The sequence below is a fragment of the Pinus tabuliformis genome, chromosome 5_2, assembly GCF_031772625.1.
Source record: "Pinus tabuliformis cultivar Carrire ecotype Pingquan chromosome 5_2, CPIR1, whole genome shotgun sequence".
NCBI lineage: Eukaryota > Viridiplantae > Streptophyta > Pinopsida > Pinales > Pinaceae > Pinus > Pinus tabuliformis.
Window position 1 is genome coordinate 944,076,815 of NC_142306.1, and position 144,179 is coordinate 944,220,993.

General features: G+C 39.4%; 1 pseudogene across 1 annotated transcript; it reads right to left on the reverse strand.

The window, feature by feature from the left end:
* Positions 1–37,318: 37,318 nt before the first annotated feature.
* Positions 37,319–113,247, reverse strand: LOC149162372 (rhomboid-like protein 20; annotated as a pseudogene). Its single transcript, XR_016261926.1, has 8 exons — positions 112,997–113,247; positions 112,650–112,750; positions 110,832–110,971; positions 74,777–74,843; positions 39,446–39,597; positions 39,231–39,332; positions 38,631–38,762; positions 37,319–37,753 (listed from the first exon to the last, which is right to left on the reverse strand). The product of XR_016261926.1 is annotated as a rhomboid-like protein 20 (transcript).
* Positions 113,248–144,179: the final 30,932 nt, after the last annotated feature.

The following is a 144,179-nucleotide window of genomic DNA, read 5'->3' on the forward strand; positions in this document are numbered from 1 at the left end:
GTAAGAATGAGCAAGCTAGCTCTATAATAGACGCCTCAGAAGACCCATGTGAGCCTGCAATAGCTGTAACCTCCATTATTTTTGGATTCTCTTCCTCAAGTAGACTATACATGCCTTCCCAAGTAGTAATACCAGCGTCTCTATTACAGGCGGTGTCTGTATACAAGGGAATCATTTCTTGATCTTCAGAACTCGGAGCTTTTCCTTTCTTTCCCATAGTATCCTAAATATTGCTTTGTATAGTTCTCTGTTCTTCGTTCCTGCAGTTTACAAATGAGATGAGAATCATGATAAGGAAAAGGTGACGGGAAAGCTTTAAATGCCGAAGACAAATAAAATATACCACCTTACGTGAAATGGCTATTCGATAAGCACGAAACCCTATTTCATTAATGATTGGCAACTAACTCATTAATTAGCATTAAAGCACATAACCAGGTCTCAGTTTATGGAAAATACTTTTTTGAACAACGAGCCCGAAAGATTTGTGATGAAGCGATTTTGCGATTTGCTTCAGAATATCGCAGATCGCTACATTGCAATATCGCTCTATCTCACTATCGCAATATGGCTCTATCGCATTACCGCAATATCGCAGTATGACAATCATCTGTTCATGTGTTTTCCGCAAAATGTGATTTGCGATATGCGCCATCGCATATCAGCAGTTTGAGGTTTTTCAGCGTAAGTGATATTTGATGCATGTGATGCGATGAAGTTTCACATCACGATCTCGCAACCTTAGAATTGTGTTTATAAGGAGGTATCCATTATCCTTTTTTGCGTTGCAATATTTCTTAAGGATTGATTTTATTCTACCTTATCATAAAACTTAAGCTTTTTTAGATTTTTCAAGGGTATTCTCCTAAGTTTATGAAGGTAAGTTTTATTGAAAAAGGAAATTCAAGCACTAATTTATTTTTTAAATTTTTTTACTAAGGGTCCCCACTTATTTAGAATTAGTAATAACACTAAAAAAAAGGGGGGGTTGTTGCTGGCCACAACAATTGGCGATTCACTAGGAAGAACCAGTTATCTCTGCTTTTCTTTTGAATTTTCTAAACTTCCAAAACAGAAAATTTTCTAGAAAATCAAACTTTATTATAGAAAGACAAAGTACATTATACTTTTAACCTATCAATGATATTTCATTTCTTCTATTTTTACTTTTGATTATTTACTCCCTCAAGCTAGTCCTTGTATCTATATCAGTTACTACTTGGTTTATAAAGATAAAAAAAAAGCCTTCTATGTAAATCAGTTTTAAATATGCTCATTTGTCGTAGGTAGAGCCTCTGCTACCAGCAGGCATTTATAGCCTCGACAGGGTTACCTGTTACCCAGCAATGATCCTGTATCCCACTTAGAGAAATATACAATTTTCAAAGAGAAATCCATATTCACACTTATTGCTTTCATTTTTCTTTTTTACCCTTAAAGAACAATGTCTTGGTTTGGTAGCCAATTTATGACAGTGTCATTCACTTGATTTATAACTTTGCTGAACAAGCTGGCTTGTGATGAGACCCCTTGTCTTTTGATTGCAACAATCTTTGAGTCATTGCCCTGTTGTGGTATGCAGTATTGGCAAAGTCAGCAAGCTATAATATCTATGATCATGATAATTCGGCTCGTGATGAGACCTCTTACTCTTTAAGTTAAAGTGTATCATTGGATTATTCCTTGAACGTTGTAATTTCCTAGGTGGGGAGGAAGTCAGTGTTTCCTTCAGATAGCTCTGGACGACAATAGTAGAGTTTTTGGAAAGAGATTTTCTATAGAGAATCTTTGTTTTGTTATTGATACCTTTCATTGGACTGATATAAAACAATTTCCTACTAAAGGTAACTTTTCATCAAAATTTACAAGGTTGAAACTAGTATCATTTCTAGGCCTAGAGCCTTTAACTGTATCTTTCAGTGATAACAATTAATTTTCTAAAAGAATTCTATTTATACAAGTGAAAAAAACAAAATCTAACAGAGAATTTGTGTTTTTTTTGTGAATTCCGAATGTAACCATTTACAACTGGTTTTATTATGAAAATAAAAAATAAAATAAAGAAACTAATCTACAAGATAGAAGAATGATCTCCTATGGAAAATATTTTTTGAGGATCTGTCCGTTAACAGGTAAAGATTCTCTTTTTCCTATTAAATCTTGTAACATAAAAGTAGACGGACCTATGACTTCTGCGATTTGAAAAGGGCCAAGCCACATTCATTGAAATTTCGTATGTTTCCCTTTTTCCTCATGAGCCTTGTCCCATTTTAGAACTAGATCTCCCATCTGAAAGTCCTTTCTGGATATTATGTTTGAATCAAAAGAAGCTTTTACTAATGCTTGGTGATGAGCATGAGTTATTTTGGCCTGTTCTCGTTTCTCTTCTAACTTAATTATTTCCAGTTGCCTTAGTTGTAAGGAAGAAGTTGGTGCTTCATCAATATATTGAACTAAGGCCAAAGAGGGAATTGCTAAATGAGTTGGAAGAACCACTTCTTTCCCATAAACTAAATTAAAGGGAGAAGTGCCAATGGAGGCTTTCTGTGTTATTCGATCTGCCCATAAAGCATATATTAAAGACTTGTGCCAATTTTTGTGATTTTGATCAATGGTTCGCTTAATGATTCTGATTAAGTTTTTATTTGTAGATTCAGCTAACCCATTCCCTTGTGGGTAATAATTGGCAGAGTATTTAAGCTTGAAACCCCTTTTGAGTGCAAATTCAGTCATCGCATTACCAGAAAAATATGATGCATTATCAAACATTAAAGCAGAAGGCAACCCAAACCTAGTGATTATGAACTGATCTATGAACTCGATGATGTGTTCGGCATTAGCCGTCTTGAGAGGAACTGCTTCTACCCATTTAGTGAAGTAATCTGTTGCTGTAAGGATATATCTATGCTATTTAGAGGAGTGAGGAACGATCTCACCTATTATGTCCAATCCCCATTGATCAAAAGGCTGCTCAATGTTGACCGATTACAGCGACAATGATGGTTTCTTTTGTCTCCCAGCAGCGGTTTGAAAAACTTGACATTTCCTTGCGTACTTATGTGAGTCTTTGAATAATGTGGGCCAATAATAGCCTGCGCATAATATTTTATGTGCAGTAGTGTCTCCAGCATAGTGTCTACCTGCTGGCCTATCATGGAGTTCCTGCAAGACTTTTTCAGCTTCAGATTTCTCAAGACATCTAAGGAGAACATAATCATAATTTATTCTAAAAAAAAAATTGTTCATGAGCTGATATTGTTTAGCCTTCAACCTTAGAGCTCTTTTCTTGGTATGATCGAGGTTTGAAGGAGCATATCCATTCTTTAGATAAAATATAATATCAGCGTATAATGATTCAACATCGTTTAGGCTTACCTCATACATTTGTATCTCTATAGATGGTATTTCGGAAATAAGTGATGCTCCAGCCAGCATTTTACAAAAGCCTTGACCTTTTACAATACTTGTTGGTTTGATTTCTACGTCATATTCCTGTAAGGCAGTAACCCAATTGGCTCTTTTCTCACCCACATCTTTCTGTACTAAGAGATTTCTTACCGCTGGAAATGGTACTATGATTTTTGTATGGGTCTTAAGTAGAAAGGGTCTGAAATATTTAATTGCTTTGAAAACAACATAAGCTTGTTTCTCTACATCTGAATAATTTAATTCAACACCCTGTAAATTTGAACTGAAAAAAGCAATTGGAGCTTCTGCCTTGTCTTGATTTGCTTGAGTGAGTATCGCAGCATATGATCTATCAGAGGCAAATGTATATAAAATAAAAGGATCAGAAAAATTCGGAGTTGCTAAAGATGGAGTGTTAACAATTACTTGTTTGATTAGATTGAATGCCTCATATTCGTCTTGGCCCCATTTGAAGATTGAGTTCTTTTTAATCATTGCTTGTAAAGGAGACACGATTCTTGAAAAATCTGGAACAAATATCTTTACAAAATTAATCTAGCCAAGGAAAGATTGCATAGATTTCTTGTTGTGAGGTAGGGGTATTTCGAAAATCTCCTTGATTCTGTCAGGATTAATATGAATTCCAGATTTTGACACTATGAATCCAAGAAGTTTTCCTTCACTTAATGGGAAAAAAGATTTTTTCGGGTTAAGTGAAATTCCATACCTTTGACAACGTTGGAAGATTTGTTTTAAATCTCTAAGATGATTGCCTCATTTCTTGGAATATACAGTTCTATCATCCAAGTATTACCACTGATTTGTTAACTAATCCCTTGAATGTGATGTCCATGGCTCGCTGAAATGTGGCACCAGCGTTGATCAAACCAAAGGGCATCTTTTGATATGTGTAAGTGCCCCATTTGGTTCTGAATGTGGTTTTTAATTGATCATCGGGATGAACCAACACTTATTTGTATCCTAAGAATCCATCCAAGAAGGACATTCATTCTGATCCTATGACTGCCTGCAGTATTTGCTCCATGGGAGGTAAAGGAAACTTATCCTTTTGACAGGCTTTGTTAAGGTTTCGAAAGTCAATGCAAATTCTAATGTCTCCGTTTTTCTTTCTAACGGGAACCATATTGGAAACCCATTTGGAATGTCGAACGAGAAAAATGATTTTGGCTTTCAATAACTTATTGAGTTCAGATTTGATCTGGATTTCTAGATTGGGATGGATCTTTCTCAGCTTTTGTTGGATAGGTTTTTCATCGTTTAGCATTGGGATAGAATGTTGGATGATAGAAGTGTCATAAGTTTTGAGTTCATTGTAGTTCCAAGCAAAGACACTTTTGTATTGTCTCAAGAGACGAATATACGCTAATTTTCCTTCAGGAGCTAGGCCAAGGCCTAGGTTGATATTCTGTGGTTTAGCATCAGTTCCTAGATTTACTAATTCATAGTTCAAAGTTGAACTTTTCAGTTTTGACTTGGTAGATCTTTTGAATCAATCTTTCAAATCGTACAGGTCTTCTAACTTGACTACTAATTTTGGCATAACATTATTAGTGCTATCTTGTTGCAATTGTCTGTCATGTTGGTCCTCATCAATTATCTGATTGGTGTAAGATCCTTCAGATGTGAGAAAGCTCACAATATCAGGATCGTCGTTAAAAATCCTCCAATTGGTAATGTTATCAGGAATTAAGGGTCTAAAGATTAATTCGATTGAAAATCTATCAGGGCTATAGTTCTCTAAAGGAATGAGCTTGGAAGCTACGTTAGCTAGGAGGTCTGCACTAGCGTTATGGAGTCTGGGAATTGATGAAATATTAAATGCTATAAAGTGTTCAGTTAGATCTTGAACTAAAGATTGGTAATGCTTTAGATGATCTGATAAACAATGTATAGTATTGCGTACCTGTCTGATTACAATTTCAAAATCTCCGAAAACTTGAAGATATTTGATGTCTAATCCGATTGCTTTGTAGAATCCTTGGACTAAAGCCTCGTATTCTGCGGTATTATTGGTGCAATTGAATTCGAGTTAGCATAGTTTTGTTTCCCTCTGGACTGATTAACACGCACCCTGCTCCTGCTCCTTCGTTAGATTTAGAACCGTCAAAAAAAAACTTCCAAAATAAAGATTTATTTACAGGACTATCTATAAAATTAATACATTCAGAACTATCTGTTTGAGAGAAATTTTCTACTTGAGATAAAACAGAATGTTTTAAGTAAGGTGAAGTATGAGCATTAAAATTTCCTAAGAAAGAATCTACTGAGTAGTTGCCAATGATGTTATTGTTGTATGCTACTGGTTTATTCTCTCCTTCCAGTTCTGTTACTATGTATTTCTAATGTCTTTCTCGCTCAACTTTTATCTGATTTGGTTTACCATTGTAAGGGAGCCACATGTGCGACCAGTTAGTTGCAAAGTATCCATGAAGTTTTTCGGACCAATCTCTACTAATAATTAAGCCATAAAATTTCGGAATATCAGCAACTAAAATGTCGATAACTTGACATACCGTTGGATTGGATGACAGCCTTATGGTAACCTAATTTAATTCGTCGATCACTTCAACTTGCGATTGATCTAGCTAAACTATGCGCACAGCAAATTTTTGCGGTTGAACGTTCAACTTTGCACATATTGATTTTGGTAGAATATTAGATGAAGCTCCAAAATCCACTAAGCAATTATGAAAATTTTTATTGAAAATTTCATAAGTAAGAAGAAATGGGGGAGTGTGAGATTGTTGGGTCCCTATAATACTAGTGATTACCCCATTACTATTGTAGTTATACCCCTTATTTATATTGTTGTGCCCCTATTTACCCCATATTGTTATTTATGTGCCCCATAGAATCCCTCTATTGTTATTTTTGTGGTTTATATTATTATTGTTAGGTCGGCTGGATTATATTGTGACTCCTTAGACTCCTATATATAGAAAGGAGGTTTTTTCATTTGTATCATCCAAGAATTGTTCATTTATGTAATGTAAAGGAGGTTTCCCCCTCGAAGAGGCTGAATTCTAAGGCATTGATCTATCTTTTCTATCTTTTCTTGAGCTGGTTTCATAACATTTGGTATCAAAGCTTTGGATTCTAGGGTTTCGCTGCTCCAAACAGGTCATCGTGGAATTTTCGCTATAACTTTTTTTCTGTGAAGTTTCAGAAGTTGCAAAAAAAACCCATTTGAGAAGAAATCGCGCTGAACTTTGGGTCCGAATGTCAGAGCTTTTCGCGTGATATTTGCGGATATATGATCTGAGGAAGTTGGTCTTTTTGCAGACTCCTGAATTACATTCAAAACAAGTGACCTGGGGAAAATCGTCATAACTTTCTCTCTGGGGATTGGATTGAAATTTCGTAAGAAGGTACAGAAAGAGGACAGACTTTAGTTTCTTTTGTGTGTGTTTCAGATTCAAAGGTTGAAACAGTGACTCGTGGCACGTCGTACAAGTTCGCTCTACTGAACCAGTCTAAAAGCAAGTCACTGTGGGAGATTTCACATAACTCTTCCTTGGAGAATCCAATTTGGCTCAGACTTGTGGCATTGGAAAGAGGACGCAGAAGGCTACTACAGGTAGCAATTTTAGAACTGGATGATCCGAAATTACAGAGATACATCAGATTCAATATCAGGCTTCTATAAAGTGAAAAAAGGTGTGTAGTTTTTTTTTTAATTTTTGTGTAAGCTTGGTTTAACAGAATTCAAAGGGCATAGTAAAGCATTATTATCGGTAACTGATGCCCCGAGGAAAGAAAATGCAAACACCTAGTAAGGAACCTGAAAGCTCTAGCATGACTCATGAAGAAGAGGAAGAAATGCTACATGATATATCAAAATTACAAGAACAAGTGCAACAAATGTCACGCTCACAAAAGCTAATAGAAGCTAAGATAAGTGGCACGGAATCTAAGGTAAATGGCGTGGAATCTAAGATAAAGGGCATGGAAGCTAAGATGGATGATTTGAAGATAGATTTGAAGACAGACATGGAAGAATTGAAGAAGTTGCTACAAGAAAGGGTCACTAATGGTGAAAAGGTAGTAAAGGAAACTCATGATGAAACAAAAGAAATGTTAATCATGATTCCATAGACGCTAATGTTGGATCGAAGAATCACCATATTCCAAAAATCGATATGAGGAAGTTTGATGGCAAGGATCCCGCCACATGGATATTACAGATGGAGCAATTCTTCGATCTCAATAATGTGCAAAACACACAAAAGGTACGTATGGCAACTGTATATTTGGAACCAAATCAGTTTGTATGGTATCAATGGCTTTGCTCTCGTAAACAATTTATCACTTGGGCAATTTTTACGGAAGAATTGATAGCACATTATGAAGATACAAAAAGCAACACTTTTTTTAGCCAATTGATAAGTCTCAAACAAAAGGGTTCAGTAATGGAGCACATTGAGGAGTTCCAAAAATTGAACATAAGGGTAAAAGATATTCCAGAGGAGCATAGGATTGATGTGTTCATAGGGTCTTTAAAGGATAATATCCAACATGATGTTCGCCTTTGGGAACCTGATTCATTAGAGAAGGCATTCAGGTTAGCAAGAAAAATGGAAAGCAAAATTATGGCAACCAGGAAGCATACCACTCACAACTATAAAGACGGAAGTGTTGTTGCCCCTAGTCTTCCACAACCTATAAGGTTGACACCACAACAATTGGAAGAAAAAAGAGCAAAAGGGCTTTGTTACAGTTGTGATAGCAAATACACTAAAGGTCATAAGTGTGCTGAGAAGAAATTATTCTACATAGATTGTGAAGAGGAAGAAGAAAAGGAGCAAGAAAGGTCAAAAAAGAAGATATACTCCAGGAACAAAGCCTAGATGAAGAACAAATAAATCCGACCATATCTTGTAATGCATTGGCGGGAATTACCACTCCTCAAACCATCAAGATAGAAGGACAAATCAAGAAGAAAAAGGTAATAGTGTTGATTGATTCAGGAAGCACCCACAATTTTATTCATTGTAGGGTAGCAAAAGAATTGAATTGCTTCCTATATCCAGCACCAGAGTGTCAAGTGATGATTGCAAATGGAGGAACAATAAATTGCTCTGGAAAGTGCCATAATATCAAGCTATCCATGGGAGAATATGTATTGACTAGCCCAATGCTTTCCATTCCAATGGGAGGTGCTGATGTTGTACTAGGAGTCCAATGGCTACAATCCTTGGGTACAATAGCTTTTAATTTTCAAGAACTTTTCATCAAATTTTCTACGGAAGGAAAGGAAGTTGAATTAAGGGGTATTGCAGGGAAACCAGGAAAGATAATCAGCTCTAATGGCATGACAAAGCTTCTAAAAAAGGAGCAAAGAGGTGTAATTGCACAATTATGTTCGCTAGATGTTTCCACATTGGAATCATCTATTTCTCCAGATCTCCAAAAAGTCCTGGACAATCATTCCAAGGTATTTGAGACTCCCAAAGGTCTCCCACCTATGCGTGATCATGATCATGCTATTCATCTGATTCCAGGAAGTGTTCCTCCAAACATCAGGCCGTACAGATATCCCTATGTCCAAAAAAGTGAAATTGAACGTATGGTTGCAGAAATGCTAGAGGCTGGTATAATTCAACCGAGTCAAAGTTCTTTCTCAGCTCCAGTAGTATTGGTGCACAAGAAGGATGGATCATGGCGCATGTGTCCAGATTATAGGGAGCTCAACAAGCTCACTATTAAAGATAAGTTCCCCATTCCTGTTATTGATGAATTACTGGATGAATTGCATGGATCAATTTACTTCACCAAGTTGGATCTTCGTTCGGGATATCATCAAATCAGAATGAAGATTGAAGACATTCCGAAAACGGCATTTAGAACTCATGAGGGTCATTATGAATTTTTGGTCATGCCTTTTGGCCTTACCAATGCACCTTCAACATTTCAAGGTTTGATGAATTCAATTTTCAAACCATTCCTTAGAAAATTTGTGTTAGTATTTTTTGATGATATACTAATCTACAACAAGTCTTGGAAGGATCATGTTGAACATGTTGACAGGGTGCTACAACTATTGGAGGAGAAACAATTATATGCAAAAAGATCCAAATGTTTCTTTGGAGTCCAGGAGGTGGAATATTTGGGTCATATTGTATCTCATGAAGGAGTTAAGGTAGACCCTAGCAAAATTAAAGCCATTAAGGAATGGAAAATCCCCACATCCATAAAGCATCTGCGAGGATTTCTTGGGTTGACAGGGTATTATCGCAAGTTTGTTAAGAATTATGGGAGAATAGCAGCACCTCTAACAACATTATTGAAGAAAGATTCATTTTCATGGACTCCGGAAGCAACAAAGGCCTTTGAACATCTTAAAGAGGCAATGTGCCAAGCACCGGTCTTAGCTACACCGGACTTCACAAAAACCTTTATTGTGGAATGTGATGCTTCAGGAAATGGAATTGGTGCTGTTCTAATGCAAGATGAAAGACCCATTGCTTTTGAAAGTCGTCCAATCAAGGGAAAGTTTTTAAGCAAAGCTATTTATGAGAAGGAAATGTTGGCAATACTCCATGCACTTAAGAAATGGCGACCCTACCTAATGGGAAGACACTTCAAGGTAAAAACGGATCATGATAGCCTTAAATACTTTTTAGAACAAAGATTATCCTCTGAAGAGCAACAAAAGTGGGTCACAAAGATGTTGGGTTATGACTTTGAAATCATCTACAAAAAAGGGAAGCAAAATGTGGTGGCAGATGCACTCTCAAGAAAGGATGAGGATGTGGAAGCATTGTTGTGTGCCATTTCTATTATCCAACCAGATTGGATAAACGAAGCAAGGGAGGAATGGAAGAATGACGAAGAAGTGTGGGCACTTATTCGAAAGCTACAACAAGATTCCAGTACTTCTGATACATTTAGCTGGCAAAATGATTCGTTATGGTACAAAGATCGCTTATACCTCTGTAAGAATTCCCAGCTAAAACAAAAGATTCTTATGGAATTGCACACTTCTCCCTTAGGAGGGCACTCAGGATTTTTAAAAACTTACCACAGGGTTAAGAAGGAATTTTTTTGGGATGGCCTTAAATCAGATATTCAAAAGTTTGTGGCGGAATGTTTGGTTTGCCAGCAAAATAAAGTTGAAACAATTAAGACACCAGGTCTATTACAACCTTTATCCATTCCAAGCCAACGTTGGGAGGAGGTTTCAATGGATTTTATCACAGGTTTACCCAAGTCTGAGGGAAAGAGTGTCATCATGGTGGTAGTTGACAGACTTACCAAGTATGCACACTTTTGTGCATTATCACATCCATTTAAAGCCAGTACAGTTTCTACTGCATTTATGGAAACAGTTCAAAAGCTACATGGAAACCCAAAGATTATTGTAAGTGACAGAGATCCCATTTTCACTGGAAATTTTTGGACAGAATTATTTTCTTGTCTTGGTACTCAGTTAGCTCATAGCTCATCTTATCATCCTCAATCTGATGGGCAAACTGAGATAGTAAACAAATGTTTGGAAGGATATCTTCGTTGCTTTGTATCTGATAAACAGACACAATGGGTCAAATGGTTGCCTCTGGCTGAATGGTGGTATAACACTTCCTTCCATACAGCAACAAAAATGACCCCATTTATGGCACTTTATGGGTATCAACCACCATCCATCACATCATATTTAAGAGAAAATTCTAAGGTTCAGGCAGTGGAACATCACATCGAACATCAACAACAAGTCCTCCAACTCTTAAAGGATAACCTCGTGTTGGCACAAAATAGAATGAAACAACAGGCAGATCAACATCGCAGTGAAAGAAGTTTTGATGTAGGTGATTGGGTATTCCTACGGCTACAACCATATAAGCAAATGTCCCTAAAGCAAGCTAAGAAGGATAATAAATTATCACCAAAGTATTATGGTCCGTACAAGGTGTTGCAAAAGATTGGTACTATGGCATACAAATTGGAGCTTCCTGCAGCTTCTCGATTGCACCCAGTTTTCCATGTTTCATGTTTAAAGAAGGTTATAGGTGACAAGCTCCCAATTCAAACAATATTGCCAGAACTTGACGAGGAAGGAAAAATTATATTGGAACCGGAAGCAGTCACAGAAACAAGAACTCGACAGCTACGAAATCGATCAATTTCAGAGTATCTTATCAAGTGGAAGAACTTATCCGCTGAAGATTCCACATGGGAGGATGAGAATTTTATGCAGAAGTATCCAGAACTACTCAAGCGTTGAGGACAACACTTTTTTGAAGGAGAGGGGCATGTTGGGTCCCTATAATACTAGTGATTACCCCTTATTTATATTGTTGTGCCCCTATTACCCCCATATTGTTATTTTTGTGCCCCATAGAATCCCTCTATTGTTATTTTTGTGGCTTTATATTATTATTGTTAGGTCGGCTGGATTATATTGTGACTCCTTAGACTCCTATATATAGAAAGGAGGTTTTGTCATTTGTATCATCCAAGAATTGTTCATTTATGTAATGTAAAGGAGGTTGCCCCCTCGAAGAGGCTGAATTATAAGGCGTTGATCTATCTTTTCTATCTTTTCTTGAGCTGGTTTCATAACAGAGATCTCGACCTTCCTCCAATTAAAGCGATATCGTTTGGATCAACTTTATTAATCATGTTATTTGGAGGTCTTCCCATTTCATGGGAAGCTTGAGAGATTACAGCAGCAGGCAAAGGTGCAACTGGTACAGCATGTAATTCTTTCAAAAGTACCTTTTGCTGGTGTTCTAACTTGCTCAATTCGTAAAAAGTGATGTCAACAATCCCTTTACAATAAAATAAGCATACAAGTGTTACAATAAAATACTTGGAAGAATTGTTGACAGCATTGATGTAGTGGTTGATGAGAAGGGATACATTCCTAGGCAAGTAAATCATGAAAATATCGAAGAAGATGAAGACTACCCTCAAAGACAGAATGATGAAGAAGAAGAACCTCAAGAAGAACCAGAGGAGCAGATAAGGATAGAAGAGAAGACTCCATCCAGGTATGTTCAGAAGAATCATCCAGAATCTCAGATTTTGGGGTAGAAAGAAGCAGGTGTACAAACAAGAAGAACAATTGCAGAAGCTTCAAGCTATTTGGCATTACTCTCTTCCACTGAACCACAAAATGTGAAAGAGGCATGCAAAGATGAATGTTGGGTCAAAGCAATGGATGAAGAACTTGAGCAGATCAAAAAGAACAACACTTGGGAGTTGGTTCCTAGACCAAAGGATAAGAATGTTATAGGGACAAAATGGGTCTTCAAAAATAAATTGAATGAAAATGGAGAAGTAATTAGAAACAAGGCCAGACTTGTTTGTAAAGGGTATGCGCAGCAAGAAGGAATAGATTTTGAAGAAACTTTTGCTCCTGTTGCAAGACTTGAGGCCATCCGAATGTTCCTTGCTCTCTCAAGCTTTCAAAACTTCAAAGTATTTCAAATGGACGTGAAATCAGCCTTTCTGAATGGAGACTTGGAAGAAGAAGTATACATTGAGCAGCCAGATGGTTTCATTCTTGGAAATGATCCAAATCTTGTATGCAGATTGAAAAAGGCTCTCTATGGTCTCAAACAAGCTCCAAGGGCTTGGTACTATCATTTGGACAAATATCTTCATCAACAAGGCTTTTCAAAAGGATCATCAGATAGCAATCTTTATATAAAAGTTGAAAACGACAAATTGCTAATACTTGTTGTGTATGTAGATGACATTATCTTTGGCAGCAATGAAGAAGCTATGAGTCAAAGCTTTTCCTTGGTAATGCAGAAAGAATTTGAAATGTCCTTGTTGGGAGAACTGACATATTTTCTTGGTTTGCAAATCCAACAAAAAGAAGGAGGGATCTTTTTGTCTCAAACCAAGTATCTCAAGAAGATTTTGAAGAAATATGGCATGGAAGATGCAAAACCAGTATGTACACCCATGGTCACAGGATGTAGCCTCAGTGCAAATGATGAATCAGCAACAGTGCATCAACCAACCTACAGATCTATGATTGGAAGTCTACTTTATTTGACAGGTACCCGACCAGACATCATGCATGCAGTGGGAATAGTTGGAAGATTTCAGGCAAATCCAAAGGAAACTCATCTTCAGGCAGTAAAGAGAATCTTCAAATATCTTCAAGGAACTCAAAACTATGGCTTATGGTATCCTAGAGATACAGATCTCACACTTCATGATTATACAGATGCAGATTGGGCCGGAAGCGTGGATGACAGGAAGAGCACAAGTGGTGGTGCATTCTTTATGGGTTCCAGATTAGTATCTTGGTTCAGCAAGAAACAGAGTTCGATTGCCTTGTCTACAGCTGAAGCGGAATATGTTGCTGCTGCATCTTGCTGCACTCAACTCCTTTGGATGATGCAGACCTTGCAGGATTTTCAAATCACTTGTACACCACCTATCTCCATCTTATGTGATAATACAAGTGCAATCAGCATTTCAAAGAACCCAGTCATGCATTCAAAGACCAAGCACATACCAATCAAGTATCACTTTCTCCGGGAACAAGTGCTTGAACAAAAGGTCAAGTTGGAGTATGTTCCTTCTAAAGAACAGGTTGCTGATATACTCACCAAACCATTGCCCAGGGAGGCCTTTGAATACCTCAGGCAAAAGCTGGGGGTTGTTGATGCATCATCTTGTTGTTGAATCTCATCTGTTGTTGTATGTGAGGATCATATGGGGTATACATTTGATGGCACAGGTTCAGGGGGAGCATATAATGCATTGTTGGCATTATGGTAGAAGTACAAAAGGAGATCATGGATGCTGATCCAAATATCGCTGCAATATGTCTCTATCTCTTTCATGCTCATTTATGGTGTTTGGTGGATTATGGTGCTTCTTTGCAGATCTGGTTTATAGTCAGGTGGAGCATGCTCTTAGGGGGAGCATAACCCTTTGCCCTTGATGTCAAAGGGGGAGAATGACGTTGAGGATCTTGAGGTTGCCATCAAGTCCAAAGGGGGAGATTGTTGGCATTATGATTCTGGTATGGCTCCATGTTACAGGTGTTGTACTTGATGGCAACTCACTCAAGTAGCAATGCTTTGTTCAGGCTCTCAAAATGTTGGAAATTAAGAGGTACGCAGGTGAATGGTTCAAAAGGTGTGGACCCGCAGGTACGCCGGCCAGGAAGTGCGTTCATACCCGCAGGTTACCCGTTCATGAGGTGCGGACCCCCAGTTCACTCACTTCAAGGCAGAGAAGCGCGCTCACGTGGGGTTTCTTATTTTTGGCCCGTGGTATTTAGCCCGCCGTTCTTGATTCTATGGTTTTGGCCCGTGGTATAGGATCTAATTTAGCCCCGGTTTGGATCCCTTGTTTTGGTTATTTGATGGTTTTGTCCCATGGTGTGAATGAGGGCTTGACTATAAATAGGGAAGGAGATCACTTGGCCAAGGTATCTTTTGCAAATTGAATATCTTAAGATCTGAAATATTGGGTTATCGATTTAAAAGCTTGATCTATATAAAAGTGAAGTTGAAAGTGAATCTATGAAGTGTGATCTCTCGGGCGCATGATCAGATCTGGGCATCTGACTATCTGTGGCACACTGGTGGACTGCCAATTTGGCCCTAATCAGAGGTTCGCAGGTGATTAACGGTGCAAGTGCGGGGGTACGCACAGCAGAAGAAGGCGCAGTGCGTGGGTACGCAGCGCGACAGAAGTCCAGGTGCGGTGGTTCGCAGTGAAGAGAAAGCAGAAGCGCGGAGGTACGCTGTGCGACAGAAGCCGCAGGTGCGGGGACACAGTGAAAGTACGCGGCGCGATAGAAGCAGTGACTGCGGAGGCACAGTGAAAGTACGCGGCGCGATAGAAGCAGTGGGTGCGGGGGCACAGTATAGGTACGCGGCGCATTTGAAGAAACAGTGCGTGGGTACGCGGTGCAGTGGAAGGCTCTCTGCGGGGATACGTAGAGACGCAGAAGGTGAAGTGCGAAGCCACGCGGTCCAGATAAAGAAAAATTGCGGATCTGTCATAAAACGTTTGTTGGTCATCTTTTATTTATTGCTGCAGAGTTCTGGGTTTATATTTCTGGTACTATCTTTCTGTTTACAGCATTCTGAGAAGTTGGATGATTCTTGGTTGATTGTATAAGGAGTTTGGGCAATTTGCATGTACTTGATGATTATTTGATACTCTTGGATCCAGTTTGAAAATTTATGAAAAGTGGTCCTTGAAGGAAAAGAAGTAGGGGGTTGTAGCTCCCTTCCAGGAGAGACTGGAAAACGAGAGAGAGTTGTAGCTCTCTGCAGGTTGCAGCCTGCGTACTGGTAAAGGACTGCACCAGTACAAAATCATTGTAAAAGGAGTTTCTAATTGAAAGAAGATAGAAACATATTGCAGCAGGTGGTTTTCACCCACGTTGGGTTTCCACCTTATATCTAGTGTTCTTTGGTGTGACTATCTGTTTTTCTTGTTCATGCTCATTATTTTATGGTACTGACATACAAGAATAATTCAAAGTATAAATAAGGAAGATTTATTAAAAGAACTTGATAATACTGATTCACCCCCCCTCTCAGTATTATTTCCAACAATTCCTAGAGCCCACAATGGGTGTTTTTGACCTATTGACCAATGACCTAAGCATGAAACTCATGCTTTAATAAGTCAAATTTTCTTTTACAATAAAAAAATATTTTTCTTTCTTTTGATAAATACAATTATGAATATTGGCACTAGTTACATTCTTCAACACCCCACCCTCGTGGAGTCTTGACTCTTGCTAAATCATAAATTCCTAATATATTTGGCTTACGTGTTGTTGGATATAATCTTGGTGTTATAGTTGATCTTGAGTCTCACCCAGATTACTCCAATGAGATATTGATTCATCAAGGTAAAAAAAAAAGGATTAATGTCCAAGAAATTAAAGAGCTTAGGCCCACGGCCTTGTAACAGTCAAATTGATGAAGAAATATTTTGACAAAGAGAGAGAATGGAAAACTCATATGGCTATAAAATTACTATCCATTAGCATCCGTAGGAGACATATAGCTTTAATGGGATTGGAAGCCCAAAAACATAATATCGGTTTAGACAACAATATTGCCAATTTTCCCATTCAACCCCATTGTTGAGAAAATCGTCTAATGGTGTGATTCCCAATAATGCAATTCATGAATCAAATGGCCCTCATGAACCCAAAGCCTTAATCAATTCACCATTCCTTTATGCCTATACCCATAATAAAAAGAAGCCCACATTCCAACACTTCATTCTTTCATAGTTGGAGACAAAATACACAAGGTGCAACAGAACTATAAAAATACTCAACTTTAGCATCTATCAGAGACCTATGTTTAAAAGGATGAAAGGCAAAAACCACCGAGCCCCAAAAATTATTAGCTTGGATGTCAATATTGCAAATTTCCCCATTCAATATTTAGAAAACTTGCAAACAACATGTGGCCCAATAATACAATTCATGAATTCAGTGGCCCTCATGAAGCCAAAGACCAATCAAATCACCACTCCTTTGTGTTGAATTTTGTAACTATGGTCGGTCTTCATAATTAACGTCTTAGACCTTGATGTATATGTAATAATATATTTTGGACATGTTCTTCATGTAAGTTCAAAAGAAATAATTTGAATTTTTAATTTTAATATTTTTGACATTAAAAAGTCAAGTCAGCCTCCAGTTGGTCAAGTCAACCTAGCCCCATTGTCACACCTATTTGACCTCCCAAGGCATTATATATACACCATTGGTTTTCCTCCACAAGGACATGTTCAGACCTCACACAAGAAGTATATTTTTGTTCATCCAAGTGTAGGAAACAAGGAATAAGATGGCCAAAGTTATCCATCTATTAAATGATCTCTCTCCTTATCTGACCTCACATGTGTGGCATTTCTGTTCAGTTGACTTTGCACGTGTGGCAAAATTTCTAGGCATCTTTGGGGCAACAAGTTCAAGTTTCTTTGGTGTAGGAGTAAGCCAAAATTTGGCCCTAGCAGATTATATCATTCCAAGTGTATTGGATGGTTTGTTGACTTGACATGAGGGATGGTTGACCAGGTTTGACCAAGGCTACATTGATGGTCCATTTGACTTAATTTTGACTAGGAAAGATCATATGTATCTTTGTTGATCTTAATCATTTCTCTAAGGAAAAGGTTGTTGGGTTTTCCTCCCATGTGGGTTTTCCCAAGGTAAATTCTTGTGTCTCTTTGTTTGGTTGTCTCTTTATGATCCTACTGGAATTTTGTTTCTATTGTTGAGATCTTTTATGTAATTTCTTTATGATGAAATTGAATGCAAGAAAAGATTAACATAAGAAATCATAAGAAGTAATTATCAGTTAGAAGATCCTATGAAAAATCAACATGATATCGGAGCATGAGTAAAAGAGCAGCCTTGTCAAGTCTTGAAGAAAAACCAATATCCTTAATGAGAATCCATATTCATCTAAAGAATTTATCCCTAGAAGTAATCAAGCTACCTGTCTGTTGAACAAAGTAAATCCAAGCCTCCATTGCTTCCTGAAGAAGGACAAAAATTCCTAGATAGAAAACCAAGAGATCTCAAGTCATGATCAGACAAGGCCGACTATATCTAACGTAAAGTCTAAATCCAAACCTCAGAGGGTTGAAAGGCCTCAGTCCAAACCGTTGGAGACTGGAAAAAGGAGCTTCAAACAATGAAAGTCCAAGAGTGATTAAGAGGAAGCTGAGAGGCCTAGAAAATCATACCCTAATTCATCCAGTCCAATGGTATGAAGGAGGGCCTTAACATTGTTCTTGAGAACCTTGAGAAAAATTTTGAAGTTAGCTTTAGAGAAGGTTGAAGTTGTCTATAATATCAAACTGACTTTAAAGGAGATCATTGAAGTCACTTGTTGAAACAAAAATGGGCATTTGATACATTTTATGGTTTTGAGATAATTGGTGTTATCATTGTGTTACGAATGATCTCTATGATGAAAGGTTTTCACTATGATAAACTTTGGAGATCGAAAACCAAAACCTCAATTATTTTGAAGAGGATCTCAGAGCTAGAAAGATAAAAATTTTCTTCTTGCTATTATGTTTTCAAACAAGTCTAATATGCCTCAGAAGTCTAGACAAAAGTTGCTAATGACCATTGCAAAATAAATATTACTTCTCATATTAAGATTCACTATTTATTAGTAAGCCAATTCTATGTTACCTGTCTCAGAGCATGCCTCTAGAAGCTTTAATCTGAAACTCTAAAATAAGGATAAAAGCTAAGGGTATTTGGTTTATTATAGTAAGGCTAAAATACCGTAGATGAAATATACAAAGATCGAAAAATCTCAAAAGATGATCCAAAGTAGTATGAAGTGCCTCAATCAGTGATAAAGTTTGCAAAGGTATCTTAAGTTTGAAAAGCCTACTAAAGATAATTTTCATTAGATTGAAAGGTATGCATTATTGCTCTTAGAAAGAAAAAAAATGAATATCAAAGTTCATTTGGAAATACCCTTGAAGAGTATATGAGGACCAAGCATAGGCCTGGTTGAAAAATTATGTATTAAGACTTGTATCAAATTTTCTTTGAATCTATTAAGGTTGATCTCAGTATGCCTTGAGGGATAAAAATCCATTTGTGCAAAAATGTATCATCAAAGGACAATGTCAATGTTCTAGAAATATATGCATTATATGAAGTTACAAAGGGTTCCTTGAAGAAACAATTAAGGACATTTATGTATAAAGAGTCCCTTCACACAACAATTTCAGTGATGAAATTCTCAAGTGATATATGATCTTCAACAGTGCTTATGCAATGTTAGATACATCTACCAAACTGTAGCATGTAAGCCATCTTGGAGAAGCAATGACATGGATCAAGTGCATTCATTTTACTAAAGAATGGGTAACTTGTGTAGGACATTTCCTCTAATATGAAATGTTGCCCTAAAGTTGCAAAGTTTGTAATGCCATATACCCTGTACTACAATGATATGTCTTGCATTGCATTGTTGTGAGTACGATTGTATTGGATGATATATGATGATAGATGATTATTTGAAGTCTCTAGAACTGTGGCTAATCCATAGCTCGATAAGGCTTGAAGGAAGCCTCTCTAAAAATATATCTTGGGTAACTGCATAGGAAGACATTCAAGTATGTCACTAATATAAGGGATGAAATTCTTATACCTATGCCAAGAATATTTGGTGATATATATTGAATTGAAGATTTGGGGACCGATGTTTCCCTTGGAAATTTTGCATTGCATTCCAAAATGTTTTTAGAAGCAGGATGTTGTATTGATGCTATGAACCTTGAAAGGTGCCCTGCATATGCCATTAGTTGAGATATGCTACCCTACAAAAGCTATAATGGACTTCATCACATGTAAAGGGATGTTATGATTTTGGGAATTTGGATTTTGGAAAGAAAACTTGCATATGACAAAGTTTTAGATAATATTATAAGTCTAGGGTTTGTAAACCCTAACAATATAAAAGGATTGATAAGAAAGCCCTAGGGTAGGGTTGTGTATAAAACCCTAGAGCTAGACCTAAATCCATGTTTCCACTGAAAGAAGAAAACCCTAGCTTATGCAAGGAAGGAATGACTTCATACTGATGATACGGACAAGATTGATAATTTACAAGATGGATGCAAGAACACTGAGATTAAGAGGGAGCTGGAATTTTCCTATAATTCTCAAAAGATAAGTAGGCTTATATCTCTATTCCTTGATTATTATTGTTATTATTGTTTAAATTATTATGTTAGCCTCTTGTCTTTATATCCTTTGCTTAATTATAATTTTTCTTCCATGGCCTCCTAGTGAGAATTGCAGGTACATAGTGAAGGTTTCCAAGGCTCTGGCAGCAGATGGAAGTAGTGGAAGAACAAAGCAAAGCTTGTGACAAGAGGACTCTCCCAAAATTGTAATTTGAGAGATATTGTAGTAGATGAGATTCGAGCTCAGAGTGAGCAGGAAAATAAACAATATTGAATTATACCTTGTTTGTGTTGAAGGGGAGTATTGACTTCAAAATGGATAAAAAAGACCTAGTGTATAATAAATGGAAGCATAGACAAGTACAAAGTGAGACTTAATACTAGAAGTTTCTCCCAGAAAGTGGGAGAGGATCAATTGTCAGTTGTGGCAAAAAGAATTGCTTCTGTAACAGAGGGAGAAGTCAGGGAGCCTTGTTTTAGCTTCAGAGGAAGTTGACCTCTGAGTTCAAGATGATGGAATGTCATTGACATTGTCAGGCTAGATAGTTCATATGCTAGAAAGCAGTAGTGGTAGAGGGAGCAGCCAAAGCAAAAGTTGTTTCAAAAAGAACACTCAATTAGGGTAACCAGATAGTAGTTGGTCATCTATGTTAAGTCAAGGAATGTGGCTCAATATGTGTTGAACTACCAACATGGTACAATTGATTATGGCATAGACAGTTATGGTTTTAGATATGTCTCAAACAGTGGAGTACAGCTACAGGGATATGCAGCTTCAAATTAGGAAGAGAAGTGGAGAAGACAGAAAGAGTTCATCAAGATATTGCTTCAGTTTGGGCTCCATTATGATTTCTTGGATGAGTAAGAAGCAGACATATGTCGCACTCAGTGTTGTATAGGTCAAGTATATTGCAGCTTGGTTGGAAAGTTGAGAAGCAGTATGGATTCAAAGGCTACTTGTAGGATTGTCTTGATCAAGTGCAAGTGACAACCGTGATGACAAGTCAAAGCACAGTTAAATATAGTATCGAGACATGGTACAGAAGGAAGCAATGTGGCTTTAATATTATTCCTCAGATAAGCAAATTGCTGAAAAATATTTTGTTCCAAGATGAAGTCTATATACTTCAAGGACAAGCTTGGATTGATTGAGCATGTCTCTCTCAGCAAGAGCGAGTGATGAAATTGTAGCATCAAGGACAGTCATTCTCCCTGGGTCAGGTTGACCAAGATTAGGGAAAATGGTCTAGAATGTTGATGAGATAGCATTAGGGACAAACATTCATCTTGTGTCAAGTATGTTGATCGGAATTAGGAAGAATGGTCTGGCAGAGGACAGTCATTCTTTGTGCGTCAAGTATATTGACCGAAATTAGGAAGCATGGTCCTGGAGGCCTAGAATCACTCAGTTGAGTGGGTGCCTTTCAACATCAGGGTTGGAATTACTCAGGTAGAGTGTGCCCTTTGTAGATTCACCATGTGTTAAAGATATTGACCAGAATGATGGTGAACCAAGACTAGACTATATACCGTGTGTCATATGGATCAGAATTCTGGTGACTAATTGATGTTAATGATGTACCATGTTTCAGGAGTACTGACCAACATTATGGTGATGATACACCATAGGTCAGAGGTACCAATGAGAATTATGGTAACTTTTTGACGTTGTTGATTTACCATGTGTCAAATTTGTTGACCAGGATTATGGTAATTGGATAATGTTGATGTTGATGATTTGTTGCAACCTTTTTCTTAGAGAAATTTGTCAACATGAGAACATCTTGATAGTCATTATGAATACCTCCCTAGCTTAGAGGGAGCGTTGAATTTTGTCGCTATGGTCGGTCGTCATAATTAACATTTTATCCCTTGATGTATATGTAATAATATATTTTGGACATGTTATTCATGTTGGCTTCAAAAGAAAGAATTTGAATTTTTTATTTTAATATTTTTGACATTAAAGAAATCAAGTCAGCCTCCACTTGGTCAAGTTGGCCCAGTTGCATTGTCACACCCATTTGGCCTCCCAAGACATTATATATACACCATTGGTTTTCCTCCACAAGAACATATTCGGAACTCACATAAGAAGTATATCTTTGTTCATCCAAGCGAAGGAAACAAGGAAGAAGATGGTCGAAGTTATATAGCTATTGAACGAGCTCTCTCCTTCTTATCTGACCTCGCACATGTGGCATTTATGTCCATCTAACTTCGCATGTGTGAAAAAAAATTGGGCATCTTTGGGGCAGCAGGTACGAATTTATTTGGTGTAGGAGTAGGCCAAAATTCAGCCCTAGAAGATCAATGAGACCAAGTGCATTGGGAAATTTGTTGACTTGACTTAAGAGTCGGTTGACCAGTTTTGACCAAGGATACATTGATGGTTTGTTTGACTTCATTTTGACTAGGTGTTGACGGTGCTAGACCTGCCAACATTTATGGGATCACCCCGGTATGAAGTCCCAACTAGTCCTCACGCCATTTGGTGTGGGAGTCTCATCCAGTATGATGGCCCAGTTGCCATTGTCTTAAGGATTTGCCTCAACTCTTTCTTGTCAGCACAGGAGAGTGGTATGATTTGTCTTTGGGAAGTGAGGTTCGTGTGCCTAGTGAGTGGATGTGTACTTATGTCAATGATTCTTTCACTGTGAGGGGAAGAGAGTGAAGGTGAGTTCCAGGTTGAAAGGGATCAGTCCCAACTCGGCTAGCAACACACAACACAAAGGATATGCACAGCTTCCGGCAGAGCAGTCCACTTGGATGTGGTTGTCGCAACATACAAGGTAAGATAACATGTACAGCACTCATGGATCAATCTGAAACGAATGTGATGGTTGTTACAGCAAGGTTCATGTGAAAGGTTTGTCTAACGTCCGACAGAGCAGTCGACACGGACGAGACGACATTAACCTCATATACAATACATTTTCATTAATAGATGATGCATTACAACAAATGAATCAGTTCAGATGTAGAACACATGGTTAAAGCAACATGCATTACAAGTGTTAAAGATCAGCATTACAAGTGTTAAAGATCAGTCTTACAACAAATACAATACATGTATATAAACATGCTAGCATGTTAAAAGGCTTCTAAATTAAGCGAAATTTCCAAGACACATCGTTACACCATACATCACTAACCACATCAGCGGGGTGTTGGAGCCACTACTTACTCCTCAAAGAAAATGTTACAGACTCTCTTGGCTATGTGGGAGGAGCTGAGGTGAAAAGTCTTTTCATGTACAAATGAGGGGGTTATTTATAGCCAAGGGTGAAACTAACCCTTGTGGTTGTTCGACTACCCTCATGACTGTTCGACTTCCATGACTTTCTGACTTACATGACTCTATGTTCAATAAGTGGGTCTCTTGGACTTCCACGTTACATCACATTGATTGACAACAAGCCCATAGTGGAGATGTGGGCAACATGACTCATGACTTGACAAGACAATGCTTGTACATCTGTGTTGCTACTAGAGAGCATGTCAAACTATAGTGTTGCTAAGTGATGGATGTCTTCATGGTGTATCATAGCTTCACCTCCGCTTGGCGAAGTGCACGAAGTCTTCAATGGTCCTTGGTTTGCTTGATGAAGCTCTAGCATGTTGTCCCTTGATTTCGTGTTGGAAGACTTGACAGGTTCACTTGTTCGCGAAGGTGCATGTTCGTCGCATTCGTCCGCTTCGCATGCTTCGTTCGTTCGTCTGTTGGTGAACCTGTCCATCTGCATGTGCTCCCTTCGTTCATCTCGTTCGTTTTCTTGAGATGTTTGTTGGTGTACCTATACCTGCAGTCACTCATGACGAGACGACATCAAATCCAAAACCTCATAGTCTACCATAACACATGATCATTCGAATGCGGGTGACCAAGAGAGGCAGTAGGGCTGTGATGCAGGATGATGGCTCCGGGAAACTGCTAATGAAAACTGCGCAAGAGTCACTAAAGGATGGATATGGACAATCTGAGTCTACATTGACTGACTGCAAGGTCTAGCTCAGCTAGGAGGCAACATTGCGCAAATTTCGGGAGGGACAGTCTGGATTGTTGGAAGGCAAGATAGGCATGCTCTGCACATTTTCTAGAACAAACAGTCAGCAGGGGCTAGACAGCCAGATTTGCGCAAATTTCCAAAGGAATGGGTCGGGTTGCATGAGAGGTCAGCAGGCAAGGATTGCGCAATTTTTCTGGGGAACTACCCGGGAGACTGGTAGCCAGATCTGCACAATTCCCAGAGGAAACTGCCAGTTGGTTGTTGGGGTCACTGGCAGCCAGATTTGCGCAATTCCCAGAGGGAACTACCAGTTGGATGCTAGGGTCACTTGTAGCCAGATCTGAGCAATTCCCATAGGGAACTGCCAGTTGGCTATTGGGGTCACTGGCAACCATATCTGCGCAATTCCCAGAGGGAATTGCCAATTGGCTTCTCAGCCACTGGCAGTAGAAACTACGCAATTCCTGGAGGGAACACGCAGTCTACTGCTAGGAGTTGTTGGATGGAAAAAATGCACTAAGGCTAGGAGGTCAACCTGCGGATCATCTCTATGTAATTTCTGGGTTGAGCTGACTGATGGGCAGTGGTAGACCTGCTCATGGGCACTGCACAATTTCTAATATGAACAGTCGGTTGGCTGCCCGGGTGGCCAACATGAATGCCACTTGAGCTGCTTGCGGGCAGCGCATCTTGATAGAACTAGCTTGGTGTTTCTGCGTTGTTCTCGTTGACAGTCGATCAAGTCGAAAGCAAGGTGATGATCTGGCTATTGATGAGGAGTCTATTCGTCATAACTACAACAAAAATGACTATGTGTGAGAACATTCGAAAGATGCATAGGTGATCATACGAACACACACTTTCATGACTTGACGACAAAACGACCAAACCATCTAAACACACATGTTCAACATGACTGACCGACGGTGCGAGCAATAAGCGCGACACTCGTGATTGATCGTTCATGATCGAGACGATGCTTGTGCAACAATGAATGTGACTCTGTGTGTGAGTGCGACAGATGCTTTCATAGCAAACACAACAAACACATACGAAGCGAAGACTTTGAGCATAACCATAACATGGTTGCAAGCATGACTTAGACATCAACATGCAGAGACTTGAGTGAAATAGACAAGCAAGGCGAATGTAAAGACTCACACAAGCTCATGGAGTGAACCTAAGTGGGTGCAGTCATCAAGCGAAACTCTTCAAGGGAGGCTCTGAAATTGGTGCAGGCCAAAATTTTGGAGGGTGGTTGTAGCCGCTACAACACTTGGCGACACGCTGGTAGAACTCCAGCTTCTCTGTTTTGGTTCATTACTAGCACAGGGCCTTGGTATTTCGGGGAGTATTGAATTGTTGTGCAGGTTACTTCAGTTTCCCCACTTACCCCATGGACATACATGGTTCACCCTTTGCCAACTTAGTCAAACACAATCAAAAGTTCAGCTTAGATCTCAGTGTTTCGAATCCGGGAAGGGTAGTTTAGCTCGTGAGTTGAAGATTTTCAGAGTATAAGTTTTCATCTCTGGTGTTGCTCCGCTGCCAGTAGGCCTAGACAGTACCCCGGCGGAGTCACGTAGGAACACACACATTGCTCCATTGCCAGCGAGCCTGGTCAGTACCCCGATGGAGTTGCATGCTTCACCTCTCTACACAGGAATCCTTTCTCTTCTTTCGCCTTTGTATTTTTAAGAGAAGTGTGCATAGGCACTTATTTATTTTTGGGGCGGAAGAGGGATCCCGACTAATTGAGAGCGGAAGAGGTTGTTCCTTCAGAGAATCATGTAAGACCTCTGACATAGGTTTGCTTGTTTAGATTTTCCCCTTCTCCGTTTCTACTAATTGGATTAGCTTCAACACATAGAGCAGAAGGCTGAGAACAGGCATGGGGCTTCCCAGTGTGGACACAGGTTCATGGTTGGACCAGAACTTCCCTTGCAGACAGTTTGTATTTTCCGTCAAGACTTCACCAGCCAAAGGTTATAACCAAGCACAGAAAATACGGACACAAGATTGCCCAAGTGCTGCAGTGCCACAAGTCTCTTCCTATCTCAGCCACATACTCTATTCAAAATCCAAAACGTAGTAGTTGGCAGCACATATTTCCAGAAACAAAAATAGTAATATATCAAGCAAACAAAATGAATGTAAACAATAATAGCAAGAAAAACAAACAAAGCAAAGCAAAAGCAGAAGTAAAAGCAAAAGCAAAGCGAGTAAGCAAACATACAAGCAAGCAAACAAACAAACATGCAAAGCAAGAAAGCAAACAAGCATGCAGCAAGAAAATTGAAAGCAAACACTACTCCTACTCCTAAGCTAATGGTGCATGGGCCCGATCACGTAAAGTGATATTTCCAATCCAGCCACTAACGCATTGGTTGACCCATGTTGGTGAAGGCTTGGTTCGCGAGCAACCCAGTTGTCCGAACCAGCAGGTAAGAAAGATATAACAATGAAGATAGCCACACTTATGTGTCAAAGTGCCCACATGACATGAGTACAAGTGCATGACGAGAAGTCTAAATACTTGTCATGGTGTTGTGTGACACTACGTGCAACTTTGAATCATAAGCGCACTCTTGACTGTGACATGCAAGCAAACGAAAGAAACAAAGATAACTTGCGTCGCGAACAAGTGCTTGCAATGTAAGATTCCTCCAATTCATGAGCAACGGGATCGTTCAGTTCGAGTGGACGAAGTGTGATCTGTGTGTGATATGGATCTACAATGCACACAGATGGGTGATGAGGAGCCTTGGGTGATTGAAAAATTTTGTGATCGGGAGTGAAACCAACCTCAGGACAGCGAGGGCCTGACATAACCATTAGCTCGAGCTGAAGTGCTTCGACAGTCTGTGGGGTTTCGATGTCGTTGACAGATGGATCTTCGTATACCAATGGCTTAAACGGATTAACAATGAGTGAATCAACACTGTGATCGGATGATGAAGTGAAGAGATTACAACAACCAAGATCAGAAATTCAATATGTTGGTCCCCAGCCTCATGGTTTGATGAATCACATAGAGGGGTAGATGAGAAGGAAGGATGTTCACCCTTTGCGTTTCCGGAAAGAGCAGATGAAAGATCAAGTGGATTTTCAATGAATGACTTATCCTCTCCATTGTCGAATGATGGACTAACATCTGGTGAGTTCTACGAGTGATCAACAATGGGTGCATCCATGCATGAAGACACACATGCAAAATCATGGATGGCAGGTTAACCAAAGAAGCAAGGAAAGAACAGAGGGGGCGCAGACAGAAGGGAGTCATCTTTCGCCAAGTGTACCAAGATCAGAAATTCAGGATGTTGGTCCCCAACCTCATGGTTTGATGAATCACATAGAGGGGTAGATGAGAAGGAAGAATGTTCACCCTTTGCGTTTCCGGAAAGAGAAAATGAAAGATCAAGTGGATTTTCAATGAATGACTTATCCTCTCCATTGTCGAATGATGGACTAACATCCAGTGAGTCCTACGAGTGATCAACAATGGGTGCATCCATGCATGAAGACACACATGCAAAATCATGGCTGGCAAGTTAACCAAAGAAGCTAGGAAAGAACGGAGGGGGCGCAGACAGAATGGAGTCATCTTTCGCCAAGTGTTGATGTTCAAGCTCCCACTCATACTCTTCATGAATGACAGTGCATGTTGGTTGTGCAACACCAACTCCATCAGTGCGTTGTTTCTCGTTCACAACAAGTGAAGACTCTGAAATGGACGAACACAAGACAGCATCATTTGAAGGAACACCTGAGTGCGAAAACGGAGGTCGAAGAAAAGAATGCATATGGGAACTCTAAGGACTCAAAACCAACTCTGTGCGAAAATTGAGTGGAGTGATGTTGGGAGGGTGTGAAGGGTGAATAGATGTGTGAACATGATCCTCAGCATCACTGGGCGATGGTGGAACTATTGAATGAGAGGAAGGCGGACATTTCATTGAGACAGTGTTAGCTCCCACATGGGATTACGCAGTTCCATCAACGAAGAAGGTTGAGTGAGGCTTAACATCAAGCTTCCTCTTGGGACGGGCAGATTTCTTAAGATAGTACTTGAACTGGCCCCAGAGATAAGCGAATTTCATCTGACTCCTCAGAGCTTGAAACTGCAAGTCATGCCGAAAATCAATAATGGATTCATGCGGAGCCCTCCATTGTTGTAAAAGTTTCCAGTCAAGATGTTCTAGATCAAAATGATAAAACGTGTCTTCAATAAGATCACAGAAGTGCTCACATGAGTGCACGGTGTCAGCCGGTAGGCTAAGCACCCAACGAAATGGAGATTCGCGAAGTGTGTATGCGAGTAGCAACTCGGCCTATTCGTCAGTAAACTCATCTTCCTCATAAATCATGGAAAGAAAGTTATGTAAGTGCTCAGGCCAGGCCACTTCGCCTTCACCATCATACATGTGAGTGGACAAGAGATTGAAAAGCTTCCCCGAGATGGAGACATCTTCACGATTCGAAAAACACCTCGGGGGAAGAAGAATGCAAGACTCCATGAAAGATATGCAAAGGTTCAAAACTGGATGAGAGGACATTGCTTGTCATTAGGCCCTCCTTCTAACACCAGAAATGTTGACGGTGTTCGACCCGTCACCCCGGTATGAAGTCCCAACTAGACCTCACACCGTTTGGTGTGGGAGTCCCATCTGGCATGATGGCATGATTGCCATTGTCTTAAGGATTTGCCTCAACTCTTGCTTGTAAACACAGGAGAGTGGTCTGCTTTGTCTTTGGGAAGTGAGGTTCACGTGCCTGGTGAGTGTAAGTGTACTTGTGTCAATGGTTCTTTCACTATGAGGGGAAGAGAGTGAAAGTGAGTTCCAGGTTGAAAGGGATCAGTCCCAACTCAGCTAGGAACACACAATACAAAGGACATGCACAGCTTCCGGTGGAGCAGTCCACTCGGATGCGGCTGTTACAACATACAAGGTAAGATAACACGTACAGCACTCACGGATCAGTCTAAGACGAGTTTAACAGTTGTTACAGCAAGGTTCATGTGAAAGGTCTCTCTGATGCTCGGCAGAGCAGTCGACATGGACGAGACAACATTAACAGCGTATACAACACATTTCCATTAATAGATGATGCATTACAACAAATGAATTAGTTCAAAGGTAGAACACATGGTTAAAGAAACATGCATTACAAGTGTTAAAGATCGGTCCTACAACAAATACAATACATGTATGAAAACATGTTGGCCTGTTAACAAGCTTCTGAATTAAGCGAAAGTTCCAAGACACATCGTTACACCATACATCACTAACCCCGTTAGCGGGTTGTTGGAGCCACTACTTACTCCTCAAAGAAAATATTACAGACTCTCTTGGCTATGTGGGAGGAGTTGAGGTGAAAATTTATTTCAAGTATAAATTAGGGGGGTATTTATATCCAAGGGTGAAACTGACCCTTGCGGTTGTTCGATTACCCTCATGATTGTTCGACTTCCATGACTTTTCGACTTGCATGACTATATGTTCAAAAATAGGGTCTCTTGGACTTCCACGTTACATCACATTGATTGACAACAAGCCCATAGAGGAGATGTGGGCAACATGACTCATAACTTGACTTAACAAGACAATGTTGGTACATTTGTGCTGTTGTTGGAGTGCATGTCGAGCTACAGTGATGCTAAGTGATGGATGTATTCATGGTGTATTATAGCTTCACCTCTGCTTGGCGAAGTGCGCGGAGTCTTCGATGGTCCTTGGTTCGCTTGATGAAGCTCTAGCATGATGTCCCTTGCTTTCATGTTGGAAGGCTTTACAGGTTCACTTGTTCGCGAAGGTGCAAGTTCTTCGCATTCGTCCACTTCACATGCTTCATTCGTTCATCTGTTGGTGAACCTGTCCATCTGCATGTGCTCCCTTCGTTCATCCCGTTCATCGTCTTGACATGTTTGTTGTACTTGTACCTATAGTCACTCATGACGAGACGACATCAAATCCAAAACCTCCTAGTCTACCATGACACATGATCATTCAGATGCGGGTGACCAGGAGAGGCAACAGGGCTGTGATGCGGGATGATGGCTCCAAGAAACTTCTGATGAAAACTGCGCAAGAGGCACTGAAGGATGGAGACAAACAATATGAGTCGACAATGACTAACTGCAAGGTCTAGCTCAGCTGGGAGGAAACATTGCGCAAAATTCGGGAGGGACAATGCAGGCTGCTAGAAGGCAAGACAGACATGCTCTGCGCATTTTCGGGAACGAACGATCAGCAGGGGCTAGACAGCCAAATTTGGGCAAATTTCCAGAGGAACGGGCTAGGCTGCATGAGGGGTCAGCAGGAAAGGATTGCGCAATTTTTCTAGGGAACTGCCCGGGTGGACTGGCAACCACATCTATGCAATTCCCAAAGGGAACTGCCAGTTGGCTGTTCGGGTCACTGGCAGCCAGATCTGCGCAATTCCTAAAGGGAACTGCCAGTTGGCTGCTGGGGTCAATGGCAGCCAGATATGTGCAATTCCTAGAGGGAACTGCCAATTGGCTTCTCAGTCACTAGCAACAGAAACTGTGCAATTCCTAGAGGGAACAGGTAGTCTGCTACTATGAGCTGCTGGCTAGAAAAAATGCACTAAGTCTGGGAGGCCGGCTGCTGATCATCTCTGCGCAATTTCTGATATGAACAACTGGTCAGTTGTTCGGGTGGCCAGTATGAGTGCCACTTGAGTTGCTTCTAGGCAACGTAGCTTGACAGAACTAGCTTGGTGCTTCTGCGCTATTCTGGTTGACATTCAATCAAGTCGAAAGCAGGGTTATGGTTTGGCTGTCAGTGAGGAGTCTGGTCGTCAGAACTGCAACAAAAATGACTAAGTGTGCGAACAGTCAAAAGATGCATAGGTGATCATATGAACACACACACGCATGACTTGATGACAAAACGACCAAACTGTCTAGACACACATGTTCAACATGTCTGACCGACAGTGCAAGCAACAAGCGCGACACTCGTGATTGATCGTTCATGATCGAGACGACGCTTGTGTGACAGTGAATGTGACTTTGTGTGTGAGTGCGACAGATGATTTCATGGCAAACACAACAAACACATACGAAGCGAAGACTTTGAGCATAACCAAAGCATGGTCGCATGCATGACTTAGACATCAACATGCAGAGGCTTGAGTGCAATAGACAAGCAAGGCGAATGTAAAGACTCGCACGAGCTCACGGAGTGAACTCGAGTGAGTGCAGTCATCAAGCGAAACTCTTCAAGGGAGGCTCCGAAATTGGTGCAAGCCAAAATTTTGGATGGTGGTTGTAGCCGCTACAACACTAAAAAAGATCATATGCATCTCTGTTGATCTTAATAATTTCTCTAAGAAAAAAGTTGTTGGAATTTTCCCCCATGTGGGTTTTCCTAGGGTAAATTTTTGTCTCTTTGTTTGGTTGTCTCTTTATGATCCTACTAACATTTTGTTTCTATTGTTGAGATCTTCTATGTAATTTCTTTATGATGAAATTGAATGCAAGAAAAGACTAACGTAAGAAATCATTACAAATAATTATCAGTTAGATTATCCTATGAAAAATCAACACTTTTTGCCTCTAGCCTTAAGAAAAATAAGCTTTGACGCAAATACTCCATTCTTTCATAATTGGAGATCAAATACGAGGTGCGACATTGGTTTCCAATAACTAGCTCCTTGGGGATTGTACCTGTGGCAGAGTATCAAAAATTCCAAAACACCTAGGATTATTCCATCACTTGCACAAAATTCACTTATAAACAGTATAAACTAAAGGCATATATGAATGAAAAGAATAAAAATTATAATTAAAGAATTAATGCGTTCAAAGTGAACCTTAAATATATGCCTAATCATACCTATCCAGCAGCAAAAAAACATGAAGTTAAGTGTGATCACATAACTAATACAGCCCTCTAAACATGTCAAGAAATACAACCTCTACTCTTGTGCTTAACTATGAACTAAAACAATGACAATGGAAAAAATTATGAAAGAATAAGCATGCCACTAGACATATACGATAAAAATATGTTAATTATGTTCATCATCTCCTCTAAAAATAGATTCTATAAATGCATATATTAAATCTAGCTACTTAAGAATTATCTAATCATGGTACTCCAATTTCCATTTCCGAAATGCTCCTTTTTCAGAAATTACCATTATCTCATTTTTCTCTTTTGTTGGTTTTTCATAAATAAATTCTATACCATATCTATTGTCTAAAGAGATCAATGTTTCATGATTTTCTTCTTATCTTTTATCTCCCTCGGAAAAATTCAATTTCAATAGCATCATGCAGGAGGAATAACATGTTTGTCCTTTTCCAATCAAGGCAATCTAATTTTCTAAAAATATGTTTGTATCGCAAAACTTAAAAAGCATATACATAGTTAGGAAGACTAGTGGACACGGGAGATGTAGGCCTTAATAAATCAATGATTATTTTTCCATGTAATGCTACATCGTTCAAGATCTTGATGCTTATATGGAAAAGAAAGGTTTTCATTACAAGGAGAAATTCCTCGCTCCAAACTTCGAGTCTTCAATATCATTTTTCAGTGGGATCTCCGTCAAAATGTCTGAAATCGAGATCCCTATCATGCCTTCAAATGAAGAAAATTTCCCATGCCAGTCCATCAAAAACAAAATCACTAATGTCACATAGATTATCGATCTCTTCCTCATTGTTGGATGCATCAAATCTTAGTGTTTCTTCATTACGCTTCCTTCAACATGATCAGCATCACATACAAAACTTTGATAGGTGTTTAGATTTTCAATGCAACTTAGAATTTCTATGTCATGATTATCATACATCTTCATCATTCTTTGATAATGAATCTTCAAGAAATGAAGTGGAGGAAGTCTTTGAAACACACTCTCTCTTAATTAGTAAAATCATCAAAAGTAGCAACCTCCTTTGGATGCAAACTTTGGACCTTGCAAGGTTTGTGTAAATATCTTTGTTGATGGGGTTAGTGTTAAGCAAATTTGGTGAAAGAATTCAGGTGTAACTTGACTAGATTTTTATAATCATGAAACTGTGGATAGTGTTTATTCCATTTAGCACTAACACGGAATGGATTTGAATACCTAACAATATAACCCTACAACCAACTTTTCCACAAAGATAGCATCAATGACACCAAACTTCTTCACAATAATAGGGATTTTTTCTAAATTAGTCAGCGGGTGAGGCATTTAAATTCCTTGCATATATTGTTGCTTTCCCTTAATAAAATACATGCAACAATAAATTAATTTTCATAGATACAAGATTTCATTCTCCTTGACATTGTCAAATGAACCTTGTTTATAAAATAACTTCAACCTCTTTAAACAATGTTGTATCATATCAACTATTTCCAGGGAACTAGACTTCATCCCCAACAACAATGTCACTTATTCGCTTTGAACTCTGCACTTGAGGCAAGTCCCTCATAGCAATCAAAGCAAGTTCAATGCCATGATAAAAAATATTCACATTTCCACCCTGGCATTTAGCTCTCCCACTTCATAGCCAGTGCATTTCCACCTTGGCATTTAGCTCTCCCACTTCGTAGCCAATGCATTTCCAATAGTAGGGCCTATCCCAAAGGGTTGTTCCTGCTTTGCAAGTTAAGTTTAGATAGGGTATAACATACCAAAAAAATCAGTTTTATTATAGAGTGAGAATACTATTAGTTATTTGCCACTAGTGTCTATCCACTAGGAAATCGGGTCAACAACTTATACAAGGGCCTAACTTCATATCGGTGAAGAAAACATATCTGTGTCATGGTTTCATGTTTTACATGAATATCAAATATCTCAATCCTTCATACGAACATGGAAAGAATGAATCTAGACGAGTTTTAAAAAGAAAAACAAAAACTACATAGTCCTACATCATTCATCGAGCCACATTAATAAGTCACATGAGAACCTCACTAACAATTGATGTTAACATGTGAGTTATATCTTGGTGCAAATGAGAAAAAGGCAACCAAATGATCTAAAAAGGGATAACCTGGGGGTTAAAATACCCTCAAGAAGGTGGAATACTTATATGCATAAGGGCAAGGTGTCCAATTATATGTCCATGATTTTTTCCTCATAATTTTCCTCATAATATTGCCCTCATGCTAAAATGAGAACAATTCCTATATTTTCATATTAGCTTTTTTTAGATATATCATTATTCACAACTCGCCCTCGTGATTAACTTGAGAACTGAAAACATGCTTAAAGTAAATTACATTAACTAGTGAGCCTTCGACCTTGAACTCCTAGAGACTTTGAAAGGCTTCATATGTACACCATATACAATATAAAATGCACTCATATACCTTTATGCACTCAATCTTATTCATATATTGTCCTTCAAGACTTATCTCTTTCTAATGCATATCTTCCTTGTTTAAACCACTTACATATATAAAATGACTACACTTTGCTATACTTATATAGCTTCATTCAGTCATATATATATATATATAGGAGTTGTCTTTAATGCGACTTTTTGGACTTTCCGGTGCCGGAATCCGGCAGAAAATTTTGAGTTGAACTCTTAATTTGTGTTATTTAAAATGGCTTTTTAATTGTATATATGGATTCAACACCCTGAAAAACTCCTAGGGCACTTCAATTGTGGAGGAGTTACCCATCAAGCTTGTGATTTCAATAAATTACAGCCGGATTTTAGAAAAATTAGATCAGAAAAACTCACCAAAAAAACCCACTAAAAACAATTCGTATATATATATATATATATATATATATATATATATTAATTACTTCATTCTCTAATATATATATATATATAACTTCATTCTCGTATATATATATAATTTATATATATATATATTACTTCATTCTCTAATATATATATATATATAACTTCATTCTCATATAAATATAATTTAAGCATTCGTGAATTTACAAAATAAAGGTTCCATAATAGAGCAATATGTTAAAATTGGAAATGTCTCTCATAACAATGACCTTTAATTTTATACTAATAAAATTAACAATATTAGTTAATTTTTCAAGCAAAATGTTCAAAATTCTATAAATATGATAACCCAGCAAATAAACTCTGATTATATTGAAAAATAAATGTATTTAAAACTAAATTTATTATCTTGGTAAATAAATGGAAACCTATTCATTAAATTTAAATTAAATTGGGTTAAAGAAAATGTATTTATTTAAATAGCATAACTCAAACCTAATATATAATTATAAATTATGATTTTATCTCAAGTTTCTACCATATAAATTATAAACCTAATAGTTTTCAAATTTAATTATGTATTTTCTTTCTTAAACTTAATAGCAAATTTTAACATATTTTTTTGCAAAGACATTTTTCTAAACCAAACGACTGAACTGATAATTACAACTAATTAAAATTTATTTTAACACTAAAGTGTTTAAAGTTATCCATGACTGGCAGAAGAAACACAAATAAAAAAAACACATCCGTTGAGTACAATTATTATTTAACTAAATTCGAAAAAAAAAGAGACTGTTGTGTTGTATATTTATTTTACAGTCCAATATAGACATTTCATGTTTTTCACATATGATGACAAAAATTGATTTAGATAAATATTTTTGAATATTAAATTTATAACTATCATTCACTAAATAATTTTTAGTTATATTTTCCCTCATATTTCCCCACCGTTATGCGGATGGGGTGAGGATTCTCAAAATTTATCATTCACTAAATAATTTTTCATTCCCAAATTATTTTTAGATTCTTTTGAGAAGTTGTCTTTATAGAAGTCTGAAGTTATATTTGTTCCTAATCCCCTTTATTTCAACACCGTAATACCTCCTACAAAGCATCACTTAAAACAAACATTTGGATGAACATATTTTATATCTGCTCAACCATGCTCTAAAAAGCAGACCTGCCAGGATTTTTTTTAATATTTGTCCAACCATGCTCTAAAAAGCAGACCTGCCAGGATTTTTTTTAATATTTGTCCAACCATGCTCTAAAAAGAAGTCCTGCCAGGAATTTTTTAATATTTACCCAACTATACACTAAAATGCAGCCCATATATTTTTTAATGTGCTTTGGTCATTCCCAAGCCACCTCCAATTCGATAGTAGCTAACAACCAAATATTAAAGGAGTTGATTTTTTCATAAGTTCCTTTCTACCCTATATCTTCACTTAAATTTTTTAAGTCAGCTGGGTAATTAAGCATTATGCATTAAAAAAAATAAGAATGAATATGGCGCATGTTGTCAGAGTTGAAGGGGCCACTTTGAGTCAACCAACAAATTGTATTTGAAAATTTACCTAAGCAACTCAATATACAATATACCAATATACATGTTTCAATCTTCCCCGAGTGTGGACACTGAAACCCGATTGAATTAGCCAGATAACACTGGTAATATAAGCTAGGTTTAGTATCATAATCAACACATTCTCATATGGGCATCTAACAAAGCTAGTTCTATCTAGTTTCTTCTCATTTATGGCCACGGTGCCCTTCTCTTATGTTTTGATAATCAATAGATCCTTACCAATTCACAATTATGCATGGCCACAAGTATAAATCCCAACATGATGGGAGTAATTTTGATTCCTTATTTATATGGATACATGCTTGATGAGTTCTGTAGTTAATATATTGCTTCATGAGTTTACAGAGCCGCCTCAAATAATAAAAGGTATGAAACTTCTAGTCTGAAAATAAGACTCAAACCAACAGTCATCTATTTTGCCAATTTAATCAAGTTCGAATATCTTATTATGGAACCAAAATGCAGTCCGCAGCCATCTATTGCATGACTCGCTCAAAGGAAAAGAGTTGCATTGTTAACGATATGGAATAAGAAAATAAAACCAAGGGAACGTGCAATTAAAACAGACCATTGTTATAATACATGGCACGAAAATTTTTGATCCAACATTGTGGTAAAAATCAACCCAAACATAACAAAACAAAGAGGTGCATGCAAGACTATTGGGCAAACTTGTGACTAAAATTACCTTTTGTAAGTAAATAGTCAGAGCTGTCTTCCCTTTCTCACTTATTTGTGCATAATTACTATTATCTCCGATTCACCAAGATTCAGCCTATGTTCAGTCCATTAAAGGTGTGCAGCATGAAGTGTTAGGCACATACAGTTATAGAAGGTAATTACATGTTTGGAATCCATGGTATTCTTGGAAAGCACACCCAACAGGACCTCTAATGAATAGCCCTGCACAGGAACCTTGGCCTTAATGATAAAGGAAAATTTACATCCCTAGGTCACTTTCTGCAGTCTGTACAGATTGGATAATTCAAAGAGAAAGCAGGAACTCATCTCAATAAAGGGCCTACATCCTTTTTGCATCTAGAACAAAAACTGAAGACAAGAATTACAAGATTAAAAGATCTTTTAACGCCTTAATATGCATGAATTTGTCCGTCTACAAGTCATCTAAAAAAATCCCTACAAAAGCAAATAAACAATTCTTAATATTTACTGTGAGTGACTATTAAGAAGTAGTTCTGCTGCAGCATGGATGTCATTTCTTGCTTGTGCGAGTGCTCGTATAGCTGAACTCCTATCAAAACCCATAGAAACTAGAGTAGAAATGGCTGCCTCTGATTCAGCCATCGTAGGTGCAACCCAGTTACCCTGCTCATATTTCCAAGCAAACAGAATAGTTAGCCTTTTTGCTATATCCTACTCTGAATGGCATATTTTCAGCTTGAAGCTTTCATTTGTTTTTCAAATTATAGTATCAGTTCCTATCGAATGCAATTATTAGGAAGTACACATATCTAAAAGAGAGTGAAAGAGAAAATAACAAGCTGTATACACAACAGCGCTATCTTACCATGCAGATACAATCAAAACCTTGACAAGCCCACTTCCCAAATAAAAATCCCTTCCTAGAAAGGTTCTTCTTGTTGGAACATAATTTCTGAAACTAAGTCCACACTGAATTTATATAAAGGCAAGTTCCCACTAATACACTTGACCTATAAAAGCAACTGCCATCACTCTAAGCTTCTGGTCAGGCAATTGCCAATAGTCCTAAATTAGTTTTAGATTATTAAAGTACCCTAGGAAACAAGTGATTTACATATAAATATACAGAAAAGTCTAAACAGAGGACTAGATAGAGAATATGCAAGTTTGGCCCTTTATATGTTTTAGTTTGTAAGACCTCAACTAGGACTACTAAAAGCCATCAAAACAATGATAGTATCTAGACCTCAACTAGCCATAAAAACAATGATATTATCTAAACCTTCAGTGGCTCATGGCATGTGGAATTTCAAACGAAATCTACGTTTAGCACTATGCCAGTTGTGAGCATGCCACTGTTATTTCGGGGTATGCCAGTAGATTAGTCCCACACTCTTGGGTTGTAGGAAACTCGCAACAATGCTAGAAATAATAATAACAATTAAAAAATTAGATGTTCTTTCAATTGTACAAGTCAAAGTTCAAACAATTAGGCATTCATTTCTCCACCATAACTTAAATGATTCTGCAGAAAACTGACCTGAAATTGTTGACCCAACGGAGCATCTATTGTCTCTCTTGTGACAGTTCTTCTTGAGGAAACGGTAGATGACCCTCCAGAGACTAATGGAGAAAAAAGCCACGAAGCAGTAGATGCTACCGATTTAGGAAGCTGTACAAGTTAGAAAGATGATTATCACTACATTTTCTACGGCCATTTTTAATCTATGTTCCTAGAAGTGCATGTAAATGGAAACTGCAAACTATATATTAAAACATGATAACTTATTTTCAGATTATAACATTACTGGCTACTTCAGGCACATTGGCAGTGTATTAAATCTATTTCCAAATGAAAGAAAAATTCTTACACAATTTTCCATGGTTTGTTATTTCCTACAAACCTACTCATAACCTGAAGACGCTTCAAAACAATAGAAGGTAGTCCATGCAGGGACATGGAAGAACAATGAACACATATCTTCTTTTGTATGCAAAAATCTATACGATCTTAAGGTCTATCTATAACTTAAGTTGTACAATTTGATGCTTGTTAAAGATGTTTAAACAATGAAACATAATTTTATTCATTTCAAAGGATTCCATACTATCCTTGCAAACGAAGAGACAGAAGGAAGACCTTTAATTTTTGAATTCTAAAAATGTTCATTCGATATAATAAGCCAGCAAGTACTCCACAAAACCCTGGTATAAAGGATCTCTTCCATGATGAAAGGAGAAGCTGCAAAACAAAGCCTCAGATAATTAGTACCCCATAAGAAAATGCAACTAAATCATCTGAATCATTTCTGAAATGGAAGTCACATATACTTAGAAATAACAGGAACATCATACTTGAAGTCCAGCAAGGTAGACAAATGACTTATCAGAGAACCGGACACTAAAAATTTGAAACCGCGTTGAAACTGGTATGTCAAGAAAGAAGGGAACAAAGAGAGAAACTATTATGCCATAAGGTCCAGGAGCTAGTCCACCTGATATATAATCTGCAGAGCCACATGCAAAAAAGGGAAGATTAGAACCATATATGGATGTTTGTTATATTTGCAGCATGCACTTACAAGCGACAAGTATGCACAATCTACACATGCACACAGTGTCAAACACAGTGTGCCACGATACAAAAACAGAATTTTCAGACTAACATGAGTTAAGCCCAAGTGTACTCCTCAAATTGTACCAATAATCAACAGCAGAAAACACGTATGTATCTATATATATGTATCTATATATATATATGTATGTATATATATGATAATGCATATCCTGTATATATTAAAAATAAACCTATTATGTATGTACATATATATGGGTCTACCTTTCTTACAGACTCACACATAACTTTGCCGGCATTGAGTTTTTTGTGTATAAATATATTAATATAAATATGCTTATAACAGAAACTCTCACAGTGTTTGAAGTGTTATTTAAATATGTTCAAGCATTTCTGGATAACTCACATGAGACATTTTCATTGTCAACGCTTCGAGCCAGCAAGTGTGGCTCATCATGACATAGATATGAAATCTGATCATGCATTGAGAGATAAATAGGTGAGACATGCAGAGACATTAGGTTAGATGAACGTTACGAGGTCAAGATTAAAACATTTAAAAGAAATAATGACCAACTGAAAAATGTCAATATATATATATATATATGAATCCACCAGAGACATTCCAGTTATAGGAGAGCTATTTATGATCGTGATAGATTCAATCCACTCTTTCATTGTGGTCATCCAATCATCTGGATCTTTCACATTAATTGTTTGGGTTTCATTGCCAAATTGATCATTAACTTGTGATTAATCATTTGCACTACCCATAGGGGTAGTCTCACTTAGTAATTTATTTTGTATCCAGTCATTAAATTCACTCTTGTCTATATATCTAACTCGTGGAACACATTTTATTCCTGTAGATCCCATCAATCGTTTCCACTTTTTTGAAGACAACCAATTCTCTCTTAAATTTTCAGTTGGTCATTATTTTCATTAATTATTTTAAACGTTTTAATCTTGACCTCATAACGTTCATCTAAACTAATGTCTCTCCATCTCTCACCTATTTATCTCTCAATGCATGATCAGATTTCTTATCTATGTCCTGATGATGAGCCACACTTTGCTGGCTCGAAACGTCGACAATCAAAATGTCTCATGTGTGTAATCCGGAAATGCTTGAACATAATTACTCTTCTCACAAAAGCCTCTGATCTGAGAAGGTGTTATTTAAATGTTAAATGAAAATATCAATGTTTAAGTTTTCATAGCAGTGGCTGCAAACTTATGAGTCAGTTCTTATTAAATAAAGCAATGACAATTTCTACTTTTCATGGCAATCATCACCGTTCCTTGCCATGTTATGCGCGCTCTTTATGAATAGTTACTTTGTTGAGATAAAAATATACACCGTTATTTAATATTTATATTTCTAAAGAACTTTGCTACAATCTTAAAAATTGATTTTCATGTTTCATGGCTTCTCCACAGCTCTATAAGAACAACCAGAAGATAGAATTGCTTACAAGTTACTATCTATAGATTCTGTAGGGTTAATGCGCTTGTAACCAAAGCATAACAATTTGCAATTTCCATACAGGAAATGTTTCTGGTACATAAACAATAAGGAGGGGCTAGGAAATCTTTAGGAAATGTTTCCCAGACTTTTCTTGCATGGAAACTTCTGGGAAACATTTACTATGCTTCTTGGAATTTAATTTATTTTCCCGTATGGAAACGATGTTTCCTTACATTTTTTTAACGTAGGTGGGCTGCATGACTTGTAGCCTGGAAAAAAGGTTTAAAAATAAACATTAACCAACAGATTTCTACATGTGAAACCACACCCCTTCATATCTATTTGTAACTTTTGCCCTCCATATCAATATAAAATTGGTTCAAGCCTTCTAATTGTGTCTGTTTGTTAAGAAACCCCTTTTTGTAACTTTTTCCCTCCATGTCAATATAAAATTAATTCAATTCATGGTGGTTATTGTTTGTTAATAAATCCTTTTTGTAGCTTTTGCCCCTCATATCAATATAAAATTGATTCAAGTCTTGGTGATTGTTTGACAAGAAATCAATGAACAAAAACACACAAGTTTGCCATTTAAAAAAAAAAACGGGACTGTCCCAAACCCCACCAAAGGGAGGAATGAAGTTGAACAACTGGGTTTGTTCAACTTCAATTTTCCTGAATCTACTCAGTAATGAATTATATGCATCTATGCTTTATGTGTGTAAGTTTTTAATGTCCTTTGAGATCCATCTGGTCAATAACAACTCTTAAAATCAAAAACTACAAATCAATTTGATTAGAAATTAATGGCAACTTAGTCAGAGATATGATCAAGATTTTTGGGGTTTTAGGATCTCAGTTCAGTTATTAAACAGCTTAGTTATGAAATCTCCCAGATCATATTCCCAATGAATAACTTAGAGAGAATAATAATCTAAAATGTTTATATATTTATATCAATGAGTTAATAGGCCTCCCAGTCTAGGAAGAAGGCTTTTTGTATTCTATAGTGTGCACTATACAGATTGTACATGTTCCTCCAGGCTATAACCAGCGAGAAGGAAGGAAGGAACAGCAAAGTCTTTTAGCCTTGTTTTGGACTGTTTTTGGGTCAAATAACCTCCACACGTGCGAAGTAAAGGGACTATTTCCAGTGCAGAAAAAGCCGAAGTTATTGCAGACCTCTAAGACAACCGAATTCAGGAAGAAGTCAAGCCTAAGGGTAGCCGAGTTGAAGGAAGAAAGTCTCCTTCTAGAGCGAGGAAGATAAAGGGTCAAAGTTGGTCAAACACATGTGCTAGGGTTTCTAAAATAGAGACAAGGAGTGCAATGTTGAACCAAGGACCGAAAATCTGAAGTATAGCCGAAGTACAAAGAAGACAAGCAGTTGGATCAAGTGTTGACTTGGGCATGAAAGAGAAGCAGTGAAAGGGGAACTTGTGTCTTGGTCTTGGAGTGGCAAATAGGTCAAGGGTCTTGGTCTTGGAGTGACAAATAGGTCAAGGGTCTTGGTCTTGGTATTCGTCAATTGGAATCTCTATAAGAAGAAGAATTTGTTCGGGTTTTCCTCTCAAGTAGGAGAGGTTTTGGCCCTGGCTTATAGCCTATATTCTGTGTCTCTTGTCTCTTTATGGTTCATGCATTGGTAGTTGTTTGATGAAGAATAATACTATACTAACATAAGTAAAAGAAGATCCTAATCTAAGAAGTAAAAAGCATTCACAAGCAATTACTAATAGAAGAGAAATCACTTAACCTTGATGCCCTAGATTTCTCAACAAAAGGAAGATGCTCAATTATGATATAACATTTGAAGGACAATTAACGTGAGCACATGAAAATGAAATTAACAAGTACAAAAATATACAATATTTGCAAGTAAATGATAAGCTCACAATCCAAATTGTACAATAACCAATGCAAGATGGAAAATGTTATGTGAGTGTGTAAAATCAAGTGGTATTGGTAAATTTTATTATATGTCTAATCTATGGTTTGACTTCCCCTCAACTCCTTCAACTTGGTAAAGAATGAGGTGGTTGCAATAAGACTAGGAAGAGGAGGTTAAGGCCTCATTAACGATACAACCTGGGACTTAAAAACAACCCGTGTGTCTTCGTTCCTACAAGGGACTCGGCGACAAGAGAACTGTCAAGTCACATGTTTTAACCTTTGCTCCAAACTCAAATTCAGGGAATTGAATGATAGTTATGGAAGGTCATATCAACCAAGCTTATGCTTGGAGGTTAATTTTAGAGAGATCTAAAGTGCAAATTAAGATGCTAAATTATCACAAGTGCTCCAAGTGAGATTTGATAATTAAAACCAAAATGCTTCAAAAGTGAAATATCTTAAGATTTATCAAAGACAAAGACCATTCCACTTATATGATCAAATTAATTGATTAGTAAAGAGTGTGTTTAGAATGCTAAACAACCAATGAAGCAAATGACAATTAGATCAAGAAGCTAAAAACTACTTCAATGAAAATGCCAATTAGATCAAGTGAATGATGAGTGATTAAAACTACTTGCACAATGAAAACAAGAGACTAGATCTAGAAATTAAATGATGCAATTAACAAGAAAATGATCTAAGCTACCAATGCAAAAATGAACAAGATAGTGATTTAGATCTAATGACTAAGCTAGCAAAAGAAAATGAAATGAGTTAGTGACTAGCTATCCAAGAGGTTCTCCTACCAAATGAGGAGGTGGGATACCAAGGGGAGAAAACCCCAAGCTCCCTCAAAGAAAATTCTCTTTTATTATTATTACAAATTGAAACCCTCTTAGAGAGAAGAGAGGGCTTAGATCTAGAGGAGGGTTTACAAAAAATGAGCTTCAATGAGCTAATACCCTTCCTCAAAGAACCAAGAAAAATAAGAAAATTATTTACAAATTTATGGTGAAATTTACAAATGAGAAAATTCCTCCAAAGGAATTTGATAATCCTCCAAAAAAAATTCACTTTCTCTTCAAGATAATTAAGCTTAAGCTTTGACGTCCAAGAGAAGAGGAATTTTCGCACAAGAGAAAAAGAGAAACCTCTCCTATGCTTGCAGCCAAGAGAAAAGGCTTCAAAAAATTGAGGACAGCTTCCTCAAAACCCTAGTCGTATAGGATTTGCACAGGGAAATGGAGAGAGGAGAGGGAGATGACTTGATCAACAAACAAGTGTAGGTTTTGAGCTCCAAAAATATATTTGTCTCTTTGAATCTTCAAGCATACACCTGCAAGGAAAAATTTCCAATGCCAAACCCTTGATCCTCCTTCAGATCTGCACAAAAATAGAGAGGAGATCCAAATATATACAAGAGGAAAATGATTTATGTACAAAGGGGTTAGAATATATACAAAAATTTACAGATCTACTAGCCCAAAGAGTGTGAGGACACCTTCACTCTTGGGTAGCAAAAATAAGCTCTAAAATAGCTAGATCTGACAAATAAAGTGCATAAATAAATAGATCTGGAGATTTAATGATAATATGCTCAAGTTATGGCAAGGAAACTCCCTCTAAAAATAAATCGTTTGATAAGCCTTTGAGAGAGATCGATGTGGGTTCTTCCACTTCTATCCCTTGAGAGTTGGTTGGTTCAACCAAAAACTTCCCCAAATGCTCAAGATCTAACTCAACAAGTATAGATCTCTACACACTTGAAATAAATTTGTTAGATCCACAAGAAGATAAATAGCACAATGAAAAAGAAGACTAGGGGTTCAACCAAAAACCCACTAGCGCTTCTAGATCTAGAGTGTTTCTCTAAACTCAAATATTAATGCAAGATACTTTACAAATAATAAATCCACAAATTGGAAAGTGAACTAACAAAATTTGATTAGCACCAGTAGAGCATTAAGAACAAGAAATCAAAAAAATATTACCATAGATTTAGAAGAATAACACCACAAAGCTTTTTCCCCAAAAGTCTTTCTTTTTATTAGCTCAAAATAATTCCAGTACAAATTTTGCAGAGCTTCCTTTAACCAAAAGCTCGATTTACAATTCCTCAAGTGAGGTGTGAGAGCCTCAATTTATAGAAAAATATGAGAGGAAATACCCTCTAAGTGAAAATGTCTAGATCCAACAAGAAAATGGCTAGATCCATGTCCATCAAATCGTGTCCCTTGGTGCCCCTGCACAGATCTCCATGAGAGAGAGACATTTGCCTTGAAGGAGGAGTTGGGTGGAACAAAAATTGATTGTTGGAGTGGTTTTGGAGCATTCAAAAAATTTTCCCATCCTTTTCCTCGAAGATCTCTCATTCAATTCAACCATCATGGACCATCTTCTTTAAAAATTCAATTTGCTGGGACATGGGCTTCTTTTATGGACCAATCGAAATTTTCCTTGAGCCATATTTTCTTGGTAAATGGACTTCCCATCATTTTTTGACTTGACTTTAATATTTGGGAATTTCCATCTCAGTTTTTATCATTTTCACTCGGAGAGAACTTTTTATTTTCTTCCCATTTTTATTTTCCAAATTCCAACTAATTATTTGTTATTGTTTGCCAGAAATTAGAAACAATGGGTTTTGAGGGGTAGAAGTACTCATACCCCCTACAGCTTCTATAAACAACACTTATTACATTTTACATCAAATAATTATTAAAAATCCCCACCAATGGGAAAAATTTAATAATTAAAAATTAACACTTAGACTCCACCAAATTTTCCAAAACTTTAAAGATGATATATGTTAAAATTGGCAACTAGGGCCAAACTCCATGTGGGTCATCTTATTAATGTAAGCTGATGTTTTTAATGGATCCCCCTCATCGAGAGGTGTAGGATTGATCTAAAGATCATCTGATTCCAATAAGTATTCATGGAGATATGAATTTATTTGTGTTATGGGACAATTCGTCAAGGTCGGCCAGCAACCAAATAAACCCCACTTGTGCTCAACGTTTTAGTATAAATAGAGGTGGACTTCAAGTCATTTCAACACACTTGGGATCTCTTCCTCTCTACTTGTCTTTGGGTTTTAGTAGGAGGAGAGATCCTAAGGGATAACGCTGCCCTAATCCAGAGGGTAGAAGTCGGAACTGGTGGGAACTGCCGGAACTGCCAGGAAAAGCCGGAACTGTCGGAACTGTCAGGAATAGCCAGAACTGCCAGGAGCTGTAGGAACAGTCGGGAAAGCTGACGCAGAGTGCAAAAGCCAGAACTGCCGAGAAAAGCCGGAACTGCCTGGAAAAGCCAAAACTGCTAGAACTCCCAGGAATAGCCGGAATTGTCGAAACTGCTAGGAACAGCGGGAATTGTCGAAACTGTTGGAACTGCTGGGAATTGCCAGAACAGGTGGGAACGCTGACGCAGAGGGCAAAAGCCGGAATTGCCGGAACTGTCGGGAACAGTTGGAATTGCCGAAATTGCCAGAACTATCGGAATTTCCGGAACTACCGGGAACTGTCGAGAACTACCGGAACAGCCAGAGCATTTGTCTCCAAAGGAGAGCAGCATGCAAGGGACAACTAACTAACATTGGGATAGTTGCATGCTACATAGCAGCAAATACACCAAGCATGCAATGTTACAGCTAGCATGCAACGGACAACAAGCATGCTAGGGACAACAAGCATGCTAGGGACAACAAGCAAGCAAGGGACAACAAGCAAGCAAGATGTAGCCATCACATAGGTCAATATGGCAACATGGTGCAGCAATGGCACATAATGCAATACAATGATGGGTACAGCCATGATTAATGAAGCGTGATGAGATGCAGCATAGTGATGATAGGTGCAGCATGGTGCAGCGCAGTGACGTGCAACATGATGATGAAATGCAGCACAACGATAAGTGAAGGAGTCACCTTGGAGAATTAGTTGAAGCAGCATGTCTTCAACTAATCTCATGTATCATCTTCTTAAAGATGATCTATGCTCTTATCTAGATAAGTCAAAGTGTTGACTTCTGTTGTAAATGTACTATCTCTCTCTCTCTCCGCTGAACTATGGAAGAACATATAAGAATTGATCAAGGGTTTGTCCCTGGCTAACGCCACATCTTGTGTCCTCTTGTCTTGGCTTGTCTTCTATGATTTATGTTTATGTTCTATCTGCAGTTTACTTTAATATTGATGTGATTGCTAATCTAGAAAAGATATAGAGCTAACTGTGAAAATTGAAATAAATTGCTATAAGCATAGAACATACCTAAAATTGACATGGTATCAGACCCGAGGTGAAGACAATGCCCAAGCAAGAGTGAAAGAGCAATCACCGAAGACAATTGGGAAAGGACAAAAGGATTAGTGGATTCCTCATCCCTCTTCAAATTCACCAAGGGTGAAGTCGAAGCAGAGAATATTATTAGAATGGCGCAGCAGAACTTTCTAATGGCCTACCTAAAGATCACTTCATTAGGAAGTTTGGATCTAAGGGTGGAAGGAAACGCAGATGCCTTGGTTGCAATAAGTTTGGCCATTATACGAAGGAGTGTCTGAATGGCAGAGACACATCACTTGATGATGATAACAATCATTCCAGGGACATCTTCAATGATCAGAGGAACGACAGGTAATACAGGTCATCAAGGAAACAACCGACTCTTCAAAGAAAGCAAGGAACCCCAGGTATGAAGAATCAAATGTTGTTTCTCATAAGATAAAGAAGCGTTATCTTGTATTGGCGCTCTCCTTCAAATTCTTTGGGAATCTGGCTTATTGATCATAGTGCTTCAAGGCACCTCATCGGATAGAAGGGTGCTCTCTCGAATTTGGTAGAGACAGAAACAACCGTGGGATTATACTTGGAGTCGATGCCACCTATCCCGGAAAGGGTGTAGGGAATGTTACCCCTCAACTGAATGAGGGTAACTCTATTCATTTACAAGAGTCTCTTTTATGTACCTAATCGCAAGAACAACCTGGTGCCCATCTCGGAAATGGAAGTCAAAGGTTTTAGGCTGGCATTCATTGATGCAAAGGTACGTGTTAAAAAATAGAATTTTCAAAGATGCTTTTTCTCATGGGTTCAAGGTTGGCAATTTGTATCAAGTTGCAAGATGGTCCATTGGGGATCATGTCAATTGACATATCGCATCTATAACACCGGAGGTCTACCTTTGGGGCCCTACCCGATGTGAGTCAAATGGTGATAGGGATGCCTGAATTCAAGAAGAGCATGAAGGTACATGTCTGAGATGTACCTAAGGAAAATCTTACAAGGGAACCATTCCCCTCATGCAGCAGGTCCACAGGTTTGGAACAACCCGAGGAGTTTGAGATTCATGATCGGGAATCTCATGTATACAGGTGGAAGAAAGCCCTCTATGGCTTGAAGCAAAACACCCCGGGCGTAGTATGAGAGGATTGATAGTTGTCTGATGAAGTTGAGATTCACTAGGAGTGAAACCGATCCAAACCATTACCCAAAGGTTGTGGATGATAGACCTCTCATACCGGCACCTTATGAGGACGACCTATTTCTGACAGGTGCAGACCCTCTCATTTGCAGAAGTAAGAGGGAGTTGGATTCCAGATGTGGAATGGTAAACTGCAACCCGTGACTACCTCGAGGATCTTAACTTTCAGAAGTTATATGGTAGTGATGTCGGACAAGATTTGGGAAATGCCTATGAGTTTCATAAACTCATTCGCATTGATGCTCTTAGTGAACTTTCCTCGTATGTTTTGCAGTTAGCATGGTGAACTCATATTTGTTTGAGCCTCATTAATTGGTGCCAAGAATCTTCTAAGATATCTTCAGGGCACAATCTCTCATGGATTGAGATACACTGCTGGAAATATGAAATTGCATGATTATTCAAACGCTGACTGGGCAGGCAGTGTGGAGGATCACTAGAGCACTTCTCAGTGCTGGTTCTCTTTGGATTCTGCTTCGATATCATGGATGAGCAGGAAGCAGAAGTCGGTTGCTATAAGCACCACCGAGACCGAATACATAGCTACAAGTATGATCTCGTGTGAAGCTGCATGGTTGCAGAAGCTCTTAAGTGAGTTGTTTGTACACATGATGAATACCACTGTGATTCTCTGTGACAACCAGAGGGGGGGTTCGATTATTAAGGAATCTCATATTTGATGATTTCTCCAGCAGATAGACATCAGATACTGCCTTATCTGGGATATGGTAAGTCAATGAGCGAGGAGGCTCCATCGCATTGAGACTGATGTACAGATCACAGACATTTTGTCAAAGCCCCGAGGAAAGGTCAAATCTGTGACTTTCCCGAACGACTTGGAGTCGTTGAGAGACCTTCTTATAAGGGTCATGCATGTTGCATGCATTGAGCTATGGGAGCTCTGGGGGGCTTGGTGTACTTACTAGAGCAACATACGACCACAGGGCGACTCACCCTCCCCTGGTGGTGCGCTATGTACAAGATGCTAGGTTCAACCTTCCCCTGTGATACCCCGTGGCGACTGTGGAACAGGATGATTAGTTCAACTGTGGGTCGGGATGATTAGTTCTCCCGTGGCAACTATGGAACAGGATGATTAGTTCTCTTGTGGGCCGAGATGATTAGTTCTCCTGTGGCAACTATGAAACAAGATGATTAGTTCTCCTGTGGCAACTATGAAACAAGATGATTAGTTCTCCTGTGGGCTGGGATGATTAGTTCTCCTATGGCAAATGTGGAACAGGATGATTAGTTCTCTTGTGGGCCGGGATGATTAGTTCTCTTGTGGGTCAGGATGATTAGTTCTCCCGTGGCAACTGTGGAATAGGATGATTAGTTCTCTTGTGGGCCGGGATGATTAGTTCTCCCGTGGCAATTGTGAAACAGGATGATTAGTTCTCCTGTGGGTCGGGATGATTAGTTCTCCCGTGGCGACTGTGGGGCAGGATGATTCGTTCTCCTGTGGACAAGATGATTAGTTCTCCTGTCGAGGCATCCTACCCATGCAGTGTGGGACTCATGGGAAGTACCTCTCATCTGATCAATGAGCAGGAAAATGGGGTTAGGGACCATAGTAGTACTATCGATGGACGCATCGACGTATCTATTGTACTCCCTATGCTAGGATGACCTCCATTGATCTGGGATCAATGAAACTGATTTGGGATCAGTATGGGTGGTTTGAGACACTCTCTTATGATATTGATCTGGGATCAATAAAATTGACTTCGGGCCAGTAAGAGTGATGTGACACACTCTCTTCAGATGAAACTGACATCGGGTCAGTAGAGAATGGAATAAGACATTCTCGATCAATTCTTCTTCTTCATGGTTCAGTAGAGCAGAGCAAAGCAATGCAGGGCACTGATGGCAGAGATAGTACAGTCGGACATATGGATCAGCAGATGGAGTTCTCCCTACTTGAGAGGGAGTGTTAAAATTGGCAACTAGGGCCAAACTCCATGTGGGTCATCTTATTAATGCAAGTTGATATTTTTCTTACATCCCTCTCATCGAGAGGTGTAGGATTGATCTAAAGATCATCCGATTCCGATAAGTATTCATGAAGATATGAATTTATTTGTGTTATGGGACAATTTGTCAAGGTCGGCCAGCAACCAAATAAACCCCACTTGTGCTCAATGTTTTAATAAAAATAGAGGTGGACTTCAAGTCATTTCAACACACTTGGGATCTCTTCCTCTCTACTTGTCTTTGGGTTTTAGTAGGAGGAGAGATCCTAAGGGATAACGCTGCCCTAATCCAAAGGGCAGAAGCCAGAACTACCAGGAATAGCTGGAACTGTCGAGAACTGTAGAAATAGCTGGGAAAGCTGACACAGAGGGCAGAAGCCAGAACTGCCGGGAAAAGTCGGAACTGCCGGGAAAAGCCGTAACTGTCGGGAAAGCCAGAACTACTGGAATTGCCGAGAAAAGCTGGAACTACCGAAACTGCCAAAACTGTCGAGAATAGCCAAAATTGCCGGAACTGCCAAGAACAGCCGGAACTATCAGAACTGCTGGGAACTGCCGGAACATGCGGGAACGCTGATGCAAAGGGCAAAAGCCGGAATTGCTGGAATTGCTAGGACTGCCGAAACTGCCGGTACTACCGGGAACAGTCAGAATTGCCAGAATTGTTGGGAACTGCCGAAACAGCCAGAGCATCTGTCTCCAAAAGAGAGCAACATGCAAGGGACAACTAACTAACATTGGGACAGTTGTATGGTACTTAGCAGCAAATACACCAAGCATGCAATGTTACAGCTAGCATGCAACAGCAAGCATGCTACGGAAAACAAGCAAGCAAAATGCAGCCAACACATAGGTCAGTATGGCAACATGGTGCAGCAATGGCACATAATGCAATACAATGATGGGTACAGTCATGATTAATGAAGCGTGATGAGATGCAACATAGTGATGATGGGTGCAGCATGGTGCAGCGCAGTGAGGTGCAACATGATGACGAAATGCAGCACAACGATAGGTGAAGGAGTCACCTTGGAGAATCAGTTGAAGCAACATGTCTTCAACTGATCTCATGTATCATCTTCTTAGAGATGATCTATGCTCTTATCTAGATAAGTCAAAGTGTTGACTTCTGTTGTAAACGTACTCTCTCTCTCTGTGTTGAACTATTGAAGAACATATAAGAAGAATTGATCAAGGGTTTCCCCACATTGGGGTTTGTCCCTATCTAGCGCCACATCTTGTGTCCTCGTCTTGGCTTGTCTTCTGCAATTTATGTTTATGTTCTATTTGCAGTTTACTCTAATACTGATGTGATTGCTAATCTAGAAAAGATATAGAGCTAACTGTGAAAATTGAAATAAATTGCTCTAAGCATAGAACATACCTAAAATTAACAATCTAGTATGGTAATACACTTAGTTACACAGGGACCTCTCCCGATATGTAGGGAACACCAGTCGTTCCTGCGTTCCCGGGAGCTTTGGAACGGGAGCAAAACTTACCTTTTTCTTGCGGAACGGCAATGGGAGGGAGGGGGGGGAAGTTTCTGGCACGTGGAAGGAACGTGGTTGTCGTGTTTTCAACGTTCCAGCTTTGGGAACCGTTATTCGCTTCTGTCTTTGTTCGTGTTTTACAGGACTGGAAGTGTTCCAGGTTACAGTGCATGGTGTAAGTCGGCAGTGTCAAAAGCAAAATTTTGCTTCTTAGAAATTTATTATACAAGTACTTGACAGCACTCACATGTTCATGTTCGTGCAACCTATTGTGGTTGTAGTTGAGCAGATCCTCCATCAGATCGATAACCTACGAGAAGCCAGCATAAGTTGTTCTCTGGAAGTGGTGATTTTTTTATAGCAGTTAATTAACCAACGAGAAGCCAGCATATAGTAGTAAATTAATTTTTTATTATTAAAATTATTTTATATTTAATATAAAGTTTAAAAATTTTGTTTGTTAATCTTTCTTCTAAGAAATACTGTGTGATATATATTAAATGTTCAGAAGTATATTATATAATTTAATATAACGAAGATTTATAATGTATCTCTTTCATGATTAAAGAGTGTTTATTAAATAAAAAACAATGTTTACCATAATTTAAAAAAAAAAATAAGTATATATATTTGATTAGTTTTAATCAAAAGTATTATAAAACATGTTTCATTGAATCCAGAATGTTGTTTTAAACTAATTTTGATTATTGAATGAATATTATTAATATCTTTAATATTATTATATTAAAAAATAATTTAAAAGCTTAAAAAAGACAAGAATTTTAAATTATATAATTAAAAAAATAATTTGTATTTTTATATTTTTATATTTTTTATTATATAATATTGCCGCTCCCAATCAGCCGTTTCCTGTAAATTTTGGAGAAACTTCTAGCCTTTTCGGACACCCGTACCCAAGTTCCCAATGTTCCCCCGTTCCAGAAACTCATGCAACATAGGTAATACACATTAATTCTAGACACTAGGACTCACCTAAGACTACCATCAAGCCGCACTCTAGCTTTGGGGAATATCAGGAGAAAAACTCAATTGATTATAAGTGTTCAAAAACACAAACAATGGGCTGAGGATAAAAGTCTCCCTAGAGTGAACTCACTTGCTAGTAAAGTCCTAAGCTACCTAGGGCTTTTACATGACTCATTTTCATCATACTAGAATCATTTTTACATAATCCTGGCATGGTTGCAGAATCTGGAATACAAAACTGATGAAGCAGATGAATTTCTGGAAATCTTGAATTCTGGCATTCTGACATGATCTGATGTTGATGGAATGCTCTAAAATGTACTTTGGGCATGGAGTCTTTGACATATATTCAAGTGCAACTTGAGTGGTTAACAGGGTGAAATGGAAAAAAATTGATCCGTAAAGATTATGGTGGTTGGGAACTCAAAAAATTCCATCAATTTGCAAAGGTTTTGGGGCACAAAAAGTGGTTGGACATTGATCACTAGTGAGAGCCTATGAAGTCAACTGATTGTTCAAAAACATGTGTCCCATTATAGCATTGAAGAATGAATAAGGAAACCAGTGAAGTCAGTTCATAATGTATCCATAATCTGGAAAGTAGTGGTATTAGCTTTCCTTATGGTTGGGAGATTACTTGTCCAGAAGGTTGGAAATGGAAACAGGTTTCAACTTGGGATTGACCCATGGAATGGTTGTGGTAATTCTTTTAGGCTCGACAGGAAGTTAGTCAATTCATTACAAGTGTTTTATCACGTTTCTTTTCACCATGTCTATAAGGAACAAAATGAGTTGGCTAATGGACTCTCACAAGATGGCTTATCTTTGGGTGCAGGATATCAGCATATCGAGAAAGATGGTCATATATCTAAATATGATCATGAATCACTCCTTTGAGGGGTTATTGTTAAGATAACCCTTGATCAAGGTTGATGTCATAGAAAGGTTAAATGGTTGGAGGATTTTTAATGGACATTTTGATATTGTGTTATCCTTGTATAGTGCTCTTTTGTGAGCATAGTTTAATTTTTAGAACTGCCTGTAGTTAATGTTGAGGCTCAATGGGGAACTAAGTAAACCTATATAGTGTTTACATATTGCTTTTTGGTGAATGTTGAGAGTCTGTACTATATGTGGGGATATGAGAACTATAAGAATTTTTTATATATCAACCAATATAGGTTTTTTGATGAAGGGTTGGATAGACATTCCTTTCGATGAGGATTGTAACTTTTTTTAATTAGTGATATTATGAATTTTTTTCAAGGAAAGAAGCGAGGGCAATGGTTGTTGACACTTGAAATAAGCTAGTAACCCCACATAAACCTTTATATTTGTGATGGAGTCGCAGTCTATGTATCATAATCCAAGAGTACCCTCTAAAGTTGGGTACTAGGTTCTCTTTATTTTTGGAATTTCAACAAGACGATGTCAAATCAATGATGTATCGCAACACTGGAGTAGCCTTGTGAGAAAAAGAGTGAGGCATCTATTCCAGTCTACAATTAAGACACTATACCAAGGCTCCATAATATGGTATCAAGAAGAGGTGGATGCAATTGACCAAGGTTCAAACCAACATAGTGGTGTTGAGTCTTTAATCAATGCCCTACTATCCTAGGCTACAACTCATTTATCCTAAATTTCTTGCATCAATTACCTTAGCTCTTTTGTCCAATGAATTGATAAAACTTTAATCTTAACAGCGAGTGAGGATCAAATAGGTAGAATGCTTTGATAATCGTGTTTTGCAAGGAACTTTTTCAACAAGTTGTCACATAAACGAACATGCAAAAATCAACTAGGATAATTTCAAAAAACATTACATATAAAATCTTCATATGCTTACATAAATTGACTAGGGAAAATTTTTGGCTGTCATTTCCTCACAACATGTTGAGATGAACTAATGGTGCAAAGAAACTCATCTTGCTTTGGCAAAATGATGCCCAAACACAAAATCCATATAAGAATGTGTAGGCATTGTATAGGCTACATGAAAAGCATATGGTGAATGCTATAACGCTGGAAAAAGAAAATTCCTAGAAAACATAAACAAAATATTATATTGGAGTCAAATGGGTTTATCTTGGGTGGTTGGGAGGAACGATTGTTATCCTCCCCACCCAAGTTCAATTCCCAAGTGACATGATAAGCTCATATCGAGTATCTTGTTATAATGGCTTCAAGCCTTGTTTTTGAATGGCCTTGAGCCCTGAAGAATATAAAGCCTTTGCCTATGGGCTGGAGGGTGGGGTGCTTTGTTACATGGAAATAAATATTAAAATAAATAAATAAATAAAAAGAACTTCTATTGAGAATAAATCTGTAGATGAAATCCATCAAGCAGGTCACTTCAAAAAGAGAAAAGCAAATATAGAAGAAAAACAGAGAATGTTTAGAGATCAATGGCACCACAATGAAAAGGGATTGAAAAGCGTCAAAGAGGATATGTGTTGGTTGACATGAATGTCTAGAGAACAATGCCCCAATCCTAAAGAATCCATAATCTAAATAAAGCAGGATCGTAAGGATGACGAATCACCAAATTTTGGAGTTAATCAAGTGTACACTTCACGATAAAGGGCTTAGCTAGTTTTTCAAAGCAAACATTGTGAAGATAGTTATGTACTTCATGAATCTAATTAAAACAAAGGTAATTTGATTTCTTACACGTGGGTAGGCATGGCATTGCCAAAAAGTTCATGTAGAGCATTTATGCATTTTAGTATCATTGATTGTGTGTGTGTAATATATTATTAAAATTTGATTAGTTTATTTATTTTTTATTCCATCGATTTTTACACAAGTTTTCAACCAATTCTAGTTTCAATTAGTCATTTTGGGAATTTCAGTTTCTATCATCTTTTGGTATTGACTACTTTGCTTCACATTCCTTAGTTTCCCTCTAGTTGCAACCCAATAGCCCCGGTTCACTCAAGTCATGAAGCAAGTAGCAATACTTGTTGCATAGCTAAGATTTTTGCCTTGTGCCAATAAGGTAGACAAGTCTGGTCGTCAACTTCATGTACAATGTTTCATCAATGGGTTGCAAATAAATAATGGTTGACAACTTCATATATGCTTTTAAGAGAGTCAAAGAATAGATAAAAATAAGATCATTTTATTAATGTCCAACAAATGAGCAAAAAGTAGGCCAATGAGACTCAAGTATAATCTAGTGATAAAAGCAACCATATAAAACTTCTCCAAAAAGTTCCCTAATACTTGGATCATCAAACAATAATATTGTCTTGTTCTGGCCACACCTCAAGAATAAACAATAATGTAGCAATCCAATATACATACACAAGAAGAAAGAGAATGTCATCATTTGTAAACTTCACCTATAATTCTGGGTCAGAAGGTCTCCTCTTTAAGTATTTTGATTGAAGATGTTTGCCTTGTTTAATTTACCAAGCTCTTGGGGATTGCTTTAATGCACAAACCACCTTGATTAACTTGCAAATGCAATGTTCTTTTTCCTTTGATAGAAAGTGTTCCAATTGTTGCATATATACTTATTCAAACAAATTTCCATTGAGAAATGCATAATTAACATGGAATTGAAAATTTTCCAACCAAACTATGTTGCATTGACTTGGCTCTCAATGCAAACATTCCTTTGTGGTGAATTCCTTTTCTTGGGCATAAGCCTTTCTAACCAACCTTTATTTGTAGTTGTCAATGCTACTCCGCACTTTGAACTATGTTTTGAATAACTACTTACAAGTCACAACAAATAGCCCACTTTCCCTTTGGCAAGTCCACTAAGTCCTAGGTATTATTATATATTCATGCATCATAATCTACTTGTAGCCTTGTTCTTGAAAGCAATGTTATCAAACCGACCAAACTAGCCAATTAGACCAGTTATGTACCCTTTTTTATCCAAATCACAACGTTGGTCCCATATGGAATTGGCCTTTTTTCGTGAATCAACCGATATCTTACACTACCTTACGAACAATGTGTGGGCCTGTTACCCCTCTTTCAGTGGAGGTATATATGAGCAGATTCATTTTCGGCAACCCCATTGTAAGCCTAAGTAATGCAAGTCTAAGCCTAGTAAAATCTCAATGGGATGATCTTTATGTAAGAGTGCATCCTACATCCTCATAGTGGACAATAGCTCCTTGCCTTGATGGGCATGTTTATGTCCCAGGGTGGTATGTAGGCATCCTGGAGGTGAATCTATTAAAATTCATGATTTATGGGACCACTCAGTGTCTACCCCTATAAAGGTGATCACTTATTGTACTCTTCCCCTCATTCTCACTTTAATCTCGCCACCTATCTTTCCCCACTTGATTTTTCGTATTGAGTATGTAAAAATTCCTTGGCCTTGGTGTCTTCATCATTTCACAATTCTTCATTATGGCATTCTCACATTTTCCAACAATTTGTGTTTCCCAAGGCAGTTTGCAGATCCCAATGTACAAGTTGTCAAAGGGTCATTGGTCATAGTGCTCAATTGAACCAACAAAATTTCTTCTTCCAATGCCCTTTGGAAATTTTCAAAATTGGTGATCTAGGTGGAAGATATGCTCAGTCAAAGGGGGTTGTCCTACTTTAATGGCACATGTGAGTTTCCAAAGGCATTTCAAAGGTCATTCCTTGTTCAAACGAAACAAATGAGCTGTCAATTGGCATCTACAACTTTTTGCAACAAAACCCAAGTTCAAGATTTTTCATGCAGCAAGGGCATTGGAGATGACACTTTGGGGCTACTTTTCTAGGGGGCAACCACATGTGTGGGTATGGGAGAGCCCTCCAACTCATTCAAATGAACTTTTGGGCCAAGGAAAATGAAAAGTCAAGGAAGGACAAGTTATCAAAAGGTAAAAGGCAAACTAGCAAAAAGAGAGGAGGAAAGCACCTATTTCAAAATGAAACGGACCAAGTAGACTTCACAAGGGGGACATTGGAGGATTAAAGAGCAAGTTAAGGAGTCCAATTCAAGAAAGGAAAATGTTGGATCAAAGGAGGATTACTTCACCATCAAATCACCTAAAGGAGAAACATTGGAAAATGGAAGGCATTGAAGCATGGAAGGGTCTCCAAAATTATTCCAAGCATCTTCAAACATATTCCAAGTAGAATGTTGACCTCTTAAGGGAAAATCAACCTCTTCTATTGCAATTAGGCAACAATGGGATGTCCAGCCTCTTGTGAGGGTTTAGGCAATGTAATTTCAGATTTTTATTTTTGACTTAGTCTCCAAGCATTTTGTGGATGACAAGTCACCTTATTTTGTGGAGCTAAAGGAAGTTAGATGTTGAGAGCCTCATCTATAAATTTAGAGCTCTCCCTCCATAGTAAACCATATTGTGAAAATGTGAGATCATTAATGTCATAATAAGAAATTCTTTCATGCAAACAACTTCTCTTCAATTTGTTGATTGGCTTTTCTATTCTTTCCCTTCATGGCTTTTGCAAAAAGTTATTGTGCTTCATAAGATATTTTGTTGGATTTTGTTGAACTTACACAAAGTTAGTGGATCGATCCATTGAGAGGCTACTTAGTCACTTGGAGAAAAGGGGTTAGGACCCTAGGCCTCACCTTTTTTTTTGTTGAGCTAGGTCTTTTTGAAATCTAATTTTTAGAAAAACCCTTATCAGAGATTTCTTCTTAAAAGATTAAATCTCTCTAATTTCATAGTTGATCTGTTGGTCGGAGGTGTTCCACTAAGGGAACCACTCCTGGTTGGATTTTGGCACCAGTGGAAGTGTTAGACAAGAATGAAGGTGACCAATGCAAGCACTCCAAATTGAACTTTTGTCCAAACTAATTCAATGGTTGATTTAGGGAAGGTTGTGATCACAATTTGACACAAAGAGGTAATTAGAGTGGTATAAGCTAAGTTATATCTTCACCTCATCAAAATTTTCAAAACTCAATTTTTTTTTTCAATTTCTTTGTTTATTTATATTTGAAAACAAAAGTTAGAAAATAAATAAATAATTTCACTAGCCTGTGCTTAAATTTTACGTCTTTTAGCCAATTTGCCACTTGGGTTTTTGCTACAAAGATCTATCTAATTCGCCCATGAAAGGTATAGTGGCTTGTTATGTGCAGATAAGGCTTAAAATCATCAAAACAAATTGTTGTCCAAGAGTTTGCAGGTCTATAATTGCAAGTTACAGCAACCTGTTACAAGGTAAGACAAGCCCTCTTCAAGTGGATTTGGCATCCAAGGTATATCTCTTCAATCCTCTTCAATTTTCTTTCTTCCAAGAGCAATCCGAATAGTTTTTGAAGTAGAAAATCCATCCCAAGCTTGTTGGAATCAAAAATCCGCAAGACTAAAAATATGGGTTTTTCACCCTAGTGGAAATTTGACACCAAAAGTGAATAGTATTTTCCACATTTGCATATATTTTGATATACTCTATGGTTTAAGCCTTAAGGTGCTAGTAGGCTCATTGGAAAGCTATTTCGGAGTACTAACACTTCCAAACCATAGTCATACTTTATTTGCATATTTGTAGGCTTGTGGGTGGCCCTAAAGTATGCCATAACTTGTTGGTTTCTGCATTTTTTGCAGAATTACAGATTTGCACATTCCAAACAGCAAGCAAAAAGAATTATTTCGAACCACCTACCAAGGGCATAGTCATTTCCAAGTTGGTAAGTGCTATCTTACACTCAATCTTGTGCTTTTCAAGGGTTTATTCTTCATTTTATTGATTATTCTGATTGGTTATCAGCATTTTTCTGCAGTAGAATATCATTTACAGATTTGCAATCATCTAAGCTAACTCCTAGACTCCATCACCCAATCGAGATGTATAGGTACTAGTCTCTTAATATTGTGGTGGGGTGTTTGTTTGTGTAAGGAAGCCTCCAGTGGCATTTTAGGAGCTGGCATAAAGAGTGGGGACTCATGCCAAGTTGACAATGGGAGCTTGTCCTATGTGGTGTCGCTCTAGCATATTGTTGGACCTTTAAAAGACTGCTAATCCATGTAGTAATAGAATCCACTAAAACCGTCCTAAAATGTTAAAAAATTAAAATCTAAAATTCTCATTAGATAAGATGAGATAATTTTGTTAATGTCTAACAAAAGACCATAAATGGGTCAATGGGATTGTTAGGGACAACAGTGTGAGTTACAAAGTTGGAGCGCAAAGGCTGCTCCACAAAAATGATGATAAAAGTAAAACTAACTTATATTGTAAAAGACCTAGAGTCTATAGCCTGCGAGAATGGGGCAATGAAACAAGCCAATAGTGCAAGTACGTATAGGTACTATGAAGAGCAAAAGAAAAACACCAAAAGTATCAAGAGGGATGGCTCGCCTAGGGGCAATCAACCTCCCTTGATGTTGATGGCTTTATTGAGCCTACACATGGGTGGCTAACCCATTTAGTGTACTTTATTTGGTTAGTTTTGGTTAAGCTCAACCTAGTCAACCTCTCAAGGCTAGCACCCAAAACCCTAAAGGATGTGTATAATACTATATATACAATGCACTCCTCTCATTTGTAATCATTCACTCAAGTTGATTATTGATAAAGGCCTTTGGGGTATATCAACTTATTTTTCACTCAAGTTGATTATTTGACTACTTATGCACTTTAGTTGTCATAATACACTACTTCCCGAAAAGAATTTCAAGCTTAACCATTAGGTCGTAAATTCACACAGACTCTATGCCAACATTAACTACACCTCCATATTCAACATTCGTGGTCGACTGGGAAATCACCTTCTTCCTTGTAAACAACAAAATAATATATTCAAATCTAAGATCAAATACATAACTAGAAGTTGACTTCATGTTATGTCCATCTCCAACCCAATCCAAGTTGATATAGTCGACCAACTAGTTCACATTCTTACTACAATACTATATACCAAACTAATATTTTCCCTTGAGATAGCAAACAATCCTCTATTTAATTCTTCCTTTCAACAACATCATTCTTCTAAGATATGTGAGATACAAATCTTTACCAAGAGATACCATGTTATGACAAGGAGATCTCAAGGTCCTTGCTCACATTTTCTCCTCCACTGTTAGATCTGAGACATTTCATAGGTCAATCACATTGCTTCTTAACTATTGCACTAAATTCCTTGAACTTTTCAAAGACAAGAAATATACCCAAGTATACCTTGAAAAATCATCAATGAAGATGAAAACATACCTTGCACCAATGAATGATATTTGGTTCAATGTACAAAGTCAGTGTGGACAATTTCCAACATGGTTTTTTTCTCTCCAAGGCTTTCCAATGTCAAATGCAAACTAGTGAGGCTTTTCAAGCAAACAACCTTTACAAACACCATCATGGGGCACTTTCAACCTATTATGTGGTTAATGTTCACTTAATACCACATGCCAACCTAATGTATTGATGTATTGGTGGCTTTATTGAGCCTACGCATGGGTAGTTAACCAATTTATTTTACTACCTTTTGGATACTTTTGGCAAATGTCAAACTAGTCAAGCTCTCAAGGCTAGCACCCCCAAACCCTAAAGGATGTGTATAAATACAACACATTTCTCTCAATTGTAATCATCCACTCAAGTTGATTATTTAATAAACGCTTACGAGCATCTCTTCTATAGCAAGCCTCTCTTGGAGTTTATGAGTTAGGCTATGGTGTGATCTTCTTGGTTATATTTGATCTTTTCCTCAATTGCACTAATGTTCCTTGAATGCACTATGGTATGGGTTTATTTCTCTTGTAGTCAACACTAAATGTTGTGATAAATCTGTAGTGATTTCCTATTCTAGGCTAGGGTTTGTTGAAGTGTTACATTATAGATCTTCTATGGCACCGAATGCAATCTAACCCTCACTAAAGGAACCCCATGTAAGAGTTTGTCAAACACTTGGACTCAATTAAGACTTGATACCAACAAAGGTGACATGAAATCTAGAGCCTTGATCTTTTCCTCCACGTGACTCATTGCCCCTTAATGGACGAACCTTGCAATAATCCAAAAGTACGTGTCCATTCTAGGAAGAACAATCACAACATAAAGCTAAGAAGAGAAAGCATAGAAAAATCAAGCCACACAAAGGTTTACACTTAGAAACTAATTTTATTAATATGGCATGAATAATCTTATAGTTCGACAACCACCTCTAATGAGAGGAGGATCTAGCCTTATATAAATTCTCTTGTAACAGCGAGATAACAGCTATTTTGACTCACAAAATAATATTATTTGACTTGTCATCCAAATGTTGGAGACTAAGACATTTCATGAAAATAATTTTCTATATTAAAATAATTAGTTAACCCAAAAGAGGCTCGATTTGGCTTGGAGAGTCAACGTTGGGGCCTTGGATTCCCGTGCATGAGCTTGATTTGACCTTGATCGAGCTAAATGAGAGGAATAGTAGCCTAATGACTAGCAAGAGGCTCCTTTTGGTTTGGAGAGGCAACGTTGGGGCCTTGGATTCCCATGCATGATCTTGATTTGACCTTGATCGAGCTAAATGAGAGGAATAGTAGCCTAATGACTAGCTTAGGTGGCTCCAATAACTAGTTTGACCCTTCTTTGACTCCCACGTGAGTAGGCATGCCCATTAACCAATTCCACAAACTGGCTTGTTGAGAAAATGCCCTACAAGATATGCTTAGAGTTTTGCCTGTTAAAGGTGGGCCCTGTCATGAGGATTCCAACGAGCTATCACTTGCCCAATTTGGAACTAGGGCATTACTTGTAGGGCTCTTTTAGTAATTCACATTAGTGAGTTCTAAATTGCCATTTATTTCCCTGCATGGGTGTTGGATTTCCAACATTTTACTACTTCGGGGCTCTAGGAGGTTGCCACGTGTGATAGGAGGTTATATGCATGACATGCAATATAAAACATCTCACACACAATGTAAATATACTTTGCCACATTTTTCTCATGCATTACTATGCTCGCATCCCCATTTACTTGTTGAATTTTGCTTGACATAACATTCTTTTGCAAAAAAATTCAATGTGGCATGCTAAGTATGCATCATGTTGAACAAATTGAGCCCTTGTTGAATTTTGGAGCCAAGGACCCTATGCATTGGAATATATGCAATGCCTCAAAAATCATCAAATGCAATGAACTATGAGACTGCCATGTGGAGAAGTTGACTTATATTGTACCATGGCCAAGGAGATGCATACAAACTCTGTTACACATAACCATGTTGAAAAGATGCTGGTGTGTTGAAGACTTGGGTTAGGTAAGCACTACCTAGTGCAACCACCCCTACAAAACCAATGGGTCCCTAACCCATGTGTACCAATAGATCCATCTCAAGGCCTCCAATCTTATCCAAGATTAAAGGACTTAAGAATAGAGACTAAAGAGATCCGGCATGGCTAACCATAAGAGGCCTAGGATATCATATACATCATCATCACATGGCCTATAGAGCTTTGGGACTTGCATCTCATTGGACTTACAATGGTGTTGTCCATGAAACACACAAGGTACCTCCTAGCAGGTAACAGCTAGCTCCAACTATGGGACACATCCTCTACTAGAGAGGAGGTGAGAACCCTAGAATCTCCACACTTGTATGAAAGAACCAATCTCGCAAGATTTTGAGTTAAATATTAGAGAGGGCATAGAACACAAGGTCTTATACCTTCCTGAGAGAAATCAAAATGAAAATGGATATATAATCTATGAAATGGAAATGACAATTAGATGAAATGAAATCACACAACTATATTAAAGGAACGAACATGCAATAAAATGAAAACAACTAAACTAATTTGATGATCATAATAGAGAGCTTATTCCCTATATCCTAATCCAATCTAAGAAGTACAACAGTGTTAATTAAATCAATATCCAATGTAACTAGCATCTAAATTTATCATTATCGTGCTTTTTACCTTTATGCTTGGTCACAAACAAAAACAAAGAAATGACAAACCTGCAATAAGCATATGTCAAAAACTATTTCATGGCTTTAGCCAAATCAGTAGTAGAATCCTCATCATGTGGATGAAAATTAAAGAAACATCGTGATTCACTTGTACTATTGCATGCTTCTTCGATCCATAGATCAATTGCACTAATATAATCGTCTTTCCCACCATAAGGATAAGACCACTCAACAATTTTATTCGTCAAATCAATAAGAAAGGTGTTGATGGCAATATCAACTAGAACCTATGCAAAGATCATTGTTCTCCCTGGTTACCCCTAATCAGATACGCACACATATATGATGAAGCTTGTGATATATGTTTGAAGTTAAACATGCTACAACCTTTCAAATGGATCTTCATACACCTAAGAGCCACAAATCAAGGAGATCCAGTGTTGAAAAGACTCTCTTGTATCTTGAATGTAGAAGTCCCCTCTCTATACCTGTACACATAGTTGTTCCTATATGAATTGATATGGCTACTTGTGATCCATGGATTAACTTGATCAATCATGTGGCCAAAACTCTACAATCTCAAGACCATCATTGTCTGTGTCATAAATGGGATCTCCATCAAAATAAAAACATCTTGTATCCCAATAATGTCTTCCATAATGAAGAAAGGTGCCAAAACTTTCTATCTTCTTTATGTCACAATCTCCATGAAAGATAGGCATGGTTAATGGATCCTCCTCTTCGAAACAACCGAGAGATGCATCATGAAGATCAATTGCTTGGTAAGAAGTGTAACATGTTGAACTTGTACTTTTAGATGGAAGAGGGAGGGTGGGCTCCAGAGTGATCCTAACATCAAGGCTCTCCATATGTATGTCTTCAATTGTTTCCTAATTCCTAAAGGAAGAACAAGAAGATTCTTCATCATTTCTTTCTGGCCTAGAGGTTCATCTTCTTTATCTATAAGTCAAAGTATCTTCTTTCATATCAACCATGCTTTTGTCATTCTCAATAAAATGGGACTCTTCACCAGTGCTTTCCTTTCGAGATGACACACTAAGATCTGTCATAAGGTATTTTTCGTCACGAAGGGAGGGTGGGTTCCTGAGTGATCCTAAGATCAAGGCTCTCCATATCTTTGTTCTTCAATTGTTTCCTAATTCCTAATGGAAGAACAAGGAGATTCTTCATCATTGCTTTATACCCTAGAGTCTTCATCTTGTTTATCTATAAGTCGGAGTATCTTCTTTCATATCAACCATGATTTTATCATTTTCAATAAGATGGCGTTGAAAATGGTTGTTATTGATGTCAAAGACTATCCAAACGAAAGAGAAAGTTACATAGTCAAATAGCATATTTTGAGACCTTTCCAACAATATATGGCATGCCTTCTAGAAATATTGTTTTTGAATTTTTGATGCCCCATTTAAATACCCTATCTTTGAATGCACTTTTACTCCAAATACCTATTTCAAATTTTTTATGCCCCATTTAAATACCCTATCTTTAAATGCATTTTTACTCCAATTACCTAGCTCAAATGGGAACATAATATATATGGTTGGAAAGCTTATTCTGAGACCTTTCCAACGATATATGGTACTCCCTCTAACTCCTCATGATTGAGGAGAAATTATTTTTTTGTAAATTTATTATATATTATACTAGTTGCACAAGTCAGCGCAACTAGTGGACAAGTCAACCCACCTAGTGGGCAAGTCAGCCCTGCTTTTGGGGGCCAAATGCACTATATATAGATATTATGTGGAGGAAGCCAGAACTCACTCGCTCAAGCCAATTCGGGTCTTTCCAAGCAAGTGAGGAGCAATTTTGAGGTTCATACCTCATGAACCAATTGAAGTGAAGTCGAGTTGAAGGGTTTGGGGCACATTTTTGGAAGGGTTTGGCACTCTTTGGGAAGGTTTTTGGTCCTAGTTAGAAGGCAAGTTGCAAAGTTGTTCTAGAAGTCGAGTCCTTGAGTTTTGAAGGCAAAATTTAGGTCTAGTTTGAGGGCCAAGTTCTAGTGCATTGAAGGCCAGGTTTAGGTCTCATTTAAAGCCTAGTTTTTGGTGTTTTGAAGACCGAGTTCAAGCCTAGATTGTGGTCAAAGTTGCAGTCTTGTTATAGACCAAGTATCGGTCTGATTTTTGAGGTGGTCGAGCTCTGTTGGAGAACTATTGCAGGGATCTTTGGAGGTCGAGTCTGGTTGGCTAAGGTAGTGTTAAGGGAGTTGTTAGTTGAAGTAGTTGTGATGTTAAGGTGATGATAGGACCGAGCCCTATTATGGATAGAGGTGCAATAAGAACAAAGCTATCATGGACAATTTTTGTGGTAGACCTATGGATTGCATAAGGTGAGTGTTTAGTGCAAAGGTTGATAGGCCGCAAGAAGCAAACCTTCAAGGTTGTAAAGGTCTATTTGGTTCCAAGTGTGTTGAAAAGCCCTATGTAGTAGAAAGAAATCTACAATGTTGAGTACAAGCTTCCAGGTGGGCAAACCTTCTCTTTGAACATATAATAAGCCTAAGCAGTGATAGTTGAACAGTGAATAGCAAGAGTTGCAAAAGTTGAAGTGCCAGGTGGGCAAGCCTCTTTTTGAACATATACAAAGAACTAATGTATAGCAAATCAAGTCTAAAGAGCCAAGTCAAAGTTAGGGTGTACAAGTCAAGTGGTTGTGATCAATCTTGAAGGCGCAAACCTGAGGGTTGCATGATTAGATGACAACTCACTGAAGAATTTGTTAAGGACCAGAAGTTATTGATGATAGATCCAAAAAACAACTTGAAGACGTAGGTTGGTGCCTACAATTTGTTGAGTTGGTGCTCAACTAGGGGATTGGTGTCTCCTATAGGTTGGTGCCTACATTCGTTGAGTTGGTGCTCAACTAGGGGAATGAAATCTCCTGTAGGTTGGTGCCAATGAAAGTTGTAAGTTAGTGCTTACTTTGCACAAGGAAGTTTACAAAAAATTTATAAAGAAAAATTGTATAAGTGTTTCTTATGAAGATTTTTGTTTCATGATTTATGTGCATCAAATGTTTTAAAAGATAAAAATAGTTAAAAATAATGAAATATTGATCCCCCCTCTCAGTGTTTCCAATAGATGGGCCTCTTCACCAATGCTCTCCTTTCGAGACGACACACTAAGATCTGTCATAAGGTCTTTTTCATCATTGACTTCCTTCAAACTTTCAAGGTTAAGGAGCCATTCCATTTCCTTATATAATTCTTAGTGTGAAACTATCATGCTTTCTTCACTGATTACTTTATTCTTGGAGCGGATACACATGGATACACATATCTCTTGATTTCCTTTTACAACAAGGTATTTTTTACCACTTACCTCACCCATTTCCTTGAGACTTTTCAAATAGGACATCCATCCATCATCATTTTTTAAATCTAAATAATCATGCCATTGGGACTATGGGAAGGAGAGGGATGAACCTCTTCTTCTTCATCACTTGCAAGATCTTTCTCCAAGTCCAAGGCCCTTTGTTGTATGGCAATTTGATTATGAATGATGGTTGATTGTAACTCCTTGAAACTTTCTGCCAAGATGAACTTGTTGTTTTGCCATTGGATAAGTGGTTGTAAGTAGACAAATTCATTATTGTTATGTACTTTTAGACTGACAAAACTGTCAAAAAACACAGAAACCGGCAAGTTAATATCACATCCTAAGTCACCAAATTCGTCCCTCACCCCCAAGTGTCGTGAATCCAGCATGTCAGACATGATTCTCTGCTGACACATGTCTGATTCGCTGTTGGTGAGTGTCCAAAGTTTGGGATTCGTGTCAGGAAGGTATCTGATTCGTGCCCAAAGAGAATCGCAATTTTTGGACAAATGTCAGCCAAAATTGGGCTGCATTTATCCATTCGCATTTGTCATTTGGGTGTTGTGGGACTATGTGAGTGACCGACAAGGAGTGTTTTGGATGATGGTGATATTCTTAAGGGGTGATCCTCCACACCAGTGGATGCATAGATTACATTGGATACAGAGGTGGAGGATGCAGAGGAGAGCAATTGTGGGAATGATGTTAAGTTTGATGTTGATGAGCTATAGGCATAGCCTATAGCCTACTGGCAGCAGCCTATGAGATTCTTCCTTCCTGTTCTACGATTCCAGGTGCTAGTGTCAACCTTGTTTTGTATTTGTTATTTGCCAATGGCATTCCTAGTTAGGAGTCCTCAAGACTTAGTACCAGTGTTGCAGTACTCGTAATTTTATCGTAAAATCGCAGTTTTTTAAATCCGACGATATTATTGCCCGATAAATACAACCTTTTTTTTCCGATGATTTGTTCCAAAAAATCGCGTTTCGATGGCAAAAAATCGTGGCCCATTACAACAGCGCATTTATAAAACAAAAAATCATGATTTTTTGAAATTCATTTGCACATACAGTGGCACGCCGCAGCGACAGGGTTTTGGAGTGACCTCTTGGTCGTTTGGGAGCTGAATCCGCTGATTGGAGGAGAAACACGGAGAGCTAAGGAGGAGACGAATTTTCTCCATCAAACCGGTAGGGGCACCAAAATTTTGTGTTTTGTAACATTGTTTTGGTTTTTTTCTATGTTTTTGGTTGGGTTTGGAATTTGGATAACCCATTGTTTATCAAAAGAATTCAATGGATTATCAAATATTTTTGAATTGATTTGAATCTTGATGGGGTTTTTGTCATTTGATTTTTTATTTTGTTTGTTAAAATTTCTTAAATTGTCAAAAATTCCATGTGTTTTGTTATGTTACTCATGTATGTAATTTTTTTTTAGTTTTTGTAAATTGTAAGTTTGTAACTTGTAAATTGTAATCCTTATTTTGCCATAGGTTCACCGAATCACCATTCAACTTCAAAGTTCAAAGTTCAAAGTCAAACATGCCAAGGAAATTGGACCCTCTGTGGGAATTTGGTGACCCTGATGGAGGGATTGATAAAATAAACCTGTCTTGCAAGTTGTGTAAGCAGCATATGTCAGGGGGGGTTTACAGATTGAAGTATCACCTTGCACAGATCCCTGAATTTGATGTAGGGCCTTGTACAAATACAAATCCTGAAATCATCCGAAAAGCCATGAGATCATTGGAAAATTTAGAGCACAATAGAGAGGCCAAAGTAGAAATGAAGAAGCAACTAACAAAGTCTATGTTAAGCTCAAGTGAACAAGGAAGTGGCACTGGTTCTACTTCAGCATCAACCAACCCGGTAGTTGCCTCATCATTTTTTGTTCCTAGAACCACGCCTGGTTCACAGCCATCTATCACTTCAATGCTTAAAAAAACTGAGAAAGAACAAGTTGACAAGTTGTTGGCCAAATTTCTCCTCTGGAAAGATATTCCTTTCAGCGTTGTAAGGAATAATCCATTTTTCCAGCCTACTGTTGATGCTATTGCAACTATTGGCCCAGGGTACAAAATCCCTTCTTATGGTGACTTTAGAGGTCGGATTCTTCAAAATGAAAAGGTTGACTGCACCAAAAGATTGGAGGAGTTTAGGGAATCATGGGCACAAACAGGATGCACTATGATGTCAGATGGTTGGACTGACCAAAAGGGGAGAACCCTTATAAACTTCTTGGTTATTTGTCCCAAGGGGACTATGTTTATGAAACCTGTTGATGTATCTGCACATATCAAAGATGCAAAAACTTTATGTGATTTGCTGGATGTGTTTATTTTGGAGGTGGGAGCAGAACATGTTGTCCAAGTCATAACGGACAATGCTGCAAATTATGTTGTTGCTAGCAGGATGCTTATGGAGAGGCATCCTACTTTATTTTGGACACCTTGTGCTACACATTGTATTGATTTGATGTTGGAGGACATAGGAAAAATTTCCTTTGTCAAAGATATTGTTGAGTCATCAAAAAGCATTACAAAATTTATATATAATCATACATCTGTGCTTAGCTTGATGAGAAAATTCACCAATAACAAAGAGTTGGTGCGCCCCGCCATTATACAGTTTGCCACCAGTTTCATATATCTTCAATCCCTCTTGAATTCTATGTGGGATGTGAAAAGAATGTTTCTTTCATAGGAGTGGCGTGCTTTGACAATGAGCCGCAAACCAAAGGGAGAGGCCATATGCAGACTAGTTTCATACCAGAAGACTTCTAAATGGAAGTGCAGGAGGTGTGCACCGTTACTGAACCATTGGCAAAGGTTCTTCGATTAGTTGATGGTGAGAAGCCCACAATGGGCTATTTGTATGAGGCCACGGACAGGGCGAAAGAATCCATTCGGGCCTACTATGATGATAAGGGAGATGAGGGGTTTCAGACACAACTCCTCCTATGGGAAGTGATTGATGAACAATGGAACAACACACTCCATCGTCCCATTCATGCTACAGAAATCTACCTGAACCCTGCATTTTCTTACCCATGTGAGTTCGTATTTGATGCTGAGATCATGGATGGATTCTTAACCTGTGTTCACAGGATGGTGCGATCTCTAGCAGAACGTATAGAAATCTCCAAAGAAATTGAGACATACAGGATGGCAGGTGACACATTTGGCTTTGACATGGCTGTGACTGATAAGACAACTAAAATGCCAGGTATTTTTTAGTTTGTTTCAAATTTCATTGTCTCTTCAAGTTCATAACTTTATACTTTGATTCAACTTTCAAATTTCATATTTTTCTTATGTTTATTTAAAATTTTATTTGTAATTTTGTTGTAAATGCATGGTGGAGAATGTATGGTGCCAGGGTACCCCTTCTGCAAAAGCTTGCCATTCGAATCCTCGGCCAAACATGTAGCTCCTCAGGATGTGAGTGCAACTGGAGTTTATTTGAAAAAATACACAACAAAAAGCGCAACAGGTTCACACTTAAAATATTGCAAATTTCCAAATAATTTTTTGAATTCATTAAACAATATTTTTTTTATAATTATTATTTCATGATCTTTGTACATGTTGGAGTCCCAGCGACTTAATGACATGGTCTACGTCTACTACAATCTTTGATTGTGAATGGGATTGACACCACTGTTGCATGGAGGTTTGAGACTGAGAGGCCTCTCATGGAGTATGTTGATGATTGGTTAGTGCAGGAAGTAGTGGAGGGGGAGGAGGAGGAGGAGGAGGAGGTGAAGCAACAGGAGGAGGAGGTGACACCACCTACTCGGGCTACCCCTGCCACCAGCAGAGGACGTGATCTACCTCCTATAGCTCCTAGTTCTTCAGCGTCTAGAGCACAGCAGACTCCATTGCCAACTCCACTGGCATCTACATCTAGAGGGAAAGGGAAAGCTATTGCATTTTCTCGCAAGAGGGACAAAGGAAATCAATAGTATTAGACTTTAGTTATTTGGTTCATTTCATTGTATATGACATTATGACTCATGAGATACATTATTATATTTTTTGTTGATATTTTGAGGCTGAGTTGGGAGTCATGAATCAGGACTTACTATTCAGGACATGATTCACTGTTATGTGTGATGTAGCACTAGAAATGATATCAAACATCTTATATATTAGTTCTTTTACCATATTTATGTGTCAATGTATTTATTTTATGTTGTAAATGCTTTAGATATTAAAAAAATTGAAAAAAAATGAATATTTTTGTATGTTACGATTTTTTCCCGATTTTTCCCCGATTTTTACTCTTTTTTCCGATTTTTTGCCCACGCCGATAATATCCCGATAACAATTAATGCAACATTGCTTAGTACCTATGCAATACATTTTGATTTTGATGACTTAATCAGAAAACTGTAGTTTATGATTAATTTCTTGTGTTTGTCCAATGTCAATTTATTGTATTCGTCATTGATGTAGTAGTAAGTGCTAGTTGTAAACTTATGATTGTATGCATAATGTTACAATGTACATGTATGATTGAATTTGTATCATCATGAGAATTTGTGTACTATCTTTTAATTTTTTTAATATATATATATATAACGTGTCCTACGTGTCACGTTCCGGGGGGTCTATGTGTCCTACGTCAGACTCGTATTTGTGTGTCCCATGTCCCCGTGTCAAGTGACTTAGATCACACCATGACAATAGATTTGTGCATAGAAAGTTTGGCCTACAAGATAATCACATATAATATAGCTCAAAACTTGAATGTTTAGAAGTAAAATTAGAGATTCCAGAAATGTAAATAAACCCACTTATAGGAAACAAGGGTCAAATCCCCATAAGGTCAAAACTCAGAAATTTTTCCAGCAAGCAAATTTAACTTGTAATGACTGGAAAATGTATGCTTCTACTGCAGAAAATTAATGATATATTATAATATTAAATCTGAAAGTAAACAAAGGATATAAGTGATATTAATGTATTTAATTTGCACCCTTTGAAGAGAATTTTTTGCGGATTTGTTGTCGATTTTGCTGTAACAAAGTGCAGATCTGCAAAATACTCACAATACCCTCATGAAATATAAACTATGGGTGCAAGAAAACAGGGGGTAAAATATCTTGAGAAATAAAATAAATCTAAAGGATATACCCAATCTAGTTTAAAATAGTTGTTCAAGCCTCTGGATCCTACTAGAAAGTTCTTCCTTGTGAAGATGTCTCCAACCCCTGAGTCAACAATGGCACCAAATGCAATCTAACCCTCATTGAAGGAGACCCCTATGAGGGTTTGTCCAGCACTTGGCCTCCAATCCTATCCAAGGAGAAAGGACTTAAGAATAAGGATAAACAACCGGGCATGGCTGACCATAAGAGGCCTAGGATACCATATTGATATACACCATCAGCACCTGGCCTACAAGGCTTTTGGACTTGCATCTCATTGTACATACAATGGTGTTGTCCATGGAAAACATAAGTTACCTCCCACGAGGTAACAGGCCCAACACTAACGTTTTAGTAGAGTAACATGTCATGCAACAATTGATGCAGGAGCATTCACCCAAGAGAAAAACCATTGTCATTAAGTAGACATAGGGGTCATGTATTTTTAGGAAGTTAGATTCCTAAGTGACAAATTAATGTAATATTAGGCTTTTAAGTGAATTAATTAGATAATGGGAGGAAATTGTAAGTGCTCTCGAACAAATGAGAACATGAGTGGCAATAATGACAAAAGAGCCTAAAATCGATTAGGACTCTTAGAACAATTCATGATAAGAGGAACTAAGGAGAGACTCTAGGAATTAATTAATTAGAAGTGAACATAATGGACAGAGGATTTAGAAGTCAATTCAGTAGATATAGGAGTCGAACCAGGATAGTTGAACACAACTCCTGGTATATATGTAAGCCTACGGGCAGAGTCAAAGGGAGAGGCCACTGATATTGAAGCTCAGGAGGAGAGGGCAACGAAATAGCAGAAGGTCGGAATCTTTTAATGAAACCTGGACCACAAAGGAAAACTGAAGAAAAGGTGCAAAAGTCTAAGTAAACAGGGGGACAGAGAAATGGAGTGGTAACACTCAACAACCGTTGGATCTGGAAGACTAACGGTCGAGATTAAGTCGCATTGGCGAAGAACCTTTTAAAGTTATCGGAACCGAGCCTTGGAGGATTGCGATGAACGAACACCGATTGTTCGTGGACCGTTGGATCGTGACCAGATCAATAGTCACGATTTAAATCGCAATCGGAAGTCGGAGGCCCAAGGGCCAGCGGCTGTGTTTTAGTGGTGTTGCAATATCGCCAACAGCGATAAATCGGCGATCGGAGTTCGAAATTATCGGTGATCGGGTGTCAAGAGCTTCGGAGCTCGAAAGGTTAACATAGAAGGCGGACACGACGACAAATATAGCAGCGAGTGCATAAGTTTTGAAGTCCAACTTATATGGTTTGGGGCGGAAGGTTAGTGTAATTCCTTTGTATTTATGTTCAAGTGATGCGGCCTGGTATTAAAGGAAAAGTCATATATCGGGTCGGAAGGTGGTGAGGCATATACGCATATATGACCCGTGCAGAACCCGATTGCGATTGCGTTAGAGGTAGCCTCGGTATGTGTGCAGTGACCATACGAAGGGCGGAAAGGTATGTTTATGTGTGTATTTTCCTTTGTAAATCGATTATAAAGGGATTTAGCGTCGATATGTAATTTTGTGTGTTAATATATATATAACCAAGGTTATGAGAGGGTAGTTATATATATGCAGTTAAGGGGATATGTAAAGGTGCTGAAGGGTTTTTAATTCCCGATAGAGATTTAGAAGGAAGACTTTAATAAAGTCATTAAAAAAGGCTTGAGGCCAGTTTAAAAGTCCCGATAGAGAGGTTTAGGCGAGGTGATTGTGGTCTAATACATCTATTGAACATCCTTCAATAGATGTCCCTCTTTTTCCTTGACTGTCTCAACAGCTTCCATGGCTACTTCCACTGTGCCTATCATCATAGTGAATTGATGATCCTTTACTATGTTTTCAGTTAACATAGTTTCTTCTTCAAGTTTGCCTTTAGTCTCTTTAACCATTCATGGTTTTGAAGTTTTGATTCCTTTGAAGAGTTAAACACCTGGGACAGATGCATTTATGCAGATCCTTGCATACTGTGGGTATGTGCGGGGGTAACCCTGCATCAACAATGCTTGCATAAAACCCAATAATAGCAAAATAGCATGTTCATATGCTTCAATGCAAAACAACAATTTGAAATATTAGTGTATAAAACAAACAATGTAATGTTGCCGCTAAATGTAAACACAAAACAAAAGGCTAAGGTCTTTGCATAAGTCAGCAACAATTTTGAACTCTGGGGATAGTGTAACAAAGAAGAAGGTAAAAGTGAACAAACTTCCCAAAGAAATGTCATACTACCATGAAAGACAAGTGAAATGCATCTGGATGAAGCATATGACATTTCATTCAAATTTTTCTTTTATGGATGCAAACTTGCGCCCTAAAAACATCACAACCTAGCACTGAAAAAAATGTCAAACCAACAAAGGGAGAACGGTATCCCAATTTATTTAAAAATAACTGATTCTCATAAAAGATAAGAAATTGAAAATAGCATGATCTCACCTTTGAATACCACCAAAATCATTAATTCAAAGAGTGTTGAGAAAATTGTTGCAAATAGGATAAAAACCTGCATTGTCAAATAATGCAAACTAGAATAAGTTGAATGGAAACTACAACAAAATTATTAAGACGGCATCTCATATAAACTAGAAACTAAAGCTAAGGTATATCATTATGAAACAATGACAAAACGGCTGCATGCCTCTGTGTTTACTTCACTAGAAAAACATATTAATGGGCCTAGTGCCCAACATTCTTTCCTCTTGACAGATTTCAGGTGATACTAACTACAATGCTAAATGTTCCCCCTCAAAATGACATGATAAAATTTTTGGTTTCATGAAAATTTTGGCATCATTTCATACTCTAGCCATGACCAAGTGAGGTTGAGAAAGTTGATTAATTTGAAAATCTTTATGCACAGAAGACTATCATATGATTTCTTGAGTTGTAAAAGACACTCCTGTTAATTTTGACAGCGCAAGTCAACTCCAAGAAAGTAGGGTGTGCATTTTCGAAGAAGGCTAAAGAAGTGGCAAAATAGGGTCAGTGCTATTTCAGTGGGGTCGATATCTTGCAGCAGAGAGCATATCTGAGGAAACTTAAGGTACGAGAACATACCCAAGCAAACTAGTACAGCCCTCTGATCTCAGTTTAAATTATGAATGCTTATGGAGAAGGCGATATGCATTTTCCTAGGAGTTATCAGCTGATTTGCATATCTCATAAGAAATTGTAGTGTTCTGTAACAGCTCAGCTTATTTTGTCTTAAAACATGAATCTGACCTATAGAGAGATCAAAGAGAGCAAAACACACATGCCCCTAGTCATGGATTTCAAAAATACCCTTTCTTTAGCCTGGGGTGTGCATTTGATGGCCATATGCATGCATTTTTAGGGCTATGTAAAAACAGTGAAAAGGGGAAATCGCCATTTTGGCTGGGTTGTTGCAAGCATCTGGGAACAGCTTTGAAAAATGTGATGTTCTTAAGACTGTTCATCAGGTGGAACACGTCATATCCAATGAATCATGAGTATATACAGAATGGCATACATTTTTCAATGGCAACTCAGGCTGGTTTGATGCCCTGTGTTAGCCCAGAATTTTGATTTTGGAAGCAGGAGTTTTGGGCACATGGCAGGCATTTTGAGTACGGAAATCATTTGTCATGATAAGAAAACATATCTGCCTCGCTTCACACCAGCTTGTGCACGCATTTTGACCTTTGGGAATGCAATATTTGGGGTCACTGCATACATTTTTGCACCTATTATTTAATGGCCAGCAAATAAGTGCTAAGGCACTAGTCCACATTTTTTAGCTTACCACAGCACAAGCCAAGGGAAGTGATGATTAAGGATTGTTAAACACTTTATTTCTTGCACATGGCGCACTATCAACATCAAGAAAGACCTTGATATATGGAAAAAAACCAGAAATTACAGGCCTCTAACGAGGACATGGATGACTTGGGTTAGTGAGTTATCTGTTAAGGAATGGGAAAGTGGCTTCCTTCACTTATGAAGCTAAATAAATATAGGATCAATTGACTTGGTCAACATTAATAAATTTATGAGATAGGAGGTTAGGCTTCAAGCCTTAAGCGTTTAGATGGAGAAGATCAAGTTTGACTTGTCATGGATCATAAAATTTATTTCGAGAAGCCCATTAATTATCTCATTTAGAGACAGTTTATTGTTGAATTGTCATCTATGACTTCATCACGAATGAACAATGTTGAATTTTAGAGGTAGATCTATAAATATGGGAAGAGGAGCCATCCAATATAAGGTTGGATCTTTGGTGTTTTCCTCCCCCTTTGGATTAATGGATGTTGATTTCATATCTTGTTGATGTTGAACAAGTAATTCTGCACAGGTCTAAGTGTCTAGGCGTGCAGGAGTCACCCAAAGTCTCCCTAGACACTTGCGCTAGTGTGAGCAAGTTGTTTTTGTAACTTAAGCTAAGTTAGACATAGGAAAAGCACATAATTACTATGTTGGCTTATTGAGCTAAAAGGTAAAATTGAGAAAAGTAAAATAAATTACATAGTGAATATGTTTTAATCTCAGACCTTGATCTCAAGTAAGGTGAGATCTAATCTCAGCCATCAATCACTTTGGAGATTAGGCTTAGGGATTTAGCTCAATGTAAAGTTATAAAATCAAGGCTAAGGAGAGGAGAAGGCACACCATACAGCAGCACAAGATTGAGAGTGTGTTGGATCCAAGGAAAGGGCGGCAAGAAGACCCAAATCAGCCAAGGAGGGCTTGATCAGCTGGATCAGATCCAGTGTTGTATGTATTTCCTCAACTGGGCCATTTTCCAAGGAAGGGGGCCCAAGTAAGTTCTACGGAATTTAATGAACAACTCTGATTGGGTAGAATCTGTTGTGTCATTTTTGCGATTGAGATTGGTACATTTTTCTTTCAGCTGAATTCATTTTGTTAAAATCCTAGCTGTGATTTTATTCAGTAGACATAAATCTGCTTGGAACTAATTGCTGGACTGCTAGGGTAAGAAAAATTAACATATCTGTTGTGCCTTCACATTTTCTCTTTTCTCAGTATCTCAGATCTGAATGCATAAAATTGCTGGTGTTTTGTGCACGATGGCTAATTGATGACGATATTCTACTTAGGATTTATTTCTAGCTCCAAAATTAATGAATTCATTGCAGGTAGGAGCTGTGATTCAACTGCCAATGCTCTGTTGCTTCTTGTGACTGGATTGAATTTGATTCTATTGTTTATCAATCTTTGCTTTTACATCAGCAGCTCCAATGAATGAGGCTTCCATTTGATCAATCTACTTGATTCCATAAATAATATGATTGAGGGTTTATATCCACTTATGGCCAGATTCACTCTTTTAGTATTTGCAATAAGGAATGAGATATTTGATATATTGGAAATCATGGAAAGCATTGTAGAATAAACCAATTGGTAGAGCTTGACGAAAAGGCATGCATCCAATCACTTGGCAAAAAATCAAGTAAAGGTAAAAGGAAAGTTCAATAGAAAGGCTCACTCAAGGATGATGCAGACAGGTGACATGGTGCTTATTTGGGACCAAATACATGACAAACCAGACATGCATGGAAAATGTGACATGCTATGACTTGACCTCTACAAAATAGAAGATGTTGTTAGTTCAAATTCCTTCTACCTCAACCATCTGGATGGAGAGAAGTTGCCATTACCCGTGAATGGGAATTATCTCAAGACATATTATTCTGATGCCATGTACTGGTACAAAAAAAATAGAATCAATAAGCTCTCATGAATAGTAAAATAGAAGATTAAGCCCTTGTGGACATTAGAGTAGGATTTACAATTTCTGCATTGTCATTTCTGCTCATGTCTTGCTTAGAGAAATTTTTTATGTACTAGAAATTATGGACACATGAATATTATTCCATTAACTATGTGTGGTTTCAAGATGAGAGTGCTGCACCTCTCCCTCAATATGTTCTCATCTCTCTCATGTCGGGATGTCCCACATATATAGGTTTTGGAGTTTCTCATATGCTCTCGAGTAGAGTGCATGTCCCCATATGGAGCCAGGTGTCATCTTCTCATGTAGCATGACGATTTTATCTAAATTGAGGACCCTGCCCAGACAGGCTATGTTGAAGAATGATGGCTTTTTCTCGTCCCTTACTATTGATTTTTCAAACCTCAAAGGATATATCCAGTTGCCATCATCTTTGCACATGACATGCAATTGCGGGTCTATTTGATGGAGCATTTTGGCGTATTGAAGAGTAGACATTTAGCTTGCGCACACACTTTACCTAACACTTCCTTTGCGACAACATATTTGTTGACCACTTAGGTGGGTGTTGACCTGTCTTAAACAGCAGCATCAATATACACGATTGTTTCCCTACTTCTGCTACCCCTTGGAGCAAATTTCCATGGGATCGGTATCATTATGGCTTCATTGGAGGAGCTCCTTTGGTAGATGCTGTTATTAGCTTCATGGTTTCCATGTTCATCATGATTCACGGTTACTCTACTGAAGAGTTCTACTTGTGTCCACATCTCAACGTTGATGTAACCTCCAAACTTCAAAGGCTATAGTGGTGTATTCTTCATCACAAATTGTTATTGGGTGATAGAACACTCTAGTTGATATAAATAGTTCAGCAATGATTTGGGGTCTTTTGAGCTGTTGGGTGAGATGGAGCGCTCCCCATGCATTACATTCTTTCAGATATTTGGTTGGGATAAGGACTTTATTGGCACATTATTCTAGGTCGTTCCACATTGGCATCCATGGTTTGGATAGTTGGTGATGGTTTTTGCACATTATTTCATGTGTTTTCCTATGGCTTTAGTAGTGTCTTTATCCAAGTGTTAGAGCTCATCCTAACTTTATAGCACATTTTCTTGGGACAAGTTTTTAACAATGTTGCAAACATCGACATCAATATAAAATGGGAAAGGGTCCAGAAAACCAAAAAATCATAAAAATCGAGAAAATCTTAGAAAAAGTTGGCCAACATCAGCTAGGCCAAAAAATCACAATTTCACGATTTTTCATGATAAAATCAGGATGTTTGCAACATTGGTTTTTAATGTTATTTCTTGAAGTTATTATAGAATACTTGGATTCCACCAAATTGGCACATTTATTGAGGTCATTCCACCACTTTTGGTTTTGTTATAACAGCTTGGTAGACCATCTTGCACATGTTCCTATGGTATCTTCTTGAAGAACGAAGTGGCTATATTGTTGGAAAGAGCACCTTGAATATTTTTAATATTTTGAGCATATGGTGGTTATTTCATGTTGACTTGTTCACATACTAGTGGATCACTCCCTTATTATATTATTATTGCACACATGTTAAGGTGAGGGATGGTTACATGGACATATTGCTATCCGTCACATTTCTATCCCTAGCCTTTTTTACTATCTTTGGCATGATTTATCTCTATCCTAGTAGAGTGCTCTGCCTTTGAGGGGTATTTAATATATCTTGAAGAATTCTTGGAGGGTGTACCACTAGAAGTTCATCTATGTGGTCAAAGTGCCCAAAAACAAGGAGGCATGTTGCCCTAGATAAGGACAAGTGGCATCTCTATTATCTTTTCCATTTCATTGTGTTATTTTATTGCTCTAGATTTTTTTTACTTGTCTAGAGGTAGTTGGAGGATATCATTGTTTATGGCGACCTAGGAGATATCCAAGATCTAACTCATCGATAATATTATTATATATTGAGGAGGTTTTGAGCTCTAAATCCTATTGTAATGATTGCTGATGGTTTGAGGGAAAAATAATCTTGTGGATTTGGCTTGTATTGAAGATCTTCTCCATCACTCTGTGATTACTGAAATTTCATATATGTAGCTTTCCATCCTCCATATTTTGCTGAATTATGTTTCTGGGATCTATATGATAATGCTGCCGCAATAAGGCTTCCAAAAAGAAGGGCAGTTTTGTCACTTGAAGGAGAATCTTGGATGAAGCGCGCATTCTAACTAATATTCTTCCTGTTTTATTTCTCGGTTCAATAATTTGTTGGTATGCTATTTCTATGGAAGATGTACCATTAATTTTCAGCTAGGAATAAATCACCTATATTTCGTATTTCATGTTCATAAAAGGGCACCTTTGGAAGGGCCTTCAATTTTTTATTTCAAACCATATTAAATCTGAAAGACTAGTAATTTTATACATGTTATAACAGCAATTAGTACTCTCATCAATCATCCATTATCAGCCTTCATTGTTGCTTCATGACTCCATAAGTCCCATAAAATATTTAGCACTAGCCATTCCCAAATCCCCATCAACCTCCTTTATAATAAACCCAATATATTCATTGAAAATATGTTTTACCAAAGCAACTCTTCACTTCACCAAAGCCTTAATTTGCCTAAAGCTTTAGTAATCCTAAGGCTGGGGATATCCCCCTTGTGCCAAAGGATAGCCAGTGTTAAGTGAGAAAAAAATGTTACTATGGTGACAATTACAACCCTCTTGCATTACCCTTAACCTTACACCACTTCGTGGACTTTGTGGCTTATGTAAAATAATAATATCGGTAACACTTCAAACTCTAATAAAAATAGTAAGAATAAGAGGGAAAATATACCAACAAAAGCTCCAGCTCCATAAATAGCTTCCACTAAAGGATGCACTTTAACTCTAGGAGAAAATAGAAAGTTTCAAATAAGGAAGCACCCAAGAAAATTGGCAACTAGGGCCAAATTCCATGTGGGTCATCTTATTTATGGCAGCTGATATTTTTCTTGGATTCCTCTCTTCGAGAGGTGTAGGATTGATCTAAATATAATCCGATTCCGACATGTATTTATGGAGATATGAATTTATTTGTATTATTTGACAAAATGTCAAGGTCGGCCAGCAAGCAAATTACCCCAGCTCAACCTCAACGTTGCATTATAAATAGAGGTGACCTCAAGTCATTTGTCACACACATCTCTCATGATCTCTCTCCACTCGTTTGGGTTTGGTGGCAAGAGAGGTCAAGTGGGAGACATAGCCGCAGTACTAGAGAAGGAGATCTAGCCCTAGCCGCAGTCAAGAGGAGACTCCAATACGCAGTTGAAGGAGAGCCCTAGCAGCTGTTAAGGAAGAGATCTAGACGCAGTCCTTGAAAGGAGATCTAGACCTAGCCACAGGTCTAAAGAAGCCCTAATCCGCTATCTAAAGGATGCCCTAAACTACAGTTAAGAGAGGCCTAATTCGTAGCAAGAAGGATGCCTTATTCGCAGTCTAGAGAGAGGCATAAGACGCAGCAAAGGAGGCCTAATACGCAGCTCAAAGAGAGACCTAGCTGCTGTCACCTAGCCACAGTCAATGAAGCCCTAGCCGCAGATTATGAATTCATAGCCGCAGCCAGACGAGGAGAGACCTAGCCGCAGCAAAAGGAGCCCTATAACAGCATGAAGGAGTCTAGAAAAATCAGCGTGGTAATTCTGTAATAAAGCCACATTGTTGTAGGTGACAGCATGGTCTATTTCAGGGTTGTTTGGGCTCGATAGGATTGTTCTTGAGCTCGGTTTGCAAGGCAGAAGAAGCTGCAGAAAAGAGGAGAAAGGGACTGTTGGGGCACTGATTGAGGGGACCGAAGTTACAGTCCACTGCTGGGCTAGGCCGTAGGCCATAGCCAGCAGTTGGAAGCCTTTAGGAGCTGCGTTCAGGGAGGATAGCAGCCCTATAAGGCAGCATATAGTTGGAGGGACTGTATGTAGGAAAGCCACAGTCTATAGGTGGGTTGTTGGGTGCACGTTGGGTGTGTTTAGGGTGTTGTAGCAGACAGAGTTTGTGCCCTAACCAGTGATCAGGTTTGCTAAGAAAAGCACCAGTCCTTGAAGCATGTAAAAGGTGCCAGATTAGCAGCTTTGACATAATCAGTGATGCAGCGTAGGAAGGAGGGTCTTATGGAAGGAAAGCCACAGTACTCTGGGTGATTGGTTGAGCTGTTCTAGGGCTATCATTTGTGGTGTCAGAATTGCAACCTCATTGTGTCATCTTCATTGTGAAGATCTCTGATGTCTGATCTCCTATTTGGCAAGTCAGTATTGACTTTAAATCATTTGTACTATCTCTCTCTCTCTGCTGAACTATTGAAGAATATAAGAAGATTTGATCAAGGGTTTCCCCACATTGGGGTTTGTCCCTAGCTGGTGCCACATCTTGTGTCCTCTTGTCTTGGCTTGTCTTCTACTGTTTATGTTTATGTTCAATCTGCATTTTACTATCATGCTAATGTGATTGCTAAACTGAACATTGATATTGGGCTAACTAAGAAATTGAAGTAAACTGCTCTTAAGCATAGAACATACCAAAAATTAACATTAACCTTACACCACTTCGTGGACTTTGTATTAGAATAATGCTATTTTAGTGTTTACTGCTCATCTATGATTGTAATTAGCAGTTTCTTGTTAGAAACTTGCTGTTTCTACTTTCTTAGTAGAAACTTGCTGTTTCTACTTTCTTAGTAGAAACTTGCTGCTTCTGTTAATACAGTTGTACTATTTATTGAGCTTCACTGCTCATTGTAAATAAGTTCAATTCGTTCATTGATTATGGTATCAGAGCTAGGGTATTTTTTCATTGTGTGAAAAATTTTGTGTTTCATTTCGAAATTACTCTCTAGGGGTTTGCATCTGAGTGCTTGCTTTAAAGCTGTTTGACATTGTTCGAACTTGAATTTTTTTTTACCGTGTGGATTTTTTGTGCGAGGAATCTGAAAATATTTTTTTCTGATACGGAGACGACCTTAGAGCGATTCTTCGTTTTAACTGACGTTGGCACCTGTTGATTCGAGGACGGGCTCTGCTTGGGGTTTCATCGTTACCCTGCTCGTTCCTTCATCGTATTTGGACTCGAGTCGCAGTTTGAAAACCAGTCCCCGCTGGATTTATCAGCCGAGGAGATATTTGCACAAACTAAACCTCTTGTGGCAGACATTGCGAAGACACGGAATTATCAAGTGGAAAGTCCTTGAAGGTGTCGAGAGTAAGTCCTTTGACGAATTCTCGGAGCTCATCTGTGACACCGTATTTTTCCACTGATCCACTAATCGGCTTTCTTGGTGGCCTCGACGGCGATTCCCTGCGACCACTTGGCAGCCTCCTCCGCGATTTCCTAAGACTTCTTGACCGCTTCCTGTGCGTCACTCTGGTCGATGCAATTTCTCTCTCCGCGTGGCGTCAAAATTTCTGAGCCGGGGCCGTCGCATCATATTCGCAGGAACGTGTTCTACTAAGCTGAGCCCGCTCTGTTCCAGTATTAAAACCCTAAAGTTCTTAGATAGCGTAGCGGCCAGAGGGCAGCCCGCTGTGCCACCACCGACTACAACATTAATGTAGCATTGTAGTAGACGGACATATAGCTGGGATTTCTGGCAGTGGTTGCGACGGTGATAAATTGTATATTGGCTATCAAGAAGACAAACAGAAAGATAATTGCTGGAGTATCAAGAATTTTACGCCACATTTTGATTGCAAATGTTCGCTTTAGGAAACGATTACAGTGGAATTTAGCGCTCACCTACGGATTTATTTCGACGCCATCAACTCCTGCAAGCTTTAAACGTCAAAATCATCTTCCGTGCCCGTGGATTGGGTTTCCTGTCATTCGAGAAACAAGGTGCCATGCGAGTCCCCGCGTAAGTGCGTAGCAGTTTTTAACAACCAACGATTGTGAAATCCGCGTTTATCTTTCACGTGGAAAGTTTTTTTTTTTATCGTGGATTCAAGGGATAGATTGCACGTTGTTGTTCTGCGTTCCTAAAGTGGCTCAATTTGTTGCTGTATTTAAAATTAAAGTTGTTCCTGGCCAGTGATTATTTACGTAAATCGTGCTTCTCGGTGTTCGATCCTGCGTGGAAGAATCAGCATTTGGCATTCCTTCCTGCCTAAGCCTCTCAGAACGATTTCTGGTTCTATTTCATATTTACACCAGCATCTGTCAGATTTTGTCCAGATCAGCGGGCATCTGCATTGAAATCCGTGCAGGACTTCTTTATTGCTTTTTGTGTCTTGGGAAACATGCAGATGGCCTCGCTAACCAATCTAATGTTAGAAGGCAGTCAGCGCTTTAATGGCACCAATTATAACATTTGGAAACAGAGAATGTTGACCATTTTTTAATATAGGCGCCTTGACCAGCTCGTTTTGGGCAAAGAGCTCCGTCCTGGTACAGCTGGTGCCGATCAAGATAAGTTTGATGATCAAAATCGAGAGGTAGTTATGCTTCTCAAACTATCTATGACTGAAATCTGGCAACATTTGAAGGAATTGCACGAGACATCCGACAAGAGCAAAGATTTCTTTCTAAAGAATCAGTTGTTCTCCATCATGATGGATGAACATATGTCTTTATAGGAACATCTTAACAAGATTAAAGAGATTCGAGATCAGCTCGAAGCCATTGGTCGGACCATGGAGGAAGAAGATATGGTAGTCATCACTCTGAAAAGTCTACCAAAACCTTATGAGCACTTCATAGAAACACTCAACATTACCTCCACTAATGTTGATCTAAAGTTTCCGGAGTTATGCACCAAACTCATGCAGCAGGATTGTTGGAAACAACAGTTTGGTAGTGGTGCTTCATCAGCCTCCTCAGAAAATGTTTTTGCTGCAAAATATCAGTCCTCTCCGTCCTTTCAGCAGAAAGGTCCTTCTCAGCCTTTTGATCCTACTAGGAAGAAAAATGTGCAGTGTAATTATAGTCACAAGTTCAGCCAAATGAAGAAATATTGCCGACAGAGGATTGCTTCTGAACAGAAGAAACAGGGAGGGCCTCATCAGATAGAAAATGTTGTAGAACATTCCAAGCAGACGGAATCTGCCTTTTATGCCTTTATGGCTAAGAAGTCCTTAGATCATGTCCCGTCTTCTGCCTGGTACATTGACTCTAGTGCATCACGTCATTTCTCTCACAGGCGTGACTGGTTTATTGACTTCTCATCTTTCAGTGATTCTGTGGTATTCGATGGAGGTGAGGAGTACACAGTGGTTGGCAGAGGTACAGTTCAGATCCAGTCTGGTGGGTGCACACTCATCTTCCTGAATGTGTACTATGTTCCTGGTATAGAAATTAATCTGTTGTCTGTCAGCAAGCTTATGAAGAACTCTCCCCAGCTCGATGTAGTGTTCAGTGCACACAAATGCTCCCTTATTGACAGGGAAACTCGTCTTATGGTTGTTGTTGGCCTAGAGGACCATGGCCTATACAGGCTTCTTAACACTGGTGATTCTACAGAAGTGGCTCTAGCAGCACGTGTTTCTCCAATCAGCACTCTGTGGCATCAAAGATATGGGCATCTAAACATTCAGTATCCCTCTCAGCTATCTCGGGAAGGACTTGTGTCAGGGTTACCTGATATTCAGACTCAGCAGTTGGGAGCGTGTGGCGCCTGTCAAGCTAGCAAGCAACATCCGTCTTTATCCAAGGATGGAGAATCTGGGCGCGCATCTAAGGTACTCCAGTCAATTCATGTTGATATTTGTGGTCCTATGAATACATCTTCTATTACTGGTTGCAAATATTTTTTGCTTATTATAGATGATTTCAATAGAAAGATGTGGGTGTAATTTCCAAATAAATATGATGTATTTAGTATCTTTCAGAAGTTTAATTCCTTAGTTGAAAAAGAGTCTGGCTATAATATCATAACTCTTAGGACAGATAATGGGGGGGCATTTTGTTCTTCTACTTTCTCCAACTTCTGTGATACCCATGGCATCAAACGCCAGTTAACTACACCCTACACTCCTCAGCAGAATAGTGTTGTCGAACGTCGCAACCATACGGTTGTTGAAATGGCTCGTTCCATGTTACAACACAAGAGTGTTCCGAACAAATTTTGGGCTGAAGCAGTGTTTACTGCTATCTATCTTCTTAACCGATCACCTACTCAGGCTGTTAAGGGGAAGACTCCAAAAGAGGTTTGGTCTGGTCGTAAGCCTCAGATCAGTCACCTCAAAGTGTTTGGCTCGGTTGCATATGTTTGGATTCCAGCTACCAAGCGCTCTAAATTGGATTCCAAAAGCCAGAAACTCATGATGACAGGGTACAGTGACCACCACAAGGCCTATAGGCTGATAGATATAAACATTGGTCGTCTTAGCTTCAGTCGGGACGTAGTGTTTGATGAAGACAGAGGATTCTTTCAGTCTCCTACTTCTGAGCAGTGTTCTGAGGATCAGCCTCACAATGTTCTTCTTCTGTTAGGTCCACTTGATGGGAGGGATGATGCAGCATCAGTATTTGATGATGCACTACCTGAGCTTCCTCCGGAAAATAATCCTCTTCTTGCTGCTCCTGTTGTTCCTGAGCCTCCTTCATCCACTCCTGATATTGGTTCTTCTACTCTCCGGCCTAAATGGTGGGCTAAAACTATTGGTGATCTCCGGGATAATGAGCTCCTTGAAGGTAGAACTTCCTGAAATAAGAGCAAACACCAGCCTACAGTAAATTTTGCTCTTATGGCTAACTTACACAGTGTTTTTGAGCCTCAAACCTATTTAGAGGCTAAGGGTATACCTGAGTGGGAACAGGCTATGGAAGCAGAATTCCAGAGTCTTCAAAAGAATCACACTTGGACCCTTTCTAATCTTCCTACAGGGAAGAAGCCCATTAGCTGCAAATGGGTGTATAAAGTAAAATACAAAGCTGACGGGACCCTCGACAAGTATAAGGCTCGCCTTGTTGCTCGAGGATTCTCACAGAAGGAAGGCATAGACTATGAGGAGACCTTTGCTCCTACAGCCAAGATGAGTACCATATGGCTTGTCCTTGCCTTAGCAGCTCAGTTCAGTTGGAAAGTCCATCAGATGGATGTAAAGAGTGCTTTTCTGAATGGTGACTTACAAGAAGTCTACATGACGTAGCCTCCAGGATTCAAGGTTGTCGGTCAAGAACAGAAAGTTTGTAGATTAGTCAAAGCACTCTATGGTCTGAAACAAGCCCCTAGGGCTTGGTACATGAAAATTGGTAAGTACCTAACAGATCATGGTTTTCAGCGGAGTCCATCTGATGCAAACTTGTATATCAAATATACTGGTGATGATATTTTGTTTATGGTTGTCTATGTGGATGATCTTATCATTACTGGCAGTTCAGCACATTTGATCCATGGGATCAAACAGGATTTGTGCAGCACTTTTGATATGACAGATTTGGGACTTCTTCATCACTGTTTGGGGGTTGAAGTCTGGCAGACTGAGCACAACATCTTTCTCTCTCAGTCCAAGTATGCCAGAAATCTTGTGGACAGGTTCAGAATGCAGGATTGCAAACCTGCCACAACTCCTATGGAACCAGGGCTCAAACTTTCAACTCAATCATCCTCACCACTTGTGGATGAAACTTTATTCAAGGAATTAGTGGGCAGCCTCATCTACCTTACTGCCACTAGACCTGATATCAGTTCTGCAGTGAGCTACATTTCACGCTTCATGTCAGCTCCTAAGGTTGATCATTGGATAGCAGCGAAGCGTGTGCTGCGTTATGTGCGTGGCACCCCTGATTATGGACTTCTATACACTCCGAGTTCAGATCCTACACTCAGTGGTTACACTCAGTCCAAGTATGCCAGAAATCTTGTGGACAGGTTCAGAATGCAGGATTGCAAACCTGCCACAACTCCTATGGAACCAGGGCTCAAACTTTCAACTCAGTCATCCTCACCACTTTTGGATGAAACTTTATTCAAGGAATTAGTGGGCAGCCTCATCTACCTTACTGCCACTAGACCTGATATCAGTTCTGCAGTGAGCTACATTTCACGCTTCATGTCAGCTCCTAAGGCTGATCATTGGATAGCAGCGAAGCGTGTGCTGCGTTATGTGCGTGGCACCCCTGATTATGGACTTCTATACACTCCGAGTTCAGATCCTACACTCAGTGGTTACACAAATTCAGACTGGGCTAGTTCGGTTGATGATCGTAAATCTACAGCTGGGTATGTGTATAGTCTGGGATCCGGCGCTGTCACATGGGTTAGTAAGAAGCAGCAGACAATGGCTCTCTCCTCGACAGAAGCAGAATACCAAGGAGCAGTTAAGGCATCTTGTGAGGCAGTTTGGCTTCAACGTATGCTTGCGGACATGCATGTTTCCCAGGCAAGTCCTACTCCCTTGTTCTGTGATAATCAGGGAGTGCTCAAACTCGCCAAGAATCCAGTCTTCCATGAACAAACAAAGCATGTGGAAACTCATTGTCACTACATTCGCCAGCTTGTTGAAGACGGATCCATTCAGTTGCTATATGTTCCCACAACGGAGCAGCCAGCAGACATCTTCACCAAGCCTCTTGGTCCTGATAAGTTTGTAAAATTCAGAGGGTCTATAGGTGTTGTAAATAGATTGAGCATTAAGGGAGGGTATTAGAATAATGTTATTTTAGTGTTTACTATTCATCTATGATTGTAATTAGCAATTTCTTGTTAGAAACTTGTTGTTTCTACTTTCTTAGTAGAAACTTATTGTTTCTGTAAATACAGTTGTACTATTTATTGAGCTTCACTACTCATTGTAAATCAATTCAATTCGTTCATTGATTACTTTGTGACTTATGTAAAATAATGATATCAATAACACTTCAAACTCTAATAAAAATAGTAAGAATAAGAGGGAAAATCCACCAACAAAAGCTCCAGCACCATAAATAGCCTCCACTAAAGGATGCACTTTAACCCTAGGAGAAAATAGAAAGTTTCAAATAAGGAAGCACCCAAGAAACCTTATCCTTGAACCATGCGCTCTCCTCTTGATGAAAATAGCATGTCATTAAGGAACTTCTGCAAAAGTACCTACATTGGCCGTAAGTAATTCCTCATGGCATGCACTCTAGTGGTATATAAGAGTGTCATGCCTAATCAAGGCAATCTTATAGAAACAATACCCTTTGATTCATGTGCTGCACCTCCTCACCAAAATAGCAAAAACTTCTCACAAGTCAACAAAGACAAGCCCAAAAGGTGGGCACTCTTCACTTTGGTAAAAATAGTAGTGCACAATGTTGAAGTGTAACTAGGTTCGGTCTTCATAAATGTAATTTTGATCTTTGTATTTGTAAAAGAAAAGAAATATTATTTTTGTTATTTATATCAATGAGTTTCTTGCTCATTGCATAGGTCTAGCACATGTCAAAGTGTTATAGGGAAGTCAAAGAGTCAAAAGAAATGTTGAAGACCCTTAAGGGCATGTTACACCATGTATATTTATGTATGAGAGTCCAAGAAATACCTCCAAGCCAAGTCACAAGCCTCCTCCATGCAACGACATCACAAAAGGAAGCAATCCGAAGCATAGAAGTCAAGTTGACCTCAAGTCATCAAGTCGGCCTCAAGGAGGCCTAAAGGAGGAGCAAACCTCTATATAAGGGTCATTCCACCCCTCCAAAGCAACGCAATTCACCTCTGAAATCAGCGAAGGAAAAGGACAAGTATAGGGTACGAAAAAGGACGAAGAAGGAACCTCTAGTGCAGCGAAGAAGGAAGGAAGAAAATCGAAGTTAATAGGGCTATCTTAGGGCCTATTACAGTCACACATGCGAAGAAAAAGGAGGCTCTCTCTGCTGTCATAACAGCCCTCCTATTACAGTCATAAAAGTTCATTGGTTGGCCTAAAAAAGGAGTGCCTATTAGGCCTCTCACTCAAGCGAAGAAGAAGACCACACAAGCTCGGTTTATTGTCAGTCTAACCACGAACCCCACAAAAGGCGATTTTGTGCTTTTTGAAGCGGTTTTGAGGCGAAGTAGGGGTTGTTTCCCTCCAAAAACAGCCCCTCCAAACCTTTAAAAGCATGCTTCCCCTCTCATTTGCCTTACACATCTCAACCCTAGCAATGCTAGCAATCAGTAGTAACGTTAAATTCTTAAAGTAAAAGTGGCATTTCCTTTATCTTTCATTTTCATCCTTTTACTTAAATTTTTAACATTACCATGAAATGACTCAGGATGTTTGAGAGTGGCTTCGACCTCATTGGATTTCATATGGAGAAACTAAAATTTTAGATCTCACTCAAAATCCAGCAAACTTAATAGTTTTCAAGATTTCAAGATTTGGAGGATTGCAATGTTTCCATTTGATTCCATCATGCGTGAGTATATGAGATTGGCATTTGATCAAGGGCATGAATCCCTTTAAGTACTTTGATGTCGGTGTCATGGATTGTTGAACTTTGTTGATGTTGGTGGTATTGATAGTTGGACTCCTCTACCATGGCTATAACAAAAAAGCACCCTTCACTAAAAGGAAAACAATTGGTGAGGCATGCTAAGCTTTTTCTACCATATTATAAGGTTGAGGAGATGAACCCTTCACTCAAACCAAAATCATTGGTTAGGCATGTTAAACTTTTTCAATTTCTACCATATTATAAGGTTGAGCAATCCAAGTCTAAAGACTTTGAGCTAGATGATGTTTATGTAGCTCTTGTTGATGATCCCATTTCTAATGGTGTTGAATCAATGATGAGTTTTATGAGTGATCATGTTGATCAATGATTTGTAGTTTTGATGTCTAGTTTTGTTGTTGCTACTACTACTACTAAGGTTGCAGAGGAGTTTGAGGAGTCCTCAGACTCTGAGCCAGATGATGTTTATATAGCTCATGTTGATGATCCCATGTCTAGTAGTGGTGATGAGTTTGATCATGATGAGCAGTGATCATGTTGATCACTGATATGTAGACTTGTAGTAGGCCAATGGCCCCATAGCTTGTAGCATTTTTTTGGACTCTAGAGGCCATTTAGAGCCTCATTGATTGTGTATTTTGTTGTTGATATGTATTGCACTCGGTGCCATTTTGATAATATTCACTTTTATATGGTATATAAATGAGCAAACTTTGCATATTTTGTCTCTATTGGTTTGGAATCATGGTTTTAAATCTTAAAAATAGTTTTTCTCATTAAAAATAAATGTATTTTTTTAAAGATCGATTCATTGAGATCTGACCAGTCCCAGTTTGACCAGTTCGAGTTTGAAACCTGATTTGATAGGTGGACCGGTCTGGTCACCAGTTCCATTTTTAACTACTATGCCTAAAATATCCACCTGCTAAAAATAGGTCCTATTGTAGAAATTCCTTGTAGATTCAAACTATTTATGTAATATGCTAAAACAAAAGACTTGAATCTACTCTACTCATCAGTGAAAAAAATTAATCGATCGAGAAATCACAACATAAACATGAGACAAGATTCAATCACATATGCTCAGAGATTTATCTAAGGGGAAAGCTTGCTGCTCAAAACCCCTTCCTATCTATATATTGCATTAGATCAGAAAAATAGAGAAGAAATACAATGCTTGTTCAACCTGAACAATCTTTGCACAAGTATAATCTATCTCACTGCCTCACAAGCTGACTTTGGCCAATACTTAGCCAATTTTGTTGCCTGCCAAGCTCCTATTTCCTTGCACTATTTCTCAAGGAATTAGCCCCCTATTAATTAGGGAAATCCCCATCCTAAATTGTGTAATCCCTATAGGCCCTTCTCTAACTACATGCACCACTTGTACAACTCGGAAAACTATACAACTGATGGTACTTTGCCCTTGAACTCCAATCTTAACTGGGTAACTTGAATTTCATGCATGCATGAGTTAATTATGGTTGATTTAGCAATTAACTGGTTGAACACATGAAGTTGCACCCCACTGTTAGACCTCCTACTAGTTCCTCCAACAATTGGAACTAGTTTAATTGACATTAACTGAATTAAACTATTACAACTCAAATTAAACTCAACCTAGGCTCCTTAAATTTAGGAACCACTATACATGACTCAAGTTAGGCCCTCAACTCGAATTAACTGAGCCAACTACGTGAAATTAAAATAGTAAACTCATTCTTGTTGCCTTGCGATGTGGAATTACAATTTTCTCCTAATTTAATTCAATGGAAAATTAAATCAGGATTTTCTTGTTGCCATTTTCAACACTCTCTCTCAACAAGAAAGGGATTATATGCTACCCTGATCCTGCCTCTATGGAACTCAAATTTGCATCTTGACAATGCCTTTATCAAAATATTTGCATCATGTTCCTCTGTAGGAATGTACTCCAACAACATGATTCTAATCTGCACACAATCTCATAGATCATAATACAGGATGTTGATATGCTTGGATCGATCATGAAAAACTAGATTTTCAAAGAGTTTGATACAACTTTGGTTGTCACAGTAAATCACAGTGGGATCCATCATTTGACCAAATAACCCAACAAGAATCTTCCTCATCCAGATAGCTTCACAAGCTGCTTGACTAACAGCCATGTACTCTGCTTCTGCTGAACTGAGTGCAACTAATCTCTGCTTCCTGTTGTACCAAGAAACTGTTGTTGACCCAATACTGAAGATGCCTCTTGATGTGCTCTTCCTGTCTGATGGACTACCCGCCCAATCTGCATCTGTGAAGCCTTGCAGCTTCACTCCCTTTGTCCACCTGTACCAAAGACCAAACTGAGTGGTGCCTCTGAGGTATCTCAACACATGTTTGGCTGCCTTCCAATACAGTTTGGTTGGCTTAACCATTGCTTGACTAAGTTGGTTAACTGCATAACACATGTTTGGTCATGTGTTCACCAAATACATAAGTGAACCCACAAGCTGCCTATAAATAGTGGCCTCCACCTCCTCACTTGAAGTGGCATCCTCTTTCCTCCAACTGCCTGCTAGAGGAGTGTCCATGGGTTTGCTACTCTCCATGTGGAACTTCTTCAATATCTCGTTGGCATACTTGCCCTGAGAGACAAACAGTTCCCCATCTCCTTGCCATACTTCCAAACCGAGGAAATAATGCATGAGTCCCATGTCCTTCATCTCGAATTCTCTTGCAAGATCCTCTTTGCAAGACTTAATTAGCTTCTCATCACCAGTTAAAATTAAATCATCGACATATAATACTATAATCAATAATTTACCTTCAACCACAATATGGTAAAGGTTTGCATCTGCTTCACTTTTGGTGAAGCCCAACCTGGTGAAATAGTTGTCGATCCTAGTGTACCAAGCACGGGGTGCTTGTTTCAATCCATACAGTGCTCGCTTGAGTCTGCACACATGTGACTCTCTGTCGAAGGTCTCAAATCCTTCCGGTTGCTCAATGTACACCTCCTCCTCAATCACTCCATTGAGGAATGTTGTCTTCACATCCATCTGATGTATCTTCCATCCCATCTGCATTGTAAGAGCTAGAATTGATTTGATTGAAGAGTACCTTGCAACTGGAGAAAAGGTCTCCTCATAGTCAATTCCCTCCACCTGAGAGAACCCCTTGGCCACAAATTTGGCCTTGTGTTTCTCGATGCTTCCATCTGCTGCTTGCTTCACCTTGTAGATCCACCTCGAACCTACCACTGACTTGTTCTCTGGTCTTGGGACAACTTCCCAAACACTGTTTTTGACTATGGAATCATATTCCTCTACCATGGCATCAACCCATACTGGCTTCTACATTGCTTCCTCAAATGAGGATGGTTTTGTCTCAACTAGCTCACTCATCAGAGCCATGTACCCAGTGTACCGATCTGGTGACCTCCTCTGCCTGCACTGTGATGTGGGTGCTCCCACATTCTCTCTAGCATCATGCAATAATTTGTCATCTTCCTTGGTGCAATTCCTTCCATCTCTAGATGTCTCTGCATGAGTGGGTGCTTCCACTCTCTGCTCCTCTGCTTGTGGCTGCTCCACATCATCCCGAGGTTCTTCCTTTGGAGCCAAAAGCTCCTCATCTGCATGCAACTGAAGCTCCCTCTCAAGGGAACATCTCATGGCCTTCTCTTCATCGAACTTCACATCTCTACGAACAACTATCATCCTGTGAGATGGCAGGTACACCTGATAGTTGTGAGGTGTATCAATGTACCCCACAAATATGCCCAACTCAGTTGTCAACTCTAGCTTTTTCCTTGCATCCTTGGAAACATGATAATAAATTGATGAACCAAAGATCCTGAAGTGTGACACATCTGGTTTCTTCCCTGAAAAAGCTTCTTCTAGTGTACTCATCCCAAGAATCCGATGAGGACTCCTGTTATGCACATATACAGTTTTGTTGCATGTTTCAGCCCACAAGTGCAACGATAGGCCCTGATCATGCAACATCGTCTATGCAACTCCCACAATACTTTTGTTCTTCCTCTCAACCACCCCATTCTGTTGTGGGTTATGGGGTGCTATTAACTCTCGTTGAATGCCTTCTGATGCATAGAAGTTCTTGAACTCATTCGACACATATTCACCACTGTTATCACTCTAGAGAGCCTTCACTTTCCTGCCAGTGTCTTTCTCAACAAGTGCTTTAAATTCACAAAATTTAGAGAATGTCTGGTCTTTCTTCTGCATGAATAAAATCAGGCACTTACGTGAGAAATCATCTAGAAATATAACATAATACTTGTGCTTGGTCGTGGAGGCTGTCAAGAAAGGTCCACACACATCTGAGTGAACTCTTTCAAGGATTGCTTGCGCTCTATTGTCCTTATCATGAAAGGTGGCTTTGGTGTACTTCCCCAATGTACACCCTTTGCATGTATCTTGCTGCTTTAGTGCACCCTTGGGAAGTCTTGTAGAAATCCACTACATGATCTTCAAAGCTCCATGGTGCAAATGGCCAAGTCTCCTATGCCATAATTCATCGATGTCTCAGCTCTACACCTTCTCTGCTTTCGTGCTCAAAGCAACACAGTCTTCTACATCCAATTTATAGAGGTTCTTCACCCGAACCCGATCTGCTTCACTTGTCCCATGGCGATATGTCTAAGGAAAGCCTTTCCTTTGCTAAATATCACATCATAGCCACAGTCTTCCAACATAGCAACTGAAACTAAATTCTTCTTAAGACCCAGAACATACATGACATCTTTTAATGTGAGAGGAGAACCAGACTCCCTCTGAAAAGTAACTGTACCGATACCGGTCGCATTATACCTTCCATCATCTCCCATCTCAATGTGCATCTAGAGGTCCTTCTCCTCCAAGTCACTGAAAAATTCTTTGTTGCCCGTCATATGGAATGAGGCTCCACTATCCAGATACCACACACTACCCATCACTGATGTCACCATGCATGCAATGAGTGTGAAATCCAACTCGAATTGTGAAGTTAGAGCTTCACCTGCCGCTCCTCCTGAGGGATTCTTGTCGACCTTCTTGTGCGAACACTTCGTGGCATAGTGTCCCAGCTCATGACAGTGAAAACATTTAATCTTCGACAAGTCTTTCTTCTTGCCTGCCTAACCAAAATCTCCTTTGGATTTGGATTTCTTCCCTTTCCCTTTCTTTGCCTTTCCAACCAAGGCACAGTTCTCCTCATCATCATGCTTGGATGAGGTTCCATCTCTGGTGTTCCGCCTTATCTCTTCTTGCACCAAGTCGGACCACAATCGCTCCCAATTTGGTAGCTTCTCCCTCCCATTTACCAAATCCTGGTAGTTGTGCCAGCTCTTAGGAAGGCCTAAAAGTGCTAGGCTTACCAGATCATCTTCAACAACTGTAATACCAACACTCCCAAGTTCATCCCAACATTGGGTGAACCTGCTCAGGTACTGTGGTATTGTGTCTCCCTTCTCCATCTTGATCTTCCGAAGCTTGTCCTTCAGTGCCAGCTTCCTGTGGTCACTGTTGTTCTGAAACAAGTCTATCAAGGCTTGCCACATTGCATATGGGGTATCCTTCCCGTGGAGATTCGAGACAATATGATCTCGAACTCCTTCTAGTATGATCCTCCTCACCTTTGCCACACATTTCTTCCACTCTGCCAGATCTTGAGCATTAGTTGTTGGAGGCTTAGGAATATCATTGTCTATGAATTCCTTCAACCCATTATCTTCCAATACTGCCTCCATCATGTCCTTCCAAGCAATATAATTCGAGCTACCCTCAAGGGCATACTCGAGTCTCAATCCATAGAATGACATCTTGCTGGCTCTAAAGAATGATACTGCAAATTCGATTTACCTGCAAAGACAAACTTGAATTCTTCTCTTCTATTGTGATTCTTGCTCTAATACCATGTAGAAATTCCTTGTAGATTCAAACTACTTATGTAATATGTTAAAACAAAAGACTTGAATCTACTCTACTCATCAGAAGGAACAAATTATCGATCAAGAAATCACAACATAAACATGAGACAAGATTCAATCACATATGCTTAGAGATTTATCTAAGGGGAAAGCTTGTTGCTCAAAACCCCTTCCTATTTGTATATTGCATTAGATCAGAAAAATAGAGAAGAAATACAATGCTTGTTCAACCTGAACAATCTCTGCAAAAGTATAATCTATCTCATTATCTCACAAGCTAACTCTGGCCAATACTTAGCCAATTCTGTTGCTTGCCAAGATCTTATTTCCTTGCGTTGTTTCTCAAGGAATTAGCCCCCTATTAATTAGGGAAATCCCCATCCTGAATTGTGCAATCCCTATAGGCCCTTCTCTAACTGCATGCACCACCTGTACAACTCGAAAAATTATACAATTGATAGTACATTGCCCTTGAACTCCAATCTCAACTGGGTAACTTGAATTTCATGCATGCATGAGTTAATTATGGTTGATTTATCAATTAACTGGTTGAACACATGAAGTTGCACCCCACTACTAGACCTCCTACTAGTTCCTCCAACAGTTGGAACTAGTTTAACTAACATTAACTCAGTTTAACTGAATTAAACTATTACAACTCAAATTAAACTCAACCTAGGCTCCTAAAATTTAGGAACCACTCTACATGACTCAATTTAGGCCCTCAACTTGAATTAACTGAGCCAACTAAGTGAAATTAACTTAGTTAACTCATTCTTGTTGTCTTGTGATGTGGAATAACAATTTTCTCCTAATTTAATTCAAGGGAAAATTAAGTCAGGATTTTCTTGTTGTCATTTCCAACACCTATTAACCCTCATTTCAGCAGGGGCACATATGCACTTTTCATTTTTGGCAGCACCATTATAAGCCCAAAGAATGCAAGTCAAAAGCCTTGTAGCCCATGTGGAGGCCCTGTATTATGGTATCCTAGGCCTATTATGGTCAGCCATGGCCAATCGCTTTGGGCTAAGTCCCTAGTCCTTTTGTCCCGCATAAGATGAGGGGGGCTTTGGACGGATCTCATTGGGACTCATGGTTTAGAGAAGCCATCTATTTATAGGGGTGATCACCAGTGTAGGGTCTAATCCAATGCACATCAAGTGCACCTATGTCATTCCCACTTGGTTGTGGCATTCAGTCTGTATGTATTCTTTGGCTATGGTATATTCATGATACAATTCTCAACATGGCACTCTCACAATTTTTCAGCATGTTCACACTTCTCAAGGTAGTACATGTTACCCAATGCATGTGGTCCTGAAAGGAAAAAAGTCAATTTAATCTCAAAATGCTCAACAAAAAATGTAAATGGCATGCCACGTTGAATTTTTTTCAAAATGTGAAGGCATCATCAAGGAAATGGCAATTAAAGATGGTTCAGTAGTTGGTGGGGTTTCTAGGTAGCATGATAGGGGCAGATTTTAATAGAATGAGACATACAATATGTCAAAAGTGATCTACAGAATCAACTTGACAAAACCCAAGTAGCAAATTTTCAGTGTTCCACGGGGTCGCGTCCCTGTTGAAATTTGGTACCGGAGGACAGGTGGTTCCCTTAGGCTTTGATCTTTGGCCTAGGGAAAAGTGTCCAAAAGAATTTAATTTTTCTCCTAAAGTAACTTTATATTTTTTATAAAGTTAAATCTAATTTAAAAGTGACTTTAAGTGATAAAGTTACTAAGTCTAATTTTAAAGTGACTTTTATAAAGTCAATGAAAAATTAGAAAGGAAAAGTGACTTTGGAAATAAATGACTAAGTGGGTCTTTATTAAAGTGGGGTGAATTAAAAAAAATAGAAAGTGAGATTTAAATGGGCATTTAATCTCAGCCATTGATCTAAATCTATTTCAGCCATTGGATTTAGGGATCACCCAAAAGTCACTTAGGGTTGGGTTAAGGGAGGAAAAGGAGGAAAAGATCATTCATTCTTTCATGAGCAGATTGAGAGAGAGAGAGCAAGAGAGCAAGGGAGATTTCTGGACAAGGAGGAGAAGGAGGCAGCAGCTTGGCACACATACCAAGGCAGCATTTAAGCAAATCCTTACAGCTGAATGTGCAAGCAGTAAAAGGCAGATTTTTGCTGAGCAAACAGTAAAAGGCAGATTTGTTTTTGCACAGAAATCGAGGCAGCTGATTTTCTGCACAAAAATCGAGGTCCGTACAGTCTGTCTGTACCGTCCGTACAACCTGTCCGTACAGTCGTCCGTACCGTCCGTACAACCGTCCATACAGTGGCCGTACAGCATTGTGTTGCTGTTTGGAAATTTCTGGTGGGCTGTGAGGCTCAGAAATCGAGATAAGTTGTAAATTTGCTTGCTGATTTTTGCTGAAAATTTCACACTGTAAAAAGGCATTTTCAGAAATGAAGAAGAGCTCTCGAACTGGTTTTCCCCAAGAGTTGTAGGGGGTTTTTCCAGGGTCAAGTTGACCAAAAATCTCAGTGTTTAAATGTGTTTTAAAGGCTGTTTATTACTGCTGATTTTTATTTCTGCAATTTCCAGCATTCTGTAAAATTTCCAGAATTTGTGTTTTCAGCAATATTTATTTTTTCAGCTTGTTAAATGTATGGTTATGGGAAAGGGCATTTAACTACATGGGAGAAATAAGGTGAAACTGAAAACCGGGGTGGGAAAACAGAAATTTCTACATGGTATCAGAGCTTGAGTGCTGAAGGGCAGTTTGGGACAGCAAAAGGAAAAATTACAGCTGCTGATTTTTCACTCAGAAAATTCCAGCAAGCTGATTTTTCATAAACAGCAGTTTTATCTTTACCACAGCAGTGCTATTTTTCAGTTTTAGGACAGCAAGATGTCATTGGGATTGAGGGTAGAGGATAGGCTGGATGGGCATACAAATTACAGCGTTTGGAAGGAGAGAATGCAGAGTATCTTTGAGGAGGCAGAAGTCTGGACTATCATGGTGCATATCACACAGAACCCTGTTGTTGTGCCTACTGATGCTACTCAGTTGACCGCTTATAATAAAAAGAACAACAAGAGTAAGAGGCTGATTCTAGACGGAATCAAAGACCATTGCATTCCTCATGTGAGAGGAAAGAGCAATGCCCATGAGATGTGGACAGCATTGTCCAATCTCTACCAGAGTACCAATGAGAACCGAAAAATGGTCCTGAAGGAGAAGCTGAAGAACATTAAGATGGGTAATGATAGTGCAGCTGGATATCTCACAAAGATTACTAATGTGAGAGATGAGTTGGCAGCGATTGGAGAGGCCATTCCACCCACTGAGTTGGTGCGGATTGCAGTGAATGGCCTCCCCCGTTCATGGTTGAACTTTGCTGATGGGGTTTGTGCACGTGAGACCCTTCCCACATGGGAGAGGTTTTGGGATGATTGCATTCAGACAGAGATCAGGAAAGGACAGCTTGGAGCAGCCAAGCCAGTTGAGCAGGATGAGGACGTAGCACTGGTGGCAGGAGGCAAGAAAGGCAAAGGGAAGAAGCAGGCTTCCACAAGCGGTGGTGGGGGCAAAGGCAAAGGTAAAGGTAAACAGGGGAACACACAGAAGGACTATTCCAAGGTGAAGTGTTGGAATTGTCAGAAGATGGGACACTATGCAATTGTGTGTCCGGAGAAGAAGAAGAAGAAGGGGCAGAACCAGGACGTGGCAGCTTCAGCAGAGATTGAGGACTTTGCAGGTCGTTTTGACCGGGAGTTTGCGTTCACTACATGTGAGTCCTCTAATGCAGGATCACCTGCCACACAGGTTCAGAGGGAGCATGCTTTTCCCTCGATTAGCGGAGCATCTTCAGGTATCTGGTATGTGGACAGTGGGGCTTCACGTCATATGACAGGAGTCCGTGAGTACTTCTCAGAGCTTTCAAAGAGTGGCACTGATATAGAGGTAGTACTCGGTGATGACAGAGTTGTTAGAGCAGTCGGGGTGGGGACACTGACATTTCAGAGGGAGTCCAAACCTCCCTTGAAAGTGTCAGATGTTCTTTATGTGCCAGGGATGAGGAAGAACCTCATATCTGTCTCAGCTTTGGAGGACAGAGGATATGAGGTACTGTTCAGGGGAGGACAGGTGTTGATGTATCCCAGGGGCGCTCCAGCTGATTCAGCTAGAGTGATAGGTGTATGCCATGCAAAGGTGTACAAGTTTGCATTCCAGCCCCTGTTGGCATTGAGTAGTAGTACCGACAGCAGAGCTAGCAGTTCTGAGCTGTGTGAGATTTGGCACCACAGGATGGGACACATGTATCATGGAGCCTTGAGGACATTGCGGGAGATCACTACAGGTGTGCCAGATTTCAGTACTGATCACTTTGATACTTGCAGAGGTTGTGCGATGGGCAAGTTTGCCAAATCCCCTTTTCCCAGCAGTGACAACAGAGCGACTGGGATACTTGATTTGATTCATTCCGATGTGAGCGGTCGAATGTCTCATGTTTCCTTGAGTGGATATGAGTACTATGTTTTATTCATTGATGATCACTCCAAGAGGACCTGGATTTATTTCTTGAAGACCAAGAGTGAGGTCTTCAAGCGGTTTCAGGAGTTTAGAGCTCTTGTGGAGACACAGACAGGTCGGAAGATCAAGTCCCTGAGGTCGGACAATGGAGGAGAGTACACCCTTGGAGAGTTTGTTGACTATTGTGCGGAGGCAGGCATTAGGAAGGAGTTCACTGTTCCTTACAACCCCCAGCAGAACGGGTTTGCAGAGAGGAAGAACAGATCCATCATAGGGGCTGCCAAAGCCATGTTACATGATCAGGGGTTGCCATTGTTCTTGTGGGCAGAGGCCTGCAACACAGTTGTTTACTTGCAGAACAGGAGTCTGCATCGTGCCTTGGGGCACATGACTCCGGAGGAGGCTTTCTCTGGGAAGAAACCTGATATTGGTCATCTTCATATCTTTGGATGCATTACATACTCCTATATACCCAAGGAGAAGAGGACCAAACTAGAGCCCACCACAGAGAAGGGTATCTTTGTGGGCTACAGTGAGACCTCAAAGGCCTTTCGGATTTACATTCCTGCACAAAGGAGAGTTGTTGTCAGACGGGATGTGAAGTTCGAGGAGGACAGGGCCTTTAGGAGGTCACGGGAGTTAGAGTATCTGGATCAGCCAGACCCTCAGCAGCAGTTGAGTCAGTCGCAGGGATCCAGTGGGCAGGGATCAGGAGGATCCGGAGGTACATCTATGAGGATGTCAGGTCCATCAGTGAGCAGTGGCTCGCCGAGCCAAAGGGGTGGTGCTCCGAGCAGCATGCAGAGCAGTTCACAGAGCAGTTCACTAGGGAGTCCACTGATGGACAGTTCACACGATACCTCAGCTTCTACAGGTTCAGGTGCAGGCAGGAGGACAACAGACAGACAGTCAGGAGTTCAGGCTACTGATGGTGATGAGGAGGAGTTTCATTCTTCTATGGGAGAAGCATGCTCAGGGAAGAGGAAGCCCAAGTGGCTTCAGGACACCTTGAGAGATGCCACATCTGTTGCTGAGCCGAAGAGGCCGGTCAGAGAGAGTAGACCACCTGAGAGGTTTTGTAGTTATATGGCGATGGTTACCAGCATCCTTGACTCTGAGCCTTCTAGCTATGAGGAGGCAGCTAGCCAGCAGGTCTGGAGAGAGGCCATGCAGGAGGAGTATTCTTCTATCATGAAGAATGATGTTTGGGAGGTGGTGCCGAGGCCTGAGGGCAAATCTGTGGTTACTTCCAGATGGCTTTACAAGGTAAAGCATGCTACAGATGGCAGCATTGAGAAATTCAAAGCAAGGTTTGTGGCTAGAGGGTTCTCCCAGGTAGAGGGAGTTGATTATGAGGAGAACTTCGCTCCCGTGGCTCGATATACTTCGATACGCTCCATTATATCGATAGCAGCAGAGATGGGTTGGAAGATCCACCAGATGGATGTGAAGACCGCATTTCTCAATGGCTTCATACAGGAGGAGGTGTACATTGAGCAGCCACAGGGCTTTGAGGTGCATGGGAAGGAGTCCCATGTGTGCAGACTGAAGAAGGCCCTTTATGGCCTGAAGCAAGCTCCCAGAGTTTGGTACTCCAGGATAGATACATATTTGCAGGGGATGGGTTTCACAAAGAGTGAGGCAGATCCGAACCTTTACTTTATTGTGATTGGTGAGGAGCCTCTCATTCTGGTGCTGTATGTGGATGACTTGGTCATTACAGGTGCAGAGAGACTCATAGAGCACTGCAAGAGAGATCTTGCGGCGGAGTTTGAGATGAAGGACATCGGCTTGATGCATTACTTTTTGGGTTTGGAGGTGTGGCAGGAGGAGGGGCATTTCTTCCTGGGGCAGGGGAAGTATATTGTGGACATCCTTAGTAGATTCCACATGGAGGATTGTAGACCCATGTCGACACCGATGATCACCAACTGGAAGAAGCTTCATGCTTCGGATTCCGAGTTGGTGGATCCCACATTGTACAAGCAGCTGATTGGTTCCTTGATGTATTTGGTCAACACTAGACCAGATATCTGTTTTGCAGTCAACACGATGAGTCAGTTTATGTGTGAGCCTAGGAAGGTTCACTAGGTGGCTGCAAAACACATTTTGCGGTACTTGCAGGGGACAGTGGATTATGGTCTGGACTACAGGCAGGGAGATGGAGTGAGATTGGCAGGATACACTGATTCTGATTGGGCAGGTTGTGCTTCTGATAGGAAGAGCACTTCAGGGTGCTGTTTTGGGTTGGGTTCAGCAGTAGTGTCATGGTTCAGCCGGAAGCAGCAGTCAGTAGCACTGAGTTTAGCGGAAGCAGAGTATATGGCAGCCAATCTAGCTAGTTGTGAGGCCATCTGGCTTCGCAAGATGTTGTTTGGCTTATTTGGTCAGCCGTTGAGACCTTCAGTGATTTACTGTGATAATCAGAGTTGCATTAAACTCACGGAGAATCCAGTATTTCATGACACGTCAAAGCATATCGGGATCAGATATCATTTCATCAGAGACTATGTTCAGAAGGGAGCTGTGAAGCTTGAGTATATTTCCACTGATGAGCAGGTTGCAGATATTCTTACCAAAGCCTTACCACGGGGCAAGCATGTCTACTTCAGAGACAAGATGGGTGTGGTGAGGAACACCTTCCTCAGTAAGAGGGAGTGTTGAAATTTGGTACCGGAGGACAGGTGGTTCCCTTAGGCTTTGATCTTTGGCCTAGGGAAAAGTGTCCAAAAGAATTTAATTTTTCTCCTAAAATAACTTTATAATTTTTATAAAGTTAAATCTAATTTAAAAGTGACTTTAAGTGATAAAGTTACTAAGTCTAATTTTAAAGTGACTTTTATAAAGTCAATGAAAGATTAGAAAGGAAAAGTGACTTTGGAAATAAATGACTAAGTGGGTCTTTATTAAAGTGGGGTGAATTAAAAAATAGAAAGTGAGATTTAAATGAGCATTTAATCTCAGCCATTGATCTAAATCTATTTCAGCCATTGGATTTAGGGATCACCCAAAAGTCACTTAGGGTTGGGTTAAGGGAGGAAAAGGAGGAAAAGATCATTCATTCTTTCATGAGCAGATTGAGAGAGAGAGAGCAAGAGAGCAAGGGAGATTTCTGGACAAGGAGGAGAAGGAGGCAGCAGCTTGGCACACATACCAAGGCAGCATTTAAGCAAATCCTTACAGCTGAATGTGCAAGCAGTAAAAGGCAAATTTTTGCTGAGCAAACAGTAAAAGGCAGATTTGTTTTTGCACAGAAATCGAGGCCGCTGATTTTCTGCACAAAAATCGAGGTTCGTACAGTCTGTGCATACCGTCTGTCTGTACCGTCCATACAGCCTGTCCGTACAGTCCGTACAGCCGTCCGTACCGTCTGTACAGTCGTTCGTACCGTCCGTACAGTGGCCGTACAGCATTGTGTTGCTGTTTGGAAATTTCTGGTGGGCTGTGAGGCTCAGAAATAGAGATAAGTTGTAAATTTGTTTGCTGATTTTCGCTGAAAATTTCACACTGTAAAAAGGCACTTTCAGAAATGAAGAAGAGCTCTCGAACTGGTTTTCCCCAAGAGTTGTAGGGGGTTTTTCCAGGGTCAAGTAGACCAAAAATCTCAGTGTTTAAATGTGTTTTAAAGGCTGTTTATTACTGCTAATTTTTATTTCTGCAATTTCCAGCATTCTGTAAAATTTCCAGAATTTGTGTTTTCAGCAATATTTATTTTTTCAGCTTGTTAAATGTATGGTTATGGGAAAGGGCATTTAACTACATGGGAGAAATAAGGTGAAACTGAAAATCGGGGTGGGAAAACAGAAATTTCTACATCCCCCCACCTAGGGGTCGAATTTCCTAGCTCCCTCGCGCTCCGGGGACTTGGGGACGTTTGGGGGTCGTTTCCCCATGTTCCCAAAAAGCAGGGTACGAAGCAGGGTACGCACAGAAACTTGTAATGGGGCATTTCCTCAATTTTCGAGGTCGAAACCTCCAAATGGGGTCATTTCCTAGGCAAAAGGGGTCATGTGGGGTCGTGGGGTGTCATTTCCCTAGACAAAAATCACAAATTTTTTTAATGAAACAAAAAATCCTAATTTTTATGAACCGAGAAAGGTTTAAACTTTATTTTCAATGTTCATTTCACATTGTTTCATCTTTTCATGACATCGCTCTACTCCGTCGTCCTCTTGTCCTTTCATAGCTTCTTTTCTGTTTCAGACTTCAGTTGTAAACTTCAGTTTATTTTGAATCTTGATATATGATATATTAGACTTGAGTCTTGACTCTATAAAAATTTGACTCTTGATGTATCAGACTTGACTTTTATTTCAATATTCAGTATTCATAGTTGGAACTTCAATATGGTTTAAACTCTAAAACTTTAAACATTTATTTTCATTGTACATTGTTAGTAGTTACACTATACAATTACAAACTGACATCTATGATGTATGATCATATGATATCATGCTTTTCGTTTTAAATTTGTTTCAGACTTCAGTTATATGATTCATCGATTTATCATTTATCCTTCATGATGTAAGTGTTATATATTATATAATGATAAGACAGTTACATTATAAATATTAAAATTTCAATGATATATCATATATTTTTATATTTATAAGTTTTTAAGACCCCGACGTCCCCCCACGTTTCCTAAAAATTGGTGGCGAGCTTTTGCATAGGCCGCTCCTACGTATCCCCGCTCCCTCGGCCCCACGTCCTAGAAACTCGGTGGAACATTGAAATTTAGTTTCCTTAGGACATTGGTGATCCTCCCTCTTACTAGTTGTTAAAGTCAACAAAAGAGGAATGTTGAGGGTCAAAACTAGTTATTTGAAGGTCAAGGTGGACGTTGCATCTCAAGAAGACAAGATAGTAGCCATTGTAAAGTCAAGTCTTCATCCATTCAACCAAATCAAAGTCTCTAAGGACAAAGTCGAGTTTTTTATGGGCCGAACGCATTCCAAGCAAGCTAGTAATTGGGTCATCCAAGTTGAATGTTGAGCATTTTTTCACAATTATTTCCTACCTTTTGCCTTTCTGGGGTCAATGCAAGTGGAGCGTTGGACTTCCAAGGGTTATTTGGGCCAAGTTGAACTCCCTTAGTGGGAAAATCATTGTATTAAAAATATATTTTGTTATAATTTACTTAGTCTCCAAAATGTGGATGACAAGTAAAATATTATTTGAGAGAGAGCTTGAACTAGCTATTATCTAGTTTCTAAAAGAGAAAATGACACAAAACTATTACAAGTTAGATTAAGGTTTTGTTATCACCCAAAATTATGAGGCCTCAAATGTAATGTTTCGAAAGTATGTGGGTGCTTAATCATTCTTTCTCTTGCTTCTGCTTGATTCATGCCCACTTGAGGAAGGGGTGGAAAGGATGCTTGGGAAAAGTTCTTCAAGCCCAGAAAAGTTTTCGCTGTCCTGTTTGAGACTGCAATGAAAAACATGCAGGGAAGTGAGACCTTTTGCTCTATAATAGCAGATTTTGACTTTTAAGATCTGTTGAATAAATTGAAAACTTAGAACAGAGATCGTACAATCAAATCTTGTGCCTCACAGGGGAGTAAGGAGTTGAATAAAGAAGAAAACCAGTTAGAGGAATGTATTGAAACTAACTAGCTAAGTTGACAACCTGATTTCAAATTGAAAACAAGAAAAGAAATAGAGAAAACTGAGCCTTCACACAAATACATGAACATGAATCCACCACCAAAAGAGTTCAAGTCTTTCAATTGACAAAAAGAGATGTAGATCAGTGTCTAGTCAATATAACTTATACAGTTATATTATAACAAAGCTTGAAATCAGTTTGCTATATCAAAGTGAGCTATAAACATAGCCACAATATTCAGATGCACCTGAAGTGTGGGAGCAGTCTCAAGCTACAATAAACAAACCTCTGAAATCATGATCACATGTGCAGCATCCAAGCTGAAAACAGAATGCCAAAGACAGAATTATGAGAAAATAGGAAGAAGGATGAAAAATGCTAAAGCTCCTTCCAATGATCAAACCTGTTATAGTCTTTACAAGCACATTGGGATTTGGGATCAGCACCATTCTCAAGCTTAGAAGAGTATGAGTAACACCCTGGAGTCAGGCCCACATTCTGCCATAACAGCATCCTGTGATGAATGATTGTAACTCCTTATTGAGCACCTTTGTTACGTAATAATCTATGCATGTGCCATCCTTGGGATAACATATAACCTTACAAACAAATGCACCTCCCTTAGAATAGTTGGTGCAACTTCCAGTTTAACGCTGGTCAGGAATCTTCTCAGACTTGTTTGTTGTAACTCCCACTTGAGCACCCTCACTCAAGTATTAAGTGCTTGATGTAACTGCCACTCAGCATGATATAAACAGTAAAGACGCCCTCTCTCCACTGGAAATAGCTCCTTTATTACCATCAAAACTGGTCTGAAGATGGCAGTGCCCTTCTCTGCTCTTGTAACAGTAATTGCAACCCCCAAAACCATGAATAGGATGTGTAATCACTGTCACATTTAATAGCAATCTAAATATTCCCTACAGGTGTCAACCTCATGTGTAAAACAGAGCCTTCAACAGTCATAAAAGTCTCCTAAAGTTTGAAAAGAGCTCACTATGCCTACTTCACTTCCTTAAAAGTGTGCATTTTCTAGTTACAAGAATAGCACAGTTGCACATCTCAGGTCTGGACATGAACTAATCACAAGGACAACCAGGTATAAATAGTTGGATGAATGGTAGTGGTATCTCTGTCTATACCCTCCATTGTCTATCCAGTATCGAGTAATAACTTATCATTACAAGTGTAGGCAACATCATTGTATGTTATGTACCGTAACTCCGTCTTAGTGGAATGCATCTATATATGTACATATGACTGTGACTTGAATAGAAGCTTTAAAGACATTTCCTATCATGCCATCACTGTTGGGATTTTTCAATCTTTTTCTCTTATTTATTTATCGTGTGGCACATATCGTTTATTTGTTGACTCTGACTCGCTGTCATTTCCAAGCTCGTAACTTTCAATGTATTCATACTAAACATTTGGTCTAATCACGAGTTTAAAATTCTATAAGGAAGACTCCTGCTGTGGTTGATGATGGAAAAACCCAGTCTGGTTGGTGATGGCAATTGAGGGGAGACAAACTAAATGAGGAAGTGAAGGCATGATGAAGATGTGTGTTTGATGGATTTCGGACCTGAAGAGATGAGTCACCTCCAAAGATAAGTAATACAGCTACCTAAACCAAGATTGAGTGCATGTTATGTGGAGGTTATTAGGGGACACCAAACATGGTTGCAAAGCATAGTGATCATTCAAGTTTATTAAAATGATGGTTTTAATGGTCATGTTTATTTGCTGACAGTATTTCTAGATATGATTCATATGCCAAGGAAGAAGTCCCAATGAGACAAGAAGTGTATTATTAGAATGGCAACGTTAGATCACAAAAACAGGCACAAAGAAATGAAACAAAAGTAGTGCTTGCATTCATAGGACGAAAACGTTTACCCCATTGGGCACATCAAAATATATACTAAGCCTAGTGACAGACCAATGGCCTTCCAACTACTTGAATCCTTGATCTTTCCTTATCTATTCATTTCCTATTCCACTAAACCATACATGTCACATGGTTGACTTGTTCAACTTATTACATTCAAAAGCACATAAACGCACACTATTCTAACTATGTACAAGAAGGTTGCCCAATACATTCCAAGACCCCCTTAATCTTCATACCATGCACCTCTAACTTGCACATGTACCCCATCCATGAAGCTTGTGCCCTATATAGTCTACAGAACCCTGTACCCATGTCCATATACCATGCACCAGTATTTGTGCCTTATAACAACTTTACTATTCCCCTTCTCTATGCCTGCTCAAATCAATCTTGATCGAGCCAACACTCAGCATACCCTCTAATGGACCTCTAGTCAACTATGACCTATCCAAGGGTGAATGCATCCTCATTCCAAAGTCATCTTTGACGTCCACACACCTCCTGAGCGATTTAGAAAATAACTTAATTTTAATGCAATGACTATTCATGTCTCCTTTGTAAGGTCTAATGTCATCAATTATCACAAATGTTCTTTGTTTTTATAGTCAACCTCCTCTTGGGCTCTACTATGAGATCAAAGGACATTATCATTACCTCTATAGGTACTTGGGAGGTTCCCTCTATACTTTCTTCCAGTACTGGGATTGGAGATGCTTAGCCCTCTTCATCAAGGAGATTTCTAGCCATAGATCTCAATTTCTACACAGCATGCCCCGCCTTAGGATAACCAAACTGATTACTTCATGCTTCCCTGTTGATCTGTTAAATCAGAGCAACAAATGGTAGACAGAGTTACAGAGCGCACCAAACAACAGGATGGTGGCACCCTGTTTCTCCTCAACCTCCCCCTTTGGGAGACCACCCAATATTATTGAGACCGATTTGAAGGTGTCGATCTATACATCCGGCTACACATCCTCAGAGCATTAGATAGATCAGTTCCAAATGGATCCAAAACAGCGGACACCCCACTCATCAAAATACCTCCCATATAAAGAGGGGCAACCAGATATCCTTTCAGAGATAAAATATAGTGAGTTGACATGGTCGCCACTTGCCATTTGGGGAATATTAGGACTATTACCTTGCCAAGGCCATAACTTTTGCATACAAAATCCATTTTAGGTGCACAATAGCTCATTGGAAAGATCTCAATGAAAAGAACAATGTATGGCTTGGATGATAAGGAAAGGCTACGACAATTCTCATCCAACACCAGGCCCAATAAACATTTTTTAGGGCCTCAAAAATGTATTAAAACTCGATGACTCAAATTTGACAAAATGAACACCACATCTAAGATGTCCTAAATCCTAATGTCCGCATCAAGAGAATCAATAAATTGCTATGGTACCTATGTAAATCCATTTTGGATCAAAAAAATCCAAAGAAATAAGTGCAACAGTGTTCCAAGTGGCAAAGAAGACCGAAGGGGGAAATGTAATACAATGTGGGCCAAGGATTATTACATTAAGTAGAATTGGGATGACGGTAATCTTCACTTGTTGTTACTTAACATTATGGCTAAGCTAGTCAACATAATTTTATATTATTTTGGGCAACTAAAATCGTCCTAGGCATTTATGCGGACCCATAACCCCACACCTTATGAATCATTTGTAACATCTGATTTATTATGAGTGATTGATTCTTTTGCCTAAGGGCACCATATCTCTTGTTCTCTTGTTCATGGGTCCACTTCTCTTTATGTGATACTTCTGTTCAAGCCTTCAAGGTTCACGTTGGATTAAGGTTTGCTGAATTATTCACCGTAGCTCCACAAATAAGCCCATGAGGGCATCCATTCTATTTCTTGAATTTCTTCAATTATACTTAACTTTAGTTAGAGTTGTTGATTCAATTACAATTGTCTGTTTGAAGGGAGGGGCAATTCTACAAGGTAGTAAGCTCTTCAAAACCTCACTCTTGCATTTTGGACCAGTTAAGTGTTTTCTTTTTATGATCAGCTAGTTGGACTCACCATGTACATTCAAACACGGGATGTTTTCAAAACCCTTCATTTTCCATTACTTGGACCAATTTTATTCTAAGGAATTATAGTAAACTTTAACCCATTTTAATTGTAATTCTAGTTCCGCTAACTAATTCTTCGGATCATCTCCTTTCTCTCTTTCTTGAACCATTTCCCTGCTGTTATTTACATTCACGAAAAGCAGGGTGGAGGACCAAGAGAAATCCAATATTTCACATACGATCACGGGATTCACATACTAAAAGCAAACATAAAGAATTTCGTCACATAGTTCATGGCCACTACAGTCAATTCTTGACTTTATTTGGGCCTGAAAACGCATAGATGAAATATTAATCAAATGTCTGATCACATGCATCATAAGAAAAGGCAGCTACTGTTATGCTCAATGATTGCTTTCCCAATAACTCAAACTAGCTATCATATAGACCGTTCTTTTGAAGAGTGATTGAAATACTCACTGAATATTTGTTTGATCCAATTGTCTCTCAAAAACTCTAAAATAGTACAACAGGTAGAGTCCAAACATCAACTCTGAGGTTGATGAAAATACAAACACAGATGTGACCAATCTCCAAAGGTGAAGCTTCTTCACAATTGCCTGTCAGGAAAAAAGGTAAAGGAATGTTAACTATAATGCATTGGAGTAAATAAAGAAAAATAAAATAACCTGGAACGGCAGTCTGGAAAAATAGTCAGATATAGTTTTACCTCATTGCTTTTAGCAAAATAATAATGTAAAATACAAATGCAAATGAGTTAATAACTGTTTTTATCCATCCATTTATAATTCCTTGAAGCCATTTCAAATCACGGAAACAAATTAGACCTAGATGGTTTTACAACTCCTAAACAATTATTGTTGCATTTAGATGATTCATCCAAAGTAAAGAAATATCTGGTGTATGGTTACATTCTAAATGCCGGAAACGGTTTTCATAATCACTTTTAATATTCATAACGAATCCCACACATTTATGAGGTAGGCCGTCTGTAGAGAAGTCTGGCTCATGCGTTGGACTCATACACATAAGTTAAGTGCAGTACAGTCTAACTCAATGAGTTTGACTCACAATTCAAACCCAGTCATCTTTCTGTAAAAGAAAGAAAGAAAAAACACTCATTTTCCTCACTGTGTTTTACAATGGACAACCAATAGATGTGTGATTTGATTAAATATATAGTATTTTGTAATATATTATATAAGTCAATTGGGTTTAGACAAGGTGGTAGGGTGGTTGAGTGGAATAATTGTTACCTCCCTACCCAAGTTCAATTTTCTCAATTGACATGTTGAACTCTTAACAAGTATATCATTAAATGGATTCAAGCCTTGTTGTTAACGAATCTTCTGCCTAAAGATTCTAAAGTTTACTCTGGGTACCATTCTCAAAATGAGAAAAAGTACTCAGAGGTTTTCTCTAGGCATATAACCTGAAGAATATAATATATATAGATAAACTTTTTGTTGAAATATTGTACTTTATGGACATCATAATATTTATATATACTTTTGTTCAAATAGTGCATTTTATGGACATCGTAATGTCATTTCACATGCAGTAAAAGTCCCCATGTTGGTTATTGCCCACCTTAAAGTTTGATTCTACAAGTGACATGTTTGCCACTCATGAATCACCATGCCCTCTCGGAGGTGTAGCCGAACAAGGAAAGCCATCATGGCCATAAAGTTGGGCCAGAGAACACATGCCACTAAATGCAAAGCAGTGCCCCGACCCCCACCTCTTGATAGGTGGTGGATACATGATGCATTAAACTCTAAAAGGAAGCATACTCAAGAACTTTAATTTTAGTGTATCATTTTTATTTTCCAGAGTCAACGGCCAAGTTTTCTGGAGTTATACTACAGAATTTTTACTTTGCCTTGTCATTCTTCAAGTTTACAGTTTGATAACTTTGCTAATGATCCCCATGACAATGGAGTACACAATACAACAACAAAAGAGTGCACAAATCAATGAGGGAAAGGATAAGGCCGGTTATGGATTTGAAACATGACTAACAAAAAAAACTGAACCACATTACAATTTACCATGCCTTACTCCTTGGCCAAGGAAGGCAACTAAGAATCCTAAATGTACTCCATCACTAACTTACAACCAAGAATTCTAATGTAACGGGAAAACTTATAAAAAAATTAGACTTATAAAAAAATTAGACTACCGTCAAGCCGACTAATTTTGCTCTATTACTTTGTATTATCCAATAAAACAAAAGCTTGAATGAACATTAAAAACAAAAGTAGAACAGGGCACTACCTGATAAGAAAGGCCGGAGAAGGATGCTCGGCCCTGAGTGACAGCTATAATTGAGGCTACGCCACAAATAAGTACCAATCCCTTCGTCACAGGAGCATTCTCTGTAAACATAGAATTATATATATAAATAAAAATATTCCACAATTAAAATCCCAGAAAAATACAAATTGATTAATGCAAACTCCCGTACCCTATCTGAAACCACGGAATTAATGCTCAGCTTGCACGAAGTGTCATGTTTAGCTAAATTTCGAAGACAGCGACTACAATTAAATGGAAATACCAACGGTCTGTGAGAACCGAGCCCTTAATCCCCAGATAAAAAAAAATAAAATTAAAATACTTACGAAATCCAGACGGTCCGGCGTTCATTTTAATTGAATTTTGTCAGAAATGGAAGGAGACAAATGGATAAAATGGTGGTAAAGATGCAGATCCGCGATGCAGTGATGGAGGAATTAACGAACGCCGGTGTCAGTTCTTCGAAAATGCAGGCCGGTGACTCGTTTCCCTTCGTCAACAAGGACAAGGTTGAAACCTTCGTTGCTCTTGCTCTGTGACGTGGGCTTCAAATTCTTTCAAAATGACTTTTATATGTTGAAAAGGAGAATTGTAGCCCTTTTTATTTAATATTTTTGGGTGGGCAAATTAGTTGGGTATTATTTTATTATAGAATTTCCATAAAATATATATAGAAGTAAATAAATAAAAACTCATTGAAGATGAATTTATTTATCTCTCATCTTTGTGAAGCAATAAGTGCTTCTTTTTCATTATTTCATTTTTTTAATGAAAGAAAGAAAGAAATTATTTTAACGTCTATCAATCTAAAGTTTCATTATTTCATTTTTTTATAAAAGAAAGAAAGAAATTATTTTAATATCAAATTAAAGATAGTTTATGGGACAGAAAATCTAGGTCAAATAGTTGTTGGTTTTGATAGTGTTTTTTTATTTGACAAGTTTTCATTATGGCTCAACATTCAAAATTTAGATGAGTTAAGAATCAAACTCAAGATTTTCCATTGGTTAATTGGTTGCTAGGTCAATGAGGTATATGCTTTTTTTTAACCAAATTTCCTTACTCTTTGGTTAATGGTTGTTATGTAGTTAAGGCATATGCCCTTTTTAACCAAGATTCTTTAATATTTTGATATGAGGATATGAATTGTTTTCTCCTCTACTCTTTTTCAAATTAAACTTTGGTTTAAACTTCTTAACCACCTTTTTAATCAACTTTGATACATGGTTCTAATACTATAATGAACCTGGGTTTTAATACTATGTTGAACAATTTAAAGGTTAAGCATTGAACATAGAAAATTAACAAGTTATTTTTCTAACCACTTTGTCAGTCAACCTTGACATATGGTTGTAATATCATATTGAGTAATGTAAAGGTTGGAAATTAAACACAAAAGCTGCCCTAATTAACAAGTTGCTTTATTATTAAGATGCATGTCTTTTTCATACAAGGGACCCTTACCAATTCAATATTAAGGTGACGTTGCAAATTGCTATTTTTGAGAATGATTTAATATAAACAATCTAAAATACTTGCTACTTCTAAGAATGAATTAATATAAACAATCTAATAAGACATTCTTTGAATTTTCTAGCATCACATTGTTATGAATTAAATACATAAAAACCAAAAGTACACACCATGTACAACAATGTGAGTGTGGAGCACAACTCCAAATTAGAGAAGCAAATAAATTACATAATGACTTCTTAAAGAATAAGAGAAACTCCTCCAAAACCCAACACATTTGTAACAGCCCTAGTTAAAAATCCATGTAATAAAGTTAATAAAGGCAAAACAAGGTCATGGGACATGTATTCCAAGCTAAATGTTAGGCAAAAACATAGTGATGGGGATCACTCATGATTAATTAATGGTTATGGAAATTGGCAAAGACAATGGCAAAGACTTCAGAAAGGCATGAGGCATTTATTGATATTTATTTATGAAAATAATGGAAAATAGGAGAAAAGGGAGGTGAAAGGTCACAGGTTGCATGTGAGGAGGAAAATTAAGGAAAAATGATGGAAATTGAAGAAAATAGAGGCCTCATTAATAAAACGACTTCTAAGGATCAGTTTGTAGCTTTTGTCAGTTCGGTTTTGGAGCTTTCATTTTACTCTCTCTGATACTCTTGGACACTTAGAGTTTTCTTGGAACACTTTTGGAGGAGTATGGCATACTTGTGATTTGGAGCAAGAAGGCAAAGGAAGAGCGGGAAAGCGCAAGAGGACAGCGAGATCAACAGCTATAGCAGGTTTGCTTTGCAGGTATCGAGTTGCATGTATGATTTCCTTGCTAGTTTTGGCATGCATGGCATATGCATGTGGTTTCTTGGTTATGATATGTCATTGGCATGGAGGATTGTCTGGATTGACAGTGGTTGTACCTAGCCTTGCCATTTCCTAGATAGCCATGGTGTTGTGGGTTTTACTTTTATTTTCTGGTTGGTGCTCATGTTCCTTATGGTTATGGCTTGATTTATTAGTTCCTAGAGCCTTGGTTGGACAAACACTCTGGAAGCCTTGTAACAACTTAGGTTAAGTTACTAGTCCTAAGAGCCTTGGTTGGACAAACACTCTGCAGCCCTTGGTGGGTTGAGTTACTAGTCTTGGAAGCCCTGGTTGGACAAACGCTTTGGAGCCTGACAAGCATTGTGGGTTGATTTACTAGTCTTGGAAGCCTTGGTTGGAACAAACGCTCTGGAGCCCTGGATAGCTTGGGTAGAGACCAATTTGGTGATGGTTAGTGATGTACGACCATGAGTTGGAATCACTAGTTCAGGGTTGAGGCAGTTTGGCCTCTGGAAACCCTGGTTTGGTTTTCTTGGTTTATTCCATGAGATCCCACATTCATGCTTGGAATATGGTGCGGGGATGATTGGCTGAAAGAGAGATTTGGTTCAACTCAATATATGGTCGACTGGTATGTGGAAGTCCCTAAATTGGTTGTATTTTCATATGTTAATAAGAGCTCCTTTTCCTTTGGTATTTTATGAGTAAATGTGTTTGTCGTTATATGGCTTTAATGGTTGTTTCATCATGGATATTCTTTGGTTATCTGCTGGCTATAAGTAGGTTTTATGACAAGCATGATGTATGGCTCTCATTGTAACAACCTCCGGGGTAAATGTGCATATAAAAAAAAACATATTAGGAACAGAAATACAATAAACATATCAGCCATAAAAATCCATATATACATCAATACATTTGCACATGAAAATGAAGGGAATGATTTTTTTCATTAATAAATGCAATGAACCAACCGGAGATGGGACTACCACGTTCCACCCGACCATAGATTGGCTGAGCCAAGTCTCTCTTCAACCAATCACCCACATGCCATATTCCAAGCATGAATGTGGGATCTCATAGAACACATCAATCAAAACTCATCCAAGGCTTCCAGAGGCCACCCACCTCAACCCATCAAACAGTGATTCCACCTCACGGTCGGACATCACCAAAAACCATCATCAGATTGGTCTCCATCCAAGCCTTCCAAGGCTTTCAGAACATTTGTCCAACCAAGGCTTCCATAACTAGTAACTCAACCCACAGCTTATACAGGGCTTCCAAAATGTTTTTCCAACCAAGGCTTCCAAGACTAGTAACTCAACCCACCAAGGGCTTCCAGAGCATTTGTCCAACCAGCGCTTCCAGGACTAGTAACTCAACCCAAGCTGTTACAGGGCTTCTAGAGCATTTGTTCAACCAAGGCTTCCAGGACTAGTAACTCAAACCGCCAAGGGCTGCTAGAGCATTTGTCCAACCAGGGCTTCTAGGACTAGTAACTCAACCCAAGTTGTTACAGAGCTTCCAAAGCATTTGTTCAACCAGGGCTTCCAGGACTAGTAACTCAACCCAAGCTATGGAAAGATGAGAACCAACCAAAACAAAGCAATGAAAGTAAACCCACAATCACCATGGCTAGCCAGGAAATGGCTAGGCTAGGCAATCCACTATCAATCCCGGCCATCCTCCATGCCAATGACAGATCATAACCAAGAAACCACATGCATGTGCCATGCATGCCAAAACTAGTAAGAAATCATACATGCAACTCGACACCTGCAAGCAAATCTGATTTAGTTGTTGATGGCGATGCCTTCTTGCGCTTTCATGTTCTTCTTTTACCTTCTTGCTCCAAAAATCCAAGTATGCCACACCCTCCAAGAGTTCTCTAAGAAAACTCTAAGTAACCAAGAGTATGAGAGAGAGAGAGAGAATAATGAGAGAGTTCCAAAACTGAATTGACCAAGTCTTTCCCACTGATCCTTAGAAGCTTTTTTATTAATGAGGCCTCTATTTTTTTCATTTTCCATTATTTTCCATTATTTTCCTTCATTTTCCTCCTCACATGCAACCTGTGACCTTTCACCTTCTTTTTCTCCTAATTTCCATTATTTTAATAAATAAATGTGCCAAAACTTTTAATGCCTTAACCATTGCCTTTGCCAATTTCCTTAGCCATAAACAATCAAATGAACAGCCCCTAGGATGTCTTGCCCATCATCTGTGGTATTTATATATTTTTACATGGAATATTCACAAGGGTTGTTACACTCATCATGTTTTGGTTATTATATGAAATGTTAATGAATGATTGACCTAATACATAACATTGTAGCTATTTGGGGGAGACATAAGTCCTTCTTGATGATTCTCAGATAAGTATGAGATCCCTATGTTCAGATCTATTGTTATGACCTGCAGATTACATGATCATGATCTGTTTGACAGAATGCCTGTCATGGCTGGTAGGGATGGTCAAGTCCTTGTTCAAGTCTTTGCATTTGTAACCTTATTTCATTGTTATTTATCATTTCTGGAAGTTTCATGAAGTTATGGGCAGAGGCCTGAGCCTTAGCCCTGAAAAAGTGGCTCAAAATTCGGGGTCGTTGGCAACAACCTAGACAAGGGAATATTCACATGGATGCCTTGTTGTGGGAGCGACTGAAGGGTCTTAGTCGCATGCATGCCTTGTCATGGGAGTGATTGGGGGTATAGTTCAGGAAAATAGTAAGTTCTCTCAAGGGTTGGACACCTGAAGGGGTTGGTTGGCTCCTGAAGGTTCTGTAGCTCCTGAGGAAGGTCATATTGGTCTTGTCTTGTCGATTCCACTTCCTTAACTGTACATGGGGAGTTGAATCATATCATAGTAACTCTTTGTCACATGTTTACCCTAATGGACCGATTATCTTGGGTAAATATGGGAGGAGGGTGTTACAACATTCATACATCCAAATCTCGTGTCATTAATAATGACTATACGATCTCTATATATACTTATTCACACATTGCCCATGTGGCCCCTTCATTACTATGTAAATCTTATTACATATACATTTACATATTACATGTACATTTAACCTCGTATATGCCCCTCTTTTTCATCATACCATTTAACCCAATATAGCCCCCACTTAAGGTCATAACATAGTACCCTCCTTAAAAAAGTTTTGTCCTCAAAGATTTGCAATTAAGGATGTTACATGTGATGAAACCAAATAATATTATTTCCTTATATTCCTAAGTTTTTCTTGCCATTGATGATGATACATACATCCAAATTCAATTATTTTTGGTTCTGATATTTGAATGGTTGGTTGTTGCATAGTTTTCTTTCCTTTGATTCTATGGCTTGTTGTCGTGACATCTCCAATTTTAGTAGTTGTTGGTATTTGATAGCATCTTGTTGAATGATGGCCCATGGGGCATAGATTACACAGTGACAGGGTGTTCTGTTAAGGCACTCCATCGTGTAAAGGTCACTAGTTTGAAACTTTGTGGGAAAAAATCTAGCCATGCTAAGGACTAGTGTGGCCCAGGTTGGGTGCGATCTTCGAGTAAATGGCTTAGATGCCCACAGGCCGCAGCTACTCAAGGCATGGATTAGTCATGCAGTCATCTTTGGATTTACATAAACTAGCAAACAAAAAGAAAACATCACGTTGAATAATGATTTGGTGATCTCCAATTTGTGGTAGTTGTTGGTCTATGATAACATGTTGTTGAATAATGATTTGGTGATGTCATTTTCCATGAATATTTATGAGTATTCCATCTTCTTCCTTGATAATGTTGATGGCATCTTCTTTTCTTCCTTTATGATATCAATCTTCTTGACTTCCTTGAAATCTTTCTTGGCGATGAGGATGTTGAAATGGTTTCACATTTGATGGCTTTCCTTCACTCTACATATCTATTTCATCTTACCTCTTTCCAGAGATGATGGTCTCCTCTATCCTCTTTGCTTGGTTTGTGAATGCTCTAGCCTTGGAGATAACACCTTCATATTTGACATGCGCATCCTCTAGATGGAGATTAACTTCTTCAAGTATCATCTAGAGACCTTCTTGAATTTTGTCTTATTTCTCCTTTTGAAGCTACAATGTGACTCCATGTATCAATTTTGATGTCCTTCTTCAATTCTATATTGTATTTCTAATTTTACCTCATCCAATCTAGGGCTTCTGCTGTCTTATAGCAAATTTCCTCTTCAAGTCATTTGGTAGTCTCTTCATCTAGGATCCTTGTTTCTTATTAACTTTGATAATGCTTATTTTATTTTTCTAATCTCTTAACATTATCTAATAGTTTTTATATTATGATTTCATACTCCATATATTTCTTCATATATTTTTTTTCAATTTTTCCCTTGAGTCATCCTTTCTCTAATTCCCCTAGCTATTATTTCCTTGTTTTATCCGTTCAATCTCCTTAATGAGTGATTCATTAAGATATTATATCTTAGATAGGTCATCGCCCTTCTTTTTTATCTCCTCTTTAGCTTGTTCTGATTTGTCTTGAAATTTATGCATACCCTCCATTTTTATATCATTAATCCATCCGTTCAAGAAAAGCTTTTAAAATACTTCCCATTTGATGCCTAATGTCATATCATTTTCAATATGCATCCAATACTTGAATGCTTCATGAGAAAAATACTTTATTCCCCTTTAAGGATTCATACTATTTTCCTTTACCATCCTTAGTCATTCCTTAGGATCAATTTCATCCTTATATTCATCTCCATTGAATGAAGGTGTTGACAGTGCTGGACCTGCCAACATGTCAAGGGGATCTCCCCGGTAAGAAGTCCCAATTAGACCTTAGACCGTTTGGTGTAGGAGTCCCAGCAATGGGTCGTAAGGTAATGCCTTGACCGCGATGTTGCACAAAGGTAAGTAAGATAACTCTGTCAGTAGCAAGGATGTGACTGATGCAGTGAGTCAAAGAAGGTGTATGAGAGGTTCTAACACATAAAGGGGAGATGAGGGTGAAGGTGAGTTCCAGGTTGAAAGGGATCAGTCCCAACTCGGCTAGGAACACACAACACAAAAGGACATGCATAGCTTCCGGCAGAGCAGTCCACTCGGATGTGGCAGTCACAACATAAAAGGTAAGATAACACATACAGCACTCATGGATCAATCCGAGACGAGTGCAACGGTTTTTATAGCAAGGTTCATGTGAAAGATTTGTCTGGTGTCCGGCAGAGCAGTCGACATGGACAATATTAACAACATATACAACACATTAACAACAAGATTCATATAATTGCATACAAATCAGTTCATACACAAATACGTAAGTTAAATAACATATATCATTAATGCAATTGAGCAGTCCAACTACAATAACAACATATGCATGAAAATGTGTTGGCTCTTATTATATAAAGAAGTGTAAGTCACAATCATACAATACATCCATGTAAACCTTCTAGCCCCAACAGTGGAACGTTACAGCCACATCCACTTGCTCCTCCAAAGAGATGAACTAGCTCCGTGCAGTGGAGAAGCCAAGGCGCGTTACAATATTGTCCAAGCTTTATCCAAGATAGTCTTATCAGAAGCTTGGCTGACCAAAAGCCTATACAATGAGTTATGAGGGACTATTTATAGCAGGGGGTGGGGTAACCCTTGATATTTCCCTTTGTGACAGTTCAACTACCCTCATGACTCTTCACCTACTCTATGACTGTTACATCCAACTGTTGACACTTGACTTACACTTGACATGACTCAACATTACAATGCACATGTACTCATGTCAGACAACATGGATTGAGCAAGCCTTGCAAGACATCACTGACACTCGGTCCGCTATGGTGAGACCAACTATTTGACATGCTTGTGATGGTGAAGTTAGTGAGCTGATGTTAAGATTAGTCACCTGTGATGGTGTGTATGCACCTCATTATGACATGTTGTTGAAGCAAACTCTTACCTCCGTTGCAACCAGTGCATTGGTTCGGCCCCTTCATCCAACTCGTCTGCTAACATGCGCATGGTCTTCTTGGGTGTGGTTGAAACAGCAACACACTAATGCATAGTGTCTGTGTTGACCTTCAAGTGTGTGCGGGTGGTCATGCGCATCAACTTGTCGAAGTACATGTTCAGCTCCAGTTGGACTTGCTTATTGTCTTCGCCTTGGTGAGTGTGTTGAATGGGTTGTATTGCATGCATGCGCACAATGACATGCATGCTGTTGAATCCCTTGCATGCGATCACCAACATTGCTCACCATGTATGCTCCGTGTTAGCTGCTGGGATGGATCTTTAACTTGTACGGGTGTAGTTTCATCCGTGAGTGCATGATGCGCCCACTGTTGTTCTTGATCCTATTGCAACTCATTCGTTTATTTGTGCAACTTCATGTTCTTCTTGAGTTGCTGCTTCAACACATGCAACTCCTTCTTTGTTCCATTCTATGTCTTGAACGATCTTCATGTCGTGCCATCACCTCATAGTCGGAGTCTCCAAAGTTGCTTTCATCATCAATGGATCTACTTGAGCCTGCAACCTTGTTCCGCCTCCGTGTTGTCAACAACCCTCCTCTTGCATTCGTTGCATTTGTTATGTTGTCTTCAGCTACTGTTTATGATGCTGCTCGTTGTGATGTTGTTGTTGTCATATCTTGATGTCCTTGCCTACGAAAAACTTGATGTCTTCATGGGTAGGAAAGTCCACAGACACTTGATCGACTACATACCCAAGTGTGCTCTGAACGACGTCTTTGTCTCTGCTCTCTTGGAAACCATTGTACCTGTACTGCTGAGAGGCAGATGAACACCTGCGATACCTGGAGACATGGAAACACTCATGGCAAGCAATCTGTCAGTCGAAAACCAAAATGAACATGAGAACTGACTTGCAACATACCTGGGTGAATGATCATGAAGGTTGTGCAATTTCGGTCGGGAGGTCGGGAGACCGACTGCCAAGACTGCACAAGGCACAGTCTGGGTTGCTAGGAGACTGACTGACTGCTGGAACTACGCAATGCACAGTCTAGTCTGGTTATTGACTACTGGGATTGCGCAATGCACAATTCTAGCTACGAAGGATGGCTGGCCTAGGGACAGATTTGCACAATTTCTTGGGCCAAGTAGCCACTGCCTCCAGAAATGTGCAACATAGTCTTGGAGGCTAGTACTGGGCAGGAATGCGCAAATATGGAGAGGAAGGTGAGCCTTCCTTCCCCAAATTGCGCAATGCAGCCTTGGTGAAGGCAGAGTCTGGACTAATGTTGGCCCGACTCGCCAATGGGCAACTGAAAGCAGCTAAGACAGTAAATGCATGGTGACACTAAGTGATAGCAGAAGTGATTGATAGTGCATGCAAAACATGAATGAAAGATTCAACAAACAAATCAACATACATGTGGGTGAGGGAGTTCGTCGGTTGGCGAACGTCCATGCAACAGTTTGATGCATGCAACAACAGCGAGATAGCAACGAAAACTAAAAAAAAAGCTAGGACAAGCTAGAATACATGTAAACGATAGCGAATGCTCTAAGAAATCAAGTAAACAGTGTTCACACAAGCGAAAAGACAAAAAGCGACAAAAATGCAGCACAAGAAATGGGAAGCTGGCTTACCCCAAAATAGTTGAGCTGAATGTGCTGACTGCTCCTAGATGTGATGTGGGATGTCAGAGCTGCAAGGTTGATGTGAGGAATGAGCTCTGCAACGTCTGACTGATGATTTTTGATAACATCGAGATTGTGATGTGCATGCCACAAATCTAAGGGAAGCGACACTTGGTGGGAGGTTTCTGAATTACTCCTTGCATGTAAACTCCAACTGCTAAACATAGATCCCTAAGACAAGGGATTCCTTTGCATGCTGCCTTGGGAGAAGCAGCCTATGCATGTAAGTTATTTTGCTCGGTCCAGGAGGGAACCGGTCAACTCAACTGCACATGCAAGAGGTTGTTCGACTACTTGAAGGAAATGCGCATTTCCAGCTGGGATCTAGGCTGAATACCCAGGAGATTTGTGCAATTTCTAGGCAGAGCAACTGACTGTTACCCAGATTTGCGCAAATTTTGGGTTGAGCAGCCTTGCTAGGGAAATTTGCGCAAATCCTGCTGGGAGTGTTGGCAGGCAGGATTGCGCAATCCTGGAGCACAGCATGCTGCCAGAGAGGATTGTACAATTTCTGGAGGGAAGGTTGGTTTCCCTCCATAAATGTGCAATTTTCAAGGGGAATTTGCTCAGCCTGTAGCTAGAACAAGTCCGGGTGAACAGCCTGTGAGGGAAATGGATCAAGCTATGACCAACAGACTGCCTTTGTGCAAGAAAGACACTGAAGCTTGTGAACTTGAAGAAGAAAGGAAAGTTGCTATGAAGGTTGGAAGGGAGGCTCCAAAATGGGCTAAGGAAAAATTTTGGAGGGTGGTTGTAGCTACTACAACACTTGGTGACACACTAGTAGAACTCCAACTCTCTGAATGGACCTTGTTCGTGAAAGGCAAGTCTAACACCTCCGGAAGTATTGTTCAATTTTCAGCTCATCTTGGTTTCACACTAACTTGATTGTGAGATGTAGCATCTGCCAAACCCTTGGTCGATTGACACACATTCCAAGCCAAGGCAACACAGTTGTTTCGATTGGGGTTGAGGGGTATATAGGTGCATAAGCAATATAGTCGTTAGAGTCTTAGTTTCATCTCTGGTGTTTCTCCACTGCCAACAGGCCTGGACAGTACCCCGGTGGAGTCACATAGGAACACAAGCATGGCTTTGTTGCTAGCGAGCCTCGTCAGTACCCCAACAGAGTTACTTGCATCACCTCCCTGCGCAGGAAGCCTTTCTCTTCTTTTGCCTTATTCATTTTGAATTTTGAATTTTTGACTTTTCATTTTTTTCATTTTCACTGTGCATAGCACTTATTCATTTCAGAGGCAGAAGAGGGATCCCAACTTATTGAGAGCAGAAGAGGTTGTTCCAGCAGAGAAGTAGTTTATTGTATCTCTGACGTGCCTATCAAGGTTTTCCCCCTTACCTTACTCTACTTGAATGAGCTGACATGGGTTAACCCAAAAATAATTGACTAGAGAAGGTGACACTTTACACCAAGGTTCACTTCGAACAGTACGTATTTTCCTTCGACGTATCATGGACTAAAAGTAACAAGCTCATCATATAGAGGCAAGATGACAGATAACCAAGTCATGATAATTGTACAAGCCCTCTTGTACTTTACCCAGCTCGCTTCAAGAGTCATACATGTTTTCATGCAAAACTAACCTATGAACAAAACAAGTGAACAAACTAACAGTCAACAAAGAAAAGCAAGAGCATAAGCAAAAATGAAAGCGAAGCAAGTAAACAAAACAGGCAAGCAAACAAACAAGAAAACAAAGCACATAAGCAAACAAGCATGCATGCAAACAACTGAAAGCAAACACTACTCCTACTCCTACACTAACGGTACATGGGCCTGATCACATGATGTGATACTTCCAATACAACCACCAACGCATGGGTAAGCCCATGTTGGTGAATGCTTGGTCTGTGAGCAACCTAGTTGTGCGAACCAGGAAGAAAGAAAGATATAACAATGAAGACAACCACACTTCATGATTCAAAGTGGCCACATGACATAAGTTAGTGCATGTGCATGACGGGCAGTCTGCGGACTTATCATGGTGTTGTGTGACACTATGTGCAACTTTGAAGCATAAGCACACTCTTGACTGTGACATGCAAGAAAACAAAAGAAACAAAGATAACTTGCGTCATGCACGAGTGCTTGCAATGTAAGACTCCTCCAATGCATGAGCAATGGGATCGTGTAGTTCAAGTGGAGGAAGTAAATCTGAGTGTTAGATTGATCTTGAGTGCATACAAATGAGTGATGAGGAGCCTTGAGTGTTTGAACAATTTCCTGATCGGAAGCGAAACCAACCTCAGGACAGCGAGGGCCTGACATAACCATCAACTCGGGCTGAAGTGCCTCGACGATCTGTGGGGTTTCGACTTTGTTGATAGATGGATCTTCGTAGACCAGTGGCTTAGACGGATTAACAACAAGTGAATCAACATCGTGATCAGATGATGAGGTGAAGAGATCATGACAACCAAGATCAGAAAATTCAGGATGTTGGTCGACATCCTCATGGTTTGATGAATCACACAGAGGGGTAGATGAGGAGGAAGGATGTTCACCCTCTGCATTTCTAGAAAAAGCAGATGAAAGATTAAGTGGATTTCCAATGAATGATTGGTCCTCTATGTTGTTGGATGATGGGCTAACATATGATGTGTCCTATGAAAGATCAACAATGGGTGCATCCGTGGATGAAGACACACATGCGAAATCATGGATGGAAGGTTCACTAATGATGTTAGGAAAGAACAGAGGGGGCTCAGACGGAAGGGAGTCAACCTTAGCCAAGTGTTGATGCTCAAGCTCCCATTCATACTCTTCATGAATGACAACGTATGTTGGTTGTGCAACACCAACTCTGTCAGTGGGTTGTTCCTCGTTCACAATAAGTGCAGAGTCCGAAATGGACAAACACAAGACAACATCATCGGAGTAACACCTGGGTGCGAAGACGGAGGTTGTAGAAAATAATACATATGAGGACTCAAAGAACTCACAACCAAATCTGTGCGAAAATTGAGTGAAGTGATGTTGGGAGGGTGTGAAGGATGAACAGGTGCGTGAGCATGATCCTCAACATCATTGGGCAGTGGTGGAGCTTTTGAATAAGAGGAAGGTGGACAGTCAGTTGAGACAGTGCTCGCTTCCACATGAGATTGTGCAGCTCCATCAACGAAGAATGTTGAGCAAGGCTTGATCTCAAACTTTCTCTTGGGACGAGCAGATTTCTTAAGGTAGTACTCAAACCGGTCCCAAAGATAAGCAAATTTCATCTGGCTCATCGGAGCTTGAAACTGCAAGTCACGGAAGCGCTGCCAAAAATCAATAACGAATTCATGCAGAGCCCTCCATTGTTGTAATAGTTTCCAATCAGTATGGTTTGGATCAAAACGATAGAATGTGTCTTCAATAAGATCACAAAAGTGCTCAAATGAGTGCACAATGTCAGCCGATAGGCTAAGCACCCAATGAAATGGAGATTCGCGAAGTGTGTATGCAAGCAGCAAACCAACTTGTTCGTCAGAAAACTCATCTTCATCATGAATCATGGAAAGAAAGTTATGTAAGTGCTCACGCTAGGCCACTTCACCTTCACCATCATACATGCGAGTGGACAAGAGATCGAAAAGCTTCCCCAAGATGGAGACATCTTCACGATTTGAAAAACACCTCGAGGGAAGAAGAGTGAAAGACTATTCAAAACTGGATGAGAGGACACAAATTGTCACCGGCCCTCCTTCTAGCGCTAGAAATGTTGACGGTGTTGGACTCACCAACATGTCAAGGGGATCTCCCGGGTAAGAAGTCCCAATTAGACCTTAGACCATTTGGTGTAGGAGTCCCAGCAATGGGTCGTAAGGTAATGCCTTGACCGTGATGTCGCACAAAGACAAGTAAGATAACTCTGTCAGTAGCAAGGATGTGACTGATGCAGTGAGTCAAAGAAGTGTATGAGAGGTTCTAACACATAAATGGGAGATGAGGGTGAAGGTGAGTTCCAGGTTGAAAGGGATCAGTCCCAACTTGGATAGGAACACACAACACAAAAGGACATGCACAACTTCCAGCGGAGCAGTCCACTTGGATGCGGCAGTCACAACATACAAGGTAAGATAACACGTACAACACTCACGGATCAGTCCGAGATGAGTGCAACGGTTGTTACAGCAAGGTTCATGTGAAAGATCTGTCTGGTGTCCGGCAGAGCAGTCACGGTAAAACATTAACAACATATACAACACATTAACAACAAGATTCATATAATTGCATACAAATTAGTTCATACACAAATACATAAGTTAAACAACATATATCATTAAGGCAACCAGAGCAGTCCAACTACAATAACAACATATGCATGAAAATGTGTTGGCTCTTATTATATAAAGAAGTGTAAGTCACAATCATACAATACATCCATATAAACCTGCTAGCCCCAATAGTGGAACGTTACAGCCACATCGCCTGCTCCTCCAAAGAGATGAACTAGCTCCATGCAGTGGAGAAGCCAAGGCGCGTTACAATATTGTCCAAGCTTTATCCAAGATAGTCTTATCAGAAGCTTGGCTGACCAAAAGCCTATACAATGAGTTATGAGGGACTATTTATAGCAAAGGGCGGGGTAGCCCTTGACATTCCCCTTTATCACAGTTCAACTACCCTCATGACTCTTCACCTACTCTATGACTGTTACATCCAACTATTGACACTTGACTTACACTTGACAAGACTCAACATTACAATGCACATGTACTCATGTGAGACAACATGGCTTGAGCAAGCCTTGCAAGACATCACTGCCACTCGGTTCGTTGTGGTGAGACCAACTCTTTGACATCCTTGTGATGGTGAAGCTGGTGAGTTGATGCCAAGCTTGGTCATTCATGATGGTGTGTATGCACCTCATGGTGACATCTTGTTGAAGCAAACTCTTGCCTCCATTGCAACCGGTGCACTGGTTCGGCCCCTTCATCCAACTCGTCTGTTAACATGCACATGGCCTTCTTGGGTGCGGATGAACCGGAAACACATTGATGCATAGTGTCTGTGCTGACCTTCAAGTGTGTGCTGGTGGTCATGTGCATCAACTTGCCAAAGTACATGTTCAGCTTCAGTTGGACTTGCTTCTTGTCTTCGCCTTGGTGAGTGTGTTGAATGGGTTGGATTGCATGCGTGCACACAATGACATGCATGTTGTTGAATCCCTTGCATGCGATCACCAACACTGCTCACCATGTCTACTCCGTGTTAGCTGTTGGGATGGATCTTTAACTTGTATGGGCGCAGTTTCATCCGTGAGTGCATGATGCGCCCACTGCTATTCCTGATCCTGCTACAACTCATTCATCTATCTGTGTAGTTTCATGTTTTTCCTTGAGTTGCTACTTCAGCACATGCAACTCCTTCTTTGTTCCATTATATGTCTTCACATGATCTTTATGTCATGTCATCACCTCATAGCCAAAGTCTCCAAAGTTGCTTTCATCATGAATGGATCTACTTGAGCTTGCAACCTTGTTCCGCCTCCGTGTTGTCAACAACCCTCCTCTTGCATTTGTTGCATTTGGTATGATTTCTTCAGCTGTTGTTCATGATGCTGCTCGTTATGATGCTGCTGCTGTCATATCTTGATGTCCTTGTCTACGAACAACTTGATGTCTTCGTGGGTAGGCAAGTCCATAGACACTTGATCGACTACATCCCCAAGTGTGCTCTGAACGGTGTCTTCATCTCTGCTCTCCTGGAAACCATTGTACCTGTACTTCTGAGAGGAAGATGAACACTTGCGATACCTGGAGACATGGAAACACTCATGGAAAGCAATCTGTCAGTCGAAAACCAAAATGAACATGAGAACTAACTTGCAACATACCTAGGTGAATGATCATGAAGGTTGCGCAATTTTGGCTAGGAGGTCGAGAGACCGACTGCCAAGACTGCACAAGGCACAGTTTGGGTTGCTGGGAGACTGAATGACTGCTAGAACTATGCAATGCATAGTCCAGTCTGGCTGTTGACTGTTGGGATTGCACAATGCGCAATTCCAGTTGGGAAGGACTGCTAGCCTAGGGACAGATTTGCGCAATTTCTTGGGCCAAGTAGCCACTGCCCTCCAAAAATGCGCAAAACAGTCCTGGAGGCTAGTGCTGGGCAGGAATATGCAAATATGGAGAGGAAGGTGAGCCTTCCTTCCCCAGATTGCGCAATGCAGCCTTGGTGAAGGCAGAGTCTGGGCCAAGGTTGGCCCAACTCGCTGACGGGCAACTGAAAGCAACTAAGACAATAAATGCATGGCGACACTAAGTGATAGCAGAAGTGATTGACAATGCATGCAAAACATGAATGAAAGATTCAACAAACAGATCAACATGCATGTGGGTGAGGCAGTTCGCCGGTTGGGTGAACGTCCGTGCAACAGTTTCATGCATGCGACAACAGTGAGATAGCAATGAAAACTGAAACAAAGCTAGGACAAGCTAGAATACATGTAAACGATAACAAGCTCTCAATGAAATCAAGCAAACAATACTCACACAAGCAAAAACACAAAAAGTGATAGAAATATAGCACAAGGCATGGGAAGCGGGCTTACCCCAAACAGCTAAGCTGAATGTGCCGACTGCTCCTAGATGTGATGTGGGATGTCAGAACTGCAAGGTTGATGTGAGGAATGAGCTTTGCAGCGTCTGAATGATGAGTTTTGATAACATTGAGGTTGTGACGCGCATGCCACAAATCTAGGGGAAGTGACACTTGGTGGGAGGTTTCTGAATTGCTCCTTGCATGTAACCTCCAATTGCTAAACATAGATCCCTGAGACAAGGGATGCCTTTGCATGCTACCTTGGGAGAAGCAGGTTATGCATACAAGTTTGTTTTGCTCGGTCCCAGAGGGAACCGATCAACTCAACTGCACATGCAAGAGGTTGTTCGACTGCTTAAAGGAAATGCACATTTTTGGCTGGGAGCTTAGTTGACTGCCCAGGAGATTTGCACAATTTCTAGGTAAAGTAGCTGACTGCTGCCCAGATTTGAGCAAATTATGGGCTGAGTAGCCTTGCTGGGGAAATTTGTGCAAATTCTGTTGGGAGTGTTGGCAGGTAGGATTGCGTAAACCTGGAGCCCAACAGGTTGCCAAAGAGGATTGCACAATTTCTAGAGGGAAGGCTGGTTGCCCTCCGGAAATGCCCAATTTTCAAAGGGAAGTTACACAGCTTGTAGCTGGACCAAGTCCCGGTGAACAGCCTATGAGGGGAATGGATCAAGATGTGACCAACAGGCTGCCTTTGTGTAAGAAAGACACTGAAGCTTGTGAACTTGATGAAGCAAGGCAAGTTGCTGTGAAGGTTGGAAGGGAGGCTCCAAAACGAGGCTGAGGAAAAATTTTGGATGGTGGTTGTAGCCGCTACAATAGAAGGTAGTGCTATTACTTCCTGATTAAGGTCTTTTAAAACACTGCTCTTGAGTCTGTTCTTTTAACTAACCTTTCTTCTTATGTATCTCTACAATTTCAGTGCTTCCGAGACTGAAATTTCGATATGTAATACAATGATATGTCCTCTTTTTCATCCCACAAGTCTAATAAAGAATTGATTTGATAAGTAAAAGCTATGATAACTTTCCCAAAACTTGTTTATTTCGACCTCTTCCTTAGAGGAAACTTGTATAAAGTGCCATGTGTCCAATATTTTAAATTTGATTATGAATTTTTTTTACCTAAATGACCCCAATATGTTTCCTTAGAACTCTAACTTTTTTACAATCATAAACTCTTATATGAAAAGGTTACAATGAAACTATCTAGATGGTTTGTTCAATATTGATTCCAAAACCATTCATAGAACCTAAATTCCATAGGGTATATCTCTGAAATTATAGTGAACTAGAATATAAATCTTTTATTAGATGCACCTTGATATGTTTTCTTAATCCAATAAATTTCGTGATTTGAATATTTCTAGAAAATATTATAATGATTTTGCCAAGATCACTCGTTTGAGACAGATTTCATAACCATTCATAAACTGTAACTTCCATCGGGTATATCTTTGAAAGCACACAGAATCATAATCTAAATATTTTCCCAAACATACCTTGAGAGGTATTCCCAAACTACCACAAATTTCACAATATGAAATCTTCCCTAAAAAAGATTTAGCAAAAATTGTTGGATCCCTTGTTTGCAACAGATTTTAGGACCATTCATAAACCTTGTATTCCACAGGGTATATCTCTAAAAGCAAAACGAATCAAAATCTAAAATTTTGTCCAAATGCACTTCACAATTACTCCTAAATATTCACAAAATTGCATGATATGAATTAATACAGAAAAATATTATAGCAAAAATGCCAAGATTACTTATTTGGAACTGATTTTAGTACCTTTCACAAACCATAACTTCTGCAAGGTATATCTTCAAAAGTATAGGGTATTTGAATTTAAAATTTTTACTAAATATGACCCGAGACATCTTATCAATATTCTCAATGTTTCGTTATTCAAAACTTCCCCAAAATAGAGTTATAGCGAGAATGCCAATGTGGCTATTTTTAAGTGGCTAAACCCTAGGTTTGTATGTTCTAATACCAAGTGTGATGATCCAAATACATTAAAACCAGAAATACGCATCACGTACAACAATGTGACCATGGAGCACAACTCCAATATAGATAATACTCATGAGTTACATAATAACTCCTTAAATAATAAGAGAAACTCCTCTAAATGCTCAACACATTCATCCACTCAAATCCCATGTCCTCAATAATAACTATACGATCTCTATATATACCTATTCACACATTGCTGATGTGACCCTTTCACCACTAGGTTGACCCTATTACATATACATTTACATATTACATGTACATTTAACCGCATATATTGTTGAAATTCTAGGGATGCAAAGACTAGAATAATTTTTCACAATTTGATAACTACTTCTATTGATACAAATAGTTCCTTCTTTATCCTTTAATCAACAAGTAGCTATACATGAAAAATTTCAACCATTAAATTCTTCAACAAGAGAAGTAAACAAATATCATACTAGACAATGATTAATATACAACAAGAAAGAGAGAAGTGACACTAATATTAGGCTCACAGCCAAGGCAAAACCCACACAGGGAAAACCCAAAATTATTTCCTTATGAGAGAGAGATTTTGTCCATCAAAGTACGTCAAAATGTTCCAACAAATCCAAGATAACCAATAATACAATACCCAATCAAAGTTTGCTCATAAATTCCTTTTGTTCAACAAGTAAGGTCTACATAAGGAGGCCGAAATATAGGCCTATAGTCACTGGGATAGGAGGTTGAAGTTCTCATTGTAGTAACCACAAATGATACCAACAAACTGATCACAAATTTGGCCCAAAAATTCTTGATCAACTTAAAAAATAACTCCATCAAAGAGAGTGAGCTTATTTGTAGTATACGACCTTTTAGATGACATAATAGGATAGGCCAAAACAAGAGTAAAATACCAAAGACAAAAGACGCTCAATTTCAGTCCAAAGAATTAGGTCAACACAACTATAATAGACTTCCTTTTTACCCTTCACACATGTGGATATTCATGTACTAGAGGACCGAAATTCTTATTGATTGCAGATTGAATTGCTTGCCTGATGGTTGACCAAATGAATGTCAATGACCACAAAAATAGGCTTCAAGTGAGGGATAATTAGCCCCAATAGGGATGACTTGATGACCTTCAAGGAGCCGACTTGTAGGTGACTAAAATTAATTTATTCTTTGGGTATGTAATGAAAAATGTCGACCATAGCTACATTATATTTCAATACTCCCCCTTAGCTAGGGAGGTAGTTTCTCATTCTCTCTCAAAATCAATCTTCTCAACTAATCCATAGCTCTCACAACCCACAGCCTAAAGAAGAGAACACAACACAAGTTTCTCTTTCTCTCGAACTCATCATAAGGAAAGATACATAACATCCATATAAAAGTATCTCCCCAACCATGAGGTATCATGGTACACAGCCTAAGGGAGGAACCAAAAAAGCATCTTCCAGACCACAAGTGATCCAGGTGGAAATTGGTGGCCACTTGCCTATTCCACATAGACCCCCCAGTCAGTTTCATCTGTTTCCTTGTTCATTTCAAGTTTTACTATTTTTAGCATTTTTTTTGGGTCCTGAACTTCCGAAGCAGTTTTGACCCCCTAAACGGTGTTCTTTTGGGTCCGTGATAGGCTCATAGCCAAAGGTAGGGGCATGCAACGATATCTGTAGTACTCAAAGAGACCTTTCCAACAAGGTATCATACTCGCCAAACAGAGATAAAATGACCAAGTTATGACCCCCTGAAGTTGGCTGCCCAACTAACCCCAACGGGCCCACAAACTCTTGGTGTTACATCTCCCCGGGTTAGGGTTTTGGTTGTTTATGGTTTTCTCATGTTTTCCAATAATAAATAGGCCCTTGAGCCTCATTGTAACATAGTTTAGAGGCATGTAGCCGCCACATCTCTTCTCAGAGATAAGCTACCATCACCCGAGCTATCTTATTTCCTTTCTGTGTCTAAGCATAGTTCGATATTTTTCCATTAATGAAATGAAGTATTTTTCTGCTGCATCTCTATGTTTACAATTAGATATGTAAGTTGTTATGTTCCTATTTAAGTTCGGATCAGTGGTATCAGAGCGGTTCTCTCTTTCTCTCTTTTTCTTTGCACGTCCCCAACGAGATCAGGGTATAAGGAGTTAGGGCTTGATCTGGTTGTACCATTGCAAGATCAACCTCACAAAACCCAATGACCTCCCATGGAGGAAGAAAAGAAAGATGAGGGGGCAGGAGATCCTTTCAAAATGTTGCTCAAGGAATCCCCCGAGCGACAGAGGGGCGCGATGATGGATAACTTTGTCCAAATCCTTCGACGGCTACCCACAGGCGATGCATCTTCATCCAGTAGCCACTCTGGAGGCGTCACTCCTTTTAAGGTGCAAGTTGTAGGTTTTAACCCGTATAGAAATTACCTGCATACGAATTCTAAAACACAGAAAAATAAAAAATGCGAGAGCATAACACATAAAACACATATACACAGAGATTTTCCCACTGGATCCCAAAACCGAGACTACTAGCTTGATTTTTCATTATGTTCCTTTCAATGTTACAATACATATTTATACATGCCGAAGCATCCAATACCATGGAACAAAAACCATTATGTCCAATACCATGGACCGAAAACCATTGCGTCCAATAACATGGACCGAAAACCATCACGTCCAATAACATGGACCGAAAACCATCGCGTCCAAAAAACATGTGCGAAAATCATGCACAAAACCATAGGTGGGTCCGCCCAACCTAACATAGGGTCCAAAACCAAAATTTTCCGGGGCGCTACCCCGGACCCCATAAAGTGGGGTTACGGGTGCCCTTCAAACCCCCTGTTAACTACGTGGAAAGAATATAACACAACCCAACATTCTCCCACTTGTTGTTTTCTTTCCACAGGGGCCACAGGAGAGCTTAGTCATTTTTCCAGCCCTGAAACGCCCATTGTTTCTCTACACCAGGAGAACTTCTCAGAGCTCATAGATTTTGTCAATGCATCTGCAGTTTTCTTCAAAGTGTCCACCTTTACTAGCAACACCTTTTTGTCTTCTATCATATCCCTCACAAAGTGATACTGAAAATCAATGTGCTTTGTCTTTGAATGATATGCAGGGTTCTTTGCCAAGAAAATTGCATTTTGGCTGTCGCAGTCTATCCTTATAGCTTCCTGTACTAACCCCATACTTGAACACAATCTCTGCAACCAAACTGCTTCCTTGCTTACATGAGTGGCTGCCATGTATTCTGCCTCTGTAGTTGATAATGCCACTACATATTGTTTCTTACTCATCCAACTGACTGCACCTCCAAATAGGTTAAACACATACCCACTTGTAGATATTCTCTAATCCAGATCTCCAGCCCAGTCTGCATCAACAAAGCCATGAATATCTAACACTCTGTCCAATCTTGGTCTTCCTTGGTAGCATAAACCATAATCACTAGTGCCACGCAAATACCTGAAAACCCTCTTCACTACTGTCCAATGCACCTTTCCTGGTTTTGACATAAACCTGCTCAATACTCCCACTGCATGTGCAATGTCTGGTCTAGTACAGACCATTGCATACATCAGGCTATCGACTGCACTTGCATATGGAACACGGGACATATCCTCTTCCTCTTCTTGTGTCTTGGGACACTATTCAGCAGATAACTTTACACCTACAGGAATAGGAACCTTCATCGGTTTACTATCCTGCATATTAAACCTCTGCAATATTGTCTCGACATACTTCCTCTGGTTTAACCAGAGCTTCCTCTTTTCCCGATCTCTTTTAATTTCCATGCCCAAAATATAGTTTGCAGCACCAAGATCTTTCATGTCGAATTTGGAGGACAATTGGGTCTTCAAATCTTGGATAATTTCTTTGTCATTTCCAACCAGCAACATATCATCCACATACAAGACCCGATAAATAACACAGTCACCAATTAATTTAAAATACACACAATGATCTGCATTGCTTCTGGTGAAGCCAAGTCCCCGTATAAGTGTATCAAATTTCTGATACTCCTTGGTGACTCTTTTAACCCATACAAAGACTTCTTTAACTTGCATACCAGTTCTTTATTACCCTTCACTGCAAAGCCTTCAGGTTGTTTCATGTAGATCTCCTCTTCCAGATCCCCGTGAATAAATGTTGTCTTCACATCCATCTGTTCTACTTCAAAATCAAAAGCAGCAGCAACAGATAAAATTAATCTAATAGAAGTTACCTTGGCAACAGGAGAAAAAATATCACCAAAATCAATTCCCGGCACCTGGGAATAACCTTTTGTTACTAACTGAGCTTTGTATTTCTCCACTTTTCCTTCTGCATTTGTCTTCTTTTTGAACACCCATTTGCTGCCAATGGGTTTCCTTCCAGCCGACAACTCCACCAGATCCCAAGCCTCATTTTTGTGCAAAGATGCCATTTCATCACCCATGGCCTCTTTCCAGAGTTTTCCATCCTCTGAATCCACTGCTTCCTTCACAGTTCTGGGATCATCGTCAGTAATAGATAAAGCACAATTTGAACAGAAAGCAGATGGACTATACCTTTATGGCTGCCTTCTTTCTCGAACTGATCTTCTCATAGTTGGAGTTTGTGGCTCTTCATCTTCTGATTCCTCCTCTGTTATAGAGTCTGATTCTTCCTCCTTTAGCTCAAACTCTATCTTCTTAGGTTCCTTTCGTCGGACTTCATGTTTAATAAAATCTTTCAATTCTCTGAACACCACATCTTGGCTATACACAACCTTCCTTGTTACTGGGTTCCAAAGCTTATAACCCTTTAAACCATCCTTATACCCAATAAATATGCACTTTTTAGATTTACTATCCAACTTGGTTCGTTTCTCCTTTGGAACATGTACATATGCATCACATCCAAATACCCTCAGATGTGAAAGAGAGGGTTTCTTACCAGTCCATACCTCTTGTGGAGTCTTATCCTCCAACGCTAATGAAGGTGACCTGTTGACCAAGTAACATGCAGTATCCACCGCCTCTACCCAGAATTCCTGTCCTAACCCGGCACCACTAAGCATGCTTCTTGCCCTTTCCATCAATGTCTTATTCATTCTTTCTGCAACTCCATTTTGCTAAGGTGTATATGGAGTAGTCTTCTGCCATGCTGTACCACACTTTTTACAGAATTCTTCAAATTCCTTACTGCAAAACTCTCCATCGTTATCTGTCCTCAACACCTTTATCTTCTTCTTTGTCTGGTTTTCCACCAGAGCCTTAAATTCTTTAAACCTGTCAAAGGCTTCAGATTTCTTCTTAAGGAAATATATCCATGTATTCCTTAAGAAGTCATCTATAAATGATACATAGTACACACACTTACCCGGTGATGGAACCTTCACAGGTCCAAACACATCACTGTGCACAAGTTCTAATATCTGTTTCGCCCTCTTACTACCAAAGGGGAAATTCACCCGATTCTGTTTCCCATATACACAATTTTCACAAAAATCAAAATCCAGAGAGCTATTACTCATACCTTCTACCATACCTTTACCATGAAGTACCCGAAGGCCCTTTTCTCCAATATGTCCAAGCCTTTGATGCCACAACATGGTCTTCTCTCCAGAGACCACTAGATTTTCTGCTCCACTTTCAGGAACCAGAGAACTATTGCACCCATCAATAACAGTGCTACCTTGCACCTTATATAGAGTTCCAATCCGAACTCCCCGCATCAATACTAGTGCTCCTCGAACCATCTTGTAGGTATCCTTCTCGAACACTGTTTTTACACCTGCATCATCCAACTTGCTAACATAAATCATATTTCTGGCTAATGCAGGAATATGTAGAACACCTGGAAGCGTTCTAACCCTTCCACCTTGCAACTTCAACTTTACTTTTCCGTGACCAACGATTCTAGCCTTCCTGTCATCCCCCAAGAAGACATCACCACCATCATATTTCTCATACTCGCAGAACCACTCTCTATGGGGAGTGAAGTGAAAGGATGCACCTGAGTCAATCAACCATGCCTCATGATCTACATGTGTACTTGAAGAAGCTAAGTACACACCCCCATCTTCATCTGAGGTGGTTTTCACCTCTGCAAAAGGAGCCTCATCAGATCCCTTTCCTTTGTCAAGAGCTTTAGATTTATAGTCCCTTTTGTAGTGCCCTTCCTTTCCACATTTCTAGCACACCACCTTTACAGGTTTTCCTGGAGATTTAGATCTCCCTTTAGATTTAGATCTCCCACTCGATGACTTATTTTTGTTTCTGTTCTGGGTCCGCTCTCGTACAGATAAGGCATCACCATTTTGGCTCTCCATATTTTTCCATCTCATCTCCTCCGCCAGTAAGGATGAGACTATTTCATCAAAATGCAAGGCAATTGCATTGCTACCTATTGCAATAACCAGACTATCCCACGAATCTGGTAGAGAACACAACAAACTGATGCACTTATCTTCATCTGAAATTTTAATATCAACATATGCTAACTGACTTACCACAGTATTAAATGCATTCAGATGCTCTGTCACCGAGTCTCCATCTTTCATCCTCAGGTTATACAACTTTTTCTGCAGGAACAGTTTATTCACCAGAGACTTAGATTGGTACAAAGTCCCTAGCTTGTCCCATAAAGCCTTTGCCGTAGCTTCCCCTAATACATTCAACAATACTGAATTTGAGACACACAATCGTATTGTGCTCTTTGCCTTCTGATCCAACTTCTTCCATTCTTCATCGGTCACTCTTGTTGGCTTAGTACCTGGATCTACCGCGATCCACTGGTCTTTATCCGCCAACAGATCCTCCATCTTGAGTTTCCACAACTCATAACTCTGACCATTAAATTTCTTGATCTCTATCTTTCCACTACTTGCCATCTTCTTTCACCACCAGAATTGATCTCGCAGATCTCCCACTGAATAGGGTCTACCACAGGCCCGAGCGAAACCCCTCAGTAACAAAGGCATCCCCTTGAAGCCAAAACAACTCTGATACCAAATGTAGGTTTTAACCCCATACAGAAATTACCTATATACGAATTCTAAAACACAGAAAAATAAACAATGCGAGAGCATAACACATAAAACACATATACATAGAGATTTTCCCACTAGATCCCAAAACCAAGACTACCAGCTTGATTTTTCATTATGTTCCTTTCAATGTTACAATACATATTTATACATGCCGAAGCATCCAATACCATGGACCGAAAACCATCGCATCCAATACCATGGACCAAAAACCATCGCGTCCAATACCATGGACCAAAAACCATCGCGTCCAAAAAACATGTGCGAAAATCATGCACAAAACCATAGGTGGGTCCGCCCAACCTAACATAGGGTCCAAAACCAAAATTTTCTGGGGCGCTGCCCCGGACCCCATAAAGTGGGGTTACGAGTGCCCTTCAAACCCCCTGTTAACTACGTGGAAAGAATATAACACAACCCAACACAAGTTAACTTCGATATCCCCATATTCGAAGGCCTGACAGATGCATATGTCATAGATAAATTGTTGAATCTATTGGAAGGACATTTTTAAGTTCATGACTTTTCCAATCGGGAAAAGATTACTTCAGCACTTCTTGAAGCACCCCACACATCAAGAATTGGTGGGAAACCTACTGTGAACAAAAGGACGAGAGTGAACCCTCGTTGTTTTTAGCTGCACCCACTTGGAATTTTCCGCTACGCCATCAAGGAAAAATATTACCCTGTCATGAGCTATGAAGACCAATACATAAAGTGGATCATGCTACGGTAGGGGAGGGACCAAGATGTGCCAGAGTTCACAAATACTTTCCATACCCTTCGCATGAAGTTGGGTATCAAGGATACTAAGCGGAATTTGGTGCTCAAGTATCGCCACTGTCTACACAAGTACATCCAAGATGAGATGGAGTTCCTGGACATTTCCTCGCTTGGCACGGCGTATCGGTACACTGTCAAGATTGAGCGGAATCTTAAATAGAAGAAGTGAGACTTTGTATCTGTGAATCCAAAGTAAGGAAAAGGTACCCCCAAACCAAAGGACAAAGGACCAAGCCAAGGCGGCGCTACCTAGGACAATCCACCGAAGCAGCAAGCAAAGAACAACACCCCGAAGACAAAGAAGGACACGAGAAAATGGTGTGAGTTCCATAAGAGCTCCACTAACAATACAAGTGAGTGTCGGGCCAAGCAGTCACTGGTGGTCAAGCTGAAGGCTTCCAAATCATATGCAGGTTCCGACTCTGATTTTGAATCTGAACCTGTTAAGGGAACTGAAAAAGGGAAGTAGATCATTGATGAGAAGCCCAATGCCACTGTGGCCACCACCAAGATCCAAAAGATTGAGCCTGAAGATCAAGAGGAGGGGGAACTCCTCTTCCACTCACAGATGTGGGTGAAGGGTTCTCTGCTGTAGTTCATTGTCGATAGCAGGAGCCAAAAGAACCTTATTTTAGTAGAGGTCGTGAAGTGGCTAGGCCTAAAGACTATAACACATCTACAACCATACACCATCAGGTGGCTTCACCAAGGATGAGATCTTCTTTTCAGCCAGCAGTGCTGCCTTCCCTATAGCATCAAGCCCTTCACGGACGAGGTACTGTGTGACGTTTCTCCTCTTGAAGTTTGTGATGTATTGCTAGGACAACCATACTTATGGAAGCGGCATGTTGTATATGAGTTTAGACCTTGTTATGTGATTATTACTTTGGCTAATAAGTTGTACATGATAATGGAGGTAGCCTCGCCTACCACCATCTCTTTGATCACTGCAAAGCAATGCAGTTAGATCCTTTCCCAGACTAGGAAATTTATCTTCCTTATGATTCGCCTCTAGGGCAAGAAGAAGGTTATGGCCACGGCTTCCAGGCAGGTCTCCTCTGCACAACAACAATAGATGGACAGGGTTGTGGAGGACTACAAGGATATTTTCACCTCACCCATAGGGGTACCTCTGCACTGTCAGGTCAAGCACTCCATTGATCTGACCTTGGGCATGTCGCTGCCCAATGGACTGATCTATCGACGCTCTATTCTGGAGAATGATGAGATCAAGAGGAAGATTCAAGAACTATTACAGAAAGGGCACATCAGGCCAAGCTCATCACCTTGTGGGAGCTCAATTGTATTGGTACAGAAGAAGGATGGGACATGGAGGATCTGTATTGACTATTGGGTGCTGAACAAGATCACTATCTGGAATAGGTACCCAATCCCGCGGATTGATGACCTTCTAGACCAGCTAAAGGGGGCTAAATATTTCAACAAGATTGACTTGAAGCTCGGTTATCACCAGGTGCCTATCGAACCCTCTGATGTGTGGAAGGCTGCCTTCAAATCCAAGGAGGGCCTTTTCCAATGGTTGGTCATGTTGTTCGAATTGACGAATGCCCTGCAACCTTCATGAGACTAATGAACAACATCTTGTGACCCTTCACCAATGGATTCGTGGTGGTGTATTTAGATGACATATTGATCTTAAACCATGCGCCAACACAAGATGTGTGCTAACTTGGGGAAATGCACCTTTGGCATGACCCAGGTTCAATATCTGGGGTACATCATTGATGAGCAGGGTGTACATGTGGACCCATCCAAGATACAAGTCATCTGGGATTGGCCAGCCCCAACCACTCTAACAAAGCTCCACAACTTTTTGGGTCTTACCAATTTCTACCGTAGGTTCATGTTGGGGTTCTCTCATATCTCTTGCCCTTTAAGTCAAGTCACCAAGGGTGGAGCGAAAGCAATTTTTTTTTGGTCAGAAACCCAAAAAAAAGCATTCTTCTAGTTGAAGAATCGCCTCTATTCTGCACTAGTGCTCACATTACCAGACCTGAAACAACCATTTGAGATTGAGACAGATGCCTCTGACTATGCTATTGGTGTGGTTCTTACTCATCATAGGCATCCAGTGGCTTATGACAGTGAGACACTTTCAGACATAGTCTGAAAGTACCCCACTTATGACAAATAGATGTATTCCATTGTGCATTCCTGCCGTTAATGGAAGAATTACATTCTGGGGAAGGAAATGGTCATCCACACAGACCACCGACCTCTATAGTTCATACAAACACAAGGGAAGTTGCAGAACGATCGCCATAAAAAATGGTCCACCTATTTGCAACAGTTCCATTTAAACATTAAGTATAAGAAGGGAAACACTAATAATGTTGCTAATTGCCTCATCTGACCACCAGTCATGGCGCTAATCACTGTGCTCAACTCCTATGGGCATGAGACATCGGGGTGGCTGCATCTTTACAAGAGCAATCCAGAATTCGACAGCATATACTAGACACTCCTGGAAGGGAAGCAAGTTCCAAATTTCACCTTTAGGATGCATTGTTATGCCACTTGGGACACATCTATGTTCCTTCCAGTGAGCGTGCCAAGATGATTTGGGAGACGCACTACAATTAGGTCGTTGGACATTTTGGAGTAGAGAAAATAGTGGTGGTATTCTAGAAGTATTTTTATTGGCTGAAACTTCGTCAGGATGTTGGGCAGTACATTAGATCCTGTACCGTCTGTGCCATTGCCAAACTAACCATTAAGAAGCAAGGCCTGTATACTCTACCTACTCCTCACCAGCCTTGGGAATCTATTTCCATGGATTACATGTCGGGCCTTCCTTCTACTAAGCACGACAATGATTGCATTTTCGTGGTCGTCGACAGATTTTCTAAGATGGCCATCATGGCGGTCTGTAAGAAGAGTATCACATCAGAGGCCACTGCTAAGCTCTTCTTTGAGCGAGTATGGGTACACATTGGGATCTCATAGTCCATTGTCTCAGATCGGGACAACAAATTCTTGAGTACATTTTGGTCAATTCTCTGGTCGATGTTGAATACAAAACTTACTAAGTCCACGACTTTCCATCCCCAAACTGATGGCCAAATAGAGGTTGTCAACATGATGATCGTACACATTCTGCGCATGTACAACTCGAAGCATCCACGCACGTGGGATGAAAGTCTCCCTTATGTCCAACACAACTACAACAGAGCTCTCCACAGCTCAATAGGCCACAACCCCTTTCAGGTAGGGTTGGGATTTCATCCATTATGCCCCATTGATGTGGCCATACCATTTGCATCCATTCAGGTAGATTCGACTCACGTTCAGTTCGAAGCTGAAAGGGATAACAACTTCATTGAGTGCATTCATCACATCCCCCAGTAGGTCCATGCTATATTGGATAGAGATAATGCTAAGTACAAGTAGCACCATGATTGGGATCAAGTGCCACACAAGTTCCAGGTGGGCGACAAAGTTTGGCTACATTTCCACAAGAAGCGCCTTGTTGGACCACATAGCAAGCTTCGCCCACTCTGATATGGGCCATACACCATCACCAAGGCCATCAATGAAAATGCCTTCGAGCTTAGCATCCCACCGTTCCTTGGTGTACACCTAGTGTTCAGTGTAGATCACCTTCGACCGTACTTTCCACCATTGTTGGCCACATCTGACATTGCAGAACAACTCACACCAACAGAGCTCAACCCGGACTACATGGAACAAGCCAAAACTGATCAGATCATGGACACACAGATCAAGAACACTCACCAATAGAAGATATAGCTATATCGAGTTGTCAAAGCACGCCAACTCCTTCACCAGGGCAAGTGGTTCACTAGGGACCAAGTTCAACAGTAATTTCCTCACCTCATGGCGGCTCTGCATGCAATGGGGACCATTGCTTCCTAAAGGGGGAGGAATGGTCCAGGTGGATATTGGTGACCACCCGCTTATTCCACCTAGACCCCCTAGTCAGTTTCATTTGTTTCCCTGTTCATTTCAGGATTTAGTATTTTTAGCAGTTTTTTTGGGTCTTGAACTTCCGGAGCAGTTTTGACCCCCTAAACGACATTTTTTTGGGGTCCGTGGCAGGACCATAGTAATTGGAAAGGGCCTATGATGAAACCTATAGTACTCATAAAGACCTTTCCAACAAGGTATCGTACGCGCCAAACAAAGATAATATGACCAAGTTACGACCCTGGGAAGTTGGTTGCTCAACTAACCCCAACGGGGCCCACAAACTCTTGGTGTTACATCTCCTGGGGTTAGGGTTTTGGTTGTTTAGGGTTTTTTCATGTTTTAAAATAATAAATATTCCCTTGAGCCTCATTATAACACAATTTAGAGGCATGTAGCCGCCACATCTCTTCTTAGAGATAAGTTACCATCGCCCGATCTATCTTATTTCCATTCTATTTGTAAGCATAGTTCAATCTTTTTCTATTAATTTTTTCTGCTGCATCTCTATGTTTATGATTATATTGTTGTGTTCCTATTTAGGTTCGGATCAACAAGGTCTTTTAACACACAATCTATGGGAGGAATCCATCAAGGCATCTCCGAGACAAAAATGTCTCTCGACACATAGCCTACAAGAGGAATCCATCAATACATCTCCCAGACAACAATGTATCTCAACACACAACCTACAGGAGGAATCCATCAATACATCTCTCGGACAACAATGTCTCTCGGCACGCAACCTACAAGAGGAATCCATCAATGCATCTCTCGAACAACAATGTCTCTTGGCACACAACCTACTAGAGGAATCCACCAATACATCACCCGAGAAACAATGTCTCTCAGCACACAGCCTACGTGAGGAATCCATCAATACATATCCCAGACAACAATGTCTCTCAGCACACAACCTACGTGAGGAACCCATCAATACATCTCCCGGACAACAATGTCTCTCGGCACACAGCCTACGGGAGGAATCCATCAATATATTTCCCGGATAAAAAATTTTCTCGGTACATAACCTATAGGAGATGCGAATCCATCAATACATCTCTCAGAAAACAATGTCTCTTGGAACACAACCTACGGGAGATGGTCTAACCATGATGTTACATAATCAATGCACCCTCTTCAATGGGATTCTCATTCATCCCAGTTTATTCATATAAACATCAACAACCAGTTCATCATCATAAATGTAGCCATCGTGGATTTCAAACAATAACATTCATATGTTCATCTTGCTTCAGGTGGGGCTTCTC